This window comes from Fringilla coelebs (genome assembly GCF_963513975.1).
Source record: "Fringilla coelebs genome assembly, chromosome: 10".
In the NCBI taxonomy this organism is placed as follows: Eukaryota; Metazoa; Chordata; class Aves; order Passeriformes; family Fringillidae; genus Fringilla; species Fringilla coelebs.
Window position 1 is genome coordinate 10,619,303 of NC_140036.1, and position 144,179 is coordinate 10,763,481.

Genomic DNA, 144,179 nt, shown 5'->3' on the forward strand with positions numbered 1-144,179 from the left:
CAGTATGACTTCATTGTCATGAAAAAGGGGGCCACTGTGCACAGCATGGTCTTACATCAACCCAAATTTAGAGAAAAGTAGACTGGACAGATGCAAGGTATCAGTGATGTTTGCAGAGGCAGTGGATGTGTGCTGGCATTCCACATAGGCCACAGTCAGAGTTAATGACAGCCTGTTAGAAACTCTATTCACTGTTTTTTAAAACCTTTTCAAAACAAAATGGTAATGTTGTAAGACAGTTCTGGGCCAGTTTTCATGAGGCCTCCCACGTAAAGAACCTCTCATTTATTTTATATTCTGACTAGAAATTTGCATAAATTACAGTATCCAGTCTTTATTTGAAGACAACAACTGATGAAGACCGAGGTATATTTTTCTCAGAAATCATAATTTTAATCTGAATTATTCTAGTTTTTAGTCACCAGATCTCATTTTACTTTTTTCCCCTCAGATTAAGGAGCTACATACTACTAAAATAATTAATGTAGCATTTTTACTTTGTAGGTGATTCTACATTAAGCCATTTTTAACATGCTTTTAGATGAGCTGAACATTTCATGGTCACTCTTTATTAAGACTAATGTGCTATAACTTTCATGGACAGATCATGGCAGTAAAAGTTGAATCTCCACCATTTCTCCTTGTGTAACCACTGCACTTACACTTATCTCCCACTAACAGTTACTGGTTTCTGAGGAAACAGGTTGAATGTTTAGCTTATGTGGGCCTTAAAGATTTTATAGGGAATAGGCCAAAAATTACATGGACTTTTCCTTGTACTGTAATTCCTTGTAATTTCCTTGTACATTTCAGAAAGAAATGCCAGAGTGTGGAACACAAAATATAAAGATTCCTAATCTGTGCCTTAGTACTAAAATCATTCAGCCTTTTACAGCATCAGACAGAAAGCAATGGAGGATTTATCAAATCTCAAATCAAAAACCTTAGAGAGTGACTTTAATATTCCAACCTGGGTTTAGTTTTTTTTTCAGGCTGGCAGATGCTACATAACACACATAATGAGTGGAACGACTTCCTTTAATTTTAGTTCTAGGTTAATAAATTGTATAGGAATATTTTATGTTTCTGAAATTATTACAAAATTATCAAAATCTACAATTCTAAAAACAATAAATAGCTCACTTTCATCTCTATGTCTACACCCCAGACATTTTTGTATTAATACAGCAGTGACAAGTATTAATCCCATCCCACTGTCTACTGCAAAAACAGAGCAACAGCACATTGTTTATTTTTTCTTAATACCTTCTTAATTTGTAAGTGGCTATAAAGTTGATGCTCTTAGTTTAGCAAGCCAATAATCAAATGCAGAATAATTCATCTATATTCCACATTCAGTTTTACCACTTTTTGGCTTTTTTGATTTAAAGAGTGTGTCTGTTAACCTCAAAGAATATGCTTACAGGATTCTTCACAGCAGAGGTACACAGACTGAAGTCCCTATTTTTGCTTAAATAATGAGAAATCTAAGTCATAAAAACTTGGTATGCTATCTCAAAGATACATATCAGGTTCCATCCACATCTAGCACTTCTGGTGTGTGCAAGAGTTACAGGTGAGCTCTATCAGGCAATTCTGTAGTAGGTGGAGCTCTAGAAATGAGGCTTTGGCTTTTGGGAGGATGGCTGGTTGGTTTTGCTGAAGACAGTGTCAGGATCATTTTAAAATTGCTCCTTTCCTCAACAATCATCAGTTCTGAAAAAAAAAGTACACATATAAAAACCGAAGGAACTGAGTTACTGATATTCGCAAATTTACTGAAAAGCAAGATATTAAGTACTTCTTCCTACCAAAAAAAAAAAAAACAAAAACTTATTGCAGAAATCATCTGTGCATCTGTGTCATCCATTTAACAGCTTTAGCTCCATGCAGAGGTGCTGTAGCTCAGTCTTTCTGTAAAACAAGAAAAGCAGCAGCACAGCACATCCCCACGCTGTGTGCAGCCTGGAGAGCTGCAAATGGAGAGTACCTAATCCCTGAGCCTCTGCGGGGAAGCACAGGCACTTAAACAAAGCTCCAACAAATGAAAAATTAGGCAAGCTCTGTGGAGGAATGCTTAACCTGAACTTTTCAGTATATTTCATAAATGGCCCTGGCCAAATAAGAAGATTACATTGAGCTGAGATTAATTTTACTATAAAAATTGAATGAGAGGTGCAGATTCACCTTTCGGAAAGCTGATTTGCTGATATGATATAAGACAAAGAAAATATTGTCTAGATTTCTTAACACCTTCTAAAACTCTATTGTGATAGCATGAAATATAAAAGACATAATTATATAATATACTATATTATTCTAATCTTCACATTAATTCAGGTGTGAAAGAGATGCATTTTCTCAAATAGGTAGACCTCCTAAAAGAAATAACAGAAAAAGCCATATCATCTTTGTTAAGTGCATATATTGACAACTAACTGGAATTGCCTAATTCCACTTGAGAATTATTTAAAATCTAAAATTATTTTTATTAAATGTAATATTTTAACTCTTTTTCTCATATAAGATTAAAAAGTAAATCTGTAGCAACTGTTAATTTTTTTCTTCCATTTCCAGATTGGGTAACAGTTCTGAGATACCCTTCTTGTAAGCACATTCTACTTGGTGTTGTGCATGGAAAGGACAAGACCACCTTTCCACTTTTCTTACCATTAAAGCACAAGAGGAGGCAAAGTCAGGCACCGCAGAAAAACAGCCCATCATACAGGGTATAATGAGATAATATCAACCATCACAACAAGCCACAAGCATCCACAGCAATTGTCATTTATCATGATAATTTCTGGGGAAAATATTATGACAAAGAAGCTTTTTAAAGATTTTTTAATTGCTTGAGGCGGCCATGAGATTACATTCAAAGGTGAAGAACAGGAGAGGGAACAACAGTTCCTTCTCAGAGCACTGGAAGACAAGAACTTTATATTTAATGTGGTGGAGGAAAGGGAGCTAAGAAATACATGGAGAAAAGAGACTATTAACACAGGCAAAGCTGCAGTCTGTGTATCCGTCCTCTGAATGGGAATAAGCACTGTTGCCTCTAGTAGCAAAAAAAAAAAAAAAAAAAAAAAAAAAAAGAAAACCAAAAATGTCAGTTATGTAATGGACCCAGTACAATCACTGAATGATGTGAGCGGATAGGAGAGGACCTGCACAGAGCATCAGTGCATTCAGATCCAGTGTGGATGCAAGAATCTATTTTTGAAGCCAGGGTGACAGGGAGGATGGGTGTAACTAAAAAAAAAAAAATCTCTTGGAAGAATGATTAAAAGCCTTATTTTGGACTTAACAGATATGAAACATCTGGACACAGAGCTATTACGCCAGGATTGCAGTTTGGTCAGAAATAGTCTGCTTCAGCACAGAAGGATAAAACCTTTAAATTATTAGTATGAAGAAAGCAGTTGGATGTGTTTTAGTGCAAGACTACTGAAAAATAAACCATGAGAGAAGAAAAAGAGGAAAGCAAGAGTGGGGACAGTAATTGTAACATAACGTATGTAGCAAAAATAACAAGGATATGAGAAGATCAAAGTGACATGCAACTGTACAATATACAGCGGTATTGCACAGCCTCTGGCCCTGTTCTAACAGCACTTCCACAATTCAGGAGCTGTAAAGCTTTGACTGCCTACCTAATGCAACTGGTACATCACTTCTGCTTTTACTTTTGGAAGAGGTGTGTCAGAGATCAGTGCTGCTAGGGCAGAGCAGGGGCCACTGAGTTACAGGGTCACCTTTGCTAGGGCACAAAACACTGTGTTCCTCCTATGACATGCTGCCTGTACAGCTTTAACTCCCATCTCTGCTTTTTCACTGCTGTTGTTCAGACAAATGTTTTTCTATGAAATTTAATTAACAAAGATTGCTTGGTGGATCCATAAATGCCTTTCACCAAATAACTGATACACAAAATGAAACCCTACTTGATTTGAATTAATCGGTAGTTTCTGGATATATCTTTTTCTGTTTATCCTGTCATAGAGAAGCAGGATCTATACCAATTCACAATCAGGCCTCCTGTTGAATGCTGCCAACAGCTTTCAACAATATCAAACATTACTGACAGCTGGAATGTACAAGGGTCTCAACATTGGGCATAGGATCCTAAACAGCATCTTACTCTGTTCCTTTGCCCATACATTTCTTAGGATCAAGGCTTAATTAATCTGTAACCAGCCCAGTGAGCTTTTGGAAGAAAATGTATTTTGTAGGTCTGTATCACTAAACTTTTGCACTAACACAGTAAAGCAGGAGGTAAGTGATGTAACATGACCATAAATGTCTTGAGCATCTCCATGGACATCCACAGCACTGCTGGTCACTCACCTATCAGTACTCATTTTTCAAACTCCACATACAGGACAGAAGTAGAACTTTTCCCTATCTTGTCCATTTTGCATTCCTAATTCCTATCTTTCCATTTTCAGGATGCTATTTTTTGCTAATACCTGTGAAAACTGCTCTTTCTAGAAACTCCTCTATAGGCAATTATGGCATTTCTCCATAAGTGCTGTCAAATCATGTTAACTACTTACTCCAGAAGAAATTAGAAATGACCAGGTGCTTGCTGGGGCAGAGATAAACATGGAGTCATAACAGTTTCTTATCACAGATGAGAAATTCATTCATTATTAAAAGCAGATGAGGAAGCCAGAAAAAGTGTTGAGAATTTAAACCATTTTGAAAAGTAGAAGTAATTAAGGCCTGTAATTTTCAGCCAATTGAAAAGGAGTGCTTTGATGTGGAGATTAACCATAATCTGCAGCTGAAACAAAGAACCTTGTGTTTTCCACTTATTTTATAAGAAAATTTAGAAAACCTGCATATAAATTTCTCCCACCGAATTTATTTAAATTGATGGAACTGATGTAGCACAAACAGTGCAAGGGTAAAATGCATATCAATTTAGTCTGATGCTGTCATACAGCTCTGACTTTAAATTCTAAAGAGAGCTCATTTTAAAATTGTGGTATGTTTTAGTAAAATAAACACATATCCATTTGGGTCTTAAAAACCCATGAGGACAGCAGAATCTCTCCTCTGGGATATGAAGCAAAGGAAATAATCCCTTCCCTTGATTCACCAGCTGTGCTCCCATCTCTGCAGTGTGTGATGCTGCTGCCTTCCCTAGCTGCCAGGGCACAAAGCTGAGCAGGGCTCAGCCTTTCCAGCAGAGCAGCTCTCTTGCCAGTTTCTCCCTTTCCCTCCCACTTCTGGTCCAGTAGAAGTGCCAGTACTGCTGGCCATAAATTGGAAATGATCACTCTTAGAACCCAGTGCTACTAAAGATAGAATAATTTTGCTGCTTGATTAAGTTTTAAAATGACTTTTCCCCTTTTGAATAGCATTTATAGTTTTAGTGCCCCAGAACAAGAGCTGGTCCTTTATCAAGAAATATCAAAACTTTGGGAAACCTTTCTGAATGGTTAGTAACATCAGTACTGCCAGTAAATCAAGTATGCCAAATTACAAAGTGAAGGCATTAAGGTTTGTTTTTTTTTTTTGAGAAGCATAGCACAGAATATGGGAAATACTGTGGGGGAAAAAGTAATCAGCTAGCAAATTTTCACTGTTTAGCCAATGTCTTGACAGTTTTGATACATTGAGGCAATAATCTGTAACAAGGGCTGGAAGATGAGGCTGGGAAATAAAATGCCACCTCTTAGACTGGCTAACTCTTTCTGGATCAGTGCTTGCATCATCCTGCCTGTCGAAGAGGTTTCTGCATGCAAGAAGTCCCAAGAACAGCCAAGCTGCAGTCAGACCAGGACTATATTTAGCCTAGAACACCTTGGACAGCAGCTAAAGGAATAGTAAAATATTTGGGAAATAGCTGTGAGATGGGAAAACTGCAGTACATCTATTTCCAGAACAAGAACCTGTCTTGGCTTTCAGTGTGGAAGCTTGCATTTTGCAGAGAAATCTCCTCCTCCCACACCTCTTCCTGTTCTGAGGCAAGAGGGCAGGGTGGTTGCTGTCCCACACTCTCCCCCAGGCTTATCTACTTCTGTCTTTTATGGGGGTTGAGGAATCATAATCCTGAAGTGAGGGGCAGGAGGGGCAGGAGGACAGAGGAAGACAAGACCAAAGGCACAGCACACATGCTGCTTTACCCCAACATACTTCTTCCAGCTTGAACTGCCCAGTATTCTCCCTATGGGGAAACACCAGAAGACTTAAAGTTCCTCACCCTTTTGCGAAGGGTGGGTGGGAGAGGGGCTTTCATGTCAGCTGTTACACCTTCTAGGGTAGTTTAGGTTTTTGAGTTTGTGTCTTGTTGTAGCATTTTGTTCTCCTCTTATTTTCTCTTTGAACCAGCTTTCCAAGAAGCTGCTGCCAAACTAGATCTAGAGCTACCAGGAACTTCAATCTAGTCCCTTGAAAATATGGATCTGTATTCTCCCTCTGCTTAGTTCTGCCTACAGCCCAAGATGTCACTAGCCCCAAATACACACAAAACAGAAAGAGACCCAAGACGTGTTCCTCCCTCTGCCCCCAAAGCAGCTTCATACCTGATCAATACAGGCACATTCCTCTAGAGGCATCAGTCATTTCTTCAGCCATTTGCTGTCAGTCACAGACAGCAGAGGATGGAATGTTCCCCATCTGCTGTACCAACAAGCACCAAGGTTCTGATCAAGCACTGCCTGTGCAGCTTGAGCTGCTGCACTGGACTGGGGTGATCACTCCTACTCTTGGGGCAACCACCTACACTCACCTGAGAAAAGCTCCTAAAAACACAACACAGTGGGAGAGAAATGGCATGCTGGGAACAGAGGGTGGCAAGTTCCTGCAGGATCACAGGAAGAGGTCACATAGCACAGATGCTTTACAGTTCAAGCAATCAAGAGACCAGGAAAGGAAAGGAGGCAAAAGACAGGGCAAGCCCTAAAAAGGCTCACCTATCATCAGATTATACCTCCTCTTCAAATTTCAGCATTTTCAGAATCCATTTCAGCAAGGCTTTTTTCTCCATACTGCCAACAGCTTTAGTTATAGCAAACCTCTGGCTTGGGGGAGGCATGTTCATATTGAAACCATGGCATTCTCTCTAATGTCAGGTAGGCCCTTATTTCCTGCCTCTGCTGAGAACAGGCTGCTCAGAGCATGGGAACTGGCACTACTCACATGAAGATGGGGCGGGGGGGCAAGGCCCAGAAACTCCACAGATGACAGACCTACCTCCATCAGGGGCCGGAAGAGAGGGCAAAAGTGTTACAGGCACCTGGAATTTCACCGATCTCTGCCCTTAGGCACCCACCTTCTCATCAGCTCAGTAAGGGAAAGGAGATAGAAGAAAATAAAAACACACGGTTGAGGGGAAAGAAGGAAGAATCTGGACAATTCACTTCTGCAACCAGTCTGCATATGGAAATTTGAGTATCTGATTAAATCTGGCAGTGAGCATGGGGGACTTCACACATGATGGGAATTAATTCTTGTGCACCTTCCTAGAGAACACGAAGAACAACCGTAACTAATTCATGTCAGAAGGGATGCTAGTGTTCCCTAAACAAGATATTTTGGTAAAAAGCCAACATCTAATAACAGCAACAACAAAAATATTGCACAAGTTCAGTAGGAGCTATCAGTGCCTGTATGGCCCTTACATCCATTAATTATTTTTTTTGCTGCTTGTGTTAATACAGAAGGACATGAAACTCATCCAAAACAGTAAGTGGTAGTGTTACCTAAAACCAGTTCAACTTACCATGCTAAAAAAGCATCCATTTTAATAGATAAGACTTCTGATTGCACCTTTTATTATACCTTATAAAGGTATACAAAGCAGTGCAGTACTACAATGACCACATACACCCATGGTTTCATTTTAGTGAGCTTTTCCCTTAATCCAAAATTCCTGAAAAGGAGAAATCCTTAAGATCTTGCACCACCCCTCCATTCATTCTGAACTACTCTTTTTTATATATATTTGTTTGCATGATGGTACTGCAATCATGCAAAATGTGACTTCAGTTTATTTATGTAATTTATTATCTTTACCTTTTAAGCCAGACTACTCTTCTAATATGCTAAAAGCTGCCCTTGTTTGGAAAAAAGTGTCACCCAAAAGGGTTTAATTCACTTTTCAGGCAAACTAAAACCTTACTCTGCGCTAAAAATGACAGCCAGAACACATCACCACAGGTACTTGTTTTTTCCTTCCTTTTTTAACAGGCACCAACTTATTTTCCCGCTGAAACAGTTACACAAACAGTTACGCTAACAAATCTGAAAGCTCCTCAAAATTTCCAAGTCAATGAAAGCCAGATTCTAGAGGGAGACAACATGGGTAAAAAAAGTATCAATACACATGATATTTTAATACAAAATATTAGCTTTTTTCTTTTTTTTTTACACAAGTCAGTTTTTTTTAAAATATAGAACCTTAAAAAAATGAACAAATTGCTATCCACACACTATAAACACTTGTTTGTGCTCAGTTTGTCAAGTTATCAGAACAATTTAAACACCAGTCCATAGTTTAAACACTGCCTTGAAGTTGGATGCAAACTATGCCGCACTGCGCGCTACCATTATTGTATGTACAGGGTGAAGCGCCTTCGGTCGGGTTTAATACGGTAATAGAAAACTGTTCAGTTATCAGGTTCTTTGTGCAAGGATTTCACATTCTACTCATGCTCATGACAGGTCTGTATTACATTTCAGTGGCACTGGTCTGAGCAAGCACAGGTAATTCTGTGAATGTTCACCAGAAGAATGTCCGTTACATGTTCTGGAAGCACGAGTTCTTCAGCTGGATAAAAGAAAACTTGTTAGTTTAGGGGAAATAACTAGCCTGATTAGCCAGAATTTAACAATTTCTAAGCACTGAAAGGAATTTTGATTTCTCAAAGTTGAATAAAAGTAATTAACTATCACATTTTTATAAAGATTACCTATGTAGCAGGTACATCTCAGGAATATTTGTAATTGCCCGTTTTTTGAACGCATAGAAAGGAAAAAATTTCCCTCAAAGCTGGAGGTCTTAAAAGGTCTTGTTTTAGTAGTAAATCATCCACAAGTTGCAGTTGTTAGCCAAGTAGATTTAGGATGATTTACTTGCATTACAGTAATTTACACAATTGAACTTTAGGCATACAGTACAAAACTATAAACAAAAAGGTGAAGCAAACTTTTTTATTTATATTCAGGTAAAAACATTAACCTGATGAAGTAAATTATTGCAGATTTGAGAAATCAGCACATAAAACAGTTGGACAGAGCATTGCTTACAGGTGCTTTATCTGTGTCAAAAGACAAAGGCTGAACTGCTTGTTCCAAGCTAGCACTGGGGAAAAAGAAAAAAGAAAAAAAAAAACCTACAAAATTAGCCAGGAACTTAGATCAAGAACAGGAAAACTGTTTACTCAAACAGGGAATGAAACGACTAATTTGTCTTTTAAAAAACTTTACATCAATTCGAAATGCTCTGGGCCTTACCACAATACACCTGGCCAGCCCAAGCTGTTGGACTTCAACTACATGAAAGAAATAATTCTTCCTGGCCTCCCGCAGGAGGCTTTTGCTGCCTGAATCACTGTGTAAACAGCTCTGGAGCACTCTGGTAACGACTGTTGCCATTATATCCTACCACTACAGTAAAACTATGCTATAAGAAAGGTTCTACCTAGTTACAAAGGCTGAATTATATTGACAATATATATTTGATTTCAGTAAAATTTAAATTATCTTAATCAGAGAAAGAGGCATGGAGCAGTTAAATGCCCATGCTAACCAAAACATAACAATTGTTGAATCTTGCACACAAAAAGAACCAAGTGAATTGCACATCAGACAATACATGAGGATGGGTAAAATTAGAGGCAGGTGAGGGTACACAGAACTAGTCTACTAAACTAGATTTGTCAAATACATGGTGTATTTTAATTTCTGTACTTATGTACAAAAGTTGTCTTTGGAGGAAAAACTTCAGACTTAGCTAGATGGATACACACAGCCCAGTATTAAACTGCACAGCGACATTTATTGTTCCAGCCTGGAAAAACATCCCTTTTTAAATTTCACACAGCAAAGCAAGTTAAAAACTTCACTCATCAAATAAATGATAATTTAAACAAGAACTTGCTAAAGAAACCTTGTCACAACAACTTTTAGGGCCTGATCACTTTAAGTCCATAGGGGCTTTTAATGAATATCGACCAAGTGTCTTTGCTTATAATCTGCAAGCCGTTTTTCTACAACAAGAAGGCGTAACACGTTTCCTTGACTCAGGTGATATATTTAGAAAAGAATCATGAGTTTCTCTTTTGCTGTAACAGGCAGACATTGCATTTTTCATTGTGATCAGGAAAGATGGAATGACTGCTGCCCTTCTCTTGCAGCTATCAAGAGTTTTTCACGCATTATCTCAATAGTTGAATAGTCCGGCAATTTGAGATAGTTCACACAAGTCATTACTGAGGGTAAGAAATCATCAGGATTCTCTGTGGACTCAAATGTCTTCCGTACAATCGTCAGGGGAGGATTCAAACTTCGAAAACCTAATAATGAGAAAAGACACTCAGAATAAGGCTGCTCCTCCTGAACACCCACAGCTGACCGCAGACATGCCCAGTGACAGAAGCACGCATCGCACAGCTGACTTCCTGGACACCTTCAGAAGTTCAGAATATAACTTTATAAAGCTGCACAACAAGCTCAAAATATCTCAAATCCTGCCTGCAGATTCATCTTACAAGATTAATTTAAAATACAGGAATAAGCTGCATGAATTTCCTTTTAATTGTGCGCTATATGTGTATAAGTTCTATTCCAACTAATATTTTTAAGTTTGTTGGCATCATGCACATTTTTTAACAGCAATCATCTATGACTCTAGTACCTGATCATTCTTACTTCAGCTATCATTTCTATACTCCTAACACTCAATTGTGTCTACACAATGTTTCCACAGAAGAGCTTCCAAAATATATCAGGAAAAAAGAATAATCAAGTCTTTCCCCCAGAACCCAAAGAATGTAAATACTGGAACAGATGCATGAATTCTTTTTTGACCTGCAAAGCACTCAGCTGAGAATACAGTACAATGTGTATTCTACAATAGTCCCTAGCAAAGACAGTACATTTCTCTGTTTACTGTACTGTCTCTTACCTAAATACTGAAATTCAGAAGGGGGAGAAATTAAGTAAGATTAATACTATCCTAAGTATTGTCTCCTTTCTAGAAAAGAGACTATTGTTTTCAGGTTACAACGCATCATATTGTTGCCATAATTTAATGCACCTGTAGCCAAAAAATAAAGTATTAGGAGCTTTCAGTTTTATTTAAATTTTGAACTCTTTTGCCCTCTGACAGATTTTCTGGTAACAATTTAAACCTGGACAGTCAACTGCAGGAAGTGTCATGAGATTAACACAAAAGTCATGAGAATTATACCTGACTGCCCAGCAAATTCTGAAATTAGAAGTGGTAAACCAGTATGAACCTCTCAAATACCAAAGTTAAGGAATTTCTTTCTATACTGAACATCTTATTCAGAAATACATCAATAACAGCGATTTCATGCACAGCAATATGCAATAAGGAAAACCTACCTCCTACAGGCAGTCTGGGGCTGCCTGTCACAAACTGAAGAAACAGTCTTTGCTGCTCACTATCAAAACTACTGAGAATTTCAAAGAGATACTTCACTGCTCGACTGAGGAGGGAAAAGAACCAAGAGAATATTAATTTTTTAATAATTAAAATAATTGCATCAGATTTATATTCAGCACAGTATGAAGACCGACTTTCAAATCTATGTCATATAATTCCTTTAGCTTGAATAACAATGCATGAAGATTATTTCAAGAAAGTATTCTCTACTGGTTTGGGGTTTTTTGTTTGTTTAACAAGACCAACATATTACCTGTCATGCGTATAACCGTGATCAGGCCTGCAACATTCCATTAAAGTCTTTGCATCCCAAGTGTCTGTCTTGCTGCCACACAAGAGCTGCTCCAACTGTCAAATTAAACAACAAGGAGTAAGTGTTCCTCTTTGCCTTGCAAAGCATCAGGAACACAGGAGTACCACAAAGGCTTGGCTAACACATTGCTCCAAAGTGTGCTTCAGTGTTTGTTCTTAAAGTCAGAGGTCTGAGTTTGTAAAGGTTAAAAAACCCCTCAAAGTACAGTCTTCAAACAGACTTCCTCAAAAAACAATAAAACATCCTCTCTTCTCGTCCTGAGAACTAGAATTGTGACTCAATTCAGTCCACTTACGAGTGTCGAGAATTTTACAAGGAAGTTGATATGGTGGTGGTGGTGAGACTAAAGCAAGACCAACTATCCTTATTCTTTACCCCTTCATCTGAATCTCTTATGGCTGAAGCTTTGCTAAAGAGCTGACTACTTGTTTTATTTTTCTACCAGAAGATCCAGGTAGAGTCCACAACTATCTACAGCTATTCAGAGGTACTGCAATACAAGGAATTAGGGTACCCATACTCCATAGAGAAATGCAGTATGATACATAAATTAAAGCACTTCTCAAAAAAGCTGGATACACACATTTCGAAGAACATGGAGCTGTTCATATTAAAGGCATTAAATAAATGACTACTGAACAGAGAAATGTTTAAGAGTTAAGTGTAGAATTTCAGGGACACTCAGTTTTACTAACTTGTATCAGAAATGCAATGTCAGGCTGTCACAAATGCCCTGCACCCAGGTTAAGGCTGCCCATACATGCAGATAAAGGTTATAAAAGTAGCAGCAAAAACACTTTACCAACCTCCTCAGGATAGAAGTACTGAAGATGACTAAGGGGGAACACCGACTCAAATCCATCTCTGAAGGAGTCAAACTGTCTGGCAACACCTTCATTTAGTGCCCAGAATATAACCAACTGCAGGGAAAGAAAAAAACAAAAATGAAAAAAGCCATTTGAACAAAGGAAGCATGCAGTGATCACTACTGTACAAAGAAGTACAACTGCAGAAGCCAAACTCCAGCAGCCCAACCATATGCTCACTGGAGTTCCCACAGGGTGCACATTGATTCATGGAGCTGCTCTACAGCATTGCCTCATTCTGCCTTAATTCATCATTTACATTACCCTTAACATGAACTTTTGCAGAATTTAAACAACTTATTTGCTTTTGTTTTTAACAAAACAAACAGAACTCAGAATAGCTGGTTAAACTGAACCTATGTAACAGAATAATTTAAAGTAAATCTGAACATTTGTTATCTTTGAAGCCTTACCTAGGTGCACTCTCTCTACACCTCTTAAAATGCAGCACCTGAAGCAGAAATCCATAGGGCATGATTTGGCAATATTATCTTAATTTCTCCCATGGAAATATATGGGTCCCTATTCTAATATTAAGTTTTAAAAAAGCAACTCCAGCCTGTTTGATATATTAAGTAGCTTATTCTTATTATAAGAATACATAGGAACAAAAGCAGTAACTTCATTTCAAGTTACTGGAATATGGCTAAGAATCATAATGCAAAAGACAGTAACACACTAATCTAGGCCTTTTGGGCATAATTCTTCTGTTTTGTTTTGGTTTTTTATCTGTAGTTACCCCCTCAACATTAAAGTGACTTCCAAAGTGGACAGCACACACTGAAACAATAATCAGTGGGGGGAAGGAAGGTCATATGACACAAATGAGACCAGAGTTCTTTTAAATGAAACTCCTGCAGCCAGTATTTCTCCACAAAATTAAGGTATTTTACAGAGCAGATTGCAGACCAAGTTCAGATTCTTTTGTCAGTCAGAGCTATTGCTGATTACACTTGCCCTGGATATCCTCAACCGCAGCAGGAAACAAGGGCTGGTCCTAAAAGATGTGCTCTGCCAACAAAGAACTACTAGTTTAAAATGTGTTAAAAGCTCTGGCCTGTGGTGCTGATTAAAGTCATCTATGGATGCATCTGGACAGGATTAAAGAGTTCATAGATCCTGCCGGAGTCCTGAAGCAATATCTCACCCTATCCCAATAACTGAAGAGTTACTGCTTCCAGAAAGCTCTCAAGATACAAAAGCTCATTAGGATCTGCTGAAAAGTTTTCCAATAGAAGAGTGAGGCATTGAATTTTATGTGAGATACATTGCACTACTTCCACAAACCAGCTTTAATACTGAAGAGAAAGGAAGCAAGCACCAGCAGCACAAAAAACTATTCTACAGTACGGACTAGTCTGTGGCTACTCTAACAGCAGAGCTGCTTACCTACAACTGTGATTAGTTTTTATGATCAAGAGCATGTGGCATAATTAAGCTGCACTGTATTCTTGCAGATTCAAAGAGAAGATCAAATTGCTAGACAAAAATCTACACTACTGAAACTTTTTGTTCACAAATTAAGAATAAGCAAGGTGGCCTCTTTATAATACAGGGGAGAAGAGGGAAAAAAGGCAAAAGAAAAAAAAAGAGAATAAAGTCTTTCACTATACTGGTAATTGAAGCAGTTCTGCTTTCTGATAAAGGCAGCTCCTGTGGGAACAGTCCTTGGGGGGAAAACAGGGAGGTAGAGGGAAGAGTGACATGATGGCAGAAGAGGCATGAAAAGCAACATTAGGATATTCCAGCTTTATAAACTACTTTTCATGTTAATCCTCACACAAGATTTTAATGAAAATGACATGTTCAAGAGCAGGGCAGCTGACCCACAGGATACTATACAGGCCAACTGATCAATTAAATATAGTTTCTAAAATGCAATTCACTGTATTTGTGATGGCGAGCACACTTATTTTCCTTCTGGAATACTTTCTATTTCTTTCACATCAACTCTATAAAGCCATAAAGACAAAGACAGGAAAAACTGCATAGAGATCCTTTAAGAAAATAAAAGTTCCAAGAGTTTTTAGTAGGAGGAGAGAAAGCTTTCTGTTGTAATCGTCTTTTCCTTTACAAAGACAGAAGCCTGCAGCAGGACAACTACAGGACATCTGAGCCATCTGTAAGCCTTTCTCAGCGTATCAGATATCTGATACAAGTTACTTAGGAAAGAAATAAAAAAAAAGACTGCAAACTATGGAAATCAGTCTGGAATGCTTGAATGCAATATTACTCAGTAAATGGAGACTGCAAATTCTGTTTCGAATAAACTGTGGAAGTTTGTATTGCTCCTCTGTTAGCTCTGCAAAGAGCTTTAAATCCAAATATATTTAATTCTGTAAGTGATTCTTGACTAGCAGAATTTACTATTAACAAATAAACACACGAGAAGTGGATGGGTAACAGTTTGGAACTATAAGGTAAATAGAAACTGCTCAATATTCACTTGTAAGGATTACAGATGAGCTTTGCAAAATTTCTCAGCTGATAGGCAGGAATTTACATGACCCTTATTGAATTATTTCTACCAAAACATCAGATGTGTTTCTTATCAGTGCTTCAAAACTAAACAGTCCTCAGAGTGAAACTGGCAGTACCCTAACCTGTCAGGAAATGTATTATTTAGTAACTGGAATATAGTGATCCTCCCCTTGATCCCCCTCACAACTTCATTTGATAATACTGCATTCTTCTTGTCTCTCCTCATCTCTTTTCCAGGCTGTTTTTAACCAATTCACTTTATCACTTCCTTCAACAGAAACAGCTTCCTACCTCTGTTCAGCAGTATCGACCTTCTGTTTTCCTATGTCCCTTTTGTCATAGGAATCAATCAATACACAGGTGTACTGTCAATTTATTCTGGCAATATTTTTTCTTTTTCTTCTTTATTCTTTTTAGGGTTTAGGGTTTTTTCATACGTGTTTGGGGTTATTTGGTTGACTGGTTCAGTTTTCCTTGGGATTTTTGTTAGTTTGGTTTTATCTTTTTGGCCAAAAAACTAATGCTTTACTTTTGACTCACAACTGCTGATGTAAGACTGAGCCCAAAAAAATTACACTACTATTACAGCAGTTCAAAGGCCACTGGATGCTAGATCACTATTGCTAAATAATTTGCTAAATCACTATTCCTAAAAAATTCATTACCATAAACACGTACAATGACTCCACTTTAAAAAAAAAAATCCTCGTTCTCCAAAAATCCAACCTTCTGATGACTTCATTACACACAAACCAGACTACTTATACTACACAAGGTTGTCAGGTCAGACTCAAGAGGTGCAATTAGGTTCTAACAGTTTTACTGTAGCAATAAACTAGTAGAGAAGAGAAGTCATAAGTGGGAAAATTACTGCCAGGCCTAGTTTATGAGAATGAACTGAAATATATATGGAAACACACTACGTGGGAGCAAGAAAAAAAGAGAATTTTAGTTATAGGTTTGCTTTTACATACTCTGAGATACTCCTCTAAATTGTGGATAGTGACCGGTGTATCTTTTCCCCCTTTTTTCAGCTCTATGTTGGGAAACCCAGGGAGTGTGAAGTCCAGCCCTAGGTCTTCCACTGAGCAGCCATTCATAGTCAGAGCCTCCAATGCATACTGTAGACTTTCTTTGGTCTAAAAAATTGGAAGTGAAAACCAATGAGAACAATTAATTCAAATAAACTTATTCAAAAGTTTTGACTTCTAAAGCAGCTTTGACTAATCAGACATTTCTGTAAGAACATGACCATTAAAACTGTTGCAGCTCTCCTTGCTCTCCTTCTGGAGTTTTCATACATAACAGTAAACCAAGAGAAACCAGATAAACAAGCTTAATGGATAAACTGGAGATCACAGGAGTACACTTTGTTCTAGCAGTTTTAGAATTACTTAACATGCCAGAAGACAAACTAGCTAGAAAATACTACCGCAAGAAAAAGAAATGTGAAAAAAAGCTACAGCTCAGAGGCTGTTTTTTTCTCAGAACAGTTAATGGCATTCATATTTGGCATGCATACTGACACTTTTCAGCTTTCATCCACCAGGTTTCAGGTTTTTCAAATTCTTGGGAAATTAAAAGCCATGACCAAGGAGAGAGAGTGAGACAATGAGGTAAAGAGGAACAAAGACCCACAAACTTGCAATACTTTCAATAGTAACAAACCAGATAGATGTATTATGAATATAAATTAGGTTATTACTTCCTGCCATCTATTAACATTGGATGTTAGAAAAACCATGTGTGCCAAAGACCTTTTACCACTAGTGCCAGAGTGAACTGTGGTATTTTCAGCTAAGAGAGGATATCCTTGAAAAATTAATGTATGTCTCAAAGAACCTGTATGCTCACGTATGATGACAGTTCACCTCAGTTCTGCATACAGCTCTTCAGTGGAAAAAAAATCCTACATAAAAGGCACTTCTACGAAATATGAAATTTTGATTAAACCAACTAGTAAAAAAACTTCTGACTGTTCAAGAAGCAAGGATAGATTTTTTTTCCACCGATATTTAAGTTGGTTAGTCTTTTTGAAGTGAACCAAAAGAGAAGTTAGGCAAACATTTGGCAGTTTTAGACTTTTCTAGGACTGTTTAATCACACAGAAGAATCTCAATGAGTTTCTCATGCTAGACTTTAGAAAAAGACTTCTATAATTATTAGCCACTGATCTAATAACATTAAAACTACTCTATGTGAGAACAAAGTAATTATCACTATTACAATCAGTTTCAAGCTCTATGATACATGCTGAATTACTGCTATCTCATAAAATCCAAACATGTAAAGATGCACTCTTCCATTCTTAGGGTTATTTTCCCACCTGAGTTTTATCCTGTTCAAGTCTTTTCTTTTGTCTTACAATATCTTCAAGGTGATATATTGATTTGGCTACTACTGGATCAATACTGAACAAGTCATGCGATGTCAAGGAAGTTTCCTGCCGTAGCATCCACTTATAAAAAGGAAGTCCAAGAGGAAGATCCACCTGGAAAGCAAAGCACTGAACAGTTTAGTATTGAACGGTCTTCCAGAAGCTCTTTTACAATTTCACCTCTTGAGCAGATCTACAATACTATCTCATGGTTCTGGCACACACCAAAGCACCATGTCCTAGTGCTTTTGCCTCAGATATTTACAGTCAGAAAAGCGAAGTGACTGCCTAGTGCATGTACATTAAAGCAATCAGCAACTGGAGTAACAATGAGCCCGAAACATTGTTGAAAGCCTGGAAAGATTGCAACACATAGCAGATAATGGCTTTTCCTTCCTACTCCATGGTCTCAAAAGCCACTGTAAAGATCTTTAACATGTATTACCCTTTTCCCCCACGAAACTTCATCGCATGCTCGTCCTCCTCCCTGCCCCTGCTCAGACTGCCCTTACTTCTGGAGCTGAAAGCAATACCATGTAACTCTTAATGCTTTTATCCCTCAACAGTCAAAACTAGTCTTTTTATGTGACCCCTTCAGAATAGATTTTCTATTCCATTCTCACCAGTCTGAAGTCCATGATTGCCTTGGCCATTAGTTTTCCCAGAAAGCGGAACTTCATTTTAACTTTTGCAATGTGAGCTGGCTTGGCTGTTCTACCAAAAGGAAGTGCAAAAAGGCCTTGAAGGTTATGAATATACTTGGTACCTTCCTGGCTTCCTGTTGAGGATGAAAGAAGGAAAAGAGTTCAGTATTTGCTCTACTAGTTTCTTTCAAGATGCAAGTGGCATTCAGGTAAGTTTAACCTAAGCTTCTCATTAAAAAAAACAAACCAAACCAAACACACACAAAAACCCCAACAAAACCCACAAAGATCCACATACTATGATCAGGCACATCATCTGACCACAAACTGAGGTGCTTTTTACATAACTGAAGTCAACCTAAAATCAATTCCATATTAACCAATATTTTTAGATTAGATAGTAGAGCAATTACCTTTTGGATTGGCTAAAGTCACTTCTTCTCCCCTCCAAAGGCCTAAGTCCGCTCTCTGTAGTTCCTGAGATACAAGTGCATAGAACTCTAGTGTAGGGCCCAGGCCTGTGCCAACCTTCAGGGGATGGAGGGTGAGGGGAGAGGAGGGCGAATGAGATAGATAAGTCCATTAGGTCAGTTTGAATATAAAAATCTTTACTTACTCTGAGAAATATTATACATTATTTGCTATAAAAGACTACATGGCAAAAAGCATCCAGGGAGCCTAACTACAGAAACATTCACAACATGACAGAGGCAACCTGGAAAGACCACATAACAGAGAAGAAACAGTAGAGTAAAAGCATTTATCACCTAATGCTCATATACAGAGGAAAAATACACTGTTACTTAAGAGTCAGAAAAAAGGTGTGCTCTGCTGACTACAACTGATTATGAAATTTAGGTCACAAAGAGCTTCTCCGAGCAACTAAAAATCACAACCAAGTAGATTAGGGATAGTTAAAATAAAATTCTTTAGCCCCAGCAACAAGAAAGACAAAGGGTCTGACCAAGCCATTTTAAGAAAGCTGTAGTTATTTTGTATTAATCTTCAGTAAAAAGGGAATAAATTAGACTGCAGTGGTATTACTTACTTCATTCTCATACTGGATTTCCAACATGGCTCTTGAACTGCCTAGATCCTGCATCACAGATTCTGCCTGCTTCAACAGCTCATCTCTGTTCACAGTGCGCTACACATTAGAGAAATTTTATGTAGTGAAATTATGGCTTTAAGTTGCAGCCCCCAAGGCAGTTACAATAGGTAAAAATCAGTTATGCATATTTTTCCACCCCAAGCCAATAGTTCCACAGTTGGGTTCAACACTTTGTAAGCTATTGCTTTGATATAATAATTCTTTTGCTTCTATATGAAAACTGCTAGAATGAATGTGTTCAATACAAAATGAAAAAACAATGCCATACACTTACATCAGTGTAATTAACAGGTATTATTCTTGCCAAGAGTATGGCAATAAGACTATGATACAGCAAAGTATTGTCATGTGACATTAAACACCTCAAACTAATATGTAGAGAAGAAAATAGAGTAAAGATGCTAAACCCAAACAAAAACCCCAACAGCACTGGGATTCCTACATGTGAGCAGCTATATTCTTTTTGAACTTGATTCTTGTGTCTCCTGCTGCTTTTCCCCACAGGTATTCGAGGTCATATAGTATGTATAGCAGATATAATTTTAAAATAATATATCTCCAGATTCAAGACAGACATCCAAGACTCCCTCAAATTTAGCACAGTCACAGCTTATTTTTATTATGTTGTGACAGGTGATTTACCTTCCCCAAATACAAGGACAGTATTTTTGTTTATTAAGGGTCTAAATCTCATTACTTGAATTCTTCTGAGAATCAAGCAAAACAGAGGTCTACAAGCCAGTGCATGGAAATATCACTAATGCTGTTAGAAACTCTGTGCTCACTGCTGGGGTTTAGTTTCAGGAATTATGTCAGGGTGCCCCTCCTGCCCTCACGCGGCCGGCACGGAGAAGACACTGCGCCTTCTGCTGGGGGACTGCAGGAACAAACCCACCTCCCCTTCTCTATACCACCAAAACATCAAGTTCCATAGATATGCCTTGCTCCCAGTGATATGCTTATAGACAATACAAAAATAAAAAGATCCTTCATTCCATTTCAAAGAAGATGGACTTACTTTTTTTCTGTCCAGCCGTGGTGCCACTCGGCTATCCTGAGAATCCGACTGATTGATTTCTGGATTAGTGTCCAGTAGCCTTTGCATGGCTCGATCACGATCAAAGGCCGTTACATAAAACAGCATTTGGCGGGTGTCAAATGGAAAGAAAAATGGGCTGTGAAGAGCATTAGATTAGTCAGCTGTGCTCCAAGCAGCATCTCAGACTACCATTTGGTTTAAAACACAACAGAAATCTACTATGTCCAAAATGAGTGCTCTATCACTCTGTGGTGAAACAGCCTCCAAAGCACACTTTGGTTTTAGTTACAATGCTTACGAGCAGGAGTTTTGAGAAATGCAATATATGAAGGAGACAAATAATTCCAGAAACTTTTGACTCCTCTTGAAAAGTAACTTGAAATACTTGAATGCCTTGACTGTGCAAAGTTTACAACAGAAAATAAAATTCCTTGTTCACTACTGTTCTACAATTAATAAATCTAACAGATCAAAGATTTAAGCTCAGGCTCCCATACTTGGCAGCAGAAAGACATGAGAACCTGCCTAGAGCAGCACCACTATTCTACCTTCCACTGTTCGCAAAAAATACTCTAAATAATCTGTGAAAGACTACCAGAGAAGCTTCTTGTTTTAATTTATCACTTCCACTATTCTCAAAGGCATGTGTATGTTAAAAGTTTGGTCCTCCACTGGCATTAAGTGGAAAGGCCGTTTTATTGAACAAATAATGCTACAAATGTTTAAGAATATATATTCATGCTCATCATCTTATCTGGACCGTTTATGAAGCAAGTTAGAGATCTTATTTTTAAACTTAAAAGCCAAAGAGTTTCTCTGGGTATGTATTTCCACAGTCATCAACAATACTGCTGCAATTAACAGGCTTGAAAAACCCAAGAATGTCAACTCTAATTTCTCATTCTTTCAAGTGCAAGAACTTTACAGCTTGTAATCTGTATCAAGATACTACAAAGTACTATGTATATAGCTTCATAAAAATTATTTTTATTCTTTTATCAGTATTGTTTATAAACATATCTTCCTATGTATCATACTGAATGTGAAGATAAATACAGTGGTATGGTAAGAATGTTATTAAGCAGTTTAACAGGAGAAAAAATATCACCTGAATAACCAAAATTTCAGTGGAAAACCTTCAGATTGCTCAGCAATTCCTGTAAAAAGTGGTCCAAACTCTGTACATAGTCTACCTCTCAGAATATGATTTAAACTATGTAATATAGGTGTAAACATCCTTGCCACTATGTAACTTGGCAATACTTCTGTGACTACGTTTTGCACTCTCAAGTCCTGTAAGGATGATGCACTGTGATTCCCAGGCAAGATTCCTACTTAACTGGAATTAGAGACACTACCCAGCAAATCACTCATACCATGTTTTTCCAAGTTCTGTCAGCCAAGTCGGGATGTTTCCTGTCATAATTACCAAAGGATCCTGAAGCTGCCTGTTTGCTTTTGCTGTCAGTTTACTGTTGATAAACTCTGAGGTTGGAATTATCTCCTTGCAGACTGCATTCTGTGTTAAATAAAGACAATGTATTTCTAGTTAGAGAAATGCTAAAAGAAACAGCAAGTCTTTGTTAAAAAAGATTTTTAATGTTTCTAATTTGCTTAGCATGGAAAGTAAAAAACTTTCAGTGCTCTTTTGTTCATCCAGAGCTTCAGACATGAAAGAAGGACTGAGTAGATGTTTACTACCAACTTCCTTTTCAGGAATAATGTTGGTCTTTGAACTTAAAGAAGGACAAAGCATGGATACTGCGTTCAAAACAGTATGAAGAAAATATGACTGACTGTAAGAATTTACAGCCTTCATCTTCTCAGAAGTTAGACAAACATGTAGTGGAAGATGGCAGTACTTGCATTATTCTGTCTTCTTGAGGGGCAGTGGAGAGGAGGGAAGGTTATTTAAAATGTTACAGAGGGTTCTGTCCTGAATCAAGTATCAAAGGGATTTAAAAAGTGCTCTACTCACATCATACAAGTAATACCAGTATCGACTGATAGCATGTAAAACTCTCAAAAGAAGAATAACATCTAATGAGGGGTCTTCAAATGTTATATTTTCAGGTGGAGTAGATATGAGGTAAATTTCCAGTGGATTTAACACCGAAGGGCATACACCATCTAGCAGGAAAAAAACAACATCTTAGCAAAGCAATTCAATTAGAATTTTTCCCAAGATTTAATTATTAGGAGCCTAGGCAGTATTAGTCATGGCATTCACTTAACTGCAACAGTTCAGTTAAACAACTCAGTAAATATCTAACTTTTGGGTTTAATATACAGCTAAATATATATGCTTACTATTTTTATACTATGCCTGCTTTAAAAGAAACACTATCGTGGCAGAAAACATTGTGAAAGTTCTGAGAGGACTGACAGGAAATCTAACATATAGCAAGGCACCACACTCACCATGCCACAATTCATCATGTTTTTTAGAATTCCTAGGGGAGGTTTTTGTGGGAGCAGTTTGTGCTCTTCCTCTTTTACCCCCAACACAGTCCTTATTACCATCTTCATCCTCTCGCACAGGTTTGTACCTAAAAAGCAAACAAAAGTTAAAAATATGTTTTGAAATGCTAACTTACAGGGAAACAAAAGCACTTTTAAAGGTGTTAGTTCTCAGATTTCCAGAACTTTATTTGAATGACAGCTAAAAGCAGAAAGACAAGAACACTGCACTGAGCTATGATCCAGCCTCTGAAGCAAAGTATTTTAGGGGGGAGAAAAAAAAAAAAAGAGACCCTTTGGCTCCATGAACTGGAAGAAGAGAAAGTGAATGTAAAAACAAGACCCCCAAGTGACTGAGGTTAGAGAGTTAGGAGTAGGTTAGGTTTTGGCATTTTCTGGTTGTTGTTTTATGGGTTTTTATTTGCTTGCTTTTTTCTTTAGCATATTTAAATGCTAAAAAGAAAGAGACTGCTGAATATTAAGATGCTCAGCATAGTCATATGCCAATATTTCTTGCAAAGTATGGCCACAGAATACATTCATTTTCACAGCAATCAACTGGGAAAATTAGTATGAAGTCGACCATTAGTTGTATACTGCACATTCTCCACTATTTGTGGTTAGTTATCTAACACTGAGAATGGTTCCTCCCCATCTAGCAGGTGTCATTTAAAATTCCCCAATTCTTGTTCACCAGCTTTACTCAGGAACTACAAAGAAGATCAGGAGGAGCTAGCAATGAATTCTTCCTAAGTTTTAAGTATCTCAAGCACATCAGGAAATACAAAGCTCCACATTTTTCAAAGGGTTAAAAAAAGACAGACAGCTATATTCAAAATTTCTTGATGTATATACATTTAGTAGCCTGGAGAAGTTATTCCTGGGTTTCTCTAGGCAACTTACCAAATGGTGTGCGTTTTTGTCCAAATCCCAGCTCTTCCCAGTGGGTTACTTTCATCATCTGTAGACTCCCTCTCTTCCTCAGCTTGCAAACTGTACTGCCTGACTGCTTGGTACACAGTCATATTGTATGGCAGCAAGTGATCTCCAATGTAAAACTGCAATCTATGTCTCACATTCCCTGAATTTAAGAATTGAGCAGCCTGAACAAAAAAACCAAACAACCATACAAGTTAGGAAACTTGTTGCATAGCTTTTCTTTAAGGCCCTCCTCACACTGCACCCTCCCTGTACTCCCAGAGCAAAAGCTTACCAAAGATTCATCTATTTCTTCATCTGACCCATCATCGTCACTATCTTCATCATCTTCTCTAACTCTTCCATAGCCTGAGGCAAGACAGAAGACATCCTTACTTGCTGTTTTAATGAAAAGGTAACAAAGCTTTGCTACTCTAACAGTTATAACTTCCAAAACTTTTAAAACAGTTCCAAAATATATCAGCTTAAAACAGTAAGATTCAAACTGCCAGAACAAATTTCAGTATCAACACCTAGCATCAAAACTGCCAAGCGACAGCCAGTGTGACAGTAAAGCAATAATACTTCTATTACTATTTTGACTGAACTGTTTACTACAGGCAACAGTTTGTCCCAGAAAAGGAAGATTCTCTACAGCTTTAATCTCCTCCCTTGTGAGCAAGGTATCTTCACAGGTACCTCCCATTTGTCTTCAGCATAATCCTCACAGGTTTTTACAGACTCTACACTGACAGCAGGAACGATTCCAAAAAGGAAAATGCAAGTGACTGTGTAATAAATACCTCTAACTACAAGGTATCTTTCAATGGCTTGTACCAAAGCCAGAGGATCAATCTTCACAGGTCCACCTTTCCACTGTTTCACATTAGCACAGTCTGGATGTCTTTGCAGTTGGCATTTTAATTGATGTGTATTGAAGAATTTTAAAGCTTGGGATCCTCTGTTAAGAGAAAAACTCAAAATAATTTGTGAAAAAAGTTGCTACACAAAGAATCTAGTAAACACAATTGCATTAAAATGCAGTAAAATAGGTTTATACATGCATTTACAATTTTACTTCTTCCGAGTATTATTTGCCAGACTGTTTCTCTAAAAATAAGTTAATATGGTTTGGATAAAAAGTTTTCTTCTACAAGAACACCAGAATCTGAGTTGAACAAAATCTGGAAGAAAGATTCTCATGAATTAAGAGAAAGCCCAGCCTGAGGTCTGATTACAATATGGCCTATGCTGACCATCTTTGAAATCTGAAGTCATTCAGTGGTCAGCTGATGGCACAGATTTAAAGCTGTGCTTATGTGCAGTGCCACAAGGATCAGAAACAGGCATGGAAAATGCAACTATTCATTTAAACAGATTTTTTTCAATAAGGACCCAAAGAGAAAACCTGAAAGCTCCTCTGTTTTTTTTCTTGCCAAGAATAGTTTATATATACATTACACCTCACCAAACTATCAAGCTAGCTGGTTTTATACAACAAGCCTCTTATCTTGGGCTGCTTCTATTTCCAGGTGCTAGTAAAAGAATACCAAAACTTAATGCTTCAAAATCCTTATTGACATAATCCACAGTAAAACTTGCAGTCAAACAATGCTACAGCACTCTGGCTTCTAGTGTTTCATTTTCTATCAAAAAGAACAGCAGGATTTTGCTTCTATGATTCACAGCTTTTTAATTTTGGTAGTTATCCCACTTTTTACAAAAATAATATACATAAGGAAGCATTCTGAGATTACAGAGCGCATACTATTTGCAAAAGCCAGTACTGAGACACTCATTTCTTCTAATAAGAAATCTGTGTACTGCATTAATTCCCACTGATGTTAAGTTTCACAAAGAACAAGTACTAAATTTTAATGTTAAATTAATGCTATAATGTCAGGTATAGAAAAGAAACAGGTCTTTATTCACTCAGATTTGTTACTTTAAACACAACTACTAAGCTGGATTCCAAATTTATTCTGTATCTTAAGACTCAGAGTAGGCCTACAGCTATTTTAAACTCTATTCACAGCCAAGACTTATCACTTAATCCGCTATCATCCTAGAGAACAGAACTTAGATGAATAACAAAGTTGAGCACTGTAATACACTCTCTGCAATTTAATTACTCTCGTTAAACATCAGTGTCCAAGCGATAGATTATTTCTTTTTAGTGTTTGTTACGTGGGGACTAGGAAGACATTTGGATTTTTAAAGGGTAAATTTAGAGACTGCATTTAAACTTTATCACCCCCAATTTAAGTGAGACAAGTTTCAAGATGGTGAGCAAACATTTAGTAAAATATTCCATCTTCCACTAACTAAAAAAACCCCAACTGTGTCATTGCTTCTTTTTTTAACAGAGTCAAAAGTTTTCATTACCTCCTCTTGTAATTGTAGTTCTACTTGTACTTTTAGCGCTGTTTGAAACAAGTTTTAGAAAACAAAAGCTTCCAACAAAACTGTTACCTGAGCATTAATCCTTACCTGCTCCCTGTTCCATTTCCACTAGGGAAGTCATGCACTTTAACAGGAAACTGTTCCATCTGACTGAGGCAGTTGTTCATTTTATGGACTAATGCCAACAAAGGTGCATTTTCTAATGGCTCTAATCTCCCAAGGGGCTCCTCTCCAGGAAGCTGAAATATAGTCCAGTCTTTAGTTACCTGCTTGAATTAAAACATCCTAAACAATTTATACCATAAATTAAGAATCCCTGCTCTCACTGAAAGTAGCAGCAGTATCAGGATGAGGAAATGACACAAGTTTACCAAAGACCCGTTTCAAAGAATGTACTCTTCTCTCCTGGTTTCAACTGAATAGCCCAACAAATTTTAAGCATTCAATCTTAACCACAAACAACAAGCTTTTTGGAAGTTTTAGTTATCTGCTTTCCTCTCTTCCACTTCAAATTTCTTCCTTTAAAAACACAACACTAGTTTCTTGCAGCATTTAGTCCTAAGTGATAATATTACTATCCAAATTCTTTCCATATCAACTTCTTAAAAGGCAGAAAAAACTTTAAAGTTGTGCAAGACTCAGACAATTGGCCATCTTGGCATTTTTTCCACTGCTGTGTGGAACCTTCAGTAATTACAAGTTGTCCAAAAAAGTTCATGACCTATAAAGACACTGAACAATGAGAAAGTTGCAGTGTTATACAACTTAGACATAAACAAAACATTCTTTCTGTATTCCACCTTTAAGATAAGGTCAACACAAAACCTCTCCGATGGTTTTTTTGAGAAAAAAAAATTGAGAGAAAGACAACTAAGAATGCAAAAAAAAAAAAACAACCAAGAAAACTTACTGGAGAAGAAAAAAATACATGAAGAAATCTTTTCAATCTGATATCCCTGCTAACAGCATCTTTTTCACTTTTAGATGTCAAATAGAGCAGCAGTTGTTTAACAAACCCACTATGCTGGATTTCAAATGAGGAGACGTCAGATTCCGAGACAATGCTACGGATTTCTACAAGGCACTCTGTTCCACCATCCACCTGAAAAATATGAAGAGTGTTTTACTACCCAGGTATTATAGGCTTAAGAAATGCTAGCTTTCTTTCTACTGCATGGAACAGCTCTAAAGGGTGGGGGGAAAAAAAGGAAAGTCTGGAACGTATAGTGACTCAATACAAGCAGCAGCGCAGGGCAAATAATCTAAGGATAAGCATGAATCTGTTCAAGGGGTAACATTACTGGCAACATCTATATTTCCATTTCCATCTTATGCAAGGTAAAGATAAGCTCCAAGCAGGGGTGCTTTCAGTTTGGAAAAAAAGCCACTAACAAAACCCTAACAACTCAGATTGCTGTATGTTTTACGCGACATCTGTGTGGGAGAGAGGAGGTGGGAAAGTTTTGTATTTTAACGATTGCTCAGATCAAAGCACAGAACACAGCTCAGCTCTTGTGCTGGTTTAGAAGTTACACGTTTGGACCACCTATCAAGGACCCACAACTGTCTGAAAAGCAAGGCTGAAGTTCTTGACATGCAACCACATTCACCCCAATCTGTATTTCTTCTATAATTTTAACGAAATGCTGCTCTCCCCTCTCCTTCTCCCCCCAGTCTCAAAGTTCTTACTACAAACAGTATTGTTCTTTAAGAATAAAGCTGATCCCTGACACTTAGCTGTAGAACTTTTCAATGTGAAATGCTATGCAAGTGACATATTGCTAGGGCTGGTCTTTTATCATAAAGTGCTGTGTGTCAGAGTGTACATACTCATTCTAAAAAATTACTCCAAGTCATAATGACTCATAAGTCAAGGCAAGAAATGACTGCCCCCCACTCCAAGTAAGTTTACCACTTCTAACCTGGAGGTTGAGTTGTTCAGTTGCAGTGCAAAGTCTCTGTAATACATTTAGTGCAGGATTGCTTCCATCCATGTTTTCAGAACTAAAGTAATGTTCTACAAATTTATGGGCTTGCTCCTTAATCCAGCCCTTAATTTTTTCTCTGTAAAGAAGCACACAAAATGCATTTAGCCACACTTAGCATCTGCATACATCAATATTACAAATAAATACAGCCTGAGTATAATTTGTCCATGTTAAACAGCAGTCACAAAAAACCCTTTGCTTTTACTCAACACTGTTAAATACTTTTCTCTACAGATCACTTCTTGCATTGTTTTTCTCAGTTCTCCAATTTTTCCCCACCATGCAACTTTAAACTATTCAGATGTTATTTTATCTGCCTTAATTTCTTGATTCTTTTCCCAGAATTTTGTTAACTGTGGTTAAGCTCCAACAACTTTGTAGCTGCTCCCTAAATCACCGGATCATAGTCAAGATCTTGTTACAAGTACTGTGATTTTTTTTTGCGTGTGTACCTGTTATTGGAAATGGTATCCTTGGAAGCAGCCCTTGCAAGACCACTTACTCCTGCTGTTCGTGCTGGTTCAATATTATTACTGTTGGACTGTGTGCTTAATCTTCCCCATGTTTTAGGATTCAAACTTGCCAAGAAAGATGATTTAGGAGACTGCGTAGTTGTAGGGCTTTTAGCTGGAGGAAGCAAAGACAAAATTTAAGAGAGTCAAGAGGTTTATCACAGCTAGCTCTTTCTGCAGTTTATAAGCTTACTTTAAAAGGAGATAAGAGTATCATATAATAAGAATTATTTACCTTGATTGTCTACTTTGTCATCATCTCTCGGAGGGGAGTATTTTGGTCTCCTTGGCCCTCGTTTTGGCAGTCTTTTTCTCTTTAGAACATCACTCAGTCGTCTGTCCAAATTTAAAAATAAAGTTACTTATTTCTACCCACAAATACATACTCATGCACACATCCCTCTCTCAGTTTAAGATGCATCTGCCAACTACTTCCTTGAGAATTAAAGAAAAGGTTCCATCCCATAACAAGCATATTCACTACCTTCATCTGGAAAGAAAGTTTTGCTGGCTGTCATCTTTCTATTATGAGCAGCCAAGTACAGCCATAAGTGACACTGAACAGAGGTTTCTCTTGATTTTCAAGCTTTAATTTGTGTAACCATTTATTCAGCCATTTATTTGAATATGCTTAAAATGAAAAAAAAAACTCAAATCTCTACTGAAAAAACACCAACCGACATTGGATATTTGACATGCCTCCCCTACAAAAGCACAGAAAACACTTCTTCAACAATTTGTGGCATTTCTATTCATCAATCACTACACTTCACAAGTTCACATATTTCAATTCTTGTTTAAAGTGACAAATATTTGACCTTTAAAATAAAAGCAAACTAGTAATTTATTCCTACACTGTATTTTAATTCTACAAGTGTTCTAAATTACTGCCTTTCAACAAAACTTTAGGACACTTTTTTTTTTCCAGTCTCCAGCAGAAAGGAACCATGCCCCATAGCTCTGAAAGAATCACTGCCCTCCACAGTTAGATGAGACTACGAGCTGTTGTTCTTGACAGTCTCCCAAAACAGAAAATTATTTAATATAATTATCACCTAACTATCAGGTCACTGCTTTTTTTCCTCTTTTAAACATTTAATATAAAATTAATCAAAACTACCCATTGAAAAATTCAACACCACTTCAATTTAATTCTTTAGAGGAAAATACCACAGTGAAATGCAGATGACAATGTGGGCAGCCCATGTTACCCTAGACAATTTTTTAAAAAATAAGGTAAGAAAAACCCAAAGCCCCACGAGAAAGAACCAAAGACAGAAATGCAGATTACTCTTCAGGAACTGCACTTACCCCTGTGGGCTCAGATCCAAGGAATCCTCCCGGCTGTGCTGCAAGCTGGGAGAGCCCAAATCTGCAGCTGCATTGCTGGCAGCAGTGGCTGTCCCAGTACTTATGGATGTAGTTGTTCCCAGGGTTCCTGATCCATTAGTGCATACTTTTGGGGGGCTTGTTAGCAAAGCCTCAGACTCTGCCAAGTTTTTAACTTGGTGCATCACCCCTTGGAGAAAGAAGAGATCATTGTTTGGTGGGTTGGTCTGGGGCAGGGGGGAGAGGAGGGGGTGGTAGAGATGTGGTCATAGGAACAAGGGTGTTTGAAAATGTAGAACTGAATGTTACTTGAGCCTCAGCTTTGACTATGGCAGTATTTGCTCACCCCACCCATCAATACTAAGCTTGAAAAGCTGTTCAATCTTTTCTTCAAAAAGTTAACCTACATAGTTTAAAAATAGAAAATTAGAGCAGTATGAACCGTAGCTAAAGGAACCCCAAGTGCAGAGACTAGTACAAAGACTTCTTGCCAAAGATTCATCAATTTTCTCCACTAAGACTTCCCATGTAATTTCAGTGAGCCATCTTCAGCCTAAGTGAGTTCACTGCTATCCAGTAAGCCTGTACAAACTCGCTTCGGATTCTGAAAACAAGCTTGTTTCCTCCAGAGCCTGGGCCAGCTCCTCCCTAGTAGTATGAAGTATCTTGCACAGGGGTCTGCCATTATTATTAAAGAACAATATTCAATTTTTAGAGCTTGGGAAAAGTGGACACGCGTTCTAATACTACATAAAGAGGTGAAAAGAAAAAAAAGAAACCACAATTTACCTTCTCTTCTGAAGTAAACACTAAAAATGTCAGGTAACTTTTGCATTAAAATCTCTGCCATCTGCAGGGCTCCAACTACTATCTTAAGGTCTTGACTCGACAGCATGGAGGCAATATGACTAAAACAGATAATTAATCAGAATTAGCTTTGTGGGTTTTTGGTTGAGTTTTTCTTGTTAAATCAAGTCAGTTCATCTTGCATACACAGCACTGGAGACTGAAAGCAAACAAATTTCATAGTGCTTTTATAAAAGCTATCAATAAAAGTACTGAAACAGTTCTCTTCCTACCTATATCACTTTTACCAAATTTTAACATGGCATAAAGGAGACAAGTGTTCTGGAACTCTGTATTGTCTCTGTAAAATTATTTGGTGTATTTTCCAGTTGCATCCTCAGATCCCCAACTTTATGTGTAATGTGTAGGAGAGGTTTCATGAATAAAACTTACCAATTGACTGCCATTAGTGTCTGTTACTGTTCACACTGTATTACCTGAAAAGTTATCTTGCCCTCAGAATTTCATAGGCAAGTCTTAGAAATCAAAAAACCAATAAAGGGTAATATTTGACACTTCTAGTACACACAGCCAGAGGCCATCCAAGTTTCTAGTAAGAATGTCTAGCATTGGCAACTACTACAAAATCTATGATGCAAAAAAAAACCTGCAGAGCTGGCAGCCTCAGCTTTTGGAAAATAAGTAAGACCCTTAAAGTGCCATTTTGCCCTGAATAAGATGATTCAAAAAAAGTAATCACAAGTGAGATGTAAGCTCAAAATTAGTTTCATTTGCAGCAGTTAGGGAACCCACCTTGAAACAGCATGGTTTTTCAGCACATCCTTCAATAGTTCAGCATCAGCAAAATAAATTATCCTAAGAATTGCTCTAAGGCACTTGTGTCTAACAGCAGGTCCAGCTGAAGAACTATATACTTCATAAAGAACACCAAACAGTGTTTTGATAAAGGATTTTGCCAGTTCTGGGTCCTCTTTCATTAATTGTGCTCGAGCATCATCCTTCTTCAATTCCGAATGTCCACCTGTGAGAAAGTGCACAACGAATCACTGGACAGACCTTTGCATCTCTGCTCTTACAATCACTTTCTTTTGTTAAAACTGATTCAATTCAGCTCTCAAATTGAGAAAAAAAAATTCAAGAACCAGAAGTCAAAGTGAGTAAGAAGATACAAAACCTCCTCTTTCAAGGAGTTTAATCTTTTTTTCTTCAGTTTTCTTATGTATTTCTGTATAACAGTAAGAAGCCCTCACAGAGTCTTCCTTAAATAAAAGGGCTGTATGAAGAGAACTGTTTCAGAAATCCCATGCCAGGAACACCCCAGCTTCCAGGAGGAGCTTACATGTTAAGAAGCACATATGTCAACAGTACGAGCTTTGTTATGAAATCTACATTCATGTAAATCAGAATAGTTTGATGTTCCACAGAAGCTTTAAGAAATTTATTAGTTAAGTAAATGGCTGCACAACCCAGCATATATTAGCCACAGCTAGAGAGCCCAGGTGTTTCCTGAGCTGTACTTACTAGTGTTTGTACTGGCTAAAGGGTTTGGTTTTCGCTGAATGGCACGAGCTGTTCCAGTATCCTCATTTATTTGCTGCATAGAGTTAAAATCAATAGTATAGACACGCCCAAGCGTAGACAGGCTTATCTCATCCTCACCAACCTGATGAGCTGCCTAAAATCAAGGAAGAATTTAAAGTTAAGAAATCCCTAATAAACAGAAAACTATATGAAAGGTGAGGAGAGGGGTAACACAGTAGGAAAAACAGTGACAGAAATTCAGTAAGAATAGCAAGTAAGTGATTTGGTATGGCTGAACACCAAAATAGTGCAATATTACAGCAGGATGTTTGAGGAAACTTGTGTTTCTTACTCAGAAAGATCAAGAGTGGTATTTTTAAAGACAGAGAAAGCACTCAATTCCCTATACAACCGCACGCAGATTTGAAAAGCATCACCACACAAATGTGTGGCATTACTACCTCTATTATTCGACTATCAATCCTGTTATAGGGATGCCAGAGACCCCTGTCATCTCGCCATTGCCATATTGCACCATCTGTGTTTTGTGCATTTCCTTTCTTTAGCATAGTATCAACAGCAAAGATTCCCTCTTTTGGCAGGCAAGGCATCAGTTCACTGTAAAGAACATTAAAACAGTATTTTACTAGAAATATACAATCAAGTCCATCTAAACTGAAAACTGTTTGCCTTATTTCAGTGAAGTTAAGGATTTTAACATACCAACCACACCCAAAACCTAGGACTGCAAGACTTACCAGATAAGAGAAGTAAGTTCATAAAGTTCTTGAGGACTTCGTGGAACAAGGTCAATTTGTTCTTGACAACTCCCATTTGAGGCTCCACAAAGGAGGAAGTGAAGCGTTTCTGCAATATCTATAAAAAATTATTATTCATGGGACTGCCTGTATCAGATATGGATTCCATTTTCCACTACACAGAAGAGATAGTTACTACCCAAAGCAAACAGAGAGTGGACTACAGGACAAAAGTGTTTCTTTGAACACTAAGAAATGTGTTCATTCTCAGTTCTGGGGTATGTAGCTGTTTTGGGTTTGTGTTTCCTTCCTTTAAGGGACAACTAGGGCAGAAATAACACTCAACATACAAGGACACAGAAGAAATCAGGGAAAGATACAGGACAGTTGAAGGGGTTAGTCAAAATTTGTGAGATGGAACAAAGAAAACAAGTGACAACTAACACAGCTCTACTACAGTTACTTTTGTTAATGTTTTCCCCTAGAAGAAGTAACTAAAGCACATCATTCCCCCACGTGGTCACAACTAAGAAAAGAATTGTTCAACTTGTGTTAGAATGAGAATAGTTTGTGCAGCCAATACAGACTCAAAAATAAGTGAGCACTGCAGTGACAACAGCAAGGAAAAAGGATAAAACCCCCTCTGGATAAAAGTTTTCAACAAGTTTAAATCAACTTTTTATCCCAGGGGAAACCAGTAAGAGAGAAAAATTGAAAGAACAGAATATTTATATATATAATCAAGTGCATAGAGGTCCATCCTGACTGTAAGCATTAACATGAACAGGCCCCCAGAGCATGGAAGAGTAAGAACTCACTTTGCTTCATAAGCTGGACTGCAAGTGTGGGGCAGTTGGAGCACATCAGGGAGAACATGCGCACCACCATGATGAACATTCCCGAGCTCAGGATAGGAGGTGTGACGACCAAGAGCTGCTGGATATTTGTTAACAAATCCTTGGAAGCAACCTGCTGCAGCAAGTTCTTCAAGGAGGGAACAACAAAACGGGAAACATTAGTCCTTGAAAGGCGGCCCCTCAAGAGAAAAGGGGTGGGTGGAGAAGAAAGCAGAAATGCACCCCCATCCATACCCTTACCTCTTCATGCTGGAAGTTGTCCACTAGCCGTGCAAAACACAGACAAGTGCTTTCAACAGACTTTTTGTCCTGTTACAAGAAAGGGTTTTTTAAATTGAAGTATTTTAACTTGCATTAGAACATGCTGCCATTTTGAGGCATTTATAAAATTTCTCCAAAAGGGCCAGTCTAATCACATTTTACAGAACATTACAGGTTTCACTTTTAAACTCACTGACAGTCTAAACTGATCTCCTAATACAGCTGCGCTTCCTACATATTCCCTGGGAAACACCCCCCCTTGCAACACAAATACCTTTAGGGACCTTTAGACATTAATAAACTGATCTCTAATAGTCCTTCTGGATTCTGAAATGAGGAAGCAATAGGGAAAGACTGAAGTAAGAGGAGTTATAGATAATAAGCAGGAGTGAGTGCTACTATTCTACAGACTACATGAAGCCTGATTTTGATATTATGCAGCACAGACAACACAGCAAATTCAAAGACACAAGTAAAGACTGCCCTGAAAACAGCTCTGCTTAAAAGTTCAATGAAATGCTCAAAAAAGTTCACCTGAACATAATAAAACACTAACTGTAAGGGTAGCTGAGCACTGAAGAGGTTAGCCTGAGAGATTAAGTCTCCATCCTTGGAGATACTTAAAAACAGGAAAAAAAAGAGTCATCTGGACATGCTCCTGGGCAATCTGCTCTAGCTCAACTTGCAGGGGAACTAGGACTAGGTAACAGGGCTCTCTTCCAACCTCAACTATTCTGTTAAGAGCTAACTCAAGACTCTTTTCCAGAAAATTTCCACTTCAAAATTTCTTGAAATCTTACTTTGGTGGGTTGTAGCTTCTCTTCAGAGATCAGGATCAGTACTTGTCCCTACTACTGGTGAGAATGGTGCTTCCTGTTTCTAGAGTACAATCTAAAGCTGTCATTTGGCTTCTTAGAAGCTGCCTCAAAGATTCAAGCAGTCTTTCAGCAAGACGATGTAGGCAAAATTAAGAACAGCACAAGAATACATAAAACCATTACCTGGAAGCTTCCAATATTTGCATTTGTTAACAAACAAAGTATTTCTCCTTTTTTCATCTTTTTAACAGCGATCTGCCAACCAAGCAGATCACCAAACAACTCTTTTCGTGCACCAGTTATTGTAAGTGCTCATTTATAAACACAGCAGTACTGCCAGATATGTAGCCCTTAGGAACCCCTTGATTTCAGATTCATCACTTCAAACTATTGTACAAAAACAGGAACTTTTAAAAAATGCCATAAAGTCCCCCAAAAAGTTAAAGCACAAAAAGCCCACAAAAACTGAAACAAAGGGCGTTCTGATTTAAAGTGGGAAAGAACCTCACAACCCATCTGTTAAGAAAAAACAAAACCAGTAAATGCTACTGGACTTCCTCTTACTAATATCCTTGTTCTTACAAGGACTACAAAATCATTACTCATGCTTTGATTTAAAGTATCTTATTTGTCTTGTTTTATAAAATGTCACATTTACAGAACTACAGAAGGTCCATATGTACATTGGTATATCATAACCTGACAGTATAGAAACTTGAACTCAATTATCACCTTGCAAAGGCAAATAATACACAGCAAAGAAACAGGTATCTGGAGACATCTTTAAACTGCTTTCAGATCAAAATCAAGATGTTTCATTTTTTTAACAACTTCTTACCTGATGGGTTAACCTTTGCGTCAGCAGTGGCAAAGAATCTGCCACAAAGTGAAACTCATCAGGTGTTATACTCTGGCAGCAGTTGGCAGCAATAGCTAGTGCATTCCTTTGTGCATTTATACTGAAGAATTCCAGATACAGCAAACAGTCTGCCAACCCACCCTATAACAAAACAAACAAACATTCTCACTCTCAGTACTGCTGAAGTCACAGAAAGCTGTTTTCTTATTTCATCTTAACAGAAGATCACCAACATGTAAAGCTGGCAGAGGCAAACCTGCCCTGTTTTGGTTTTACTTACTGCCTGCAGAATGGCTTTACTGTGCCTGCGTGACAACATCTCCAGGGCTGTAAGTGCCTGCTCTGCCACATCAATGCACTGGATAACTTGCAGCTACAAGAAAACAAAAAAGCTGGTATATCAACTAAACAGATTTTCAAAAATAATTATCTTGATTAACACTCAGACATACAGCCTCCACCAAGACACATATGCTAATGAAGCCAGCTCTGACCAAGCCTGACAGTCTAAGGCTTCCCTCAGCCATGGAGCTACTCTAAGGAGTAACAGCTCATTATTTACTCATTTTGTATGTTTGTAACACCAATCCAACAAAAAGTTCTCAGTGAAGGAGAGAGCACTTTTCAGTAAGGGTGGGAGCAAAGATTAAGCCTGGCTTTAGAAGCTTATCATGCACCTTATATTATCTTGTAAGCCATGAAAAGAAACCACTATCTTAATGGCATTTCCTAAAGTTAAAACAAACTATATATTCCCCTCATGCTGTTTTATCACTGTTTTGATTTCATTTTACCTTTTCCAAGAAGACAGGAATTGCATCTACCACTACAGCAGATGATCTGGGAAGTGCTTCCATCATGTATGTTAAGGCCCGACATGCATGATTCATCTATTAAATACACAGATATTTGATTTTAAGTTCAGGTAACTTTAATATTTCAAAAGCTTCTTAAATATTACAAACTACTTACAATGTCAAAGTTGTGCTCCATCTGCAGCAGTGTTATCTGTTTAAAATAAAAAAAGTATTGTTTGTTTAAAAAAATTTATCTAGGCATCATCCTAAAAAGGGTACAAATCACTACTGTAGCTTTTGACTCAGGATTTTGAATGTTAGTAAGAATTCCAAAAGAACCACTGCCTATTCTTGAGCTATTAAAAAATTAATAGGACTATCAAAATTTAGCAAAACATCCTCTCAAAACTAAATAAGACAGATACACACACACACAAAGAAGACAATATAAATAGTGATGATTTAATTTAATCAAGACATTGAGTGAAATATTATATCCTCCAACAGAAATCTGAGATTAAATCTTTACCAAGGCTGGTACAACACTCTTGACTGGAAATCCTCCTAATGTTTCTTCATTTCCCATAACCAACAGCTGGCACATCTCAATCACTGCCTGTAGTTGCTGACTTTCATCAGTGGCTTGGAGACCTTGTAAAAGTTGTTGAGCTTTAGAACCTAGATATCCAGAAAAAAAAATTTAGGAAAAAAGGTATTAGAAAGTGCTCAAGGGAACTGTTATGCTATACTTCTGCCAGAGCGGAAGACCAGAGATAGTTTGTTTTCCTCTGTATTTGTAGTTTCATTTCCTTTCCCTGTCATAAAAAGGGGGAATAGGGAAGGGAGACAAAATCTCACTCTTGGCTGCCTTTCCAGTGCAGACTGGTCAGCACAGGGAGTCCGCCACACTGCTCAGCACAGCCATCTTGCCAACCTACAGTAGGTGCCAGAACCCAAACCATCCCACCTTTGTGCAGCAAAGGACTTTGCAACACCCCCCAGTTAATACAGCACATGGAGCACCCATGAGACCCCATCCTCTTCTTGGCATGCAGTGTAACAGGCTGCCTCTGGCTCTCCTGGGAAGCCAGACTTGGACTGGAAGGTGCACATCTCATCCAGCTGCATAGCGCAGACCTGGTGCAACAAGTCTAAGGACCCACATTCTCACTGACACAACATCTGAAGGAAATCCATTCTGTCCGAAACTGAAGACACTTTTGAAACTAAAACCAACATAACTTAGAACTGACATCTACTAATTGTTTTAAAGCTAGCTTAAGCATTTGTTTATAGCTAGCAAAAAACCCAAGGAGTTTGGGGAGTCTTTTGTCAAGCAGCCCATCATGCAAAAGAAAAAGATAAGGAAGGGGTGAAAAGGCAAGAACCCTCCCTTCCCCACCTAGAAGGGAACATTAAGATGCCCCAAAAAAGAAAAGCAAAGAAATACAGCTAAGGCAAATTTTTCTTCCTTAAAGGAAGACAGGCAAATTAGAATTGTTGACAAGTGGTCTAGCACTATCATGACATACAAGTCTCCAACATGTAAAATACTATATTAAACTATGAAGCTAATACAAATATTAGATTAACTACTGGCTGAATTCTACTAGTATGGAAGTGGAAAGAATTAAGTCAAATTAGACAAACTTTGCTTACTAGCTCCACTTCCAATTGTCCTGTGGAAGAGCTGCGACATCCGAGGACCAAGAGGGCCAAACAGGTGAGGAGGAAGACCCCTAGCCTCTAATAGAGCTAAAAGCAAACAGAGGATAACAGCCATTGTCAAAGCTTCTATGTATATTTTTAAAAGCTTAAATTCCGTGATGTTATCATTTAAGACTACTAGAATGTTGATACTTAAAGAGTTAGGATTAGATGATTGCAGCTACCTTGATTTTGAAAAAACACCAAAAAGATGACCTTAAAGGAACAAGTAACTAATTTTTGTTTGTGTCAGAGCAGTAAGGTCCTTTACAAAGTTACCCGCTGAGTTTGCATCACTGTGTATTTTACAAAAGCAGCCTCATCTATTAAACTGTTATAAGCCTAGAGCCAGAGCAGCAGATACATCAGGCTGTAATTTCAAATCTGAACTCAAACTACATAGAATAGGTTAAGCTTATCTTCATGTTTTCAGGACCTGCAGGCACTACTACACTGAAAAAAAGGGCACTGAAAAACAGGTTCAACAGCTTTATTTGCTGATGAACAAGAGAGGGAAGAACTCTGGTAAGTATCAGCGGGTTTCTTTTTTGATTGATTTTCAACACTTTACAGTCCTGTTACTTAAGCTAAACTAAGTGGGTGATTCTGATTTTTATTGTAGCAACCATGACTACTGCCGATCAATAAAATAATTAATAGTGAAAACCAATTTAGCCCAATATTTCTAATGCATACCTATACTTACTGAGAACTATAAGCAAGTGAACTGATACTGACAGCACTCCCACATTAAATATCCAGATTCACAAAAACCTGTCATTTGCAAGGGAGATCACAATCTCAGGACTCCCTGCAATGCAGTACCAAAACCATTAGACCAGTTGCAGGACATGCATACTGAGTTTATACCTGTCATATTCTCTGGTTTTGAGAGACCAGACTCTTTAGCCCAAGCACAAAAGCAAGCATTTTAAGAACATTCAGACTTTTTTTGGTCAAAGCTCACAGCAGCATGGGTATCAATGACAAGGACAAAAAAAAAAAAAATGTTATCCAGAAGCAGGCAGAGTATAGTAGGCCTAACCTACACTAAACTTAAAACATGCTTGCAAAGAAGATTTTCATATTTGAGCTTACACACTTAATAGGACTGAGTTCTTCGTTCTCTCCCCCCCACCTCCTCTTAGAAAATCATCAGTAGTAGGGTATTATACACCATTTAAATGAATAAAGACACTATCCCCCCCCTCCAGACATCCTTGCATCTTTTGTGAATTAAGGCTTGTAAATCCCTACTTCAGAATTACTGTGAGCAGAAACACATTCACAGACAATGAAACAAAATACAGCCTACCCACTTGAATATCATACAGAATTTGCGTAGGTATTGTTATTTACAGGCTAACAACCAAAAAGGTAAATTAGTGATAACTTTTGTACCTTGTAGTCTTCCCATCTCAGAATCATCTGACTCACTTTCTCCAGAAGTTGTCATACCTACAGCTCCAGCAACAGAACTAGAAGCTAAAGAAACAATAAGAGATTAATTAATACAAGTTACAGCGTCTTTAAAGCCACAGAACTCACATCCAAAAAAGGTTCCACCATCAAAAGCACACTCTGCATTTAGTGCTGCCACCAGCAAACTCCTGCAAAACTTCCAATTTAAAACAGAGCAGTCTAGAGGACTAGTAGTACTTCCCAAAAGCTGAAGAGAATGGCTTTATGAACACAAGATAATGAAAAAAAACCCAAAAGGTCCAAAAAATTAAGTTTCAGACAGATTTACCTGTATCCTTAATAAATATATACCTTTCTTAGCTGAGTATTATGCTATGCTTAGTTTCCATTACTACTTTCTGTACTGATGTAGCCACCTTTAAGCATAGAATGTTTTGTATTTTCTACCTTTCAGCTTAACTACTGCATAGTTCCTTTGAATTCACTAATTAGGACCAGATGATAAATTTATCATCTAACAGAACTGTGCAAGTAACAGGATTCAACTGGTCACAAATTTCTCCAGTACACACATGCTTGCAATTTCAACAGAAAAGCTGTAGAGTATTTGAGTAGTTTCAATGGCACTTTTACAGGCAATGCATGCCTTCTTTATTCTGAACAGTTTTATGTCTTTTCAGTTGATGGCATTTATGTAGCATCAGCTGAAGTTACTTTTTTTAAGAGTAGCAGAAGCTTAAAAGCTAACATCTGTATTACTGGATATAGTTTGGATACTACAAAAAAACATAACTGAAACATGTACCAAATAGCCAATAAAATCATACTCAAATGTAAGGATCCCTCTGACTCAAAAACCTTCCAGCATTATTTACCAGCTTAAAAAATTACTCTTCAGAACTTAATCCATTTAACTATTTTTAAATGCAAAGAATTTTATACTAGCAACTATGCTAAAAATTCTTCAGTTGAAATTCCTTTTAACCTGCAGCTCCCTGGGGAGGCTCATCTGTCCGTGCAGCTGAAGAGTTAACTCCATCCTGGTTGTTGTCAGGATCAGCCATCTTCTCCTGTCGGCGAGCTTCAGCTGCTCCTCTTTTGCCCAGGCCAGAGCCTCGCCGACTAAAGGTTCAAAAAACAAGGTTTCAGACCTTGTGAACTTAGATAAGAGATTTATTAATTTAAGTCTACTAAAGACTACATAATGTTTATGTGCATCACTGCCAGAACACTGCACAAATGAACAATTTGTAGAAGAATCCATCTTCATAAAATTATCCAACCCTTCTGTACTCCCTGCACCATGGCAGTGATTTGTTTACACTAAGGCATTACAGACATTAAACATTTCAAGACCAGGCAGTCTACTAAACTATAACAGAGAAAATGAGCAAGCTTAAAGTGACTGTTAGCTACAAATCACATACACATTTGAGAAGGCCAATGACTGAGGCCAATGAACATCTTTAGAGGAAGTTCTGAAGTACTGAAAGCAAGAAGAGGACTCTGATGTTTAACTTGGCTTTCAGAGTCAGAACAAGCTTGAGAGGATGAGTCTATTAGATTTGCAGTTTTAAATGCTACAGTCTTCATCACTACAAATACATCTGTCTTCAAAGTAAACAGTCAAATTCAAATACACACTTGACAACAAAATCAAGACTTCAGAAGTGGCTTTTTAATGGTGTGGAAGAGGGAAAAGAGGATGTGCTAGAAGTACTAAATCTAGGCACAAGAACAAAAATATAGCTTGTTAAGGCTTCCTACATTTAGTCCCACAATATATGCAACTACAAAAGTTTCTTGCATCACAGGATACATCAACTCTCCCCTTCCATATAATCTACCAGCTGTTTAAAATTACTAATTCAGGACTACTTCTCCTCCTACTTCGAAATACATTAAGTACTTAGATGCAGTTCAGATTAAACTGATGACAAACTGAGTCAGCTTAACAGTGCACCCTATTAAAACTGACTCCTGTGTGGTACCATGAAATCTTATTTTTCAAAACAATTATCTATTTCACTATTCATGACAGACAGTAGTTCAGCACTACTGTCTGTCTTCTTAAACACCTTTCTAAGGACAGGATTACTTAAAGTTTGCAATGCTGGCTTTGGCTGCTTCTCTTCCTCCACCTCCATAGCTGAGGGACTTACTGGAAGTCTGATGGCGGCAAATTCTATGTGCTATCCTTGACACCGGGGTACAGAGTAATCCAGCAGGCCTGAAAAGCTACAGCTACTTTTACAACAGCCAAGTCAGAGACAGCCAAGGCCAATTTTCATGCATGGAAATGACATGAATACCAACCCACTGTAGTAATCAAGTTTCATTTCTCTAAGTTTTACCTGGTGCTAGCACAGGAGCCCGTGGTCTTTTGCCGTGTGCTCCGCCGTAAACTGGGGAGCTCAGCAGGTGGTGATTCACTGCGCTTCTTTGTAGATTTTCTCAGACCTATGCAATATGCAAAGAATGGAGACTTAATCAGTCTTTAAATACACAGCAGTTCTACAAAGAAATTAAACTTTTGTGTACAGGAAACCTCCATGTAGAAGAACAACTTCTGCATAAGAACCACAAGAAGTCCACATCAATTTTAGTCAGCCTACATTGAATTGCTATACCAGTAAAAGAAAAGTTCAGACATTTACTTTTACTCATTGACTTAAGTAATACTAAACTCCAAGCTTTTATGGAGGCACTTTTACTAAACTATATACCACAGCTAAACAGGTATCACATTATGGGATACAAGTGTATCATTTCTACGTTCCAACAATTAAAAGATACTTTAGCCTTAAAGAAAAAAAACCAATAAACTATATTTCAAGGGGGGAGGCAGCAGTGCTTGCAATCTCAAATTTTAGTCCATTTTACTCACACTAATCTGGCTTAAAAATAACTGTCTTCAATCAGAACCATGCTCTCCTCCAGGAGTCAAGCACTGTCAGTGCTGACATCTATCCCATGTATTATTTGTGTTCCTATTTCAACTACAGCCCTTCAGCCTTCTCTTACTGTCATAATGCCATCCTTGATGCAAATAAGCAAGCACATCCTCATGGCTTTGGAAAAGGAGTTTCAGTGTTTAATTTACAAGCATTTTCACTGTTGAAAACTGACCCAATTGATAAAAAGTTGCTCTAGGTAACAAAGCCATTGTTCTGGTAACATCCCACCACAGAACCAGGTTAAGCACACAAAAACCCCATACAATATAACAGTCTCAGATGATTCTCAGCAGGCTTAGTATAAGGTTGAAATATCCAATGGCAGCTTCCAAAGCACAAAATTGATAATTTAGGGTAAAAATCAAAAATTTTTTATTAGGCCCAGTTTGACATTGCAGTAACCCCATCCACACACCTCCACAATAAATAAATATAATAGAACATTGTAACATTGAATTCAGACATCTTATTACTAGAACAGATGTAAACTGTTTTGAAAAGTAAGTTAGATCACTGCTCCCTCTTCTGGCAACAAAGCAGAAATACAACATACTTAAACATGCAATGCATTTGAGTTCAGAATGAGTTACCAAACTCATCTGAACTCATATTTGAGTTCAGCTCATTATCAAACAAGCTCCTATTTCCTTAATCCTAGAACATTCCAGGAATGCAGAGTTGTGGTACTGAGGGATGAAATGATAACTATGCAGCCTCTGACCAGATATTTAAGAGAAAAGCAAAAGTGATCTATAAAACTACTACTGATCTGGCCAACAGCATGTCCTTTCAAACACCACAGCATATCTGACCAAGAAACACAATGCTGTGTGCAGTTAAGGTCTATGCAGATGAAGGTTAACCTGATATTCATGTATTTACCACACACTCGGCTTAGCAACTCAAGAAATTTGGCAACCTTAAGAACACAATGTTCTGTAATTAAAAGCCACCAAGCACTGAACTGAAGCAGGCCAGTCACTTGAATTTCCACACGGTCTGTAAATACAGAACATTTGTAACTTTTTTGAATGTTCAAAAAGTAGCGACATTTTTACTACATGTGCTTTGAAACCAAAACTGTAAGTTGAAGTTACCACTACACAATGACTCAAACCTTACTTCTTACTTACATAGCGTATATGTAATACTGGGGGTGAGAACAGGACAGGTGTTACAGGAGAAAACATGTCATACGGTAGAGATACAAGACAAAACGCATTTGAAATGGTTGCAGCAGGATCCCATGCCATAGCTACACTTCTCAAGTACTCAGAAGTACAATGATACATCAACATTTTCCTCAGAGCTGGTTGCATTTTACAGTAGAAAATGCATTCTTCAACTGGCACTAGGTATAGTGCTGTACTACTACTCCACAGGTAAAATGTGCTTGCCCCACTGCCCCACTGAGTTCAGAGATTACATTTTCTCATATATAACATATATGGAAAACTAGGTTATTCAGTACCTGTAACACTATGGTGAAATTCTAAGTGAAATGCACTTTTGCTTTACACTAAAAGAATAAAATAATCACCATGATACAGTAGAGTTCACTGGGGGGAAAAGGCACCTTTTCATCCTTTATGTCACCATACCATTTACTTCTTCAAATCTGTGGGCAGTCATTTTCAAGTAGTCAAACTTAAGTTAGGTAACTTCGTATTCGCTTAGTAACAGGCTATTGATGAGACACCACACATCCACTGTAAGTGAAGGCTGACTTAGCTTGTATCAAAACAGGACTTCTGCTAAGGGCAAGAGTTTCACAAAGCAGCAGAGCCAGCTTAACAGCTTCCTGTTGTTTAAAAGTATGGCCCACCCATCTCTTATTTTCCCCAAATGAATCCCAAGATGTATTAAGTACACATCTGACACACACTTTCTTGTTTTAGTATTCTGCCAGTTTGGTGAGCTGAGCTTGCTTAAAGGTCAGATGAGCACATACACCATAAGCAGTAGGGCAAAGATGCAATAAAATAGGTTGTCCTTTTCCTTAAGTGGCATTAAAAAAACTTAGCTGAGCCATCTCTTTAAACTGAACTACTTCAGAGGGTTGTAGAGAATATACAGTTACCCACTTGGTGGGTGAACTGCAGAATACATCACACCTTGAGCATCCAGAAACACTGAGCACATTTTCTTCTGCTGCTCAAGAATGTTCTACTTACCAGAAGATCTATGTTTTTCTTTTCCCAAGTCTTTACTTTTCTGTCTCTGAGCATCTACCAGGGTACAACTGAGCTTATTTTAAAGGCCAAAAGAGAAAGCAAAGAAAGTCTTCTCACAGCATGTTCCCTTCCTGCTGTTCAATGCCACTCTGCCCTTAAGAAGCCTTCTTAATCAACTTTAAGTCAATCTTACTCTTACCACCTGCATCTTCTGCAAATCCTTTGAGTTTTCCCAATACCATAACTTCAGGACTGCTAATCTCTTCAGACTGACCCTTCTTCCTTTCACTCATATAGTCATTAAAATTTGGGATAGCCAGCACAGCCTCCAAATGGAAGATTAGTCCTGTGTCTTTAGGAGTTGCAGGAGGCTTAAAGTGGCAAGTATTCACCAGTAAACAGAGCACAAGCAGTGTTCAGGAAAATGAGATTAAGGATGCCCTGTGTATGCCTGATGGAAGAAAGCACCGGTCACAGACAGACAGCAAGGGCTCTCAGAGGAACTGGCTTGATGCTCATCTCCAGAAGTTGTTTAGTCAGCACTATTTCTGTAATACACACAGCAATTGTCATAGACTCAGAGGAAGGTTGGGGCTGAAGCAACCTCCAGAGACCATACAACCCCAATGCTACAGCAGTTCACTGGTCACATCCAGGCACACTTGGAGTATCTCCAGAAAAGGAGACTCCATTGTCTCTCCGGGCAGCATGTTCTACTGCTCTGTCACCCTCAAAGAGGTTTTTCCTCTTAGTGGGACTTCCTGTATTCAGTTTGTGTCCTCTGTTGTTTGTCCTGGTGCTGGGCACCACTGAAAAAGAGTCTGGCCTAATCACTTGACAACCACCCTTGAAGTTTTGCATGCATAGGTAAGTCATCTTTTCTCCAGGCTAAACAGGTACAGATATCTCAGCCTTTCCTCACAAGAGATGCTCCAGTCCCCTGATTACCTTCATTGCCCTCCACTGGACCTTTTCAGTAGTTCCTTGTCTTCCTTGAAATGGGGAGACCAGAACTGGATACAGCACTCCAGGAGAGGCCTCACCAAGGCAGAGTAGAGGAGCAGGATCAACTTCACTGACCCCTCAGAAGTGCTCTTCCTAACACATCCCAGAATTTTGTTTGTCTTCTTAGCCACGAGAGCTCACTGCTGGCTCATGCACCACCTGTTCTCCACCAGAGCCCCCAGGTCCTTCTCCCCAGAGCTGCTTTTCAGCAGGTCAGCAGTGCACTGATGTGTGACCCTGCACTTGCCTTTGAACTTCATTAGTCCACCAAACTCTGCAGCTGCTCCAGGTTTAGGTGAATGGCAGCACAGCCTCTGGTGTACCAACCACACCTCTGACTTTTGTATCATCAGACTTGATGAGGGTGCACTCTGCCCTCTTATCCAGGTCATTGATGAACCAGCCAAACAGGATTAAACCCAATATTGACTCACTGCCAGCTACAGGCCTCCAACTGGACACTATGTGCTGATCACAACCTCTGAACTCCGCCATCCAGTCAGTTCTCAACCCAGCCCATTGTCATTCACTTCACCCACACTTCCTGAGCTACGAGGATGCTACAGGAGACAGAGTCGAAAGCCTTGCTGAAGTTAAGACAGACAACATCCACTGCTCTCCCTTCATCTATCTACTTAGTCAGACATTCCATCACAGCAGACTAGCAGACTAGTTAAGCATTACTTCCTTCAGTGAATCCATGTTGACTACTACTGATAACTACCTTTTACTTCACATGCTTAGAGATGACAGTGAAGGATGAGCTCTTCCACCATCTTCCCAGGGATGGAGGTGAGGCTGACCAGACTATAGTTCCCAACATCCTCTTCCTTGCCCTTTCTGAAGCGACACTGGCTTTCCTCAGACATCTCTGCTGTCCTCCATGACCTTTCAAAGATGATGGACAATGGCTTAGGAGCAACATCTGCCAGCTCCTTCAACCCTTGCAGGTGCATCCCATCAGGGTCCATAGATCTGTGGGTGTCAAGTTAACCTAAATGATCTTTAGTCCAAAGCCCTCAAAGAAAATCACGTTTAAGCACCTGCAAAAACTTCAGAGGTAAACTTCAGAATTAAAGTAGAAGCACAGGCTTTCTTATGGCAGACATATATTGCTTATGCCCTGACATCATCCTATTTTGCATGCCAAGCACTCATGTTTATGAGTCAGAAGGAAAATACATTCAAACAGGCTAAACCTGAAATAGCACAGCCTAACAAATCAAACTAAAATATCTTAACTTCACATTTAAGTGTGTTTACTTGTCAGCATTTTTTTAAGGAAGATTTTGTTGTGCAAAAGAAAAGTTCTGAATGCAGCTGTACTGCAATAACTTATTAAGTCTGAACATATTACTCAAGTCAAAACAAAGTTAGACAAACTTTCACAGTACATAACCTACAAAGCCCTTCATGTACAGTTCAGAAAGGCAATCAGGAGTGATTTAATTGTGAGGACTGGAATTTTAGTCTTCATATTGGCTCCTGTGTGAGGCTGCTCTTCTCACCAGTTGAGCTAGGGTAAAAAGAGCTGTAGCAGGGGAAGGCAAGACAACCTCCTATTCTTGAAATATTCCACTATTACCCTCCCTCACTACCAACCCAGACATCTTCAGCTCTTATTAAAGCCCCACACAGCCTGTCACCCCAATTAAAGTATCTCCAAGCTTACTGGCTGCTATCTTACTGCCTCAAGCCCAAATCCGCAATTCCAAGGCTCTAACTACCACCACTGTACCCACAATCCCAAATAAACTGATTCAGAGCTATTTTCTAACTCTTTTCTCCCTTACCTCTGTCAAATCCCTCAAAGGAAGGAGCTGCATACCATTCACACTCCATCTTTGTGTTCACATGGCTTTTCAGTGCCAATAATGTCCCTCACCCACAAATCTCCTAGTATTATCCTAGTGTCCCTGCCTGGTAGAGACTTCCCTGGTAGAGCCTCCTGGCACTGCCCCAGCATCTTCCTACTTAGGGGCCACAAGACAATACAGAAAGGACAGCAAAGATTTCCCCAATAATGGAAATATAATTGAGCTTGATTTTATATTGTTACATAATCAGTAACATGACCCAATTTGCATTATTTAAAAAGCCTCTCCAACATATACCACCCAAAAGAGATGTGAAAATAGTCAAGTCACAAGAACAAAATGAGAAACTTGCTTTCCTCCTCTCATCCCCCTTTCCCCCATGAAGAAATGTTCAACTACTCAAATAGATGTGAAGAACTTTAGTGTAACCTGTTTTTATTCCAACATATATATTTTAAATAAACATAGCCTGTTTATATTCCAACATATTCTTTAGTTGTTATTCAGTGATGTCACTGCTCTGTTATGGAGAATGCTGTGTAGAGCTTAACACTCTGAAACTCACCTGGGCTGGATTTAACACCTATTTAGCTATACAGGAGGACTGGACAAGAAACCCCAGGGTATTCTCCTCATTCTCCTTCAGCATGTGAAAAACTTCTGCAAAGATGGCAACCATGTTTCTCCTCATTCTTCTCTTCAGTAGAGTCAGTCAGATCAGCTGCTCTTATTTTTCATTCAAAGATCACAACCCCTAACAATGATTCTTGCACCTCTCAAACTGCATCATCTCCAGAAAATAACAGCATTGCATTTATACAGACATGACTTACCAGACAGGGCTTTGAGGACCTGGTGTAGTGGAAGGTGGCCCTGCCTGTGGCAGGGGGTTTGGAATTTAAGATCCCTTTCAACCAAACCATTCTATGATTTTATGTCAGCCTGAATAATGCCCCCTCTCCTCTCACTTACTTTCCTAGAGCCACTTCCACCTACAATTTTCCTGACATTATTGCAGTTATGTTTGGTTTTTTGTTTATCTCCCACTAATTCTATAAGCCCTATTTCAGACTTTTCCAAACACGTTTCATAACATATACACCTATAAAAGCCTATCAAGTTTAAGCTTTTCATTTCTACACAGAATGACTATGACTTACAAGGATTTGTTTCCAGGTAGAAGGGTGTACACCTCAACTTCAACTAGATCACTCTTTGCCTTCCTGCTTTACAAAGCCCCACACAGTGTTGATATTTGTGTGAGACATCACTTTCTTCTGCTCCCTTATACTCTTAGGTTACTGGTCTGCTACAGAAAACAAATTTGAACTTATCCACTCTTTCTCAAAAAACTACCCTAGTGGTTTATTTTTTTTTCATATTTTCATGACAATTCTCAGCATTATGCAAAATGTGTATTTTGCTAAAATACTTCAAATTTTTCCAAGTCGCTTGAAAGTGTATGTCACACACATTTTCTCTTTTTTAAAAAGACTAAGCTAACAGTAGTTATTATTGATTCCAAGATCACCTCAACCTGTTGTCAGAGAGCACTATTTGAAAGGATGAATCTATTTGAAAATATCATAGTTTAAGACTTCTGTTCTAGGTTGGGCTCTTACAGTATATATGGTGATCAATGATATTTACTGGAGTATGTTTTGCTGCAATCTATGGTAAAGAGGCATTAGACATTTTAGACTTCTTAATATCACCTGTTAGTACTTTTCCCCTCCCTCAAACTGAAATGTTATCTACAGAAAATAACTTGGTTCTCCATCACATGTAGAAACATCTCTCATCATGCCTGGTGGCCCTTAGCAGTGACATTTTATACACACACCTACAGATCCCACCAACTTGGTTTTGTCACATGTATTTGAGCACCTTGTAGCAAAAAACCTTCAGCTCTTCTGTGACCTGAAAGTTAAGTCATAGTATCTTTCTCAGTTCAATCTTTGCAGTAACAGTTTAGGCTCACATTCTCAATGCTGTTTCTCAAGGTATACACAAGACATGCACACACAGCCCTTTACATTGTGCTATTCCACCCTTTCCCTTCTCACTCCTTCGAGAATTTTTGTAACTTGTCACATTAGTTACTCTCTGCCTTCATCTTCTTGTTCACTTGTTGGAGGTAAATTCTCTCTCCTTCCTTTTGACTTTCTTCATTGCCTATAGCCTGCCTTATCTCAGAACTTGTTGGTCATTCCCCTTGGTCCCTCTCCTTCCACCCTGTGCAAATTGAGTTTTGATTCTGGAATTCATCATCTGGTAGCCTTGAATCCCAGAGCAGGTAGGGAAAAAAAAAACTTTGCTGCAAAGCAAATAACTCCTCTCTCCTTCCCAAATGCCATTCTTCATCTGTTAGGTTAGGTCATTCCAGAATTAATACTCCAGAGTCATGCACACTAGCCAAAACACACCTGTAAGTTTAATTGACCTATGCCGATTATACAGAAAGACAGCCAGTTGCTTTTGATTATTTCATCTATTTCCAGCATTAGTATTAGCTATGGATGTGTCCCCATTCAGAGAAGCTACTTGTGATCATGCCTAAGTAAAGGAACAACAGTAAGCAAGCTTAGGAATCCAACCTCTACATCAAGTTTTAAACATATGCAGTAAATAAACCATTCAATACACAAAGACAGTAAACCACATATTTTAAAAAAAAATTTTTTAAGACAACAGAGCTATAAGCATATCTGCATACTAGCCAGCAGGTGCTCTGCTTGGAAACATCCTGCATTTCTCAGTGACCATGTTCAGGAACAGTAGCTGCTATTCAAACTCAGCACCAGCGAGAAGACAAACTTTCTAAGAACAACTTAAAAAATAAAGTGACTAATATCCCCAGCACTATGTACAGCAGGTTTACAGACTACAGTTCTTAATAGTCAGATTCTCACAGCAAGGAAGAAACAGGGAAGTAAGTCTCAAAGAAGATACCACATATGATCTATTTGTTTTCCAGCATTTATCATTTCCACTTCCAAACAGAATTTATGCCCCCATCACAACATCCAATTATTTTGCATGTATTTTTAAAATTGATGTGTTAGACACAGAAGCAACTTCAATTCACAGAACACTGAACTTAAATTGTCTGCTTTAGCTGTCAATAATTTCAGTCACAGCTTTACTTAGTTCAGCAGAACATACAAAAAATTAGTTTTTCTAGGAAGATCACAAGCAGCTTGAAAAAACAGAAGTATTTGTTAAAAAGACTTGATTTTAAAACACATGTGTTTACTCTTCCAGAAAAGAATGACTTACTTGCTAGCTTAGCCTGTAGTCCTGAAGGTCCAGGTTTTGATGTCTCCGACTTGGAAGAGCCTGGTAGAGACAGTTTTGTTTTAGGGAGACTGACTTTGGGGCTAAATCGAGCAGCCCAGTCAAACTTTGAAGAGCCACCTGTTTTACTTGGTTCTTTGTCCCTGCTACTCCTTCTTGGACTGGGGCTGGATGCAGAACGGGAACGTCTAGCCTTACTCTGGTCCTTTCCCTGTTTCACTCTGGCACCCTGAGGAACAGTAGAAGAAGCAGAGGCAACAGCAGAAGAGGAGGAGGAGGTGGAAGCTGAAGAAGAAGAATCGGTGATGGTGCTACACCCAGCTTTGGCTGAGGTCACCGATTTTGAAGCCAGCTTGGAGACTTTTGCTGACTTTTCTTCAGTGCCAGTTGATTCAACTGATGACCCACTCTCTATACAAGACAGATTCTCTGTCCTTTTCCTTTTCTGACTTCGGGAGCTACCAGCAGCTCCACCCTTTCTGGTGTGAGCCTTGCTTGTTGATGGCAATTGTGTAGACTTGGGCTGCTCTTGGTCTGAGTGTCTTCTCTTAGATTTAGTATGTGGCTTGTTAGTTTCTGAGGAAGTTTCAGTGTGTTGAAGTGCTTTGGGTTTTTTAGCAGAGCTAGGAGAATTGGTCCTCCTGTAATCTGGACTAGCACTGCGTTTAACTCCTCGAGAATTGTCTTTCTTAGGCACTTGCCCCGTTTTTTGCTTTTCTGAAGTATTGACTCTCTCTGGATCTTCTTGTTGTGGTATTAAAACAGCAGATGAACTACAGCCTCTGTAGAAGTAAGCAGGAAGAGCATTAGAGTTAACTCAAGAAGCCTCACCGTTTGTAAGAATTTTGCATGATAAATCTCATCATTGTTTAATAATAAAGGAAAACAGCATGTAAGAAACACTTAAGTTTACACTGAAGCAAACAAAAACCCCACATGCTTGGATGCGAACAGTCACACTGCACATATCTGCTAGCATAAAACCTAAGTATATTGCAAAATAAAAGCACAATACACCACTTTTTTTTTTTAAGTAAATTTAACTTGAATAGATTTTACTTTTTTTATATATATGTCAAACTGATTAAAACCAAACAAAAAAAAAAATCAAGCCATGAAGCTATTAACTGAAAGTTTGAGAATATAAGTTCCACAAGAAAGTAAGAAGTGTTCAGTAATGCATAACTAGTCATAGCTGGATTCTAGTTCAAGAAAGGCTCTTAAAGAAAGGATAGTTTCTCATCAATCTTTAAATTGACATAGTGAATCACATACAAAACTGGCAAAATTCTCTTCTGCATAAGAGAAAACTGTTCCAGTGTTTATATAGCAGAAGCATACAAAGAGCAGACAAGCAATACCAAGATTACCCTGAACACAGGACTACAGGCCTTTATATTATTGCACATTTCAATTCATACTGGACATTGCTCTAAACTCCTTGGGCAATCTTCCCCCAACATGAAGCACAAGAAGGGGAGAAACACCTTGCAAGTATTCCAGGACTAGTTATGCAGAAATAGTTTCCTCCCCATCACTGATGGAATGCTCTTAGTTGGTGAATTAGAAAAAGAAAACACAAACAGAACTGGAAACACTGAAATATATCCAGTGAATGCAATACCTAGATTAGTTAAATATCCATTAGTCATACGTTTTATTAGAACTCAATAATTATACAAGTTTTTCAAGTGCAGGTAACACTGGTCAACATATGAATATGAAGCACAATTACCTTTTAGAAAAGTGTCCCTTGGACTGCTCAGAAGTAGTATTAGACTGCACTTTGGGTGTCTTTGAAATAGATTTTCTACTCTCAGGAGGGCTATGTGCCTTATGCTTTGCCTGCCCTAAATGTGACCTGTCAGCAGAAAGTCAAAACAGAAAGCTATCAGGACTCCAAGATACAGATACAGACCTGTAGGTGGAATATTGTTTATTTTTGCAGCATTTACACATATTAATTTACACTACCAATTTTTCCATATTAGCTCCTAATATTAAAGCAGCATTTCAAAAGCACCATCTGATGCAGTTACAAATCACTACCAGTGTAACTGTTTTGCAAAGCACACAATTATTTAGTCATTTTAAATGAATAAAACATCTTCTTACATCTGAGTTTTGTAGGTAAGTTCGGATCTTTTTAGTGTGCAAGATTACTGAATTATTCACTTAATCATTAACCTAGCAGAGTAAAGCACAAGACTAGAGCATCTATCAAAGATCTCTTCTCAAAAACAGATATATACTCATCTACCTCCAGATTCCAGGCATTTAGTCTTTATACAGTTATGATTATTTACATCTTTACTCCTCAGTTAAAAACAAAAAACAAGTGCTCAGAATGGGAATGCAGCCCGTTCTACTTGGTAGAAAAGCTCGACCATAGCAGTTATTCCCTGGCTGCAAGATCTACTAGTTCAAAGAACTGAGAACTGTTTGGTAACAGCTGAAGCAAGAGGAATGAAGAAATGCACACCACCAATGAAGGTAGTCAAATGAGACGGGAAACTTGTGATGTCAGAGACCAGAACAAGTTTCACATAGATAAGCTGTAAGAGGTCTTCTAAGCAGTTTTCAGCTGCATGAAAAAAATGGTTTATGGTATGAGCTCTGACTGAAGAAAAAAGATAATACTGTACACCATGGATAAAATTTAAGACTTAAGTTACATCTCATATATTCCACATTTAGTTTGAAACCCACTCAATTACCATTTGCAAGACTCAAAAGAGAATGCTCATCAGCATTTAAAACAGGACAGCATAAATAATTTCTAAGGCAAGAGTCATCTCACTTGCACTTCCCTGGATAAAATGCAGGCTGAAAGAAGCAAAGTTTCAAAGTTAAAGAACTGCTGATTACATGGTCATATGCTATTAACCCAGGCCTCGACAGCTTTTGAGTTGAGCTCTGCAAACATCCATGGAGGATGGGGAAGAATGTAGACTTCTAATTTAAGTGTCCTGCTCCAACCGATGACCTCAAACATCAAAGTTTAGCCCAAAGACTACGTGGAACTCTTACCAGTTTCACGAGCTTTAAAATGAACTTCTTCCAATGAAATGCTGGAAGTCTAGTAGTAAAGGCAGAGTTAAGTATACAACTGACCAGAAAGCTTCCCCATCCTCTTCAGGATTTCAACACAAACTTGAATCTCAGTAGAAAACAAGTATCAGGTTTAGCCATCCAGATGATAACCAAATGCTAATTCACTTAGAGTCAAAACAGTAAAACTTCAATAATATGACTGTTTTTCTTGATAACTTTCCTCCTTCTGCTTTCTTCTGAATTATTCTCATTTAGGCAGTTACTCAGATGAATGCACATAGACAGTACATATTCAACATTTTCTGTGCCCCATCTAAGAGTGTGACAGTCTGAAAATATTAAATTAATAGCATCTACTCCAGTAATTAATTGTTATTTATCATACTATAAGAAAAATTGTTTACTATCAAAAGCAAGTGAAATAAAACTTCTGAGGCCACAATAGCAAACTCCATCAAGGTAAACTTGGGAATGTTTCAGCTAATCTTGAGTATTTGGATTTTCCTTTTCCCAACAAAAGATTAAGGCGTGTAATTTAATTTTCCCCATGAAATGTTTTTATTATGGGAGTAACAGACATTATTACATAATTTGCACTTGGCAGGAATCTCAAGTTTTATGTAAGCTAAACTGATCAGGGTTCATTTATTCTGAAGTATATTTTAAAAGATTACTTTCCTGTAAAGATTTTTGTTTTGCTTTAGATATTCACAAAACACAATCATTGAAGAACTTTTCAACTAAAATACTGCTAAAACAATAAATGCAAAACATGCACTGAAGACTTTCTACTTGTTTCTGACTCCTCCCCTTTCACATTTAAACCCTTCTGGTTCTTACAAGTTTTACAAATACACTTTCATACCAACATCCAATTTGTGTGGACTATTAAAGCTACAGCCATATCCTAGGGATCATGAATACATGCAGAGTATTAGCATTTGCTTTGCCTTCTTTATCCATCAAGCTATCAGTACAAACAGCCTTCTGAGCAGAAAGGTTACATCACAAATGGGGAGTCACAACTGAGATTTTTTTTTTTTAAACTGTGCTCCCACGTCTCACTGAGTTTAATCATTCACCTTGCATGAGTTACAAAGAGAAGGCCCACAATACAATAGCAACTGTGCATGCAGTAGCATGTCAGTCACCAGGAACAGGACATGAACTCTCCTCTCAGGTTTATACAAGAACACTGAGAATTTGACTACAGGATTAAGGTAACAACTTTAACCATACATCAACAAGTATCATTGTCCCAATTTATACTTAAGTTCTGACAGCTTACTTAAGGTCTCCTTAAAAAAGCTAACTCACATTTGAAAAATAGAATAGTCTGTAAAGCTCAGAATAAGCAATGCTTGCAGAGCAATCTAGTGCTATAGAAGATATATGCACAACTGGAAAGCTGATTTTAAGGTTGTAAGCTACATGTATTTTGGTCTATAAACCAAGGCTTTTTACTTGTAATTTACAAGTTCTTTAGTCCTTTCCATTAATGTACCATTCATTAAGAACTGTCATTCCAGCAAGAAGTGTTTTGAGAGACCGAGTTCCTCATTAATGACAAAATATCATGAGCTAAGTATTTATGAGCTTGCATTCTTCCATTTCCACTCTCAGGAGCACCTCCAGAAAGACTGAGCTCCTGCTGCACCTTCAAGCTGTGTTTTGTAGGGTTTTTTTTGTTTTCCTTCCCTCTCCAAACATAAAGACAGTTTAATAAACAACTCCAAGGCTTCATTCAACTGGGCAAAGCTGTCTGCTGATGCAGATTTTAGTTCATGGGCAGACAAGTTTAGCGTAACACAAATATACAGAAGTTGACAAGATAACCACCATTTAGCTTGCTGTGTTATATAAACAATATGGTGGAAAATGCCAGCTCTGAGCAAAACCATAATAAAGAACCAACTAGAACCTGTTCTCAGAGAGTTACTCTGTGCATATTAAAAAAACCTTTTGAAGTTAGTTAATAAACAAAGTGTTTAATCTAAGTCATGTCCCTCAGCAGCTGAAAGTGAGCTATTAAATGCTTCCAAACAAAGTCTGAAAAAAATATTCCTTTATTTCTGTCAAAAATGAGATTAAGAAAAAGGCAATAGCACATATGAAAAAAAGCCGTGGGAAAACACCTACTTTCTCTCCTCAAAAATACTCTAAATGTCTTCCCCATCAACTCAAATATCATATTTTGTTTTTTACAGGTCTCACATAAGTTCTTACCAGTTAACATATCACCAAGACCGGTCCAAAACCAAATGTCCTGTTCAAAACAAAAGCAATATAACTGACAAAAGCACTCTTTCTGCTTATATCAAAGTCCTACACAGAGCCAACAAGGATCTCATTTATCATTTAGCCTTCAATTCCAAATACACAAAAACCTGTATATATTTTATTCCAAAACATTAAACTTTGCTTATAAAGTATCCTACTTTCATATAGAACAGCATAGCAGTTATTTATGTCAAAGTGATATGCTATTTAAATACTATTCCTCCTAAAGATTACTTGACTAATAATATGCAAAAAATAACAATCACTGTCATTTAATGCCACTAATTAAAAAAAAAAAAATTTGCAGCACTGGTAAAGAAAGTTCTAGTACATGGGACCACTTCCATTACTCTATACCAATACAGTCAAACATTGCTCACAAATGAAAGGAACAATCAACTGCTCCATGTCCAGAAAAGATCTGATTGTGTGCCTCACAATACCACTTCCAAATTGCTCCCATTCAAAGTAAATCCTATGGCATCACTGGGAACTAAGCCAGGAGGGCACAATTCTTCAACACACATAGTAACAATGTCAATATACAGTTATGAAAATGCAGTAAGTACCTTCCACCCCCTCCTCCTACCCCTATGAAAAGAAAGCTTCATTAACACATCTGCTTCAGCTACTGCTGCAAAGGGAAGCTGTAGCAACAGCTCCCTGACCACACAGAGCAGGCACAGGCCTTCCCAAGCATTTTCCCTGGGGAAGGCTGTAAGAAAGCTCAAAGAAAGAATTAAAACAATTCTTATCTCCACTTGCTACACCTGTTACTAGACAAATATAGAAGGTGTTATAGAGATTTGTTCACCAAAAGGTAGTAATGTTTTAGCTAGTTAACTAAGTCAAAACTGGTGCAATCGCAGCAGTAATTCTGCATTCGGAGGTAAACACTAAATACTTTTCGGAATGGTAGTAAAACCAGTAAGAACTGTAATACCCACAAGAGCTAAAATTCATCCAAAGTATAGCTATTGCAACATAACTACTGACAACAGAAAGGGAAGAATCACATTAGTGCAACTTCACCAAGGCCAATTTGCTTACATGCATACATGGGGAATGAACAACAACACCACCAGCTCATATACACCTTTTCAAATACAGATGCTTTTCTTCTTTTAGAGAAAAGCACACAACACTGTTACAGCACAAACTGCAAATAAACAGCATCTGTCTTTCTACACTTCCTTGAGCCTAGTATCATGGCTTGTACCTTTAAACAATGCACCTCAAAATCAAACTCTAAAAGCTCCTATCAAGTTACTATGCTGAGTATGAATTGCTGGTAAAACTCCAGCAGAAAACCATTACAGGCATCCCCTGCTCATTGTGACTCAAGTATTGACGTTATGAGGATATCAAACAAGCCCAGTCTAGAGGAAAATGGGTTTGCATTGTTACTTCCAGGTTAAGCCAGTCTGTTAATACGCAATGTAGCAGGAGGGAGATTCTGCTTTTAGAACAGACAAGAGAGAAGTCTGGAATTTCCAAGGTCTTCATACAAGTGAACAGTAGCAGGTCAGCAAGTTAAATTGGCAGAGTTTTAACAAAAGACCTTTAAGCTGTAGAAGTGTCAAAGATTATGGAAAGACACATCTTAGCACTTCAGCTTGGCAGCACTACCATTCTTCTGACTCTCTCTTTTTTAACACCTTTATCAACTAAAGTCTCTTGCCTTCACTCTAGCCAGAGCATAAGAGATTGAGGCAACTCTAATGCTATTACAAGGCCATCTGGCCATACCACACACTTACCTTGGATTATTTGCCTTCACACCCAAGTCTGAAATTATGAGTGACAAACTGCATAAACTCTCCAAACTTTCGTCACTTAATTTCTATTTTGAAAACGCACACACCTCAGCCACAAAAAAGCTTTGAAAAAAAAAAAAGCTGTTGCATTTCCAGCACTGAGAAAGCTATTTATACAAAGCAGAAATGCAATCAAGTACACAAGTTCAGACAGTATCGAAACCTGTCCCTGCTGGAAGGGTTATGATTGCATATCTATGACCAAAGTGAAGTAACCTCCAACACTTCAGAAGGTGTGGCCCTTAAGTCTGCTTACAAACTTTGTGGCTAATTTTAGGCATGAAGCAACAATCCTCTACAGAGTCACATTACTGTCTAATTCCATCTTTTTTATTGGGAAAGGGAGGAGTTGGGACTTTTCAATCTTTGTGTATTGGCCTGTTGTTTATTGGGGGAGGGCAAGAAATACGTAGATCTAATAAAGTGGCTGAATAAAATCTCACACTGTCTGTACAACAACATTGACAAGTAGTATGGATCAACAGAAGAAAATCTATAAAGCAAGACAGTTGCCATTAGGAATCAGCATCCACCATCTCTGCATTTCAATAATTTCTACTTCAAAGCATACCATATTACAACCACAAGGGACCAGCATGCACAAACTGCTCCCATAGAACACAACTTTCAGCTCAGTTTCATCCAAAAGGATTCCAGCTCAAGTACTCCAAGACCATTCCACATTAGCCAAAACACAGCAGGTAAGGACGACTGATTGGCTTGAAAAGAACATTCCCAGCTCCAACTGAAATACTAACATAGATACATCCCAAGTTCAGTTATTTGCACAATGTGAGCATATTACTGAAACTAGTCTCTCCAGTTTGTTTATTCTATTTAAGCGATTTTATAGCTGAAACTGAAGAGTTTCATTTTACTGATGACAAATGCAAGAAACACTGAAAATAAATTGTCTCAGCCATCCCAAAAGCTCCATAATGTAAGAAAAGGTGTATTGTTTTTTGCTGTGTTTGTTTGGGGTTTTGTTGGGTTTTTTAATACAGCAGAAAAAGCAGTGCTTATCACTAGAGTGCAGCAAGGCATAACATGACACATCAAGCTGTGAACTCTAGACCCTCCTGCATACTGCTCAGCAGCAGAACTGAAACATACTGTACCACTGCATGCCAGATACATGGAAGGGTGAGTCCTGTGAGTTTTGTGTCCAAAGACAGGCACCAGCTAAAAACTTATGAGAGCCTGCCTCTTCCCATGTCATCCACAAATTTGGTAAGGACCTGACAGATCTATCTTACATTGGTCCTTGTACAATAGCCATTTCTGCCCAGCACCTTATAAAAAAGGAGATGTTGATGACAGTAAAAAAAAACCAAATTAAATTTAAATTTTATACTAACCACCATGCTTTAACAAGGCATTTTTATAGGCTTTGCCAGCTCAAAATGTTTTCTCAGAAATGCAAAGGCAGGGTCCTCTTCTAAAGAGACCCAGATTCAAAGAGGACTATAAGCTCCTTCCACCCTGCTTACTTCAGCAAGGAGCTCTCATTCTGATACAGGTCTAACACTTTAAAAGTGCAATACACTCTTGCTCATGGAAGCCTGGCACAGATCTAGTGGGGGGGGAAGGTCCAGTCATTTCAGACAAGTGAATCTTCAATCAATGTATGATAGCATAACAGATCACAATGCACCAAAACAATGGAGGAGTGACTTCCTTAAAAGAAAACAGTGCTACCCTTAAAATGCTTCAGTTTGTCTGACTCACTGTGGAGCTTCTCCCTGGCATTCTACCATAAAAACTAAACTTCAAGTACATATCTGAAGAAGAATCCCCCATCTCATCTCTAAATAACTTGTCTCCAATCCTTTATTCTAGGGAGAGCTTTATTTACTCCAGGTGAAGTTCTGTGTAAAAGGAAGGAGTTGGTAGGGCAATACCTAATTTAAACATCCACTGAGATGCAGAGACAACACAGAATGGGCAGAAGGGAACAAAGGGCTCAATATGCCTCTGTTAAAAGAGCTATTCTCCAAAACCAATTCTAGCTTACAAAATAATCAGGTATATAAGGCAGGAACTTCCCCTTCCTTATGCCACATTATTTGAGGGGAAGCTTTATGTTCATCATCTGCTCTTCCACTTGTACAGTGTACTAGCTTAGAGAAAGTGAAGCTGCGTTTTTCAGATTGAATTCTCCCCAAAGTTCCTTAGAAGTTGGCCTTCTTCACTCATTCAACAGTTGTTCAACTTGTTCTCAGTTAGACTTGATACTAGTAAGAAATACACCTCACCTTCATTAAACTTTATAGCCCAGCTCCTTCATAGTAAAAAGCTTTTGTGCCACTAACCTGTAATATTTTAATACTCATCCCCCCCCCAAAAAAAAAAAAAATCAAGCCCAAGGTACACATATTCAACAACTGCACCAGTAATGTATCTGAAGGAGTAGAAGAGACAGATTTGCCTATTTGCCTACCATCACAATATAATATTTCTTCATTAGACTGATCTTTTAACAAAGTTAGAGACACACTTATATCCATATAGGATGCACTCACAGCAGTAACAGTACAGTCATCCATGGAACAGTTTTAAGGATCTTCTTTATTATGCACTGCAGAGACAACCACTTACAGGGCAAATACAATCTGGTCTCCTTGCTCCACTGTATCAGGCATATTAAATGATGGCAAACCTTTTTTTTCTTGAATTATTCAACATCTGCACAGGATTTATATGCAGTGCAAAGGTAAAACAGTACCAGTTATTCAGCCTTGTCAAAGAGGAACATTTTCCCAGATTCCCAGTAATGGACTCTCCCTGTCATCCCCCTCCCATATTTTTAATATCAGGAAGAAAGTCACTGAAAGAATTTGTTACTACATGTGATTTATGGAAAACAGCTTTTTTCCCCTATAGCTAGCTCTAACACTGCCATTGTAGATGAACATGTATGGTAGTGAGTTATCCATGGACTTATCCCATGCAGTAACAGTACAGGTAGCATTTCAGGGGCAAAAAGATTTTTATGGAAGTTTCAGTGATTGGACTGCAGGGTGGAAAACATTCTCTAAATCACATGCATTTCACTGTTACACATTTGAACACTCATAGATAGTCATACCTTCCTCCTACTGCGTCGTCTTGTGGCTGGGCCCCGGCAGTGTTCCTCTGTGAACGTCGCAGTGACCCCCCTGGATTGTTACTAGGCCGGTTGGACATTGGCACCTCTCTCCTGAAGGGACATACCCTTTCTAGACACTATCATTCACTGAAAGACAAGAGAGGAAGAGCCATAAGATATGTGGCATGAAGACTCACTGCCACACCTCCAGAGACAAATGTAAAATGCTATCAATTTAAGCAAAAACTGAAGACAAAAACTTTTAAACAATTTTTAGTTAAAAGACACATGGACAAGGTTCTTCTCAAGACATTTGGAACCTTAATACAGAGCAACCAGGTTCTGGTATATATAGCATACTGAACAAAATAGCCTTTAAAGATCCCTTCCAACCCAAACTACAAACTCCTCTATGATTTTGTGATGACACGCTTCCTTTCTAGAAGGCTTCTGTAATTATAAGGAGACAGGACAAATGCAATTTAGGAGATTCTCTGTTTGTCAACATTAAGGAAAAACTCAGTGCTTAATAGACAGCAGCAGTATTCAAGTATTTTAACTTCCACTGCAGGAGATTACAAAGCCCACTTCAGGAATAAGAAGCAGTATTCACAATAACTACAGTGCTTACCAAACAGCGTCTTTCTCTAGTGTGATTTATGTAACTTTCATTTGCATAAAGCAAGATACATAGTCATTCAGGAAAAAAAAATCTAGCTTTACAATCAGGAAGTTCTGCTCATGAGAGCTAAATTAAAGGGAAAAGGTATTTGAGACAGAAGGATTAATGAGTGTGTACAATTATTTTTTTTAAATTATCTATGATGGTTTTGTATCATTACTGGTGGTATTGCTTTGTGACTGTTAGAGGTCTACAGATATTATTTTTGGTAGTTATTTATTAAAGACTACCATAACCCCCAGCCGCAGTCCTCTGAAACAGACATATTTCAAGAACAAGCCTCGGTTAATTCCTCAGTGAAGAGAGGTGACTTCTGTATCCTGTGCTAAATTGGCATTTCCAAATAGAGCATAGCAACAGGACCACAACCAGCAAATCCAGTTTTACTGTTTCTAATTTTGTGGAATCTGGTAAAAAAAGGTATTCGCAGGTGAAAAAAAGAAACTCTAAGAAGGAAAGTAACCCAAGTTTAAGAACTCAGTAGTCTATATACTGATTTGGTATCCAGAGCACAGTAAGCAAGGAGTCTGTCATAAAAAAGTTTAAAACACTGCAGGCTTCAGATTCAAATTCAAATGCCTCCAATGAAATAATTTTCAAGATCTGGCATTGTCAGTAAAAACAGTGAATAGCTGAACATAATTGTCTATTCTTCTGAAAAGGGCCCATAGAAGTGAACAAAAGGTGACAGGAGGGGAAGGGAGGGACAAAGAAAGAATCCTAAATGATGCAGTTATACTGTAGGCCATAAGAAACCAGGCATACAAATTCACATTATCCAAGCCATTACCTCATATATGATGCTACAAGGAACACATACATCCATACACCTGTGCAGCACAGGAAATTATTGATCAGGATTCTTTTAGCTCAGATTCAGTTTTGTTACACTGTAATAATACACCCTAATATTGAAAGGTCACAGTCAGCATGCCAGAAATACTTTAAATATTTCCAGGAATTGAATAAGAATACAAGTTAGGCAGAAGAATTGCTCCCCATCCTAATCCCCACATCACAGGAGCCAAAAGCATCTTTTGAAAGTTTTTCATGTTCTTTCTACTGAGAAGTCCAACACAGCAACAAAATGCAAACACAGAAAGTAGAATTAATTAACTAATCACTTTTACCCTCATTTGTTCTGGTTGGGGTTTATTTTTACCTTATGCTTAGGAATTTGAAAGAATATAAGTAAAGCACAAAATACACAATCCCATAAAATACAGTTGTTTGATGAACCTCTTAGAAGTCCTGATGACTAAGGTGAGAAAGCTATAAGTACTACTACTCAAAAGGTGACCTTTCCCTCTTCACAATTGTTTCCTCTTACTCAAATTCCTTAATCAAAGCCAATATTCCCACTAACAAAGTTTTAAAGCTTTTCAGTAACAAGTAACACCATCAATCTAAAACTTCTTATACTTTAGAGCACAAGAAGATTTACAACAAAACAAAAAAAAGCTTGCAACTGCTGGAAATCATGCCAGCTTGCTGGTGTAGCCAGACCAGTCAAGTTCATAAGTTATAGCATTCTCTTCAGAACAGCAATGCAAGAAACAAAGCCTAGCATTAACCAGGCTGAAAGCTGAGCAAGTGCTCAGCACCTAGGGGGTCCAGCTGGAGTCAGTCACAGGCACTGTCAAATGTTTCTGTCCACTCTCTTTTTATTTCCTTGTACTCAAACACACAAAAAAAACCCCACACCTCTCTACATCAGAAATGAGGCACATTTTGTGCATTTTCTAAAAGGAAGGAGTAGTGTCCCCCTTCGCACGAAGGTCATCTGGCACTGAAACTGTACTAATGTCAAACTTTCAGTCATACCACAAAATGGTTGCCACAGAACTACTGTCTCAGGGATTACAATGTGCACTCCAGCAGGTTTCACTCCACAAGAAGCAGTGCTCACCTAGACCTCTGCTAGGTTAACTTTCCCACCTAGGGCCAGAACATGGGCTTCTCCACACAGCACCACAAGAGTCAGCTGAAGAAAACATCACACAGGCAATCCTAGTCCTCCCTAGAAAAACTTTAGTTTAACACTGATCTGCCTGGGTGTGCTGGTTTTGTCTCTGACAAACCTGAATTTACGCTAAAGTGGCTGGTGCAGGGCTGTGTTTTGGATTTCTGTTGAACACAGCATGGATAATGGAGCACATTGGTGAAAAGTGCTTAGACAGACCTTTAGACAGGCCTTTTCTGCTTTTTGTACTTTAAGTAGTCTGTGCTTAGAAGTTATGTAGCACAACATGCTGTCATACAGACTGAATTTTCAGCTGTGTAGAAGAATGAAATGACAACTGTTTTACCCTGTAAGGCATCTGTCAAGTCAAGATGATGTCCAGAGTTATCTTCTATATTGATACCTCTCAACTTAACTGCATTTCTTATTGTATACTTGTTACCATATGACTCCCAGTTTGCTTTTCAATATAATGCAGCTTTGTGACTCAGCCACGACCTTTAACATCAAAATCATAACTTTAAGTCTCACTGCAAGCCACACAATACCATGTGCCCAGTTAGTCCAGCAATGAAGAGCCATTTTCACAACTGTGCCTTCCACATCCTAAAACAAGAGGTTCTTAAATCTCAGCTGTTCTCATTCAGACCTGTCCCTCTATCTCTGAGCTCACTCCAAACACTTGGCTTTTTTCCCCATTGTCAGACACTACATTCAAAAAAAAGTGCAACTCAGTAGAGACCAGCCGAATGCACCAGTGCAGTCCTTCCAGATTTTAAGACAATTTCCTCAACTACACTGATTCTTCCTCACATCCACAGTAGCAAAAAGCTACAACCCTCCATCAGACCTTCATGCTTCCACAACAGACAATACTATTTTGGAATTTTTAAGCTCAGGTTGCCTTCTAGCATAAAGTTATCTGCACACAAGCCTTTTTAGTTAATGTTTCATAACTCCATATTCCTAGCTATGACGATGCCAGAGCATGGGCCTGCAGAGGTTCTCCTCATCAGCAGACTCTTTAGAATGAGGATGAATTCCAAGGCCAGCATTTCAGATAAACCCACAATGTATCTTTTCAAGCTACGTAACAACACTGCTATCTAGTGCTTATTTTTATTATGCTGCATAGTATTTTTGAGTTTCAGCAAACACAATTTGATTACCATTTAAAGTCATCTTTGTTATTGCACAGGAAAGCAACTAGAATTAATTTCTGTAGACCTAACATACCCATTGCAAACACTATAGCTAATCTATGGCCAACATATGGCTCAGAGAGGTTGTACAGGAACACAAGACAAAAACCATGTGTTACCTTGCAGTGCAGCCTTTACCATTCTTCTTGTGGAAAAGTCAACAGGAAACAACTAACATTTGTGAAGCAAACTGGGAAAACAGAGAACTACACAACAAGCCTATCAGCCTTTGTTTAGCATCCAAATCACTCCCTGCAGGATACTGGAGCTAATGTAGCTACCCTGACATAGGCTACTGAGAGAAAAAGACAACGAGGAAACTGAAGAACTCCAACACTCTCGAGGGCCGCTACAGGGTAACATGGCAAATCAGTAACAATACCTGTAAAAAAATGAACTGAACTCTTCCACAAGGGCATTCTTAATCTACTTGCATAAGCTCTGAAACTTGTTTGGGGTGCTTGTTCGGTTTGGATTTGCTTTGTTGTTTTAGGTGGTAGTTTTGTTTTGGTCTTGGGTTTGAAGTTCCTTGCAAAAAATCTTGGTAATGCAAGAGTTTTTTTCAGACACTTGCACTATCCTGAATATTTCAGGATATGCCTAGCACCTCTGCCTATAATCCTCCATTCTAGTACTTGTTACCTGCTTGGAGTTGAGCTAAGTACACTGGTCAGCATCCTTCCTCTCTCATAGTTTAGCTCATAGTTTAACCCAAAAAACCTGGTGCCTTATTTAATGTTGCTGCAGCAATCCAGCTGCTCAAAATTGTACAGACTTACTGCCCTGAAGTGAGTATTAGGCACAAGGAGGAGGGGAAGAAGGAAAAGACAGGAGGATGTTTATATACCTTGCAAGTTCAGAACATTTTCTTCCAGCAAGTTGCACATCTTGACAGCCAGAACCCAGAGTTCAGTGTACTTATCAGAAAATATTAAGCCTGAGACTTCAGGTTTATATTCCTTTACTTCAACATAGACAACATTAATTTACATGATCAGCTGTTTCTGTGATAAATCTTGTCACTTAACATAGAAACAACACTCTAAATATATAAGCATACAACACATTTAAGAGCTCAGACTTCAATTGTGACCAAACAGAAGAAATTACTGCCTACGGTTTAGTAACTGCTGAATTGTTTCAGATTTACATCATTTTCAACTGATCTCAGCTGCACCTTATTTTTGCTCACTGTTCATAAGGTTCTCCTCATTTACCTGCAGACATACACACCTCTTTACTTGCCTTACAAGCAAGCACTTGCAAGTACTCAATTACTACTTCTACTTCAATAGCTGACTTAAATTAAGATGACTTTTTAGTCCAAGGAGTTGCTTTAAACTCAAGTCTTCTGCAGTTGGTTTTTGACACAATATTCTCCCTCTACTTTCCAAATTCAAGAGTTATCCACTCATCATTTTCCAAGTTGCCAAAAAAAAGAAGAGAAAAGCTTCAGTAAAATATTCTTCCTAGATTCATTTACAGTGGAAGAGTTCTTTTTAATTCAGCTTCTCTGGAATCACTGCAGTGATTTCAACATGAAGAAAAAAAGTAAAATAAATCAGTCAAGGAACAGGAGTTATTCCCTGTTCCACTGACTTTACAACAAACAGCCACCAGAAAATTAAGGCAAACTTCAGGCCTTGCTACATAAGGAAGTCAGCTTTGCCTTTCCCAGACTTTCAAGAGGTCAGCCCTTCACTACCCTTCCAGCCAAGAGTGGCAGTGCTGAAGGCCACCTGGACAGAACAGCAAAATGAGTGGCTAAGAGCCTGAAAGGATATAACCACTACCTAGGTTTCCAGACTGCATTTATGCATATCTGTCTAACGACATAAACAACTGTGAAGAGCAAGTCTCTGTATGAAAGAGGAAGGAAGAAAAGCAAAAAAGTCTACATTTTAATCTCTTACTACTAACTGGCAGTTCAAATACTCATTATCTGCAACCAGAAGATTTACAAGCCCCCACAGGCAGTAAAAACACTGAAAACACCTCTGAAAAGATGCACAGTACTACTTGCCAGAGGAATGCTCTGGCTGTCAGGATCATGTGATCCAAAAGGTCATCCATGCCATGACCCCAAGTAAGCAAAGTAGCACATTTACCTACTGACTTCTGGCTACTGTCCTTCTGTGAGGACTGGAAGATATGAGAAGTTTTGGTTAAGAAAAGATCTAAATTAATGTATCACATATTTCAGCGTTGATAAGAACAGTTCTGTGACAATGATTGAGTTGCAGAAGCTGAATAATCTCCCCTGCTTCAACCAGGTCAGTTGAATTTGAAGTCAGAGTAGAGACCTTCCACTGAACCTAATACGGGAAAAGAAAACTAAAGACTTCAGGGACCGGTAAGAAATGTAAAAACTTGTTCCATTAAGATTACAGAGAACTGACAACCATCAAAACAATGGATTGGCCTTTATGCCACAGCCTGAACATCATTAAGTCCTTCTGGGCTGTGGAAAAGTGAAGTTGAATTAGCAAATGGGGCTCTACTCAAAATTACTGAGAAGTAATTTTGAGTAGGTACCACTGGCAGTCAACACTAAAACTAGCTTGTCAGCTGAAGAACCATGAGACATCTATGGATGGAGGGGAGGGCCACGAGTTGGCTAAAAAGCCTTAAAAGATTAAGCACCTGCAGAAGTTAGACAGCAGAACATTCCCACTCATCTGAATAGCTTAAAGGAACAAAAAACCTAAAGCTTGTACAGGATACAAGCACAAGCTCAGGTATATCAGGTCTGGCTGTACAACTGGTGCTCCCAGTTCAGGGTACACAGGAATCCTGAGCTTCATTTCATTAGCGAAGAAAAAAAAAATCACTATTTGTGCGCTGAGAAATTAAAGCCAGGTCTAAATCTTAACTGAACTCTTGCAAGGTGGTTGAGAGGGCTAACCAACATTAAGACAGTAAAAGTCCTTACTCCTATAGTCCTTTTTTCCTCTGGAAAAACAGAAAATGCAGTCCAAGAAGAAAAACTAAGGAAGTTGCATGGAACAAATACAATGGTCTCTTGAGGGCATCCCTCTTCAGTTCTGCCACATCACTGCTTTCTATCTCTTATGTTCATCAAGGACTGAAATATCACAATTTGTGTCACTCTTTGGACTGCACTTTGGTTCCCAAAACAACACATGCATCATCCAATCCTCATTCAAAGGAGAAACTAAGAAAAATAGAAAGCATTTCGGTTTTTTTTCCTCTTGTTTCTCTGTAGTTTTACATTATGTATTGAAAGTGTTGTCAACAGCTACTATTCCTCTTGTGCATAAGTAATACAGTTAACTATAAAAATCTCCTGGAACATTTACTCACTACTTAATTCAAAGAATTTGTCCGTCTAAGAAAATTAAACTATCAAAGTTTTTCTCCTCCAAATAAACCAAATTTGATACTTTTCCATGTCACCCTTCATAACATGCCCAAACTAGTTCAGTGCAAGTTTTCCTCTACTATATAGTTTGACTTGAATTTATTAACAATGGAAGGGAATGCTTTCACTGTGGCAGAGAGCCAGGACTGAAAGCTTCAAGAACATATGTTTACAAGACCTGCAGTTTCTCAGTCTAAATTCAGTTCTCTATTACTTTGGCTTTTTAACCAGCTAAACATGAAATTCTGTTGCATAAGTCCATCAACTCTGCAGCAGTTAATTTTTTTGCTACTGAGATATAAAGATTATCAAAAGCATAAGAACCCAGAAACTCTTGAGTCAATCTATATAAAGAAATAGTCTGATCTGGATAGCTGCAAGCCAGCCAGAGACAGCTCAGCTTCAGAAGCAGCCCAGAGGTATTTAAGCCACGTCAGTAACACAAAAGATTTGTTAGACCACACAGAGAACAGGCACACACAAACATAGCAAATGTTTGCTGCAAAATACTGAATCGCATCTCCTATCTTTAATTGAGAAATCTTGTTCCCTTTTAGCACAGCAATGGGAAACAAAGAAAAGTGGGGAACAAATATGTTCAAAGTTTCATCTTCTGTACACTTGTGTCACAAAACAAAATTTTTCTGCCAAATCAGTCCTACAGCAAGAACTTGACTTCACCTCTACAGGACCTTTAAACTAATGTTACATACTGACAAAGTCTACACTGTGAGAGCCTCAGGATGCAATTCTGCTACCAGGTGTTAATAGAAGTATAGCTTCAACTTGTAATAACAATGAAAACAATAGTTCTTTCCCTTTTAAAAATCAAACAAAAGCAGCTCTCTCCAAGAGAAAAGAATACATTTTCCAGCCAAATTCTGACCAAAACCATGCTGTTTGCACATAAAGTGAACTGATGTGAATCCTGCATTTCTTGCAGACTTTTAACTAAAAAACATCATAAACAATAGAAGTAAAATCTTACCTGATCTTTATTTTCAGACTCTCTAGAAACCCTTGTTTAGTTGTCACTATCGGAACAGTGGTTTAAGCTTTCACTAACAGCATAACAAAAACATTAAAAAAATCTAAACAAACACAAAAACACATTGTCTGGCAAGAATGAAGACGACTCCACTCAGAAGACAGGAATTCACTTGAATGAGGAACTCCATCTTCTGTGAAACAACATGAATCAAAGCACAGAATCCTTCATGAAGTACAGATCAGGGACACTGACAGGAAAAAAAGACAAGCTTGAAGCAGGTGGTCAAGCTAAGACCAAGTAAAAGAGGTGTGGCAAAGTTGAGAAAAGGGGCATTTATTACCAGATTAAAAAAAAGAAAAAATTAGCTGTGTGTTTTATACAAATTTCAATTTAGTAGCTTATTTCAGTACTTTCTTGCAAGTGAACCAAGAAGTACTCAAAACCATCACCACCAATGCTTAATGCCCAGCTGCCTTTGAGCTGCATGGCTGCATTTACTTAGAACACTAAGTCTGAATGCAGAACCTACTGCTCAAACACCAAGCCTCTTCCCTATTCTAATGCCACAGATCAGATGGTGTCTTATTTGCAGTTTGCCATTCACCTGCATCTGGCACACACAGCCTTTAAGCAAAACCAAGTGCAAAAGCACAAGACAAGTACTGATATGGTGCACAGCCATGTCCTACCTGCAGAGCCTGTTAGACAATACATGCCCCAAGTTGCAGCATAGAAGGTGTTCTGAGACCTGCCAAATTCCTCATCAACTTCTGCCAAGCTGTCTTAAATTACTGAGAGACCTAGTGAGCTTAGTGACTAGTAAAACACCAAAGTCTAAATCAACACAAGATGATCTCTGCAATCTCCTAAACAACTAGAAGGGCACAGACAAAAACAAAACCAAACAAAAACAACAACAAAAAGCCAAGAACTTTAATCAGCCCACTAGACTGAAGAAATTCAGAGACTAGATGTCACAGAAGTTACTGCTGGAAAAAGAAACAAAAACCAGTTGACTTGTAGATGTGGATTAGAAAAGTGCCACAGATGAGCTCAGGATCACAGATCTAAGTGTATTACAAAAACAAGGTAAAGAAGCAGAAGACTGGATTTTCATTTTCATAATACTCTGTTTCAGCTCTAAACCAGCCTACAAAACTCTTTGGTAATAGCAGCGTGCCTTAAAGAGGAAAACTACAAAGGTAAAACCAAAAATTTCAGAAAATAATTTATGCTTCCAAGGCCAGGTAGAAAGTACTCATCTGTCTTCTACTCACCTAGAATGGATCCTCAGATTTTTGCATCTTCAGAATATAATTTAGACAAGTTTGGGAGAATTCAGGAGGATTTCCAGAGTTTTCATGTTGTTTCTCTAATCACTGATGTCTAGCACTGATTCAGACTAATGCCTGTTTAGGCCTCCTTTCCCACAGTGGCTCAAGCAGGTTATGTTGTTCTCCTGAACAGAGACTTCACCCAAATGCTACACAGAAAAGGTTAATAGCCTAATGCATAGCAAGAGCCCTACGCCACATGACACAATCTGGGAAATGGTTTAATTGCAGTCATTGAGGAAGAAATCCAATTAAAACAGGTTCAGTTTCCGGCTTCCTCAGCACTGGATCTGCATATGGATCTTTTGCTATCACAAGAACACTATAACAACAAACAAAGGGATTAAAACACATTTAAGTTTTCTAAACTGGGCAGCGCTCAAACCAGCAGCTTCTTGGAATTGTGTGCCAAAGACACATTCTGTCAACCACAGAAAAATTTATACATTTACATTTTATCTTAGAGTGATGTAATTAGGAACAAGCTCCAATACACATACCAAATTACTGACACAGGCACAATTGAAGACATTTACCTTGTATGAAATCATGAACCAAACTGCCTACCAAATATCTGTATAAACAGAACAAGTTCAGTGTAAAGCTGAGCAAAACAAAGCCACAACCCAAGAAACACCTGTTAAACACTAAGGATTAAGCTGTCTTTCAACTGATCCTATGAATTGTAAGATCATGACTCTACAGTGCTTAAGAGCGATTCTTTCATGTTAAATACAGGGAACAATATACATCCCACAATTGTATTTAAGGAAGGTTCAAACTTTTACAGTCATGGAAAAAGTTGTCAGAAGCCAGAGCTCTATGCAGGAAATTAACTACTTAACAGCATGCTTTTTTGACAAGTGTCTACTCCACTCTGCACATTTACACCTTTCTCAGTGTTCCACAAATAAAACGAGAATGTTGTGGTAAGACAGTGCCGTACATGATGCTGACCTTGAGCCAAACTAAATATTAGAGCTCTCTGAAGTGCTTTTTAGCAGGATGCTAGATTTAGTCTTAGTTTTAAGCTAGACAAGAAATCAACATCACCAAATACACACAAAAAAAGTCTGCTACAAATTCCTCTCCTCCTTCCCTTATGTGCAAGTACCACTAGGACATTTTTCTACTTTACCTCACCAATGATTTTTCTTCATCTTTCCCAGGCTACCCACACACTTGCCTTGAACAAGTACAACTGCAACTATGCCCATATGTTACAGCTCACAAGACTAACAAGATAACACTAATGAGGTGTTTTTCCTGGGTCCTAACATGGCCAGGTTTGTCAAAGTCTGAATTTCCTGTCAATAGTCAATCACTTCAGGGCTGGAAGAAAGGCTCCTTACTTTCTGACAACAAAATGTTCCAATAGGTACTGCCTGAATCTGTTCAAGGCTTTTTGTTACCTTCCAGCTAAAATGCTGCTCTCTGATGAATACAGAACACATAACAGAAGAACACAATCTCTTCACCAACCTTAGACACTCATAAAAGAACAAGCAGAGCTGTAAGTTTTCTATAGCTTGATCAAAATTATTAAAGAAGATATTACAATAGCTGGTTTGATAAGCCTTTGCTCTTGCAATTTGCTCTGTGACCTAATCAGAATACTCAAAGAGTTGTCTTCTATGCTGGTGACCTTTCATCCAACACTAATGATTAACTATGCTTTATGAGCAAACCTACAACCTACTGCCCTGCAAAACAACACATTACTTTTGGCCTTGTCTAGGACTGAAAAAGAATCGGGTGAGGAAGAGAGGAAAAGACAGTGTTTCTCCCAAGTGCTTTGTGTATACATCAATGATATAAGCAAAGCAATGCATCCAGCTTGCTCCACTCCTAAAATACATTTTTGCAAGCATGAAAATAACCCCATACTGGTAATATGACACAAAATTGGAGGCAAAGTTCACTCACTCCCATGCAAGATCTCTTGTGTTTCTGGTTTGTTTTCATGGATTGGGTTTTTTTTTTCTTTAAAGAATACCCATAAGACACTCCAGAACTACTCCACATCATCCTCCTTCCTCTCATCCTCTTATAAGCCATTTAATAAAATGCACTAGTAAGGAAGACAAATAAAAGGGTATTTAACTGGAGAGGGCAGCTTCATCATGGTGCAAGACAAAATAACTATTTAAAACACTTTAGTAAAAGACATACAGGGAATGGAGTGGCTTCACAGACAGATAAAAGAATATGAAGTAGACAGGCTTGTAAAGAAACACAGAAAATATCTGGAAGTGAGCTAGTTTCTTCCTTCCCCTCTGCACAGTAGAAGAGTGAGCCCAGTTTCTTCCATCCCCTCTGCATGGTATCCTACATATGACAGGTAAAATGTACAGATTTCACAAAGGCTGCAGCCTGGCTTACTCTTCAACCTGTTTTGCAAACCAAAGACACTCGGGAGCATGCACATCCCCATCCCCCATATGATTAATGAGCAAAAAAGCATTTTAGTAATCCTAATATCATTAACATCTCCATTTGCCAATGTCAAGTCTTGGAAATACATCTTTTCTCCCATCAGCTACTGGGATGAGGTGCTGAGGAGAGCACCTCAACCCCTATTAGTTACCAAAGATGCCAAGTTATTGTACTGACTTTAGGTCTTTATTCTATGCTTTTCAAAATTTATCTGTATGTTTACTTTGTATTTAAAGGCTCCCCTGACAGACCAGTTTTGGGACACAGACATCATGTACTGCTATTTGGAAACAGCCTGATCTGTCCAACACAAACTTCTTCCACATAATTGAAAGCTGATGAAAACACAGCTCTCCAAACATGCAGTTATCTATGAAAAACTAATTAAAACTATGTCCTATTAAATGTCTATTTTGGTAATAAGTGGACAATATAAAGCATCTAACATTGAATTTTCACAACACAGTTCTAGAGTAGTTTTTTTTTTTTACAAGGGCAGAATATGCCACTAGCATATTACTAACATGGTAGTGTTTATTATATTAAACAGTGGCATGATAAGAGCCTGAAAATTTCAGAAGTACTTTTTCATTTTCAAGGAAAATATTTCAAATGTGGCATCATAGTCTGTGTTTTGTAATGGATACTTTTTTAATTAAAATGACAGCATAAATATTCTGTACATATTCAAGTACCACAGATGCTCTGAGCCAAACACCTACTTGTTTTTTTTGGTGTTTTTTCTAACTCCATTAATTCTAAGCTTAGTGGTGATTACACCTTCTTATACTCTTCATACAATATTTAACTCACTACTGAAGTTACAGCACAGACTAAGGAGAGAAAAGAAACAGGCCTGACTTGAGGCCATGAGTCTGCACTTTGCAGTTGCTCAGCTGAGCTCTATTATATCTCCCAAAGAATACCAAGTACTGATGGAAGCTAAAAATCCCAACTACATTTCTTGGGAGAGATCCTAATGAGTATGGTCACCCAGATAAAATAGGAAGTCAAGTTAGTTGCTCTAATCCAAACCTACACGGAAGTCTTGTATTCTATACAGAAGGTAATTTCCAACTATTACATGTATTTATCCAAAGTTACACACACCTCAGAGGGTATGGGGATAGAGCACAATCATAAGCTTCACTATTATGCCAGTGCAGACCATTTTCATGTTAAAATTCAGCACATGAAACTTAGGGAGTTGGTCAAAAATATATACCGCATCTGTACAAGCTAACATAGACAATTTAAAACCTGACATTTTGATCTATCACCAGTTGTCACAAGTTAAACTTTTCAAATTCTGATGAAGCAACTTGAAATTACATCAGCTTCTCCTCCACTCTCCTGCCACAACCACTACTTCAATCTATTCACGTACAAACAACAAAACAGTTTAAATGATAGCCAGTCACAAATTTGTATTTTCAAGCTGCTCCCACTTCAAAGCTGGGCCACCAACCTTTCCAACAACAGAGACAACACACCCCAAGAGTAAATGCATTTCTAGTTTGTTGTCATAACCTGGAATACTATTAAGTAGTAACAAACTGCCTTGCTTTTGGATGCATCTAAGCTAAACTTAGACATTTAAATCACTCTTTCTGCCATAGGTTGAGCTGCTGCTTCTAGCTGCCACAGGTACGGACTTGCACTAGTCACATCCTGCATTTGATGTTGTCAACAGAAAGCCAAACTCCTTATCAAGCAGGCTTTTTAACCAGGTAGATCATATACATAAAGCAAGGATAGGGGTTCACAAGCCCCAACTCAGCTATATCTCACAGGGTTAGGTGAAAATTTGAGGAAATACAGTAGCTTGCATCTCCACTACTTGTCACACTCAGTGATCTCTGAGCAGCATTCCTGAATCCATGGGCACAAATCTCTGAGTTCTTGAATTCCTTGGCTCAGTTGTTCAAAGCTCAGGCATGGCAAGTTGATATCTTTAGAATGCCTGGTATATGACAGGTATATGGCAGGTTAACATCTTTAGAATGCCTGAGAACTATCTATCTGTCCTGGTACAGCTGTAACATTTATGACAACACAGCTAGAATCAGTGGTATGAAAACTGAACACTTGTACATACTTTTGCACTTCACTTTTTCTCCTCCTGAAGTTAGCCTTTAGCTGGCAACTAGGTATTTTACACAAAAATCAGGTATTTAAAGTCCTCCAAGCCTAAAGTGGTACAAAAAATACAGTAAGGAAGAATTATCTCTTTGCTTTAAAAAACAAATTACTATTTAAAGAGACACCCTTAGTGCTGACGGTATTTCCAGAATAGGCCTTCTTCTTTGCTGAGAGACAGTCTATTTTTTTCAAGTACTTTTCACAGGACAGCCTACCTTCCTTCCCTATGTAAACAGTACCATGACATATTTGCTTACTCCATGAATTTATGTAGATAGACATTCTCATTGAACCAAAGTCTCAAAGTTTAGCAAAATGTACTCTCTGATGAGGACTACAGCTTCCACCTGGTAGGCTTCAAAGCTGTGTTACAGCAAACACACTCAAGTAAGAATATTCTACCATTCAGACATAGCTGGACTTAAAATATTCAGTTACTCTGAATGCACAGTCAAAGGCCCAAGGTTTTGAAAAACAACTGGAAAATAGTGTCTCTGTAAACTGTGGGTTCTTAAACATTTTTAACACTTGCAGGCAGACAATAATGTTCAACTTGTAATGGTATCAAATCTTGAAATCATACTTCAGCAATAACAGGACATCAGCAGACTCCAGAAGCAAAAGATTTTGGTTTTTGACAGCAGAACTCTGGACATTTGTTGCTGTTTCCTGGCTCACAGAAGAGAGGTCATTCATATTTTATTTTTGTTTTGTTAAACCCAAGACTATTTAAATTGCTTTTAAGTAACATCCAAACAGATTGCATCATTGCACAAATTTAAGAGAAAGTGTTTGTAATGATAGAAGACTACTACCCATAGAAGAAAACTATGAACTGAGATGAAAGCTTTGTTATTGTTATAGCCTTACTTATTTCCAAATAACTACAAAGGTGATATGGTCATCTAAACACAGAGCTCTTCCCTTAAAACTCCCCTTTTCCCAAAAATTATCAAAACTTGCAAGTCTCCTTTTGTCTGCTCTGTCCCTCTCACAAAATAGTAAGGATCTATCAAAATATGGAACATTAAATGATTTTAAAGAGACACTTGAAATGCTATGAAGTACAATATTACCACTCAATACGGAGATGCTGTATTTCAGTACTGAACCCAAAAAGCATTTTCTGTAAGCCAAACCCTGACGCAGGTTCCAGTTCCTCCCAGAGTGATGCTGGAGGGGAATGGGAGAGGAGGTGTGGAAGAGGAACCAATGCTTAAGTGTATGCACCATTACCAAGTAACTGAGAATTCTCAGTGCTTTTGTAAAAACAGTGCTTATCTGAAATACTCTACCCCATCACAGTGGGCCTTTGTCAAGAGACATGAATTCCAGCTGAAAACCAGAAAGGTGATCTTAAAAAAGTTAACTAATAACACCTGTATTATTTAGCCTGGCAACAAGGCTGTAAATACTTTCAATAAGTGCTAAGACTAAAACATAAGAAGAAAAAAAAGAGGATAGTATTGACACAGTTAGCAGGCAAACAGTTAAGAGAAACTTTCGGGCTGGAAACTAGATGATCCTAAATTTTGAGACATGACATGCTGAAATATCCCAGGAGGACTAAAGAATTAAAAAGGCAAGTATGACATTGTCCTTACAGACAACTAACAAGTTCTGTTGCCCTACTATGCCCACCAGAGAGAGGAGATGCTCAGGCTGCTCAGGTACAAAAATCTCTTTCAAGGCTCAGTTCCTACAAAAAGCTAGTCCCCCCCTTTGGGCCTTTTGACTAAGGAAGTAACTAGAACACCATTCTTGCTATCATAACAGGCATCCTCTTTCTCAGAAGGCATATGAAGTCAGACAAGACACTGCAAAGAAGCAAACACCTCTATTATCTACATTTTGAGAAGCTTTTCCTGTCTTTCTTGTCCCATAGTACCTACCACTGAAGCTCTGTTATGACTGAAGAGAGAAAACTTGTCCCCACACCTTCTCCTGGGAAAGAGGGGAGGCAGAAGACAGCCCTCCACAAAGCAAGTATTGCAGTAAGCAGCAAGTTCTAGGATTTAAAAATAAAAAACCACAAACCATATACCACACTTTTGGATAGGGTTAGTCTATGCAGAGGTTGTTTATCCAGCTTGATCCATCTATTGCTGTGTCACTCTGTGCCCATATGTTCATGTTTGATATCTGCCACATGGAGGGGGGGGGGGGGGGGGGGGGAGGACACTTGGGACACTTGCCAAAGTTAATATATTCCAAAAACCAAACCAGTTATTCCATTTGTGGAAAGAGCTCCACGAAGAGCTAGCAGACAAAAAACATAGGAGTCCTACGAAAGTGCAGAGAAATTTTGTAACTGAGTTGCCAATATTCAACTCAACTGGTGTTTCAGAGTGAGTTACACACCAGAGAAAGTCAAAATACTAATTGAACTCTGCTGTTAGATCAATCACCTGTTATCTGGTTTTGATTTGCCATCTTACTGAGCTGACTTTCCAAGTAGCATGACATCATCTTGGTGAAGGAAAATAGTATTGCAAATCTATGAGTCTAAGGAAGAAACCATTTCTTAGCTGAAGGGGAACTAAATTAAAACACACTATACAATTTGGTAATGCAGAGTGATCTACATGGCTTACTTCTGATAAAAGTTTTTAAGATGCTCCAACAGCACTAAAATAGGATTTAAATTAGTTCAATTCAAATTAAAATAATAGTAGAGATGAGTCCTAATAGGGTTTCCAGCAATTGCAAGGTAGATGTGAAACCAACAAACAGAGGCTGCAAACAGAAGCAACACTAGATTAGCACAGGCAGGCTGCTGAAAACAGGTCGAGGGAGTTGAGTGTTACTGATAACACTACAGGTACTACCAGCAAGAATCACAGCTTGCATTCAAGTGTGAGATCTCAATCTGATATAAACCCAAGATTTCATCTGAATGAAATAAATAAATGAAGAAGTTTTGAAAAACAGATGATACAATTGTTTATCCATTGACTTGTTACTTAATAGGAATCTACTTTATTAAAACTACAAGAATAGTTTTAACAGCTTTTGGCTAAGTATGTGACAGAGGAAAAGCAGGGAACACACTTTACTACAGGCAACCTCTGGAAGCCATGAAGCATAACAAGTATGGTCACTGCACTGTATCTTGAAAGTGACAGATTGACATTACTTGGCCTATCACTGCAGTGGAGTCTCACAGGTGACTTCACATTTAGTTTAAGTGTACTTCCAAAAATTAACTCATCACTACATTCCTATTTACCTCCAGTTTTTAATTATAAAGTTCTCAGGTTCTAGCTTACTTGAGTTCTTCTCCATAAAGCACAATAAAGTTGGAATTTTCAGTGCTCATTCTGTTCCAACTCTGGTTTGGATAATACATCAAGAAGCTCTAAACTATTAAAAAAAAGTATGGCCATAGTGCTCAAATGTCAACATTAACTGAAGGCATTAAAGTGGTACCATTCCTTCACATCCTAAATTTAATCTTTCTTCTTCACAGCTAATCTGAAGAGAGTTCACTTTCTACCCACTCCATGCTCCATGGAGCATTTAAATGTGCAGACTGAGGTTGTGCAATGGCATTTCCCTTAACACGCTTCTTCCAATTCTAGGTACAAAGTGCTGATGAAAGTTCTGAGGGGCTGTCAAGACTCAGGTATCCAGCATGACCGTTCATTTGCAAGTCTACAAATATACAGCAGTACTATATCAACTTAAGAGCTGCCATGGAGGAAATTTGACAAACACGTATTTCCTATCTTACTTTTGGCAAAGGAATGTATCTGCTCTTCTGCCAAGCTTCTTGCAACTGAGTAAAGGAATGAAACTAACTTCTTTAATCCACAATCTTATGGTATAATTTGAGTCTTAATTTTTATTACCAGTCTTTTACTGTAGACTATTATCTGCTAAATATAAAAGGCAGAATATTACCAAAGTATGATATGGCAGCATCCATGATCATCATATGAACTTGAAAAACACTGTAGAATAGACTGCAGCAGATCTTTAAAGTACAAGCTGCAACACTTGAGTTTGTGGCTTAAAGTCTGACGAAGTTATGCAACTTCCATCCCCTTCATTAAATGAGGTTCAGCTGAAATTGTGTTTTCTCTGGCTATTTAACTTAAAGATCTCATATGTACCTACCTAGCTATGTAGGTGCTTCTCAGGTGCTGCTCACTCAGGCTTATTGACACAGCTTATGACTGTCTGCTGTCCTTGTTCGGCTGAGCAATTTCCTACCTTCCCCGCAACCCCTGTACAATGGGCGAGTTCATCAAGCCATCACATCGGAAACAACTGCAAAGCTCAAGACAAGTGAAGTTTTAAGGAGAAATTACAGTTTGCAGTCAGTCAGTTGATTATAAATAAAGTGTATCCTCAAAATAAAGAGGAAGAAAACACTCACTCTCTAAGTAAGGCAGTTCCAAGTTTAAATTCAGCATACAGCCTATTAACATGCGCCCTCAGTTCCTTTCTTCATTTGTCCTCTTTAAATGCACAGCCACATCTCACCTGTGATCAAAAGATTCAGTTACACTGCACACACCTTCCAGGATAGGACACTCCCTACACTGAATAAGCTAATTACATAAGGGATTTGACATTAGAAGACACAGAACATTATTAACTTGGATAAGATGCCATCCTCTAGCCCTGACATTAACCACATCTTACAATATTACCTTGTCCAAAAACACTCATCTACCACATATTCCACAAAGGCATATATAATGTAAAGAGAGCTTCTCCTCACTAAATGCAGGAATTAAAGTAAGCAACTAATCATTATACCAGTATCAAGGACATGTAATTCAAGTCCCTTGATGAGTGGGTGGGATGCAGTTGTGTGTGTTTCCTTTTCTTTAGAGCTGGAGGGAAGGGGGAGGAGGGCAGGCATGGGGGATACTGGAGTCCTCCCTGACTAGCGTTACTATGCATTGTTTCCACCTTTTCTTTTTTTGGTGGCTCAACTCATTTATGTTGCTCCTGATCCTACAAAAACTCAAGGTTTTCAACTCAGAAGATACTATACAAGAGTGTATTTTTGATTTCCACACTTATTTACCTGTACTTTTATATCTAAGTAGTCCTGGACTAGAGCAGGGGTACAGAACAGACTTCAACGAGCACATAAAAGTCCACGTACACCAAGATAATTTCTCCTGCCCAGAGCTGCTAAGACAAACTACCACAAGCTCAAAGTAAGACAAGTAAGACAGAAGACAGAGAAGGAGAAAAATGAGGGAGAATAGAACAGCATACATGCTTCTAAAAGAAAACATAGCTAAATCTACACCTAGTTATCTTGGGGCATGAGTTTGTCACAGAGCTATTTTTCCTAATAGTTTTACCATTAAAAGCTACACCTGAAAATCAAGGTAAAAAATTAGTTACTGCTCTGCATTAACAAAAACTGGTATTAACCATGCTTCAAACAGTGAGCCACAAAACAGAGGTGCACACTGCCAGTATTAAGTCTAATGCCCATCTCAGGGCTTGAGAGACTCCTGAAAGTTTAACACTTTTGTTCCCAAAAAACCATACATACCTCAGAAAACAAAGAACATATTTGTATTCTTTTATTTACAGCTTTACAGAAGTTTAGCAATTATTTGCCCTTCTTTACATTAAGTTTAGTTATTTGGACTTCATGAAACACAACACAAGTTGTGAGCAACAAGTTGCTCTGAAAGCAGAATAAATGTGAAATATACCTTGCCTTTCAGATCTTAAAAAAAGGCATCTTATTCAAAAAGTACCAGGGACCTCAGCTTCCAATTTGAAACACCAAATTGCTCCCTACAGCTCAAGGTTCACATTCCAGAAGATGATTCAGACCCTTTCATACCTTTCATAAAGGTCAGATCTTTGCAGTTCAGCATGTGCACTTTCTTGTGGACACTATCAAAGCAAATCATATAGAAAACACTCAAGAAAATGGGATTTCACCCCCCAGTCCATGAGCCAGCATAGTATTACTACACACTCATAGAATCATTCCAGTTTCTTCTCTAAGAATACTTTTGTATGTTTGTAAGGTTTGGGGGGTTTTTTTCTCCTTTCTTATCACTGAAGAAAACTGACCCCTTTTTATCAGGTGGTAATTGATGAAAAGCTACTCAAGGGTATAAGAAGTCAAATGTGAGAAGGGCCAAGCAACTTCCTGAGGTTTCCAAACTTTCCAAACAGGCTTGTATGAGTCCTTACAAGAGAGGCTTTTCTGGAGCAACTGAGGGCAACCATGGCTTGAACATCATTGCGAGTATTTCTCATGCATCTTCAATATTGAAGTCCAATATTAAACTATCATGATTAACTTTTTTGATAATACACCTAAGTTTTCTATTTCTCCTATATGAAAACAATAATTCCATTTCTCCTTACAGAGTTGACCATCTACTGCTCTCAGGGCAGTCTGCTGCCATATTTGTACCAAGTACCTTCATGAGTCAATTTAGACTGGCAACAGTCAGTACCTTGCAAGACAAGCATCATCATAGACAAGGAGAGTGAACAGATCGGTTCTGTGTGTTTGAACCCTGGCTGCCAGACAGAACTGAAGGAGAATATGCATATTTACACAGTTGGACTCTACAAACTTGATCGCAGGATTAGGAGAACAATTGCTTCTCAAACTGAACTTCGTACTAAAGCAACCATTGCTGGTATCTGAAAGCAGGCAGGAGAAGCCAGTTGACTTAGCCCTGTCCTCCACAGACACTGTACATTTGATAGGTAGCTAAAATTTCTTTGTCTGCAGAAGATAACTTTAAAACACGAATTCAGCAACTATTTTGTTAAAAAAAGCAATCCTAAGACAAGCGGCTACATACAAGCATTTTTGTCATTATTGCTCACCACTGAGAACTCTGAAAATAGTTTTGCTCCTTGAGAAGCATTTTATTTCATATAAACTGGAAAAAAAAAACAGTAGGGAAAAAAGTTAATATGACTTTTTTTGCAGTTACCAACTTCATGTCCTAAGTTAAAACTGATCTATGGAAACCCTCAGCAAGAAGTTGCTTCATATACTCCCATAAATCTGTTGTGATACTACGTAGTGATTAAAATATTAAGAGCACATTTAAAATATTACTTCTTCAGAAAACTAAGCATACTCCCACAAAGCTAATATGTTACTCTAGCAAAAAAAAAAAAAAAAAAAAGGGTTTATAGGGAGTGTTACTAATTTGACAGGTGATGAACAGGACACTGATCATCCAACAGGCCAATGGGAGATCCCAGAAACATCCTGGGTTAAGTTTTTGCCAAGGCAATAGTTCAACATGTTGTACAACTTCAGTATTTGATTATACTTTGTCACAACAATTTAGCCTCAATGTGACAAAAGACAGATCCATGACCAAAAACGTTCTACATGATGCTTACCAAATAGTTTGTTAGAAAAAATAGCACGGCCTATAAATACAAGATTAACACAGAGCTGTGAGATTCATTTAGCTGCAAATTAGATACAAACATGTAGCTTGCTTACGAACTTTCCTACTTCTGCTTCAGTTTCATCACTTAGAAACAAAAGGAATTTAGTCAGGTTATGCTTCTGGACTGCTGCAGTGAAGTAACTGTACTTATCAGTGATGGAAGGATCCACATGGAAATTGAACATGCTTCCGCTGATGGCATTAAAGACAAATGCATCTTATTTTTGCTAAGATGCTGCAGAAGGAATAGTGTTGTTGTCACCTATAGCTTTAGGCCTCAAATTTAGGAATGATTTTATAAGAAAAAGTTTTCACTACAGTTTTTTTTCAGTGTAATATTTACACTCTGGGTTTGAAGACAGACAAAGTACAACACAAAAAGGAAAACAAAAAAACAAAACAAAAACACCAAAAAAAAACTAAAGGGAAAAAACCAAACAAAAAAAAAAAAAACCACAACAAAAACAAAACAAAACAACAACAAACCAAAAAACCACCACAAAAACTTGTGCATGATTCCTGATTAGGAATGACAGCTTTGATTATTCATTTATTCATTTACTGGGAAGATGCAGAATATTTCCCCTAATGGTCACTTTGACCTGAAAAACTTTTGCAAGACATCAAAAGACTCCATTTTCATAAGCTCTTACTCAACAGGTTGGCACTCCTACTGAAGTAGATCTGCTATATTAATAAGCAGTAATGTCACACTGTGGATGACCTACAATCTTTCTACTAACAGCTAAGACATGTTTAGGTTCCTACCTATGCAACCATCTGAAGACTGAAGACTTAAAGGTTGTTAGCTCAACTTTACTACTCATTTTTCTCAGAAAAACCCTAAGAAAAGGAAAAAAAAAAAAACCTGATTACCTGTGTTTCTAACACAACAATAAGATACACCAAACAATAAAATTTTAAAACACCTTTGCATTTAAGATCAAAAGAACTGAGCTGCTCACAATCAGCTGCATTTTACAAATACAGAAATTACTACAAGTTAAAAACATGTACATTGCCAAAAACTTTAAGCATTATTTTCAGAATTTATTCAGCAGACCACTGTTTTTAAATTTCTTAGCTCAAATACAACATATTTTGTTAAAATATCAGCTGCAAAAGCTGAAATACAAGTATTTTCATAAATACATTTAACTCTTATTGATATTTATTAAGTAGGCTACCAAAAAATAGAAAAATACAGTTATTTTCCAGTACCTTCATGCCCATTATGTATATTTTTGCAAACATAAAATACAACTTGCTTAAAAACTTATAGCTTAACAAAAATCTTAATAAATCTCAGAAACCTCAGAAATCAAAATATCAATTTTTTTTTTTTTAAATATGTTAAAATTAGAAGAAAAAAACCAACCCAAACCAGAACCCCAACTCCATACAATTAGAACTCCGGTTTTGAGAGTGAAAGAGGGAGAACTGAAGAGACTACAGCAAAGATAAACAGAAATAATCACAGGAATGTTTGCTAGCTTTTAAAGTCTTACAAAAGTATATCCACAGCGTCGGTTCCCACAAGAAAATCTTGAAAAATTAATTTAAGTGCTCAGAATTCCTCTTCTTTCTCATTATGATAGATGTACTTCAAATTTATCAGCTGGTAACTACTCAATTCCTGTTCATGGCAGCCTTTAAAGCACCAGGAAGCTCAAAATTCATGTTACACACAACACAAACTGTGCAAGTTAGTCTGAGTTAAGTTTTGCATTAGAGAGTTAAAAGCTCTGAATCAGTATTATTTCTGCTGAACAAGGCAGGAAGGAAAAAAAAAACCAACCTGAACAGTCTTTTTACAAGGGAAAAAAAGGATTTAAAATAAAAATTATTACTGGATTGCTACACATAACAAAAACACTCCCAAAACAAACTACACACTCTCTGAAAGCGTTCCTAAGTTCTATGCCAGACTTACAGAATAAATTTAGGCCAGTACCAAGCACTCATTTCTTCCCCGTGTGTAAATGCGACACAATCAGGCCTCACATGCAGGCCTCTCTCTCCAGCACAGGCAGGACCTTTGTTCGATACGTCGATGTTTTTCCCCCAAAGCCCTTGACATAACTTTCCATTCTTTCCCCTATTATTTTCCGGTTCCCCGTCTAGACTTTGGGACTCCCGAGCCGAGCAAACCCCCGCCTGCCGGAGAGCCCGTGCACTCGGAAGGGGGAACAATAAAAAAGTTGGACACAGGAAGACAGGCCTGCAGGTCTGGCGAGAGCCCCGGCCTCGGTTCCTTCCCTTCCCCGGATCACCGGGGCAGCAGCCGGGAGCCCCAGCGCCACCAGCCCCCTCAAACTTGTCCCACGACCCAGCCCCCCGGGAAAAGGGAAGGAGGAAGAGCCAGGCAGGAAAGGCAGAACCCAGCGTTTGATCAGCCTCCAAGTACGACGCATTATGCAAGCAAACGCAAAGACCAGGCAACTTGCTTCTTGACTGAAAACAAGAAAAACATCAGCTCGAAAACATTTAGCTGAGAAAATAATCCCTTTCGTGGGCAGCCAGCTTTGTGACTCCGACCCCACGGGCGCCTCCGTTTTCTGCCCACCTTCTTCCTCCCCCCAAAAAAGCTTGTGAAATATGGACGTCGGCCGATTGTTTAGCATTTTTCCGAGCTGGGCAGGAGGGAAAGAAAAAGAAATTGCTATTTTTTCCTTTAAGATATTACCTACCTTCTTTAGAGGGGAACAAAAAATAAAAGGGGGGGTGGGAAAGAAAGGACCACTAAGGAAAAGGGGGCCAAGCGGAGTGGGGGAGGGAAGACAGGGAAGGGCATCGAAATCGGCACGGCAGTGTCAACACTGACACTGCCCTTTTGTATCAGCAGCCACATAGGGCCGGCCGAGGGGCGGCCGCGCTGCCGCCCCCCTCCCCGCCAGGCGGCCCGGGAGAGGCCAAGTGGCCCCCGGCACCCCTGGTCGGGGTGGGGGGGGCGAGGGATATCCCTGCAGCGGGCTCGGGGACCGCCTGGCCATTTTGCCATCTCCATTTCCACCCCTTCCCTCCTCGGCGAGGGCCCCATTCCACCCCTCCGGGCCGCCCCACACACTCACCAGCACGGCGCCGCGTCGTTCCCGGCTCCCATTCGCCCCCCCACCCCCATCCGCAACAATGCTCCGGGATGGCGCCGCTCCCCTCCCCCTGCCCCGGGCCGCCAGGAAGGGCAGCTCGGCTAATGCCAGGATGACACAACAGGCCCGGCCCCAAGTCGCCGAGGGGCCCAGCGAGCGCCCCGCCGCCCCGCGCCCGCCTCCCCGGCGCCCCCCGACCGAGCGGAGGGGCCTCGGGTACCTAGTTTGTCCCGGTGCGGCCTCCGCAGACGCTCCGTGCCTCCCTCCTCCCGGCAGCAGCCGCCTCGCTTCCCTTCAATTATCAGCTGAAGCCGCAGCACCGAGCGACGCCTCGTCCGCCGCCTCCGCCGCCGAACCCCTTCCAGCGGCGCGAGGGGGAGGCCGCGGGACTACTTTCTCCTGGCGCCGGGGCCCCGCCGGGGCCCGCGCGCGCCCCGGGCCGGCGGGCGGCCCCTGCCCCAGCTGCCGCCCCCCGCGCAGTCCCCGCCGCGGCCCGGAGCGCGGCCCGCTCGCTGCGCTCGGCGGAGCCGCTGGCGGCGGTCGGTATCCCTCCGCCGGGGTCGTCACCTCGGGTCCGCGGGAATGTCCCCCCTCGGGGCGGCCAGGGGGCGGCCGGGGCGCGGGTCGCTGGTGGCACCGGCGGCGGGGGTCAGACCCTGCCCGGCACCGCGGGGCCGCCGCGGCTGCTCCTTTAAGAGGGGGCCGGGCTAGCGGTGACCCCGCGCGATGTCCGCCCCTTCCTGGTTGCCATGGAGACCGCCCGCCAGCGTCCCAAAATGGCGGCGGCGGAGCCGCGCGGGGCCGCCGCTATCCCCGCCGCCCTGGAAGGAAGGCAGGCAGACCGCTAGCCTGAGGAGGCAGCGGCTTTAGCGAGCGCATGTCCTTGGGGAAGGAGCCCCTCCGTGCCGGAGCAGGCCGAGGGGCGCCGTTAACACCGCCAGGAAGCGATCCGAGAGGCGCCACCAGTAAGTGCCGCTGGTCTGGCCTGAGGGCCGGGAACGCCCGGCTGCGTGAGGGCCGGCTACCAAAAAGGGCATTTCCAGACATGGGCGAAAGTGCCTCTAGACGGGGAGCCTCAGTATGTGGGAGATTCCTTCTACCTGAGCTTTCCCGAGCCTGTGGGATGGGGCCCTGCGTGAGGAACCGGAGCAAAGTGAAATGTGAGTTAGAAGCCTTGCAAAGTAGTATATACACATCGTGATTGTATACCTTTAAAACAGACATAAGTTTACTCTCAGAAATGCCTCACAAATAAATGTGGTGCAACATGTAACACAAATAAATGACAAATCCTTAAGTATTCCTTCTAAAGAAAGATAAGTTCAGCTGCACTTTTGGGGTTATCAGACTTAATGCAGAGGGGTAAGCAATAATCTAACATGTCATTCCAAGAACATGAAATTAACATCTGGAAATGGGAAGGCTGTATATATTTTCTACACTGTACCTGGAGATGTTAGATGTCTTGCCTTTCACCATTGTAGATAACTGGTTTTTCAAACAGGGAAATAAGCAATGATAAATATCTTGGAAGAATTTTTTGAACCTTTGTTTTAAAATATCCTGCAAAATGTGCAATATGAGTATTTCTCAGAGTAATCTAATAGAATCATCAATGAGAAATGTTGGACAGTAAACAAATGAAATTTAACAAATCTGATTATGAGTTTATAAGATTATGAAATAAAAATGCAAATATACTATAATCTTTGTTTCATTTTGAGACCTTTTTTACTTAGTTTACTAGAGAGAGAAACACAAATACTTGTCTCAAGCTGGACATAATGATTTAGAAAATGTGAAGTTGCAGAAACTTTTCTGAAAAAGTTCTTTAAATGTCTCACCAGAACCAAAAAAAAAAAACAAAAAAACCCACAACACATTTTTAAACTAGGAGGAAGTTTTCAGTTTGTTTTCATTAAGTAAACCAAAATAATGAACATATGTTCTTTCAGGGAAGAACTGCTGCAGAATGACTGGGAAATCCGTGGTTTTGAGTAGCTGAAGTCTTGTAGTGGGCCTGTCCCACTGACCCCATGGGAATCCTACCAGTGCTCTGCTTGTCTGTTGAATGTGACTGAGTGTTGTGGGGTCTTTCCTATTCATTTTTGCACTTGGATAATAAAAATAAGATGGTTCTTATTATTATTACTGTCTTCAGGTTTTTGGTTCTCATGTGTGTTTCCTGTCCCACACTTCAGGTATTTATTCTTGGGTTTGTTTTCAGCTGCCCAAATATATCCTGAAAATGAATCAAAATCAGTTAACATAAACCATGCAAAAAAAAGCTTCATAACTGTCAGTGTAAGTAAGTTCAAATTGTTCTGCAAATGTTCATTGTACAAAGCATTACCAGGAAGCTGGTGTCATTGAAAAATAACTGGTTTTAAAAATTCAGCTTTGATTTTATTGCAATAAGATCATTTGAGGATTGTGCAGTGAATGTATGTATTTGAATACATCACTATATCTTCTGAAGCTAATGCATCTGATTCCAGCAAAACTTTCCAATTCACTCAAATTTTAATTCCTTACTCCTCAAAACACCTTTATTAAGTAGTGTCTCCAGTTTTAACTTCTGTACGTGTAAAACTTCTGGATGCTAGTTAACCTTTCTACAGGCTATGGAATCTCCTGCAAAGAGACCTGTGTCAAAAATAGCAGTTGAAGGTATGTGCATCACTGATGTTCCAAGTTGTGTCTCATGTAAAATATATTTAGCCATCCTGGGTTAGCATGGAGGAGGCCTTGTTGTTGGCTCACGTTCCCAGTGTGCTGTTTTGCAGTTTCCTAATAAATAACAGTCTTTGTCTGAAAGGCCTCACAGTCTAAGCCTCCAACCTAGCACAGGGTTACATGAATGCTGAAATCTGCTACTCTGAACAGCCCTGTTCTTGGAAGTGAGTGGTTTCAGCACTATCTGTTGTTATTTCTTTAAAAGCAAAAAGGGGAGTTTGTGGCTACATAGTGGATTTGTATGAAAGCTCCCATCATAACACTGTCCGGTGTTGCCCTTCTTTGAGCAGTCTACATGGGCTTCATATGAGCAGTAAATTCAGCTCCTCCAGGATGAAGTTATCAATTTACTGGGCATATCTTATAATGCTCCAAGCTTGTGGACCTGTGGTTATGGCCAGGATTTCCAGTTATCAACTCAATATAAAGTCAAACTGTCACAGAACCAGAAATCCTGTACAAATACAGAAGATCTTAAGAACTTGTTAAGGCAAGAAACTTGGTTGCATAAATGAGCATTCACAGAATGCAATTCACCCAGCTGGATTGTGTGGAAGGAGAGATCTTCCGAGCCATCAGTGAAAATAATTTTTTTCAAGTAGCTATTTTAAGTCAGCAATCATAATTTTACAAATGCACAGAAGCTGTTCCACATATTTCCCCTGGGTGGGCATCTGCCAGTTCCACTGCAGAAATATAAGACTGAAAGAGACAACTTCAGGTCATCCAGTCCCAGTGCCTGCTGGTTCATCCAGCTACATAATAGATCTCCATAGCATAAATGTGATGTGTTTCAAAGGCAGTGAAGCTTTTTTTCCTCTGCTACTTCACACAGAACAACTACTCCAAATCATCACTTCTCTGATGGTTAGAAGTGCAGTTACACAGATTAATTTACATTTATTTTGTTTGGATATCTTTTGAGTAGGTAACAATGCTGTATATATATGTGAGATATATTGTATATATTTAATAAATACGCACTCTGGATAGGGCTTGTTTTGTTTTATCAGTCTCCCCTTGTGAGACAGACTCTCTGCTTCTTGGTCACTCTCATTTTCTCATTGCACTTATTCCTATTAATAATTTTGTTCTTAATAATAATAAGCCTAATAAGTACCATGTGCAAAAACATTGTTACTTTCCCATGTCTTCTGAAAAAAACTAGGTGATTTAAATTTTAGGTTTGTACTTAACTTTCTCTACCAAAATCACATTAATGACTCTTTATCATCCTTCGATTAGTTATTATTCCAATGTCTTTCTCCTCTGTCAACTTTCAATTTATAACCTTTTGGTTTATGGCAGAAATTATTTCCAGATGAATGACTTTGCCATTTGTACTTTTCAATTTATTTTTTGTTTGTTTCCTTTTTTCCTCTCCAGGACTGCTCTGAGTTGTTATGGAGGAGAAGTCGGTGTACATGTCAGAATAAACATAATAAATATAAAATAATTCTTTGCCATAAAATGTGTTCTAGGAATCCTGTTAGTACTCATGGAAATGGTGAACTGTTTTTGTTCTGTTTTAGTGCATGTACTATTACATAGAATGGGAATCTTTTTGTTCAAGACTGACACGAGGTATGGCAACTTGTTTCACATATACTTTTTACTGTACGTGTTTTTCAATGTTGAAATGCCAAATTAATATTTGATATACCAGTTATAATTTGGCAACATTTATCACATTGTACAAGGCAAGTGATTAATCCTGTGGCTTCCAACATTAAATGTAAGATGGCTTGAGAGAGCCACACAAATAACCCTCCAAAATAACATTTCTTATAAATTGTCTAACAGATGATAAGTACAGGTTTTGAAAAGTGCAAGAGAGGAATCCAGATGGTGGGGTAGTGTAGGAAAGATCAGTCACTCATTTTGGTCAAACAAGGAATATAGACACACATTCCCCACCCTCAAAAAAAAAAAAAGTCTGGTGCTTAATCTGCTTATAGGGCAAGCTGATAACTGGAATGATGAGGCTGGTAACAAAAGAAATGTAATGGGGAAATGATCCGCTCAACATGTAATTAATACTAGCATCTGTCACCATTTAATGAATGCTACACTAATCAGAAGATTTTGTCATGTTAGTAAAATGTTCAGCTACTTACCCACAAAAGACCAGCTTGGTACATTCACAAGGCTGCCGTGGTTCTGTGCAATATTCCACACATGATCTGCTCATGTAACAGCCAGGACTCTGTCAAATATGCAACTGCAGAATTGTGTGTTTGGCCAGAGATCAGCAACTGGGTTCTCTCAAAGATATACACAGGACATGTAAATGAACAAACAGTGTAAGTAACTGGGCAAACAGTTCTCATGAATGTTCTTATTCTTTACCCCTCATTGCTCCTATTGTTTAGTGTTCGCCTCTAAGGCTTCAATCAGTTTCTGATTAAATCAATACATTCTGAGCACAGCGCATTATTTTGGATACTGAGTACTGTAATATTTGCTTTAAAGATCCTATAATTAGTTGTTTAACTTTTAAAAATAAAGGTTTTTCTGGCTTTTTTAGTTGTAAGCAAAAATTCTGAACCTATAGCACTTAAATTTTTAAGAACCTATTTTTTAAAAAAATCTCTTTTCAAACAACCCAATTCTCTAACTGATCTCTGTAAGTCCTATACTACAAAAACCCAAACAAACAAAAAATCACCGCCACACCCATAACCCAAACAAAAATTAAACTAAACAAAACACCCCAACCACTTATCATTTTTAATAAAATTTCCATATTAGGAGACATTAATACATGATCCTTTTAGTGGTGGGCTGGCTGATTTTCAGTTGTGAGAACCTTCATGATTTATTAAACCTGCAAGGATAGCTCCTCCATTTGGAGAAAAGGTATTATACAGTTAACTGTTATATCTTGGGCTTGTTTTCAAGTCTTTGTGATGACATTTGATATGTAACCTATTTGATTGACAGCAGATGCCATTTGAAGTGCTTAAGCCAGATGGATGGGGGGGGGGGAAATTAACAGATGTTCTAATAGTAATTGAGCTGAAATTAATTTCATGTTACACAAAACAATTTTTGGAAAGATAAGTCTTATTTTAAGTAAATATCGGTGGGAGATGAACCTTTTTCAAAATTCTGCTATTTTATTTGCATTTGAAACCTGAGGGATGCCATACCAGTTACTACCTAGCCAGATTCCATCCAAGTCTCTTCTTTGACTTTTCAAACCGAGATTTGTGTTCTAAGCAAACAAAAAGAGCATCGAAATTTCTCAAGAGGGAGTTTAAAAAATTATATTTTTATTATGAGCTATTTGTATGGAGGACTTCAACTGCATAAAATAGGAAATTCTTGTTGTTGTAAAGTAGAAATATTTCAAGTATAGTTTGTTTAGACCAGGAGACAGCAGCCATTTTGTCCCAGCTCAGGAAATGCTCTGCTATGCTGAAAAGGTGTATTTCCAAAAGAATCAAACATTTTTATGGTAATGCTATCACACAGTATTAATCAGTTATTATCAGGAGAATGTTCGTTAAGCCTAAAATACATAGGGAAATCACCTTTGCTTTTTTTGCTGTCTCTAATTCAGACATCAAAGTAAACAGTAGAGCTGCTCGGAGAAAATGGAGACAGTTTCTCTGGGGAAATAATGCTGAACTGGAAAAACATGAATATTGTTGTCAGGTGTTTCAGTCCAAAACTAAAATAAGTTGGTTTAGCAGTGTTGTGACATGTTATGGTTTGGATGCCTCATAGTACCTCTCACTTCCGTGATGTGCCACCTCTGGGTGTATGCAGTTGCTAGATCTTATCCATAAGGTTTTGGGGAAGATTTGGAAATTCTTTGGTCATGCTGCAATATTGAAAATGTAATACAGCACAAGAACTGATGTAGGAAAATTTGGGCTTTTTAACAACTGAAGTGCAATTGGTGGCGTGTTGCACTGGCAATGCTGGAATTTCAGGGCTTTTGTTATTAGCAGAGCAAGATTTCTCTACAGAAGGCAGTACATACAGCAATGTAAGTGGTGGGGTTTTACCTTCCCAGAAGGCTCAATTCTCTTTTGGAGGGTGATTGTTTTGGGGTTTTTCCTCCACAAACATTACTAAATGCTTAACCCTGTGAAAGATTCATTTATTGATTTGAAATTAGATATATAACTTACATGGAGTGATTATTACTTGTGAAGTTGAGTTCTTAGTGAGCCTATGACAATGCAGTGCTGTCATGTGGGCTTATAAAATCCTTTTTCAGCAGTGGTTGAGCTGTTATTTGAAGATGCATTGGAATATTCTCATATCAGTTTTAATTAAGGTATGTTAAAGATGATAAAGTAATCATAGTTTATTTGCCATTAATCTGGTTTTACTCTATCACTGGTAGAGATGTACTCTATCACTAGAGATGTATTTTCTACTTTTGTCTCAGCTGGGTTTTGTCTACTTGTAACTAGTCTTTAATATACAGACAGCAGGATCTCACAGAATTGCAATGTTTAAGCTCCCATTTTAAGTATTATGCATGTTTTTAATATTTGTGGCTTTCTTTAAAAGTATCATACCTGATGCAGTCCTACCTGACAAGGATGATTTTCAGGTCATGAAGTGAATAGTTTCTCAAGGTAAGCAATCACAACTACTTTCTGCTTAATAATGTAAACATTTCTTGCTGTAACCAAGTCATGTTCACATGCTCCTTATTGCCAGTGCTTGTTCTTTAGAAACAAAGAAAGATTTAGTTATATTTTTATACTTAGGTAGTAAATCCTTAACAATCTTGTTCTCTGTCTTGGGATACCTCAGGAGTAATTCTACTTTCATGTTACCAAAGGTAAGTTTGTGTTCTTGCCTGTTTTGTTTTCCTTTTTCCTGCTTCAAGTTAGAAAAATAATTATTTCTTTTTTCTGTCACTTTATTAACCAAGAACTGTTTACATTATTTCATTTTCCATTTACACAGTAGCATTCGTGATGAAGAACTGTCACATATGTTTACTTGACTAGGCATACCATATATTTATGCTTTTTTCATTTATCAAAAGTAATTAAATACACTCAGCAAAGTGTTGAAGTGAAAGTAGAAGGCAAGAAGTGTAGAAGTCAAAGCTAAAAAAGATTCCGAATTTTTATCTCAATGTGAGATACGCTATGAAAGGTCTTATCTAAAGATGCACCAGTGTAACCTAAAAGCAATTTTTTAACAAAGTTGGTGGTCTAAACTGCTCTATGGATTTTTATTCTACAGATTTGCTTGATTTGGATTTGCTATAAACTAAATCAGTTTGTGTTTAACCAAAATAAGCCTAAAAAACCAAAGTAAAAGTGCCTGCAGCTTTTGGATGGACTTCACAAAATTAGATTAAAATTGTGCATTGGGTACAACCAATGTAAATGTCATTTGTTGGCTGAAGCCTGAATTACACAAATTATCTGGAGAAGGGCGAGAACCGGAAGAATGTACACTAGTGCACAGTAAAATAATAGAAATCATTTGTTGAAAAATTCAAAATAATACTGTAGACACAGAAACCTAGGAGAGTGTCTGAAGCCAGAGTTCTAAATAACATAATAGGATAACAGTGAACAATAGAGTGAAAGGAATGGCAGCAGATGGGGATTGCAAGCAAGAGAAGCTGTGTAGCTGGAAAGCATCAAAAAAGCAAGCAGATACTTATGACAGAAAATGCAATGTATGTTTTAATATATGTGCATATCAAATTATCATGACAAATGATAATGAGAGATTTCAGCTTTTGCTAAGTTGGTGCTACAGCTGAGTTGTACAGTTGTTTCCTCCTATGCAGTTTATAATGAGACTGAAACCTAGAGGTAATCAGTGTTAAGTTTCATGTAAAATGAGTAGTTAGAATTGGACTGAAAAAATCCTAGTGTTTGAAGAAGTAGGAAACACAATCAACCAACAGGTAGCACATGCTGCCTGTAGTACTGGGCTGATAACTGATGGAGAGAAACTTCTTAAAAGGGCACACTTGTTAACACAGCTTTTTCTAAAAACTGGAGTCATGCGTAGGAGCCAAGTATATGAGAATGCCTGCACCATGTGATAGATTCTTTAGTGTTCCTGTCTTCTGATTTGAGGTGGAATTAAAGCTGTAAATAGACAGCAAGGGAACTTTGAAAAACACACTGATAGTGTTAGTTTGTTCTTTAAAAATGTGGTGAGATTTTAGGGGCCAGTGCAATAGATGTTCCTCAAAATTTAGAGTAGGAGATGTCAGTGCTGAAAGTGAGCTGCCCACGTACGAATATAGGAAAACAGTTTTCAGCAGATATTAAACTGGTGGCAGATATATGCAAATCAGGAAGATAAGAAGTATCCAAGAAGGGAGCAGTGGGATGATTTAACTAACACTTCATCTGTAATAAAAAGGTTTGCCAATTATATGTACAGACTCTGCTAAAAGAGGTGCAGATTCCCTAAAAGTTACTTTGCACTGTAACACTGCTGTACTTCAGGACATTTTAGACAGATAGCAAAAGTCTGACTGCTCTGTTCTGTTGTTTGGAATTTTTTACTCTAATAAAGAGGAAACAAACTCAAACACACCAAAAGAAAAAAAAAAAAAATCAAAGCCTTGACTAGACCTGAAATTGTGAGAGGGAGACCTTAAAACTGAATTAACAAGGACAAAACTTAAAGAAATGCTTTTAAATTAAACCTGTCTTATCCATCTAGGAAGGAATATCATGTCTTGCACTCTTGCACTTAACTTGCATGCTTTGTTCTGTGAAGTAGTAGAATAATCTCTTTGTGGCAGTCTGATCTAGGTCTGCCTATTTAATCACATTAATAAATGGCGAGTATCATGCTCATAAGTAAAGACTCTGATCCTTTCAAGTAATATTTTATTGCCTCCAATAGTTTTGCTTTCCCCTCAGCACTTCCTCTCCCTTCTGCATTGTCTCTCACTTGAGTATTGTTTCTCTGATCTGTGTGCATCACTCTATATAAAGGTAGACCTTAGCTTCCAAAGCATTTTTGCTGTAAGCAGCTGTGATAAACAACTTTGCCTACTTTTTTTTTTCCTTACTTTCTTCACTTTTTATTTATTCTCTTTCCCACCCACAAGCTCTGGGAAAACCAAGGAAGAAAGATACTAAAATAGGAATTAATCAGGTATGAAACTGAGAGAAAGGGAAGAGACCATGGCAAGACAACAAATTTTGTGCTCAAATATAAGTACTGTATTCCCCAAAGGAAAAGACAATTATTATTTCTAAGCTTTTTATTATATCTTCCTCCTGAATTTTACTAAAATGTTTTTCAGATGCTCTAAGTGGGAGCCTTTGGTAGTCATGCATACACACACGCAAAGCTAATCCCTTGGTTTAAGTGGGTTGGTGTTTCCAAGCATGAGTGAAGTGAGGGTAAAATTATCAACTTCATAGTTGCTATACGTGAAATTTTGGAATTGAGACATTTCTCTTCTCTTCATGCACTTGAAATATTTGTTAAAAGCACCGCACAAGAGTTTGCCTTGACACCAGGAAGTTATCTTTTTTCCGTGTGTCATGTTTATCTCTGAACTCTGCTTCAGTCACTGATATATTTTTGTTTGCTAACTAAAGCAAACTAAAGCTTGTTTTAGCTTTCCTTGCTATTAAAACTTCTTTTTCTCCAAAACCAAAGCAGACATAGGGGAAGGGAAGTATGTGGGTTTCCATGATGACTAATGTGGTCCTGCGAAGAATCTGTACAAACTTTTAAGTACGCACTGTTGTCCAGAATTACTCAATGATGTGTATGGTTATTTCTTGTAGAACAGTTCCTTGAGCACAGCTGGGTATTAGCTTTTACCCTTTAGATTCTTTGGCATAGATGAAGTGGACATCTCTGAGAAAGACTGAAACATGGACCATGTCTAGTAAATGCTAGATAAACCTATCATTTCTTCTTGTGAGTGGAGTGCACATCAGAAGGAAACTTTTATCTTGTAGAGATGTAATCCTATCAGTACAGACAAAATAGTAATTTGTATAATTTCCTATATTATAGCAAATGCAGATGCCGAGGTTTTGTATCAGTTGTGAAATGAAGCAGGGATCTTGTAAGGCTTAAATTTGGTAGGGCTTAATAAATTGCCAAAAGAACAAAAAGCATCTGATTTCACAGACATGACAGGCAGCAACTAGTACCTGTTTGATTTCATATTGTTCATCCCTGAAATGTGGAATGGAACCAGTGTATGGCACCACAGTCTTCGGTTTGATGGACTCTTGCACTATTGCACCCAGATGTGTTTCATTTTTTGTGTTTACTCCTAAAAAGCTGTCCTTCAAAGACTTCTGAGAGCCCCAAATCAATTAGGACTTCATTAACTGCAACCTCTTGATAGTCCATTTTACTTTTTTTCAGGTCAAACCCTGCCAGTAATTTTGAGCTACATACCAGCACCAGTCCTGAAACCAGTATAGTCCCTTCTTCCAGGCTGCATTTGCTAGTGTTCACATTCTTGCATATTAACCAAATCAGAACTCTCAAAATAATCTGCTTTGGGCAGTCATATATTTTCATTACCAAGTGTCTAACTGGTCTTGGAGGCAGGAAGGAAAAAAGGAGACTTAACAGATTCTTAATTTCCACAAGATCTGCATTCTTGCTTTTAAGTTAATCACAATATACCATTGTAGCTTCTCATGAAATAATTGCCCATGTGTGTTATCATTCCACAGCAGCTTATCCCACAGGGATCAAAATAGCATTGGCTTGAGCTGGGTCAGTGTCCATGCCTAAGGATAGCCTCACTCCAGCCCTTTCTGAAGTTATGAAACATTTTATTTTAGTTCTTTTACAAATACCTGTCCTTTGTCAGTGCTAGCTGCTTTCATAGTTTAGACACAAGACATGGTTGCCTCTTCTTGGTGAAAATTTAGTAAAATTTTAAGGTACCCGTCTTGAATTTTTTAAACTGACCTAGAAGCCTCAGCTTTATTCACTTGCAGAATGAGGATAGCTTTGTCTGAACCTAAAGATTTCTGTTGTCCAACTCAAAATTTCTTTTATTTCTTATACTGTCAAAGCTGCGGTGTGGATGTAAATGAAACTGTGTGAAAAACTTCACTATAAAGTAAAAAAAAACCTCTACTATGGTATCAGCTTCTAAATTAGATGCAACTATGTTAGAGTAGGAGTAGAAAAACTATGATGAGAGGGTGCCTTTTCATAAGTAAAAAGTTCAGAAATATCTAATTTATAGTTATATCCTTTAAGATATTTCAGTAATGCTGATATTTGTTCCACTTTTATTTTATAAAGATTTAAGCGAGAGTGAAATGGGCAATTTTTTAACCGAACTACATGGAAGCTAATTGTTTTAAAACAAATAGATTCATTTGCAATTGTAGGAACAACACTGTGCAAGAGAAAAAAAGATAAAATGATAAAATGAGTGACAGAAGCATTTGAATACTCTAATTCTGAAATCAAGATTTTATGGTCTTCTTCAATCTACAAAACCCAACCAAAAGCACAGGTTGGTTTGGGTTTTTTTTATTATGATGGAGGAGTAATATAATATGTGATAAAATAGTCTGGGTAAAGGGATTTAGTAGAGATAAAGTCTCTTAAACTAACTGAGGATGTGACATTTTCTCTGTAGAAGTCACAATGGCTCCTTCACTGTACAGTGGAATGAGATCTTGGACTGTAGTCACAAATCCAAGGCTAAAAACAAAGACTGGGGATTTAGGCCATTCACCTGGGACAGAGGAAAATGTTTGAATCTAGATCTCCTGAATCTCAACAATGTTATTTTCTAGATTCTAGTCACCTTCCTTCTCCAATGAATGTTTAAATATTTAAAGGAGAATAATTTAAGGGAAAAGTTAACCTCCATAAAGCCGGTAATCTGAGAAATTGTATTTTGAGTTACTAGTTTTAAGCAAAGCAAAAAGCTGAATCTGAAGAAGTTTGAAATCCTTATAATGTGTATTGGGGAAGGAGAAAGTTTCTCATATTTGCCTTTGTACAGGGTTTCACAATTCACACAGTCTGTCTCAGCTTTCCCCAGAGGCTTCTTACTATACAGTATGAGTCTGACATGTGAGACTTGTCTACTTCTATAGCTTCCGAATGAGATTAAAGGCAGAGACCCACATCCTGAAAAGGTGGCTCACTATATGACAAATTTCAAATACTATTTTCTCATACAATGTAAAGAGTTCTATGCCTCTAGTAATCTACAGTTCAGATTCATTTTGACAATAGATACTTCCTAAATAGTTTATTTTTTGCTAATTTTCACTTCAATATTTAAGTTGTTTTATTGGTTAAAAAATTGCAATTACTTTTTACCTGAAACTTTGTTTGGTTCCTGCTGTTTAGATTTGGGTTTGTTCATCCTTTCCTCTTCTCTCTTTTTTAATGAAGAAAATGCCTATGGAATAAGCAGTGTGGTAGTGAATTCCTTTATCACTTGCACCTCCAAATAACATTGAGAATGGAATGTGTCCATGGTAACCAGGATGCACTCATAACACTTTCCATTCTTCATCTTTTAATCTATGCAAATAGTATAGTATTATAAAATCTATGCAATATTTTTATTTGAAATAACCACATGCTAAAAAATTACCAAGGTAACTGCAATTTGCCCTGGGTATTTGTACATAAAGCAGTTTTTTTTAATGGAGTGATGCTATTGATAGTTTGTTCCACTGTAAATCAAAGAATAATGTTTAAAAAAATCACTGGAGTTCAGTAAAATTACTTGAATATTTTACTTTTCCTGTGCCTCCATGTGTTGGCCTGATCTTTCCATTTTGGCAGAGTTCTATGGCAGTAAGCTTCCTGGTACAGCAATTAAGAGGAGGCAATGTTATGGAAGTATGTATTTCTTTAGGTTTTTTGAAATTCCTACTAAAATGCCTTGGAATTTATAAAGCAATAATTTGGAATTGTACAACAATACTGCAAGTACATTTTTATACCCATATTAAAACATCTACTGTAATAGACAAGGATATTTAATTTGCAGAGTATTGGCTTATATTCCATTTTAAAGTTTGTTAGATTCTGTAAAGATATAAACCTTTTTCAAGAGTCTATACAGACATATGCCCACTTTAGTGTTTGGAATAAATATGTTCTTGGCTACTCACATATATTTAAGCTTACATTATAGATAAATTCACTCATATACACAAAATAATAATCAAAAAGTATATAGGATACTTACTGTGAAAAGTTTGTCTTGCTTACAGCAGTGCAGATTTTGAGTATTTTCTATCTGTATACACTTGGTTTTGTTGTACTGTATATCCCAGACTGAAGAGTGTTGATTAATGTATTTTATTACAGATCCCAGCACATTGTAATCTCTGTTGCAACAGAGCTCTGCTTTTTAAAGAATCAGACTTACAAAATTGTGTATAGTTAATTTTCTCTATGGACTTACAGATTTAATCTGTAGAACATTCTTAAGTATGCAAGTTCCAAAATTTAAAAGCAACAGTTATTAATCAGTTTTGGTAAGTGGTTCTGGGGGCACGTAGCTATTTTGGTTTTTTGTTACACTTGGCATTTTCATGCTGAGAAATGGGTTTGTTTGTTTGTTTGTTTTTAAAGAAATGTCACTTCCAACAGTAACAGGAAAAGAGGTGGTCATGTCACAAGATGCAGCTGATCATAGTTCATAGAGGAAGCAGTCTTCTGAAAATACTCATCCAGAGACATCTTTATTCAGTAACTGCTGGGGATAGGTGAGGTGAACTATGGCCTACTCTGGAAATGGAGAAGTTCATAACTGCACCTGCAGTCTCTTTTGTAGCCCAAGACCTAATAGCACAAACCACCTCAGATTGGTGAGATCTTGACTTTTTTTTAAATAAACTGCTTTTGTATTCTCATTCTGTACAGACATTAAAAAAATATTTACAATGTGACTTCATAATTATCCCATTTTTATTATGACCTTGAAAGGTGTAATTTTGAAATAAAGTTTTGTTTTTCTCATCAACAGCTTTGGTTGACATAATCTTATTGAGTCACCATCTTATGTAATCATCATCTCATTTGAGTAACTTCTCCAGGGAGGTGCTGGAGTCACTTTCTCTGGAAGTGTTCAAGAGGTGTCTGGATGTGACACTTGGAGAATGATTTAGGGATGATTATGGTGGTGCTGGGCTGATGGTTGAACTGGATGATCTTGAAGGTCTAATCCAGCCTTGGTGATTCTGTGATTATTTACACCAAGGTGGAGGAGATCTGCTTTCCCAAGAAGTATATGAATCTTGGGAAAGAGGTATAGGGGTAGGGGGAGGGTACAACCATTTATCTCTTTCCAATAATAAATTGAAGTGTATCCTCACTCAGAGTCTCAGATAAGACCAACACATTCTCTATGCTTTGCTTATTAAAATCTAACACATCCTATAGCACAATTGAGAGATTTTTAGCCCTGCTGAGTTCATGTGGCCTGAACTTCTATGTTTAGGTTTGTGTTTGTTACATTTGTGTTTCTCATTCCCTGTTATAACTTTTGCAACTGGTCAGTTTCAAGTGAACTTGATAGAAATAATAACACAGCCTTAGGCTGCTGAGTAGGGCTGTGAGTGCTGTTAGCGTTCCATGGATGGAAAGGCTTTGCAACCTGAGCTCAAGGGACTGGATATATATACACAAGCCATGGAAAAAGTTTCAATCAGCACTCACAGTCCATGACAAAACCAATCTTTAATTCCAGTTATTACTGCTTGTTTTGACTAGGAGGGGAATGAATATGTCCTGAACCAACAGAAAATGGACTGCCTGTTGAACTTGGCTCAGGCTCAGACAGTCTTTAAATATGCTGGAGTTTTGCAAATGTTCCTAATTGCTCCATTAGCTGAAGCAAAAAGTTGTACCTCATTTTAATTCATGGCAAAATTGTTCATCATTTTATATAAATTTGATCTTTCAAAGAAGTAGTCTTCTATACTCTTTTTGTTGACCTCTTTTTTTAATTTACCTTCCTTATAAAAGGAGATTTGAGATGTGAATATATGCTGGTGAGAAGGCTTCTAGCTGTTGGGTTTTTACTCATTGCTAGTAGTGTAAGGTTTTTCTGTAGCATTTGATATTAATATGATGTCACAATGAAACATCTCTTTTGCGTTACGTGGGTGCAATGATTTAGGTAATTAAATTATTGTTAGCAAGCGTTTTTCTGCTGTTTTTCTGTGGTTTTAGTAGGTTACAAATAATGCAGTAGGTTATAAATAAGATCTGCCTGCTTTTTCTTGAAAAGTCTTATTATGGTTCAGAGGTTTCCTTCCCTATAGGAAGTATTGAAAGCCACTGTTGTCATTCTTTTCTAAGATGTAGTAATTTCTTTCTCCTTCTGAAAATATCTCTAAAATTGGGAGGTTCCCCTCTATTTTTCATTAAAATTGTAACATAAAATAAGGGTGTTTTCTTTTTAGAAAAATGCTAACACAAATAGAAGTATTACAAGTATAAATTACTATGTTTGTGAGTTGTATTGTCATACTGATATTATTTCTGTCCATAGTTCTTGCTGTTCCACACAATCAGATGTTTTTACACCTCCTCACCTCCTGTTAAGAGCTTTGCTGCTCCTAAGTATTCACACACTATTATTTTTCTATTAATTCTCCACAAATATATAATATACATATATATATAACATATATATATATATATACAGTGGAAGAAGAGATTAGATAGATAGATAGATAGATAGATAGATAGATAGATAGATAGATAGATAGATAGATAGATATTCTGGAATAATATTCTAGTTATCTGTACTGATTTATTTGCTACCTGAGAGTTCAAATAAATACTTCTCACCAGATCCATGGTTTGTTGCTTAATATTTGGTATGCTCCTGCCTTCCTGTCAAGTGTTGGTATTTCCTGTCATTATCTCCTGGTTTTCATTCCTGTGATTTTCTCTCTTCACACGATTGGGATTTTTAGAGAACTTTTTTTTTATAAGGTGCCTGAACTATGAACAGTACCATTTTACTAAATTTATAACAACCACACAGCTGTAAACATTCATGTTTGTTTTGAGATATTTTCTGCTCTTTCTGGGCAGTGAAATAACATATCATTATGTTTCTTTTCATTATCTCATGAAGCCAAGAGGATAGAGCAAGATGTTGGATTTTGTTTTGCAACGATGGAAAATTAATTGATGATAGTGTTGAGCAAGGGAAGAGAGGTCTACTTATATTTCTGGATGAGTCAACAATTAGTACAAGTCATCAATATTCTCCAGCACTTTCAGAATGAAAATGCCATAGAAAACTTAAAATTCAATAGATTTCACAGTTAGTTCATTGTTAGCTGTTCATACATTAATTAAAAAATATTTAAATACTAAATATATTTTAGAATAGGCATACCAATCGTGTTATTATTTCTAGAAATAAATAATTTCTAATAAAGAAAAAGTCAAATATGTGTGTGGTAGCCTGCTTGATCATTCAACATTAAATAGTGCAGTGAAAATATTTATCTCCATCGTTCCCAGGATGAGAAGATTTTAAGCATTCTTTCGTATCAGCTTGAATTAGATCAGCCCAACCATTTTTAGTTGACTGTGTAGATCATTTTGTACTTGCATAAGAAATTTGAGGGAAATTACCAACTGTATAGAACTGAGATGCTTGGAATGCAAAAAAGCGAAGGAGAACTGACAGCAAACTGATTCTGCAGTGTGATGTAGCATGGAAAAGAGAGCTGCAGAATATTGGGCCACCTACCCAAAGACATGAAGGAAGATAAGGTGATCGCTTCCTCCCATATGGTTACCTCAGGACTATTGGTGGGGGGGGGGGGAGAAGAAGGAAGGAAAAAATCTTAACTGTAAAATCATGTCATTTTCAAAGCTCTTTCAAAGGTGTTCATACAATGTTGAGTTTTGTAACTAATTTACAAAATACTTTGGAAGGAAAATTGCTGCATAAAAATAGGCCTATAGACAGTATAATTTCAAATTTATGAAAAATAAGGGGAAGAAATCCTGGACAAATCTGGATGGCTGCATTCGTTTTGTTAGGATACAACAGCTTCAAAATGTACCACTGATAGTTCATTAAAAGTGTAGCAAATTGAATTCAGGATTCTATTTTGTAGTGAACCAGTAGTATTATTACAGAAATTTGATGAAATAGATAAGTGATCTGAAGAAAACAGCGGTAAACTCAACAGGCCAAGTTCCAAGTTGGACACAGAAGCAGAAATAATCAGCTGACTGCGGGATGGGCAGTTGCTCACTAGGTAGGAGACTTACAGAAGGACAACTTGGTGTTGTGCTGGATCACAAAGGAATAAGTCAAAAAATGCCACATCCCTGTAGAAGGGAACTGCCTTCAATTTCATGTTGGTTTAACTGTACCTATGTAAGATAAGAAGCAGGACTACAGGGACTTGTGATGTCAGAGCCATCATTATTTTCCCCAAAGCATATGACTGAAGTATTTTTTCAGTTGTTTTACTAACCTCCCTCTGAGTAAATAGCAGTCTTTACAGAAAAATCTGTATGTGTGTGGGAAAGTTGATCCAAAAATGAATCTTAATATTCATGTTAAATAATATTTTTTCTAGAAAAACATAGGGGGGAAAAGCTGACTTTTTGTTGGGTTGGTTTTGGTTTGGTTTTGGTTTTTTTTTTAAAGATGTACCTGCATAATCTGAGATTATGGGAAAGATATTTCAGGCTTTTACAAATCTGTTGTCTCTTGTATTTGGTTTCATTTTTCCCCAGTTGAGATTGCTGTAGTGTTTGGTGCCAGAGTTCTGGAACGTCCTCAATCTGTGCCGAGGTAGCTATGACTTCCTGAAATGGCTTCCTGTCCCATTGCTCCTGTACATAATTTCCTTTCTGGAGCTTGAAGATATTGCCAGACTTTCTCAAGTTTCACACAGATTCGAAACAGTAAAAATTTAAAACCCAAAAAATTCAAATTGAAATAGTTATCTTTGCTGAGCAGACTGTTGGCTTTGATTCATGGTTTAACATAATCATCAATCTGTCTGCTTTACTTAAGACAACAAGTAAATAAGGATTGTCATTTTTTTTGAGACAATAAATGAATCAAACTGAATGACTGCATTAAAAAACAGATCTTAGAAAGGCTGTGTTTATCCTGCAAGCTTTTATTTTATAAGAAACTCAGTGATCCAGGTAATTCCATTGCAACCCATGGCTGGCTGTTGCACACTGCTTCCAGGATTAAGTATTGGAAATGTGAAATCTTTGCTTTGTGTTATGATTTGTATTATTTACTGTCTAGCAACTTCACCCTCAGATTGGGATCCCCTTATACTGAACTTATCACCAAACTAAAATTCCCTACATTTTATGTCTTTGACAAAAGACGTGAGCCCAAGGAAAGAGATTTTTTAAAATATTTTTTTAGATTTTGCAGCAAGGAACTGTTAGAAACACAGGAGGAGAAAGAGGTGACTTTTGCTTGCTTGCTAGGAAGCTCTTCCCAGCCCTCAGGAAATTATGGGAAATAGTATGTACATGTTGAGTTGAAACTTTAAAGAGTGAATAACAGAAGTTGCCATTATTGGACAACTGGAGCTAAGGGTATCCTCTCCATGCCACATGAGGGGTAAGAGATTGGAAGGATAACCTGGAAGCTGCAGGAAATGGGGGGTAATTTGTTGGTGCAAAAGAGAGAAAATTTATTGGAAAGGCCTTTGGGAGGTCAACTGTTCCATCTTCCTGGTCTGTGCAGGGTCAGGAAATTGGGATGGAAAGCTAAAAAATTCAGAGCTATCATCTAGGAAGCTTATTTTTGTGGGTCTGAATACCTCCAAATTGTATTTTCTATCCCAGTCAGAGCCTGAAAAAAGACTGCTGCAGTAATTCAGGTAAGAGAGAAAAATATTTTAGCTTATGGAAAACAGGAAGAGAAATGTTTTAAAGAGAAAAATAACTTTATTCTTATCCCCAGGGGTTCTGTAGAGGCCTAGAATAAAGCCTATCAGTTTCTGGGTAGAGCAATTAATGAGAACATAAGCAACAGTGAGACCTTATGAGGAATTTAAAAATGGGTTTAGTTCTCTTGATTCTGCTGTGACAACTAGATATGCTCTGAAAAACTTCAGAGAGACAGATTAAACTTGTAGTATGAGAGTGGGACATGTGTGGTGCAGAGTACATCCCAATCAGAATGAGATTGCTCAAGGATTTGTATTATTTTGAGGCTCTGTGGGACAAGAAAAGTTTTGTGTCAGACTGGCAGTTCCAGAGGACGTGGCTGTGCTGCTGTTCTTGTTGTGTGGCTAGCAGAGCATCACAGATGCTTTAGCAAGAGTGAGTTCAAGTGAGCAGAAGAAAAAGGGAACAGGGCAAAGAAAGCTCACGAAGAAATGGCAAGACAGGAAAATAGAGCGTGTCATTAATTTAAAAATTAAGGCCAGATGGGAGTAGATAAGCTTGCTGAAGTTCTGGGCTGTATTTCAGTTTGAAGATAAATCAGTTGATATTGTGACTGGGGAACAACTGAATGGAGAATAAGGGAGTAAAAATAACTAAAGGAGAGGAAGAGAATGGATTGAAGAGAGACCAGGAAATTATTTGTCAGTATATTTGGAATTCATCTGTCATTTTGAAGAGTGTGAGTGGAGTAGGATAAGGATTATGGAGGGCAGTAAACTTTTAATTAGTTTAACACAAAGCCTTGGATATTTTGGAATTTAAAGAAATCCTAGAAAGCATTAAGTTGCATACTAATAAAAATATGAATTTGGCTTTATGCAGTAACCTATGAGAACAAGCAAAGTCATGCTCCCTCTCTCTCTTCCGCAGTATACCTAGGGAATTAAAAATTTGCCCAAATAATATGAGTCTTTATTTCCAGAGTAATTTATGTATATACTGGAATGCTGCTCTCTGTGGGATTATCGAGTAGCATATTCGGATTTCAGAACAGTGTCTCCACTCAGGACTAGGAAGTGGAGTGTGGGAGCTCTGTGTGTCCATCCTGTGCAGTGCATCCTTGCAGGCTGAACTCAGCAGGTATCTGCATTGTTACCCCAAGCATGGCATTTCTGTGACTGGAGTTCTGAGCATAAATCCTGCTCTCCAGGAGATCCAGACGCATTCAAGGTGCGTTTCAGAGGAGTTTAGACTGTTCACTAGGTTCTATTCTTACGTCCTGTAAAAGAGGTCCCAACGTGGACACCACCGTGTGAGCACTGTGTGTGTTTTGCCGATGCTTTGGCAGCGAGTTGCTATTCTGTGCGGTGTCCTGGCGCCAGTCCCGGCTGCGATCCCTGCCGGACGTTTCGGACCAGCCCTTCCTCAAGCTCCGGGCGCTGCGGGGCGGTTCGGCCGCCAGAGGGCGCCCCGGGGCAGGGCCGCTGTCACCGCTCCTCGGGACAGCCGCGGGAATGGCTGGGACAGCCAGGGAATGGCCGGGATAACCCAGAGCCAGGGAATGGCCGGGACAATCCACAGCCAGGGAATGGCTGGGGTAACCCAGAGCCAGGGAATGGCCGGGACAATCCACAGCCAGGGAATGGCTGGGGTAACCCAGAGCCAGGGAATGGCCGGGACAATCCACAGCCAGGGAATGGCTGGGGTAACCCAGAGCCAGGGAATGGCCGGGATAACCCAGAGCCAGGGAATGGCCTGGACAATCCACAGCCAGGGAATCACCAGGATTATCCAGAGCCATGGGAATGGCCAGGATAATCAGCTTTGCTTTTCTTCCTGTATTTTTTTATAGAGGACTGTGTTTGGAAATAAAAATATGCTATAGTAAAAACTAGACTGTGTTGTTTTTAACTTCATTAAAACCTTCACCCTTCATTGTGTCCTTATTTCATGAGCAAAGACGATTGGCGAGAGCAGAGAGTAAGCAGAAATGAAAAGAGAACTTTTAAAAGGCTCATACATTTTCATTTCAGCACTTATACACATTTTTTTCCCCACTAATCTCTCCTTTTGCTCTGCTAGAATGTGCTAGGATATTGTGTATGCCTGCATAAGAACAACCAGGACCACACGTATTCTGAGACAGCTTTGCTGTAGGCAGTGAGTGAAGCAGTTCCAGCTACATCTGCAGTGTGTAACACAAGTTACACCAGGATTTTTCCTTTTCTATTCCTGTTACCACTTGCATTGGAGTCATTGAGTACAACTGCACTTAGTGTCTGGCAACTGCACCTGTAGAAAAGTGGAACATTTGTGGGAAAAATTAATGTTTCTGTGTTCTTGTATGATTTACAATGAGTAGATAAGATATGACACAGAGTATCTTCCCTTTTTTTTTTTTTTGGTGATGGTTCTGTCATCTAACAGATTACATCTTTTTTTTTTCTTCCTTATATTATTTCCACCTGATTCTGTTTATGGAGTCATTCTGAAAGTAGGAAGCATCTACTGAGAAACAGGCTTAATCCTTACAGTACATCTGAAAGTTTTCTAAAATCACATTTCTGTTCAAACCCCAAAGACTCTTTTACTTACCTTGAAAACAGATTTTTATTTCTGAGGTGATTTTTACATACTGACAAGGTTTTTGGCCTCAGTTTACACAGCTTGGTTGATTTCAGAGCAGCTGCATGAATTACACACCAGGAAAGTACGTGGCATTACAGCTGCTGTTTTTCTTTTTTTTTTTTTTTTTACAGTGGCAGAAAGGCCTTGGATATTATACCAAAAATAGCTTCTCAGATTTTTCACAGAAAAACATGTGATATCTTGCACTGGCAACCCTGGCCAAAACTTCTGGTCTCCTGTGAGTTTAGCTTGCACTGCAAGTGACCTTCGTACAAGGCCCCTGTGCTGTCTAAACACATTTTCTGGAGTAGAATAATCAGCAGTGAGTAAGTCAAATTATGATTTTAAGCCTCTACTTTCTCTTACAAGCAGCTACGTGATAGTAATGCGCTCTGAGAAGCTCTTGTGGAGAGGTTGCATGACACAGCCACACCTGAAATGAAAGAGCCCCACAGGAAGTGGGCTGGGAACCTTCACACACACAAATGTCAGCCAGAGCTACAAAGGAGGCAGAAGCAATGTGCCAAGAACAAAAAACTAGCTGAATAAAGGTGCATGTTCATTGAAGCAATTGTTATAAGGCATGGCTGTATATTGGGTCAGACATATGGACTTTGCTTCTTTACTACAGAAAACAGACTTTTTAAGGGTTGAAAGAGGAAAAATAAAATATGTTTTACCATGAGCAACATGTAAATATTACAATGTTTAATAGGTTGGGTATCCTGAAATTGTGTTTTATCAGGATCATAGCAGTTACTGCAATAGAACAGGTTGTGGCTACTTTGTATTTCTTCATTCTGATGTCTCTGTTTTGTATCCATGCTACAGGTATACATGGCTAATAGCAGATACTGTGACAGATATTGTCATTTATAGAGGGTAATTAATACATCATTTACAATTGACTAGATTTAGGACTCAAGTATTAAACCAGTGATTTCAGTTTTTGGATATAATAGTTTCATATCTGAAGAGTGTAAGGAGTTTACAATTTTTAACATGCCAAGTACTAAACTTGAATTTTATAAATTGATTAAAAACTATGAATAGAGGGTTCTTGTATAATTCTGTTCCTTTATAAACCAGTACTTTAATACTTAAATATTTGTTGATTTAAATGAAGGATTTTTTGTTCTAGAACTATATACCAATATGATGGAAACATTCAGTGACTGTTGTTCTTTAGGTATAAGAAGCATTTCCATATATGTTCTTTCATCTTTGTGATTATTTTTTTTAGGATAATGACAAATACAAATTCCATTATGTGGCTAAAACACTATACTAACTTAATAAATGAACAGAAAGTGTATTTTTGGGTAATGTAAGTTTATTCCAAACCTATGGCCCTGTAAGAACCTCTATAGAAAGATCTATTGCAGATATCACAAGTGAACAACATATTTTTTATTACTGTAATATGCAAATACCATTGCTTTTGACAAAAGACAAAGTTAAGATCTATGTATGAAGGATACATATCTTTCAAAAAAAAAAAGCTCAGATCAAATGAGCCATCAGCAGCATTCCCACCAAGACATCGAACCTGTAACAAAGAACTGATATGAAAATTTACGTGCACATTTTCTCCAATAACAAAAGCTGATTTTAAGAAGTCACTGACTGTGTGTTCACACTGTGTGTTGCAGTTCAGTGCTAACTCAGTTGTCTTATGTGAATTTTAAAGGCCACACATAACTACGCTATAACACTGCACTGATGTAAATCTTTAATTCAGAGTTTCTTAAGGTTTGTGTTTTTTAACTTGGCTCACTTCAGTGATCTTTAAGGAATATTTTAAAATATGTCCCTGACAAGAGTTGTAGAAGTGCAACACTATGAAGCTGGTGAATTGCAATATAGAACAATACACATTCAGAACTTTTTGTTAACCAATCTTGCAGCTATAAAGAAGATAAGGATATTGATAATGTTGTGTACTGAACCGTTTTCCAATAGTTCTTCAATATAATTGAATAGTTTCAATTGCTTTTTAAGGAATTCCAGCAGCACGTAGAAATATATAACTAAGAACCTGATTTCTCATGCAAACAACTTTCATAAAGCTAAGAGTATGAAAACTTACAGTGGTTCTTATTTGATAGGAAAATTAACATCAGACTCACCTCTCAAAGCTGAAAAAATTATGCCCTCAACCACCATACATCACCTTCTACACTGGTTACCAGACCCTTAATGTTAAGAAAATGTATTTTAATATTTTAAATGCTCTTTATCTATTCCATGCTCTGCAGTATCTAATTTTCTAGAGAATAAATTTCTCAAACATGATGAATCTTAGTCAGTTCATGGTATATTACAAGCAGCAACACGACTGCTCATATGTAACAAAGTTGGTGAACAATTAAATGATAACAAAATTTAGTGTGCTGTAGTAGAGTTCATTCCCATGGAAAGAGTCAGTGGCAATGTTACTAAATTCTACAATAACTCTAATTAGGTAAAGGGGCCAAAGAATTCAAACTGTTTCTGGAAACATTTTCCAGTCACATTGATATTTTCCATATGTTTCCTGTTTCTTCATTTATAGGTTTTTTACTTCAGGTGCATTAAGTGTCACAGCCTTTAAAATGCAGCCTATGTATTGAGGATGGCTACTTTAGATGCAGCTGATACTTTAAAAAAACAAATTAAAAATCATTGAAGTAGAATCACAGAATATTCTGGGTTGGGAGGGACCTCTTGAGTCCAACTGAATAATTTCAGAAATATATGAGAACTTTTCTTCAGACTTGCATCACAGAAATACTAATTTTAGTACGCTGAATTAATGTAATTATTATAGTAGCATTTCAACAGTACTTGAGTAGCCAGGCAAGAAACACAATCATTTTCTAATACCCAGTAACTAATCTTTCATCAGATTGAATACATAGTAGAAAGGACTTTATAAATCATTCATGTCCTGACCAAATTCTCTCATAGGACTAGTGTAAATCAGAGTAACTGCACTGCAGTCAGTGGATTTTCACCAATGGTTAATGGTGAAATATTTAAAGAGAAGCAAGAGTAAGTATTCTTAGCATTGTTCTAATATTGACATACTAGCAGTGTGCTTTTAATCACTGTATTTGGTAGTTCTAAAGTAAAAAATATCTTAACCAATTTTAAAAGCACATTTCCAGTAATTTATAAGCCTTATGGAGTACATTTGCTTTTCATTTAAGTGCAGTGCAGCTAAATGTGGTTGGTTCTATAAGAAAAACATCTTCATACTGCCACACAAGAGGAACACAAAACCAAAAAAGTTCTGTAAAAAAGTTCTGGAATTTGTTCTATACTTGTGCTTCTTCTGTAGATTTTTCTCTTGACTGTTTCTTTTGAATACAAGGTTGTATAAGTAAAAATATTATTCCCACCATGTATAGCAATCCAGCTATGTAAAAAGAAAAATCGTATTTTTGTGTGATGTCATAGATCCAACCTGGAAAATAAGGACAGAACATGTTTGTTACAAAGTTTGCCAAAAAGGTATCTTTCATGAGAAAATTCAAAAAATTGTTCACATTCCTTTCATGACATTTCTGTCAAATCCACAGATGCTTTGTGGAAAAACAATATTTTTCAAATATGCTATCATAGGTTTGATTATAAAATTTTGTGATCCCAAACCAATTAGTTCCTCCTCCCTATCACTGTCTCTGTAAAATGCCCAGTACTGGGTATTTCAAATGCTATGCCTTGTGCAAGCAAACACATTTCCCATAGCTGTCTCCAAGCCTCACATACCAATAGAAGACTGTTCAAGAGATACAATCTCAATACTGCAATGACTCTCATTCCACCCTCAATTCCTTTGCAAAAACACAATAAAGTTACTTCTTCATTAAAGTTACTTATTCATTACTTCGGGAAGGTTTGAGAACCCAAATAAGCAAAACTCCCTCACTCCACGCTGGCTGCACTGCGATGCAGCCACAAGATCAGAAGCTCTCTTTACATCAGCTACTTGCATCCAGTTTGCTTCTTAACCGAAGACCAAATTCAGAGGCAGGTTTAGCACAGACTGGGAGGTGCTGAGGGAACGTGGCAGACTAAAACACTGCTGCTTTCAAGGGGCACTGAGAGAGCTTTCTTCTCACTCGTGTCACTCACCCAGTGGTGGGGAGAGAAGGGGCTCTCGCTTTCCTGGGCTGCTCATGCTGCTGCTGGCTTCCCTTCAGCCTAGAGCTGTCCCTGGCTGACTAAGGCCATGACTCCCAAGATTTCTCACAGCTTTCTTCTCAGCAGCACCTCTGTAAAAGAGAGCTGGAGTCTGATATAGTACTGACAATCAGTACCTGTATCTCTTCTGTATTCCCCCACCTCTTCCTATGAGGAAATTTGTAATGAATGTCTGTTTAAACCTAAGTAACTCTAGGGATAGCATACATACACTTCTCCCTTCTGCTGGGGACGGCAGAAGTTATGAGCTGTAAATCTGTACAATGTAAAGCTCGATGTTATGTCCATTCTGGAGCAGCTGTGATTTTGTTAACTACACGTGCTCATAGCATAAGAATGTTTAATAACACAAAGAGTCACAAGGTCATTACACAAACATCCGTTGGTTAGCAATTTGAACTTTTTACCTGCAAAGGGTGGTCCAAACAAAGCAGATATTCCATTGGCAGAAATGATGATGCCATAGGCATTTGCAAGGTGTTTAGTTCCAACTAAATCTTCAGTCACAACAGGCATTAGAGAAAAATAGCCACTAGAAAATCCTATTAGAGCACAAACCACAGCCAGGCCAATATATGTCTGCATTAGTGGCAAAGTAAGGATGCAGGTGACCAGGGTAAAGTTAGCCATGAGGAAGACATTCCATGTGCTGATGCATGGCAGATCAGAGATGATTCCAAGGATCACTTTACCAAAAATGTGAACAATGGCTATAATTGATGTCAAAGGAAATACATTGTCCTGTCTAGATAAGTTGTACTGCTTGACTATTTCTGGAAGGTGAATAAAGGGAATGACAAAGCTGCTATAGGCAAACAAAGCCCAAATGATAAAGGCCACAAATACTCTATTGGTAAACAGTGATGCAGCTCCAAAGTAGCTGGAGTACCAGAGTGCAAAGCCCTTCCTGACTGTAACTGTCAGCTGGCTCACTGTCTTAAAGAGGCGCAGTCCATACATGCTCCTTCCACTTCCAGATTTACCTCCAATTTCTATGTGCTGCACACTGCCAAGCACTTCTTCATTTGCTACCTCTTCTTTTTTCTCTGGTTCCTCACCAAGGACTCCATTAGATTTTATAGTCTCTGTAGAATGGGACAGAGCTTTTGCCCGATTTTCTTCGCTGCCATTTCTCACCACATATTTTTCACGGAGCTCTTTGGGAGAGAGCGGTCTCATGAGTGCCCCGCAGACACAAAGGTTCAGGGAGATGGCCCCCTGGATGAACATGGCATTCCTCCACCCAAATTCAGTGCAGAGGTACTTCAGTAAGGCAGTCATTAGGAAAGCTCCAAACCCCGTTCCCGTGGTACTGAGCCCTTGTGCAAGTGCTCTTCTGTTCTGAAAATATTGCCCTACCATGACCACTGCAGGCAGATAAACCATGCCACTTCCAATACCTATAAACAAAAAAATAAAACAACTGAACTGTTTGCCAACAACGTAAAAAGCAGTGGAAAAATATCAGTTTTATTCCTAACTTTCGTGTAAGCATAGTAGTAAAATCAGTAATAGATATTCAATTCTGATGTTAGCTTTCATTTCTGTCTCAAAGTGTTTTCCAAAATCTGCAATACTCATTCCAGAGAGAATGCAATACTGATACTTATTGCCAGAAAAACTAAACACATGGAATATAAAACCTTTATCTCAGGTCAGCATGACAACACTGAAAGTTACAAATGTCCCACAACCAATCAGTGACAGTTACTATGGGGACAAACACACAGACACAGCCTATTTTGAAATATCTGCAATTATAATACCCACATCTGATGGTATCAGTGACCAGAACTGCTTAGTGAGCACATCTTGTTGCTTTCACCTAAGTTCCCCAGCAATGAAGATTCACACTAAGTTCCTGTCCTTGTTCAGTAACTGGAGCCACAGTGACCGTGACATGTATTTGAGGAGTCAGCACATGGGCTTAGTGCACTGGTGGGACCTCAGATGGCTTCCAGGTTGGTTCTCTTTGGGCAGTCCAGGGAGGGCCACACAGTACCTGCTCAGTCTTACAAGGCAGATCTCTAATTCTGTTGGAAGCCCCTCACCTGTAGTTAAAAACCAGGCTCGGTGTCCATGGCATATACTTCAAGCAGAAAGTGATGAATTGTGCAAACACATCATTACAGGTAACAGTTCACTATTTTTTCTCACAGCAAATTCTTCATAGAGGGATTTGGATTGGAACAGGAACACACAGAAGATGCTTCCCAGCTCACTGTGATTGTAATTCAGAAGTGTTCTGTGACTTAAAAGTTTTCCTAAACAGGTGCCAACGTAGCTCCATGCAGCTACATCATGATCTAGCTGCAGCTAGGCCAAAGAAAGCCATGATTCCAAAAAGGCCAGAAAAAAAGCCCTCCAACATCACAGCAGTGACCCTAGCCAGAGCTGAACCATTTTGCTTGTTAGATGTATTTCTTTCTTTCCTAGGCAAATACACAATTGGGCTTTTATTTTTGGGCTTTTATTTTGCAACGGTTTCCCTCCCCACACCCAACCACAGACTCGGGGAGGCCTCTCTGCCCCCCGGGAGAGCCGCCGCTCCTGGGGCTGCTGCCGGCTGCCGTGAGGAGCCGGCCCAGGGGCTGCCAAGGGAGCCGCCGCTCCTGGGGCTGCTGCCGGCTGCCGTGAGGAGCCGGCCCATGCTGCCGGCTGCCAGGAGCTGCAGAGCCCTGAGGGGAGGGACCCTCGGCAGTGTGCTGAGGGTGGCTGCGGATGGAGAGATGAGGTTGGGATTCGAGGGATGAACTGAAGGCACCAGCCATGAGCAGGCCCACAGGCGTAGCGTGGAGGCTCAGAGGTGATGGCAGCAAGAGGTGGCCACTGCAAGGGAAAAGCAGCTTTCCAGGAGAAGCCATGAGAACATGGAGAGACTTCCCAGGACGGGCCGGGACTGGGCATGGTGAGTGAGGGGATGGGAGTGAGCGGGCAGGACTGAGGGTGAGTGATCATGAGGGAGGGACAGTGAGCAGAGGTCTCATGGAGCTGGAAGGAACCTCTCAGGTATCTCTACACTGTTTTTCTGGACAGAATTACTCCTGCAACATCTCACTTCTCCATCTCACATAAAAGTTTGTATGTGATTTTTTTTTCCCCAGAAAATCTGGTGTTCACCCGGCCTTAAATTCTCTACTTAAACTCTGCAATTTTTTGTTTTGTGCGTGCTTTTTCTGAAAAGCAACAGGGGCTGAAGAAGAACTGTGTGGGTTCCTGCCTACTTGATTATATTCAATATATATAAAAACAGAAATTCTGAAAAAGGCAGGATCCTCTCTGTGATCATTGTTCTTTGTTCAGGAATTTACAACATTACTGAAGTATATGGTATGGTGGTGTAAAGGGTCATCAGAGTGATCTTTGCTGAACCTAGTATTTCTCCATCCAGAAAGCTAGATAAACATTTATGTATAAAAATTCTGTAGATTTCTATGAAATTCTATGAAAGGGCAGTTTAAGAGAATGCAGAGTACTGAAGCTATTACTAGTATTACAAACAGTGCCTTTTTTCCGTAATGTTTCCCTCTGGCAAATGTAACATAGACAGTGCTTCATTTGCAAACATAACTGTTATCTGTGGAGTGAGTAACATTTCAAAGCCCCTTGAACTGCTCAGTGTTGCTCAGATAGTAATTGAGGCCCAAATTTTGCATTCCTTACATGAATAACTTTCACCTTTTTGTTTCACATCTATTAACAGAATCTATTTTCAGAAATGAACAGCAAACAAAATGGAGTAGTAAAGTACTTAAAGTACTTAATATTGGGTTCCTCTACATAACTTATTTCATGTAACTTAGTTTTTTCCCAAGAAACATTTCTAGAAACTGAGCATTCATGCACTAAGGATCTGTTGATTTTGAAGGAAGATGTCTAAATCAACATCATTTTGTATTTTTATTGGGCTCTCACACATGTCAAAAGGTTTGCTAGACATCTAATTTCATTAAAATGACAAAACATTACTTAAGTCATTTTGATTTTAAGAATTGTAGCGCTATTAGTTGCTCTGAGTGGTTGTTGGTGCAATATAAATAACCATTATTAGAAGCTCCATATGAAATACAGCCCCATGCATTATCCTAAGTGAGGCTGGGATAAAGTTAATTTGCTTCCTAGCAGTTCCTCTGGTGCTGTGTTTTGGATTTGTGACCCAATCCCTGCTGCTAACACAGGCATGGTTTAGCTGATGTTGGTTGGTGCTCACACAGCATCAAGGCCTCTTCTGTTTCTCACCCCCTGTGAGTGGCAGAGCACCAGAAGCTGGGAGGGGATGCAGTGGGACAGGGAACCCCAGCTGACTGAAGGGACATCCCACACCACGAGATGTTGGACTCAGCAATAAAGCCAGGAGAAGTGAGGAGGAAGGGAGGGCACCTGGAGTTGTGGCAATGTCTTCCCAGGTAATAGTTACACATGACCAAGCCCTGCTTTACTGGAAACAGCTGCCTGCCTGCTCGTGGGAAGTAGTGAATGAATCTTATCTTTGTTTTGCTTGTGCATTCAGCTTTTGCTTTATCTACCAAACTCTCTTTATCTTATTTTTACCTTTCTGATTCTCTCCCCATCCCACTGTTGGAGAGTGAGTGAGCAGCTGTGTGCAGCTTAGCTGCATACCAGCTGTAACCCACTTCAACCTTTAAAATGGGTTTTGAAGCAGTGCTGAATTATCATAATCCAGTATTTTATTAATGTGGAGCAACTTCTGGAGAAAACACTTGTTATTCTTTCCTGTGACAAGGAGAGGAGTTAGCTAGATATGAAATTCATCTCTAAATTTTACTTGGCAGTGTTTGCGTTACAGTAACTCCCCTAATGAAATATGTCCTCTAATGTATTCACTTGGATGAAACTGATAGAAGTTCCACGTTCACATGGCAAGCTTAAACAACAACAGAAGTCGCTGGGCCCAATCCACTGAATAAATAAGTTTCCTAAAAAGATAACAGCCTGTAAAAAGTGTGAAAGCAGAGCTGGAATAACTTTACAGTCTACCTTCCCTATTTACTCACTCAAATAAGCTTCAAAGGAATCAAAAATAATTGAAAGAACCTTCAAACATTAGTGCAGCTCTCACCAGCTGTCACTCCAAAGGTGAGGAAGAGGTAGTGCACATTTGAGGCATAGGCACTCAGTATCCAACCCAGGGCATTCAGGATCCCTCCAATTATGGCTGTCGTGCGGCACCCACACATGCTGATGAATAAACCAATAAAAGGACCTGTTAAAAAACATGAAATAAATTATAAATTATTTATTTAATTCTTTATGCTGTAATAATTTTTCACCTTAAGTTTCTTAATGTTTTAAATAAAATGTTAAAACATCAGGCAACTCATGGAAGTCAGTTTATTTTTCATATTATTTCTTAAAGCCATGGACAGAGAAATACAATCAACTGATTAAATACTTAGCAAATACCTGCAATACCTACAATCAAAGTTGTCCCATGAAGAAGGGACAGTTTAAAGAGAGGAATAAGCTGAAACTCTTGCTCCCCGTGCTGATGCTGTATGAGTGCAAGACTTTTTCACAAGTAACCAGAAGTTAAGCATTTTATCTTGTTTTCAGTAGAATAATTTGGGCAGATATAAACATAACTTTTTTCAGTCTTCATTTAAGGAGTCATACGTTTGTATATACATATATACACAAACATTTCCTCCAGATACTATTTTGGGTTTATGCAACTACAACTAAAAAAATACATTTTCATTCAGCTGCCAAACTGAAATAGAAACTGTGAATTCAACATTTTCTCCTCACAGATGCAGAATGGGGAGGACTCCAAGCTTCACAGATCATGTTTTCTTAATTCTAGTTGGACCTGGAGGTCACAGCCTTCCTTTTCTGTTCATGCAATCTCCTGGGCTGACTGTCTTCCCTGTCCTCTTCCCTGTTATTCCCTTTCTCCATCTACATTGTAAAATTTGTCCTGGTGACTTTAAAAGGTCAGCTTGGGACAACCATAAGAAAATAATTTGGGGATGAACAGCAAACATATTCTAAAAATATATCTAGTTTTAAAATACATAATGCTGGCACATACCTACAATAAGCGTGATGCCCATGCTGAGGGAGCTAATCCATGCTGTTAAGCCACGACTTTGATTAAACTCTTCAAGCCATTCCATGTTGAGTATTCCAAGGGCCATTTGGGAGCCCATGATGAGTATGTGCACAAGGAAGGAGGAAAGTACGATCATCCAAGCCCATCCTCCATCGATGTTTGGATTAGGTTTAATTGGCTTACTTCCAACTTTGGAGTCATCTCCAAAATCATATCCAATATCCTCTCGACTAGCATACATTTTCTCCACAGTATTCTGAAGCAAATGCAGTAAATACCTAAAAATACATACAAAATAATCAGGTTTCGTGGTTTGGTTATGGTGAATGCCATAAATCACTATCGTATTTCACCATTGTACTGAGTGCAGTTGTAGTGAATACTATGACTTCATTGTTGAAATATAAAATGCTTAGGAAATTGTCCAATTAATTTATTTCTTTGTGTAACTTGTTATTATGGCTGTCTATGCAGGAGTACTTACAGGCTGACAGTAGGCTGCATTATTTCCATTACTATATATTTTACTTACTTTTAGGTGGCTGAAAGCCCTCACTCTTCATGGGTTGACTGTGGTCACAAAAAAGATTGGTCTTTCTCTGTATATTACTTCTCTGTGTCACCTTCTGCTGTCCCAGTAAGATGATGTGCCTTTGTGTTCAAGTTCATAAAGCTTGGAGTAAAGAAGCAGCAGGTAGATGAAGTTGCCACATCTTTTCAGAGGAAACCGGTTGGGGGATGTATTTCTTCCTTAGTAGTGGAAGAACAAGAACGAAGACAGCAAAAGATAAGAAATTCAGATTCTTAAATTTCAAAATGTTTTGTTTACATAAATCAGAACGAGGCAATTGTTACTGCCTGTCTTTTTGATAGAGTCAACATGACAACAGTTTGCTATTATGTGTTCAGTTTCCATAGTATTAATCCTTATAACCCTACTAAAAACAAAGAATTCTTCCCTAATTAATGTCAATGCCTATCAGAATCAAACTGAGTGGCAGAGTTACATGCATAGGATCAGGTCACAGTAGCTTAATTTGATTTCTTTGATTTATTCTATTGTTACTCTAAGTAAAGATTGCAACACAAGGTGAAAATAATTCCAAAACATCTTTTAATTGATTAACAGTTAAGGTGCATAATCCAGTCTTCCCTCCATCTGATTTCTGCTGCAACAGATTCAAATCTTACCCAACTGTGGAGCACCACATAGGTTTCCATGGAGACTAGAAATGCAATGATACAAATTACCAGAAATGGTAATTTTTTGTCTTCTTTTTTTCTCCAGAGAAATAAAAAGAAACATCAGCTTCACGACAGTGGAAAGGGAAAAAAGTTATCAAAAATTGTTTTTAAAAGCTCCTTATGTCTCTTGTGAGCTCTCAGAATGTGTGCCTCTGGGCTGGCTCCTCACTGCCGCAAACAGGCAGTGAACAGACAAACCCAGATTCTGTACCAACTCATAATTTGTCTTTAAATACATGAGTACATTTTGCTTCTCAAGTTACTACCTTTCCAAACTATTTTATTTTTTTTCTTATTGCTAGATAAATACACAGAGAAGGCACTGGGGCATTCCACAGTAATCCATAGCTGGAATCAGAGCTGGCCAGTCCCAGACACCAGTGAACACCTGTGCAGCCTCTCCAGCCTGGCTGCTGCCTAAGTTCCCTTTTTACTCAAATGCCACCTGACCCTTCCTGGCAGTGCAGGTAATTGTGTTTAACTAAGGGCAGCTTGAGCATGTAGGTTCTGAGAGCACACTGATCTGCCTCATAAGTAAGCTGCAGGTAAAATATGTTGCACTTCTGGTAGCAAATCTTTCACAGATGGATGTTCTATAGTGACTAAATTGTCATTAGCCCTAACTTGGCCATGGGAGGTATTGGTGATGACACAGTGAGGAAGAACAAGAACTGTGCACATTTAACACTTGCTGCATAGACAGATAAGCTGGGATCAATTGATCAGTTGCCAGTGGAAATGGCTACTGAAATGCCTTCCAGGCTGTTCCTTTCCAAACTGGGAAATAGAGAGTGGGGATAGTGCTTAGAGGTCCTTCTAGAGGTCTTGCAGCGTGTTTGAGGGGAGGACGAGCAGCAGGGGAACAAGTCAGAGCCATGCAGTGGTACAGACTGGTTTTATGACCATAAAAGGATAGCCTAGTCACAATTATTAAATTATATTATTAATTAAATTAAAGAGGACAGTGTTAGTCATAATTATACCTCACCCTCCCTCTGCACAAGATTGGTCTTAAAGATGACATCTCAACCCTTTCCTAATAACGTACTGGGAGCCAGATCCTCTGTTGCTGTAGGTTACGGGACTACTTACAGAGGATTCAGCCCACTCACAAGGCAGAGAGAGACTAGGTGCAAAAAGGTGATAAACACAGTGAATAATCATGCTAATGGGAAATAATGAGAAGAGGCAGGATGAAGGAAAATCGCAAGCTGTTGCACATGCTCTGCATAAGATTAATGAAAATGTATGAGGGATATTACAGTGCATCTTAGATAATGGAATACAAAATTATGTAACTGAAGATTCAGAATCAAGATTAAATGTAAAGCCTCACCTTTCTCTCTTATACTTTTGACTGGTTTTGTGCACACCTGAATCCTGATACTGGATACAAAAAATTTCTTCTTTGGACAGGAAATAGGCACATCTTTTATATATTTTAAATTATTTGAAGGAAAATAATTAATATTGATCTGAAAAGTTATAACACTCCTCTTTGCAGTCTTGCTGACAGAACTGGCTTAGATTGAGTAGATGCAAGTTAATGTCATGCTTGTATCAACCCCCACAAATCTTCAGAAAATGCATATATTTTCCATTTGAACTGAATTCTTGCTTATTATTACTTTCATACTATTAACTTTTCACTAAGGTGACAAGTTCAGAGTGAATACAGTCAAAAGCAGAGGAGGTAATCTCCAATAACTGCACAAACTCAGTCTCTGGATAGAGCAAGGATTGGATGCCTGGATCCCTTCCCCAGGACAGTCTGATCGTCCCACAGCCTGTTGCACCCAGGAGAAAGGCACATACCTGCCTTCAACCTTCTTCCCACACAGCACTGCCAAGAACAGGCTCATGAAAGGCAGAGAAGCCAAATGAACTCTTTGCAATTGTGAAATCCCAGAGAAACTGTAGTGAAAATGACAGCAGCTGATGAAGCCAGCCAGTTTCCCCAACAAACAAGGCAGGGAAGACCCACTCACAGAAACAGTGTTTGAATACAGCCCCTAAGGAAAAATTTCATTTAAAGGCAGGGAAATCTGGATTCTTATTTGGTCACCTGTAAAAGAATGAGATTATTTCTTCCCCAGAAAAGCTTTTTAGACTAAATGCACACAAAGTATGCAGAGGTCTTAGAAAAATGGCCCAAGCATTAGTGCCTGTGAAGATGCTGAGCTTTTTTGAAAACCTGACTCATGAGCAATTTTAGGGACAAATGCAGGTGCTGTAATAAGACCTAAGTTAGCAGCAAAACACCCAAGTTCTATGTACCACAGTGGAGCTATGGCTCTCTAACTTTAATTCAACCTGATCACTGAAAAACATCTGCTCTTGCTATAAAAAGTCCATATGATGAATAATTTACATATATTTGGCCAACTATCTCCAGCATTTGACTGCCTCAGTGTTAAAAATTATAGAATAAAATTGTACTTCAAAGACTGTTCCATTGGATAACTCATAAATGCATTATAACTAGTAATGAGGTTTTCTTTGTAATATTCCCAGTAATCATGCCACATGTAATTATTTGGCTGCTGAAGGCATACAGAGGAAACATTGCTAAAAACATAGTTTATTTTGGTTGTCATATGTTTCAGCAGTCTGACTTCACCTTGCTAACATGCCGAGCACTTCAGCTGTCAGCAGCTTTACGGAGACGTGGACACGGGCCCCCTCTGCCAGTCAGAGTCCCAGTGCATAAAAATGCATGCCCAGAAAGGAACACAAAATCAGGGAAATTAAATGCTTAAAAGGCTAAACTAGTTGCCAGGGTCATAAGTTTGCATAAAGTCGGCATCAGTTCCGTTTCCAGACCGGGGGTGCTGCCCTGCTGCCCCGCCCTTAGGGATGTTTCCAAACCCCGCTCAGGCGGCCTCCCCGGAGACCCCTCGGTGCTGCTGTGCTCCGGTGTGACCCACGCGTGGTGCCCCGTCCCCGGGCACAGCAGAAATGGCTCAGATAGCGGACAGTTTTCTCCCCTTGGTCCCACGGGCGTGGGCAGCTTGCATCAGGCGTGCACCTCTATTTTGTTCAAGCTTACAGCCTGTTTCGGGAGCAGCCCGAAGGCAGGGGATGTACTTTTTTTCTCCCAAGAAAACAGCTTTGGGAGCTTCACACGCCACGACTTCCCAGGACTCCGGTTCACCTATGCGAAGCAGAGCTAGGGCGGGAACGGCCGCCACCGCCTGGGCCGCGGGGCTGCCACAGGGACAGCTCAGCAGCGGCTGTCGCGCAGCCCGGGGCCGGGGCGCGGGCTCGGCCCGCGGGGGCTGCGGCGGGGCCGGGCGGCGGGGGCGGCGTTCTGGAGGCGGCGCGGCCGCGGCACCGCCCGTCCGCCCGCCGAGCACAAAGGATGACCGCGAGTTACCCCGCTGCGGCAGCCGCGCTCCTGGTCCGCCGCACCTCCGAGGGGCCGCCGCCTCCGGCCCCGAGAGCCCCGCGCCGGGACAGCCCGGGACAGCCCAGCCCCGCACAGCCCAGTCCCGCACAGCCCAGCCCAGCGCGCCTCTGCCGCAGGCGGCGCGGCCGCTCCGCGTTCCCCTCCCGCTCCGGTGCCGCTGCCGTGTGGTGGCTCCCGGCTCCTCCCGAGGTACTCACCGCGTCGAGCTCCGCCAACGCCGCCGTCCCTGACCGCCTCGGCACCGAGTCCCGCTGTCAGCCCAACCTGCGGCGCTGCTCCGCACCCCGGGACCCCGGGGGCTGCTGCGGGCTCCGGTGTCCACCTGCGCCCGGCTCCGCTCAGCGCCCGCGCCGGCTCAGCCTCGCCCCTGCTCACCACCCTGGGGCTTATTTTCTATAAGAGTGCGGCACCGGTCTGGGGCCTCCTGCTCCCCAGGCAGCTCGTCCTCTGCACCGCCTTGTCTCCATTCTCTGCAGTTTCAAATCTCCACGCTCTTTCATTCCTGCGATACCGGCTAATTCTGGTTTGGCAGAGCAGATTTGCAATCCTCTCACATGCACACTCTTGTGGCTGAACGAAGTTTATTGCTGCACAGGTTATGGCCGGAAATTTACATCCTAGAGAGCTGGAAGATATGATCCAATAAAATCAGTCAGTATCGAGATTTTAACGGCTGTTGAATATGTTTATTTCAGAGTGGCTGGTTGAACTTATGTATCCAAACCACCCTGACAATGCAGCTTGGGAAGTTTCACTGTATGGTACCTTATTTGCACAATAAATAAATTTTAAAATATTCCACCTTTAGGAGAAGAGCTGCAAAAATACATTACTTTTTGAGACCAGTATCTGCTCCTCTGTTAGATCTTTCTAAGCCACCTGACTAATGAGGTTTACATTCTGCAATTAGTTGCTTTATTTGCAGTGAATATACCCAGGCAAAGGTGCCTATATGCCACCATACATAACTTTCATTCTCAGAGATTCTTGATGTCCTAGCAGTGCACTGAGTAGTATAAATGAAGGCTGTTCAAGAAGACATAAGAAGTATCTTGAGACAAAATGAGGAGAGGCCAACAGGGATGTTTTGTGTTACACATACTGCCTATGTGCAAAACGTGGCACGGAATCTGTTAGAGAAGAAATGGTCAGAAGATGGTTACAAATATTAATTTGGGGCTTTTAAAATATTTTTTCTGCATTTTTGCTTGACTCTCCTTCATCTACTGAAAAATGCAAGTCTGATCTGTTTTTTTTCATTTAAAAATGTGCTGATGCTGATTATGGATCTAATTTATCAAATATATCAATATGAAGCACTTCTGTTCTGGGTTGGGTTCAAGTGTGTGCCAGATTATGAACTATTGCTAGGGCTTCAGTCTTTACATAAAACTTACACTGCTTTGCATTGTAGTCTTCCAAAAGAAATCCTTTTGCAGAATAAATAACTAGATTAGTGTCAGAGACTTGTGATTATGTTTATGACTCCTTTATAAACAAAAGTAGATTTCCATTTAAAAGACTGTGATAGTGCATTGCAAATATTTCATTCTACAGTACACATGTTCCCTGATGATTTAATCTTTTACAATAATACCTTGCCCAACAGTGTATGGGCACTTGTATCCCAGAATTTAATTTATAACTTGGCATTAGCTTTTTGACTGGAGTCTGCTTTCTTAAAAGGCTTAATGCTAGGGGCTTGGCACCTGCTGCCTATTGACTAGTGTTATTACTCAAGTTTGAGACACATACACTTGGATTTATGAATTATCTAACATGCTAATATCCCTTAAGTCTGCTGCAGAGAGAGATGTGACTGGCTGTGCCTCTAGTACCTGAGTGCCACCTATGTGCCTAAATCCACAGAGGTTTAATCTGATGGAGAATTTACTCAGCTGTGTCATAGTGCTTCAGCAGTTTTGATTCATATACCACAGGGGTTCTGGGCTATTGTTTTGGATTTATGTTGTCCCTTGGGAATATGAGTATGTGTAGATCTACTTGAATTGTAACCACTAAATTGTGAAGGTCTAACAGCAAGAGTACGATTTATGTTCAGTAAGGAAAAAAGTCCATTTTGTGAGAATGGAGAGGACAATCCTATGGTATCAGAAAAAGTCTGCCATTTTTAGGTAAGAAGAATAAGGTGCCTGATCCAGTAAAATAAGACATAAACAAGTGTGACAGACTCTGGTGCCTTAGAAATCTTGCCTGTGTAAAATGCTTGGATGGCAAGCAGAGTAACCCCAAATGAAAAGGAAGGATGTTTTACTAGTCTCTTAAACATAAAGGTAATTAGATGTCATAATATAACTTAGAGGGAAAGAGGAGTGGAGGGAGAGAAGGAAAACTTGATAACTCAATTTCCTTTACTGTCTGGGGGTCACTGTGGCAGTATAGTCCTAGAAGTGGTGGTTGGAAGGGATCTCTGGGATCCACCCTCAACAGCCTTCCACCTGAAGCAGGACTGTGACCTGTGGTATTGCAGGTCAGTCATGGCCTTGCTTAAGCTGCCCTTGAAAGCCTTCAAGGTTAGAGACTGGCCGGCCTTTCTGGGCAGTATGTTCCTGTGTAGCACCAGCCATGCTCAATCACATGCATCCAGTCACAACTCCAAGGACTCTGCTTGTGACTTTTCCTTCTGGTTTTGCCATTCGCTACTACTGAGAAGAGTCCAGCTCAATAATCTTTTCCACTCCCCTTTGAGTAGTTTTACGTTGTTGTCAGATATCCCCTTATGTTCTTCTCTGCCAGGCAAACTAAGCCCAACTTAATCTAAACTCTTCACAAGTTGTATGCTGTAGGCCATTTGCCATCTCATCAGCCCTCTGCATGTCCCTCTCCTGTTTCTTGACATCCTTCTTGAACTGGGGAACCCCAAACAGGACACATTATCCCAGGTGTGGATTCACTATCACTAAATAAGGAGTGATAATAATCTCCATTCGTTTACTGTCCATGCTCCCTTCCTAATGTAGCTCAGAGGGTGGTTCACTTTATTCACAATGAAAACACCCTGTTGGCTCATGTTCAGCTTAGTGTCCACTGTGACCCCACATCTTCAGCTGCTGCTCTGGCAGCTTGCACTGGTGCCTGACACTCTTCAACCGCATGTGTTCCCTTTGCACTCCTCTTTACACTTTGTAAGGTTTCTGTTACCTCAGTTTTTGAGTTTCCCAAAGGCCTCTCAACTGGATCTCCACTGTTTGATTTGGAAATCACCCCTTCTAAGGGGTGAAAATCTGCTGCAGATGCATCCTATATAATTATTCAAGCTAAAATCAAAGTAAAGAACAATTCTTGCACAAATTTTTGACCCTTGAGCATTCTGCTTGTAGTGGTCACCAACTAAACACCCCCGTGATTTCTATTCTTCAAGCCCAAGATTCCATGCAGTTTTAACCCATCTCGCAGTTCATTCATTCAGACCATACTCTTCAGCTTCAACCAGTAGCTTAATCCTCATGGCTTAAAAAGCAGCTGTGCTCTAAATCTCACAGACTATTCAGCTCTCTGGAAATGCATACTGATAAAAATATAAAGTGCTATCTATCTTCCCAGCATTTTTCCTCTACTATTGCTGTAGTGCTGATCCCTCTCCTCCCTAAAGCTCCCATTAAGCTGCCCCCCTGCTTCCCATGAAGCCGTAGTGCTGTAGTGATTGATGAGGAAGGAAAGGTTTGAAAGAGGAGCCTGGCTTCTGCAGCACCAAGATACAGAACAGAAAAAAAAAATCCTTCTCCCTGTTTTGTTGAACCGCTAAACTTTCAACCAGTACAAAGTATCACCAAATGACCTGGCCAATTCTTCATTATACAAGTTACTGCTAAAAGGAAAGATAACGAATGGTATTTATTGATTTTGCCTCCTCTTTCTTCCATGAGCCTCTTTGGGTGACTGAAGAATTCTGTATATTCGCAAAGGCATGTTACATTGGTGCTGGGTAAAAAAAACAAAAAGGAAAAAAACCTAATATTATCATTTGGCATAGAGACTGCACAGTAGTACAGCTACCTTGCAACACCCTAAAAGCTTGTGCCCTCTCTTCATTTTGGTAACTCCAGACTGCCAAACAGAAATAATGCATGTTTTCCTCTTTTCCTACTGCCTGTCTGCAGAGAATCCTTGGTATCTTGGTGGATTCAACCACAAAACACTATTACCAAACAATACTCTGAGCAAGTATGAGCATTTTCAGCAATTCCCCTGCCTACTCCCATGACAGCTACAGGGTCTTACTCAAATAGGAAAGAATGAACTAATTTGCTATCTTCAAGTTCACCCAATACTGAGGCTAGGCCATGGGAATGGAATTCAAAAGTAGAGGAAAAAGCAACATTGCTGGCATGGAGATTTCCTTTTGGAGAATAACTACTTGTCGTTTCTGTCTTCTCTCTTCTCTCTCCAAGAGCTGATGAATTACAGCAGCTACAGATACAGAAGGTCCTGTTCAATTTCCTTAGATTCTTTAAGAGTATGGTGCAGAATCATATAATGGTTTGTGTTGGAAAGGACCTTAGAGATCATGTAGCTTCAAACCCCCTCCTGTGGTTAGGAACACCATCCACTAGACTGAATTGCTTAAAGCCCCATCCAGCCTGGTCTTAAGCATTTCCAGGGATGGTGCAAGCCACAGCCTCTCTGGGCAATCTCTGCCAGTGCTTCACCACCCTCAGGGAAGAATTTCTTTGCACCATTTAATCTAAGGCTACCCTCTTTCAATTAAATTGTGTAAAAGACACACTGTGTATGTAGTGAGAAATGTGAAAGTTTCCTGGACTGTATTAAAAGAACCAAAGAATGTTTCTCAGCAGCTGGGGATGCTGCAGAGGTTAACAGTCCTGCCTTGGAGTGAAGAGGCTATTTTATCAGTGACTTGTCAAGATTCATATTAGAGGTTCTCCCAGCAAAATTGAGCACTGCCTCACGTGAGAAGTTGGAGGTTCATCCTGCCACAGGAAGTGCAGCAAGAATGAAGGGAGAAAGTGAGCAGGAACAGGATGCTGAGTTGCAGAAGAAGTCCAAAGAGCTGGCAGGGTACATTGTATGGGTAGGAGTACGTATGGTGGCTGCTGCTCCTGAACTGAACTGCTGCCACCCACACTTTTACGTTCTTCAATGGCAGCAGCAACAGCAAACCTACATTTCCATGTTATAGATAAAGATGTCCACAGGAAAATGTGTGTTCTGCAAGTCATGATATAATTTCCCTATTTCAGAAAGTCACAGCACAGGAGGAATGGCACTTGCTAACAAAACAAAAGAAGAGCTGATAAAACAGTCCCTTTTTGCGGCATTATTAACTTCAGCTTTCTACGTTAGCAATCAAAGTTGTATATTGAGAAGGGAAGATAAACTATCTTATCAGGAAAAATCCTATAAGTCTTAAGTGCAATTGTAACACTAACATGTTTTGCACACGGTGATATCTTGCTTTTCTGGTTTAAAACGTATGAGTATAAGGGTGTGGTTGCCGCTGGCTGAACATCTGAAGTGCCGCATGAAGACAGAGAACTTGGGGCCTCCAACATGACTCACACTGGCACTGCAGTCACTTCCCGGGGTCAGACTTGGGCATGTAAGAGATCTCAGAGCATGCAGTGCATGATGTGGTTGTGGGTTGCACCTATTGCAAATATACCAAATTAACTGCAAATTCCTGCAAGGTCAAATTAGCACTGAACTAGTTAATATAAATTTAAGTATTTATTTCAGTGGTACTAAGGCTATGTCTGATTTTATGGCACTCAAATCATAGTATTAATTTGTGTGCAGTAGCTTTCTAAATTTTTGCTGTTGAAATGTATGAAACTTCATACCCATTCCAGTGGGTATAAATGTGTCTAGTGCAAACCAATAAATTTGGGTTTGCTGCAGATTACGCATAAAGTTTAAAATATATACCTAGCTTTGTTCTGTAGTTTTCTTCATGGTTATCTTGACAGACATTTTGGTCAAAAGAATCTTCCGATCTCTAAACATTTTGAAAACATAATATAAAACAGCATTTGTGCTTGTAAACATTGAGGTTTTCTGAGATTGATTTGAACTGTGTGATTTTCCTTTCTGTTTCCCTTTTAATTTGCTGTAGCACCACTGCCAAAGTATTACATTCTTTATAAACAGTTTGTGAAATATCAAAACTTTCATTAAATCCTAACACAACATTTCAATAATTTGATTTGGGTAAAGTCCCAAAGCAATATATTTTCAGAAAAGGTCTTTTTAAAACACCAGAACAGCAATGGTGTTACAATTTATGAGAACAGAGCAGGTAAACAATGCACAGAGACAGAAGGAGACACATACGCTGTCCTCCACTGAATTGAGAGCTGTAAATATTTCAGGCAAGTTACAGCAGGTGACTTCCTCAGCTCACAACTGAACTGCAGTGTGCCATTAGTGGCTCATATCTCATAAGGTCATCTGCAGCAGTGCCTGAACCAGGGATTTTCACATTGTGTGAAGCTGCCAGGGTGTGCTCAGTGTTTTGCTGCTGTCATGCCCTCCACAGCTGCACAGGCTGTTTTGGAGAGCTGGAGTGTGACTGATCTCCATTAGGCCAAAAATGCCCAGAGGTTCTGCAACGGAGATCCCTGTGACAGCTCAACCAGAACTGTACAAAAGCTGCCATTATGTGTCTAAGATAGAGCCCTTCCTTCCTTCTCAGTAACTGTTCCAATATAATTTGTTTGTTTCACTGGAGTTTTTTCAATCTCTGCATAGCGCTCATACTGTCAATAACTGCAGTTTTCCCTAAACAGAGATAGAGGAAAGGAATGTATTATTAAACTGCCTCCAGTTCCTTGGAAAACTTAAATAAACATAATCAGGACTGCAGAACAGAAATATATTTAATGGAATTTTTTATTTGTGAGCATTTTATAAACTTCAGAATTAAATTCAAACATTGTATTAAGGTTTGTGTTTCCTTGTTAAGCTTTTCTTTTTGAACCATAAACAGAGGGCTTCCTTTGAAATCTATATGAGCACAAGCCGAACAGTTGTTGCCTTGTGCTTAGTTTGTCCGTGTCACAGTATATAAAGAAATATTTACTTTTCAAGGTCACTTAAATTCCCAGTGCTAGATTATTGCTTTGACAGTTGACATATTAACCCCTCCTAGACTTTCTTTACTCTTCCTGCAGTGGGTTTTAATTGAAAGTAACATTTCAGCTTTTGACTATGTGCCATCCATGGCTGCCCTTTAGGTACTGAGCATCCTGTGCCCGCTGTTCCAAATGACCTTACAAATGCATCAGAAACTTGGTCCTGCTCAGTACTCTGAGCTAAACCAAGTGTCTCTTGTGTTTCTGTGGGCTGGGGCAGTTCCCACATGTTCTGTGGGTACACAGACACCAGCTCTTGTTTTCTTACCCTACCACAAACTGCAAACCAGCAGAACCACGAGTCCAGAGGACTGAAAGGGACAGATACTTGTGTGGATATCATGGACTGGATCATCAGGTTACTTAGGTGAAATGGAAACATCGACACTCTGAACAGTTGCTGTCAAATTGTCTCTGGAGAGGTGAGACTTCTCTGAGCTTCTGAGATAGAGAGTGACCTGTTGGGTGGAAGAAATCATGCTCTGATTTCTAAGAAGCAGTGAAAACAATGCAGTACCTGTACGAATATTCCACATCCAATACAGAATGGAAATTACAATATAGGTAACTTTGTTTTGTTATCAAATTAGTAACTATTACAATTTCTGTTACTTTTGCGATTTATTTCAGATGTTTTAATAATTATGTTAACATGGATGTCTAAAGAAATCAACTTGGTGTAGTATTGATTCCAGAAAGTAACCTAGCCACAATGAAATTTTAGATTTCAGGTCTTCAGTATGTTAGGAGTTACTACGTATTTGAGAATATAATGAACTAAATTGCTCGGGTTTTTTTCCCCAAAACTTGACACCATTGCTTTAACTGGTGCAGAATTAAAGTGCAGAATCTGCCCAGCAACAAGAGCTGCTCTCTCTCCCTCTAGCGGAGGATAATAAAATAAATTTCTTTCCATTTTTCCACATGTAAACCGTCAAATAATGCTGTCAGAGCTTGAAAGCTTTTCTGAACAAAAATATACAATAATTTTTTTCATGTATAACATAAATATTATATGAATATAATTTTAATATTTTTCATAATAATACTTTTCTGCAAGTGCACTGTTTTTAAAATTATTCTATGGATTGTAAAATGTTTATGTATTTAAATATTTATATACATCTACGCACTTTTTAAAACAACAATAAGGCAGTAAAGGTTATAAATAGCTTAATCTCAAAAGTACAATACAACATGCTTATGTTGAACAGGAGCAGCTTGCTTGTTGGCATTTGCCAGATTGATCCTCAGTTTAAAAAACATGTACCTAAATTACAAACTTTTTATTTCAATCCAAATGTTTTCAGCATTTGTGGTGTTCACCTTAAAAGACAAAGGAGAGTGCCACAATACTTGGATGCAATGTGTATCCTCTTTTTCATAATTAGATGCTACAATCTACTGCTTTGTTTCAGTCTCCTAATAAACAAATTTTTAAAGAACAGCATAAACATCTTCCAAGAATTTAGTATCCATTGCAAGTAGAAACTTCTTATGCAAGTAAAGATTTACAGTACTAAATCCATAATTAGGATTCTAGAGAATACTTCTTATGTATTACTGATTAAATAAGATGTGCCTCTAATTATTCTACTTCTAGTTTCCAAAGTATACCAAGACCATTGTTTCTTGCCTAGATTCCCCTTGCTGTTTTCAGGGGAAAGTTTGATTTCTAACTGCTGCTGAGCTTCTTTTAGCGTATTTTTCTATTTTGTGTTTTTGTTATCTCAATTTCTCTATTAGTACTTTTCTTTCCCTTCGCTGTTGCCATATAAAACTTCACACAGGTAGGTGAGGGAGCTGTCAGCTCGAGGAAATCTGAAAGAAGATGCACATGTAGGTAACTTCAGAGTCTTCATCTTTCAGGGAGAGGCACTTTCTCACCTGCAAGTCCCTGTCTTGCATTGTGTGTCACTGGGAGCATTCCAGTTCCATTTCATTTGAGTTTGTATATTGTTGTTCCTACCAAGTCACCAAGGGGTAAAAAGCTACCTGAGAAGAAGTGTTGGATGACAGTTCTGTCTGGGTTGCCACCACCTCACTCAAATACCAGCAGAAAGTGGATCTCGTAGAAAAGAGGGAGAGCTTTTCTTTTCTTGTATGGGGGAGTGACTCCAAGACTTGTGGTGTAATGAGTCACTCAAGTTGTAATTGCTTTAAGTAGCACAGAAACTTAGAGAGGGGGATGGAACGGTGTGCAGAGAGATGGCACGGGAGAGATGGCAGAGATGTCAGTATGGACTCCTCTCCGTAACTCTCCTCCTGCATGAGAGGAGCCACAGGGATGTATGGGACCTCTTGTGCTTTTGTGGCTGCTGCAACAGCTCTGCACTTGCATCCAGATAGAAATGGGCTGATGAAAATGCATTCCAGACTCTGGAATCTGACAAACTATTACCGGCTCAGTTTGTGTTGTTTTAGGGAGATTGACGAAGAACAAAAAGCAGAGGAGCAAAGTATGAAAGGGACATTTGTTCAGTCATTGTCTTTATTATCAAATGGAGACAGAGAAGTAGGAGATTGCTGGACAGGATAGCATCATAATGTCCTCCCACACACCAGCCTGTAGATGTTGTTTTCCCAAATGCTTATTGCTTTCCTTTCAGTGCAACAAGAATGCAATAAATATTGTTATTTGAGGGAGAGCAAGGGTGTGGGCTCCCAGGCGTTCATTTGAGCCAGCTGTTCACTTCGCCCTGGTTTCAAAATGGACTCGAGCTCCAGTGGCTGGTGCTGCCAAATGGCCCAGGCAGATTTTGGAGGTGCTGGTCCTGCTGTTGTGGCGGCTGCAATGCAAAAAACAAACTAGTAAATGTTCTTTAATCTAAATCAGCTGGTCATCTGCGGAGTTGCTTTAATAGGAAATGCAAATATTATTTTAATACAACTTTATTATATGTTAAGGAAGGAAATGACTGTTAACCTCTACAAACATAAGTTTAGAAGCACTTTTTGTTTGTACTCTGAAATGTAAACATGCTCCTGACACTGGGATGATGATGATTTCTGCCAACCATGCGCACTGTCTTTTAGGTTAAATATTGCAGACCCTCTTCTCAAGGTTTTATTAAAAAATGGAAGGTTTATTCAGCTTACACTATTACTGGCTTGATTTTTCTGCCACTTTGTATTCTTTAATATATTTCTTAACAGAACTGTATTGCGGCCCTAACGAGGAGCAACAATTAGTTTTAATAAGGCTTCCTGCAAGGGGCAGTGACCACAACGTTTTAGTGTCCCTAATTATAATAATGTTGCAGCGCCTCCGGCAGGCCCTTTCCCCGCCATACAGGTGTGAGGCCGGTGCTCCCGCGGGGCCGCTGTGGGGCCGCTGTGGGGCCGCTGTGGGGCCGCTGTGGGGCCGCTGTGGGGCCGCGTTCCCCGCCATCCCGCGCCGGGGCCGGTGCTCCCTCAGGGCGCGGCGCCAGCGGGGCCGCCATGGCGGGCCCGCCACGCCAGGGGGCGCCGTGGCGCGGCGGCCGGGCCGCCTCAGGCGGGGCTGCTCCGGGAGTGCCGCGTCCCGGGAGCTCCCGGGCCGTGCGGGAGCTGCAACCGGGAACGGCCTCGGCCGCAGCTCGTCCCGGCCAGGAGCAGCAGCTCCGCAGGGTACGCCAGGTGCTGATGTGACGGGACACACCGGGCAGGCCCTCCTGGCGGTGCGGGGCGGGAATGACGCCGGTAACATCCGCACAGTGGCAGCGGGTCACACTGGGGTCAGACACCTTTTGGGTTCTGAGAGTTTAATTATTTGGCAAGTATACACGGGAGTTTTTTAATATTTATTTTATATACTTAACTAAGATCCATCTGAAAATATTGCTGCGTCAGATGTAGCAAATTAGATTAAAAATATTTTAAAATCCTATATTAATTTCTCTCACGCTATTGCCAATTTATTGACGTCTTGATGGGCTATTTAAGTAAGCCCACTATAATGGGGGCTTATTGTTCAACACATAATTAGTCTATATCCTTGAAATTTTATAAAACTTTGCTGCGCTAAATAGCAGCTGTTAATGCTTTCTGGGTATCTTTAATATGCAAGATTCACAGTATTTTGCAAATCATTAAAACATGACATTGTTTCACAAACAATGCCACGTTCGTCACAGAGGAGCCAAGAAACACTGGGAGCAGGCTGCTGAGAAGACAGGAAATAATGAGCTCGTTCTCTGACCCCATTTTGATGCCTCTTTGACCCAAAAAGCAAGTAGTGCTTGATAGGCAGGCAAGGCTGATAATCGGGGCCTCTAAGGAGGTTAGAAATTGCATGCAGGAAACCTTAGAATCTCTGTTTTCACATCAGGCTCAGAAAGCTATCCATGGTTTCGATATTTACTGAAATACACCTGACATCTGTTAGAAAGGAGGGATCCTAGCTGTCAGCTGCACTATTCTGAGACTAGAGAATACTGTACAGCAAGTACATACAAAGTCTGACCTCTGTTTCAAATTACCCTGATCTTTCTCCCTGCAGTTCTTCTGGAGAGCTGGGTAAGATTCTGAGTCTCACCACTGACCTTATCCTCACCTTCTAAGAAAAAATGTTGTGGACTAATTAGGAACACTACAAAAGGAAGAGGTCTTAATTTTCTGGAGTTACAGCCTTACAGAACCAAATCTAATCTTACTCTGCCAATAGCCAACTGCAAATCCTGATTACTTTTTGCAGGGTTAGCATCAAGGCCCTTGGCCTGATTCTGCCAGAGCTCCAGGCAGTTTTAGATAACTGCTCTCACAATATCATTTGTCAGACCAAGGTTTTGGCTTACAAAAGATCAGAAGGAAAAACAGTTATCAAATGCATTGCCAAGTAGTGGTTCCAGTGGGAGCACACAGGGAAATAAAACTGTTACTAAATCTTTCAAATGTTACATTATTTTAAGTCATTTCACCCTCAGTGTTCTTCACAAATTACTGAAGTTAATTTATAAACAGAAGGAAAAATCGTTGTACCCATTAGTAAAAAATGGTTTTTGAAATACTTTAATTATAGTAAGTAATTAAATAAATTGGAAAGAAGCCTGTATTCTGTAAATGTGTACGCTGACCATGGAAAGTGCCAGGGTGCATATATAAAGTCTTATGAAAGAGAGAGGTTTCAGTATTGCCCATTGCCCAGGACCAAGGTCATACCAAGTTAACACAGGACACTGATCCTGCGGTGTTAGACAAGTATGTGCTGAGGCAGTGAGCAGGACTTTCACAGCATAGTGCATTTGGGACGTGCAGTAATTTGGGACATCTGGGGCCAAAACCATACAGGCCATTTTTCTAGGACTTTTTTTTCTTGTGTTTAGAGAGCTAGATTTTGCATTTAAAGTTGCTGCCTATTTTAAGTTTCTTGTTTTTTAATATGTTAGAGGTCTTATGCCTGATTGCTTTATTCTTTCTGAACTTCTGGCCTCTTTCAGATGTTTCAAATTTGGCACCAAAGAACTGAGATGCTAATGACTTCTGGTGCGGTGTGTTGTATTGTTAAATGTACCTTGATTTGTGCATTTCTTAGTGTAGTTAATAATTTTGCTTACAGGTAGCTGGAGTGGCCTGCAGTTGCTCCCCTGAAATCTGTGGGAGTCTTTTAGCTTTGACGCCAGCATGAGCTGGCTCTAACCTAGAGGCCATGCAGCTGGCTTTTACCATACTTAGCTGGGTATGAAATCATTGTATTAGTCAGAACAATGAGGAGGCAGCAGCAAAGCTGAAATTGAAGCTTCAAGGATCTGACTCATTCCGTTTCTGGCGCAAAGAGGTGCAAATTGCACTTCCTGAATTTGCTGCACACCTACCAAACCCCAATTACAGCACACCCCAAATGGGCTGTGCTGTGAAAAGCCCTGCTCACTGCCTCAGCACAGAGCCATCACCTAATTTGCTGTTGGCTGCTGCTGTTTGTAGGATGTTAGCTGAAAGTTATCTCTGTGTTGCTGTGACTCTCCTTACCAGTTCTGCAGTCTTAGCTCACTGTCACCCAGAGAGCCTGGCTTGTTGTAATGGTACCCTGAGAATCTTTCGTTGGACAACAACATGACAGAGCAGGGCCCTCATCCTCTCTGCTGGTCATAAGCAGCATATTGTCTACTTGTTTTTTTCCCTGAGAACTAGCAATAATATAGCTTCTCAGATGTGTTCTATCTTTATGCATTCTATGCAACTAGAATTATTATATTACCCCTAGTTCATAAAATTATATCATAAAAAAGAAAAACCACCCCAAAGCCTACAAGCCCACTGTGGTCTTGCTAAAAGCATATTGCAGCCCCTTTTAAGTCACAAGCCCTGTCTGAGAATTGTCAACAAAATGCAGTGGGTTGTAGCTATGTCAGTTTGATTCAGCAGGTACTTGTGCATGGAGACAGCCACAAGGTACACCCAGCATGAAGAACCAGCCTGGAAATTCTGCCTGCTGATCTCTGGTGGTTGGAGCAAAGGAAGAGTTTTCACAGACAAGTCAGAGAAGATGGGAGACATGTTTTTCCCTCTGCCTGTGTCATTATACAAAATGTACTGGTGCAGATACCCCTGGTTGCAGCTGTTTTCTACCCAGGATACCAGCTAGCAGATACTTATTTAGAACTGTTTTGGGGGAAAGGCTATTTAGGACTAGTTTGGGGGAAAGGCTGTTACCATTCTGAGGCTTGGGACCAAAATTTGCATGAAAAATATGGAGGATTTTTAGTGGTTTCACCCATGTTTTCCAAAACTTGTGTTTTGTTTCCACAATTAAAATTCATTATATAAGTGAATTAGTTAATTAATATACATTTGAGATTCTCAAAAGTGATGAAGAGAGTCCCAGGAATGATTTTTCATTAAAAGTTTTTTTTTCAGTTACATAGTTATTTATATATATTTATTTCTACAGCATGTAGAAGATGCTCTCTTGACCCTCCCTGGCCTGGAAGACCATAGGACTCCATAAAAACAGCAGTGATTCAATCTCAGATGCAGAATTGATTAATAAGCAGTGAGAATGGGTAGTGCTGATGTAGAAGGAAGGATGTTCTCTCAATCACACTCTTCATCTTGCTCATCTATACTTACCTTACCAAATACTGATCTTGTAAGAATCAATCTATTGCCCATGGGCTATTATATTCCCTATTTCTCATATTGCTTCCAATATTCCATTATTAAAGCATTTTAAATATTTCTAAAATATTTTTTGGCATTTCTTTAAAAATTTCAAAACAATTTTGAAGTCTTGTCTTTGAGCTCTTTAAGTTGGCCGAAGGGACACCTGAAGTGACCTACATGCAATTAAATAGTTTATGTAGTTCATGCCTTAAGAAAAATATCAAAAGATCTTACTTTTTTTCCTATTCTGCCTGAATGGAAGAAGGATTTTTGTAATTCTTTCAGAGAGGAATGCCAGAAAATATGTTGAGAACCCAAAGAATATTGACAGTGATAAAATATCATCCCCAATGACAACAACAACAATAAAAAGACAATGACTGTATGTGTTCCCTTTTCTGTGAATCAGAGCAGCTAAATTGTGCACAATATGTCTTAGGCTATTAACAGGTATTCTCTTTACCAAAGCCTATTAATTAGGAGAATTACATTCTAAGTAAGGGGAGCTGAGATTTGTTACTTTTCCTGTTTCTGTAAAATTTTAGGCCATAGTAAATCTATGGTAGCTGTGAGGTTATTGTATTTGTTCCAATATTTATATCTCTTGCTATTACTTTTTGAGTCTTTGATGGCATAAAAAACTGTAAATGTCTCTAGAAGGACTCGCATTCTAAGTATGTAATGACATTGTAGACATTTTGGTTTCCAAGTAACTTCTCTATTTTTTTTTACTTCTCTTTAATTTCTCTTGTTTCTTCTTTTACAATGAGCAACATTTTAGCAACACAGAGAAGGAAGCATGCAAAAAGTAGTCCAATTTAAACAGAGAGAAATACAAGGTAAGTTAACTTTCTTTGAAGATACAGTCAAGTTACATCATATTCCTTTAATTATCAGGGTTTGATAGGCATGAGAGTACTGCTGAAATTGATGTTTTATCTGTTTTTAAAATTTATCTTTTCCAAATAGAAGTGTGGGTATTCCCTACATGAAACTCTTATCAGTAAAGGGATGAATTTAAGATGACAGTTTTTGTTACACTCAAAGAATAAAACTATACCCAGTAGCTAAACATCAAAAGAGTAGGGATACACCAGATTTTATTCTTCTCAGTATTAGGAAAAACTGTTTCTGGAAAATATACTTTTATATTTAAAGTCTTCAAGATATATTTGAAAATTATTCTTGATATTATTCAGTGAGTCTGCACCCTAAGATTTGAATCATGTATGTCTTTAAATATTGCCTCAGATGGTTCAAACTTATAAAATTTTCCTACTTCTGAGTTATTTTTAGTTCATCATTCTTGTCCTTTAAGTTCCCCATGTTCGTAAACTCTTTTTGTATTGTGAAGTTCCTCCAAATGATATTTCTTAAATTCGGGAATAGATTATTGGTACAAAATCAAAATACTTTTGTTATCTTAACATTTTACTTATAGCTAACAACATTCTTTCTCATGAATCTGAATAAAACTGCAACAGACTGGAAAGCATTCAGCATCAATTCCCACACTTCCATCTTAAACCAGTCCTGTCCAATTGAAACCAGCAGTATCCTTTGGCTTCAGTGGAAGAGAGCCCATTATTTTAGCTAGAGTTACACATAATTTTCTGTCATTATGTGAATATTTTTTTCAGAATAGATTCAGTCAGCTTTGTGGTATTATGGACAGTTTAGAATTACCTTATCTGAACATCAGTCTGACCTGTTAGAAAGTGATGCCTTCCTAACATCTCACACTGTAATCCACATTTTTCCTTGTTTGAAGTCTCTCTCATATCAGGATTACAGTTGGAAGCAGGCCAGAATCAGACAGCAGGCTGCTCATGCGGTGTTATTTGGGATGAAATTCAATTTCCTAAATGGAGGATTCCAGTGCCTTTTAAAGCACCCTGAGTTACCCAAGACATCCATACGGGGCTGTTGGATGTGATGGGGCTGTCAGAATAAGGAGACCCTCACTCTTCTGGAGCACAGAGGGGTTGAAGCGTGAGACGCCTTGGGGCTGCCGTGTTTCAGGCACTGCCAGCAGACAGTGTAGAGTCAGTACTGTCACAGCTACCACCTGCTGAAGGGGCAGCTCCTTCTCCTGTCACATTGCAGCAGCCCTGGCTGCAGGATGGGCCAGCCAGGCTCCTGAGACAGGGACACTCCAGGACACAGCCTAAGCAGCTGGTGAACACGAGGTCCTGGATGCCAGATCGAACTGCCCCTCTTAAGCAGGGGGGGTTTACTTCTGCTGGGTGTGTATTCTCTTTATTTATATTACCAGACTACTTCAGCCACTAAATATTTAAGTATTAAAAATCCTTTTGTTTCCACAATGATGAAATATTGCTTTCAGATTATTAAATATTTCTAAATATATTTAGTAAGAATTAGTTTGGAATTTTGAAAGTCAATGAATGTAGAAATTATAGAAGATAGTATAAGACACATTACAGTGGCAATCTGATTTTGATTTCCTTTAAACGTTTCCTAATTTATTTATCAATATATTATCATTGTAAAGTCCATGGCCAGTGCCTGAAATAATGCAACTGATATATTGAGGGCTTATTATTTTGTTTAAATGCTAAAATGAAATCATTTTACTTCCATGTAGTCTAAATAAAAACTCCAAATTAAGTCTGTGATGCTTTTAAAATGAAGCTTTAGCTCCATGTAGAAACATTGCTGATGTTCAAACAGGCTTCACTTCCTATCAAACTCAGTGTTAGCATTCTTTAAGCTTTTGTAATATTGGAAGATCTGCAAGATGAAGACTTCCATGTGTTGTGGGTAAAGATTTGAGTGAACAGGCCCCATGACTCTATTACAAGAACTGCAAAAGTTCATAAATTGAGATTTTACCACATGCCTTGTAGACTGATCTTAATCAGCATTACAGAGCTAAACTGCAGAAAAGACCCTTTAACCACTGTTATCTTTTGCCCATACATAGGAATCGACCAACTGACAGATGAATGACTAAGCAAAGCTTTCCTTATTTATGCACATATAAAATTGACTTTCTAGAGCCCCTGACAACCACAGGACTCAGTGGTTTCATTCTACAATGTCTATTTTGAGAATTCTAACAAAAACAATAGCAGTTTTCTGCTTATTTAATGCATGCTTTCAATGAGTTCATCATCCTGCACAATAAATGGAAGACTAAGTGCCTATCAGGCATAGACATATATATATATATACACACACATATATAAAAACTGGCTGAAGTAGCTAAATGTGCCATTTGCTAAACAGATTACAGTAGGGGACCAGAAGGCTGATTCATGACAATGCAGTGCACTTTAAAAATAGCTCCAGACACTAGTATTGACACTGCTGAACTGCAGCTCAGTGACTGCACTGTACAAACAGAAGCTGGCCTGTGTGGAGCAGTTTTAAGCTTTGGAGCTGTAACTCTAAAGCGATGTGTTAGTGCTAACAAGTTGACAGGAAGTGGTGATTCAGCCCCTTTGAGGGAAGCTGCAGTCACTGGCCCCTTTTGCTTAAACAAAAGAAAAATACTAATATTTCTCTTTTTATGTAAATCTTGTACACATGCAATATCTGTCCCTGACAATGCAATATCTGTCCCTGACACTTTCATCAAAATAAACTTCATCTATTCTGTATTTTTCCACCAACTTTTTGCAGCCCATGCAGTAATTTTAAATGCTTATTTCTTCTCCATGTGCCCGAAGGCCACACATGTCTATGGAGATTCTATGTCACCTTCTTGAACCATGGAGACTCAGTAAGAGATACTGGTTTTCCCCCATCCAAGTGCTGTTTGTATTCAGAAGTATTCTGTGAGAAGATAACTGTAGGTGAACTATGGAAAATCTGCTCTAGGGTTTTGTTAAGACAGAAATTATATGTAGTACCTGTATTGTGGCTTGCTGTTAGCCAACAGCCCAGCACAGGCTGGTTTTCATTGTAATAAAAATGAGGTCACCAGGCTCTCCAAAGCAGCCTGGAAACTTTGTCAGGAGGAATCCTATGGCTAACAGCTGAGTGACAGCTGGCCATGAGCAAAGTGAAAGCTTCCACCAAGGCTGTTATGTGACTTTTGAAAAAAGGACTTCCACTCTGAAATTACCCAACTGCGTTGGAAATGTTTAAACTGCAGTATTTGTGTACATAAGTACTTTCTTAATTGATGGTCACACAGACAAACCTGAGACTCTATAGATTATTTACAGCACCCTCCTTGCCTCTGAAATACCTTCTTTGGTTTTGGGGGGTTTTTTTGGGTACTTATCTCTGTTCTCAAGTATTATATTTAGTCTTCTCGGTAATGTGTATTTTAGTTAAATGCAGGGAGCATCTAAAGATGCCTGAAAATCACATAAAAATCAAAGTTACCTCAAGTAAACCCAGCATTTAAGACTGCATTTAAAAGATTCTGCATTTATATAAAAATAAAGAAATGTTAGATGTTGGGGAGGCATTGAAATATCAGAAATACACATTTCTGGGACAGCCAAACTTCAATGGAGAACTGATACTCAGAATAGAATAGTTCCAAAGATTTTGTGCATGTAATATTTATACTTAGATTGTTTTTATATGTGAAGTTTTTTAAGTTTACTAGTGACAACTGGCAAAGTCAATTTGTCTTTAAATGAAAAATCATGTCCTGCTGACTAAAATTTTTCCTCACATACTGTTCAGAACTGACATCTGCTTGGATTTGAAAGCAAACATTCAGCACAGATCCTGTCATACTAAGTGCCAGATAGATACAATCAGGAATGTACCTTGTTTTTCTAGTAAATGTAGTACTTGTGAAAGATTCTAGAGTAGTTTTGTAGGCTAAAATATTTTAGACACTAGGGTTATTGTATTCCAAGTTTATTTCTCTGCACTACCTGTCTTGGCAGTTGAGGGACCATCGGGTGGGCTTAGAGAGCAGCTTAAACTCTTATTTGTTTGCTCTTGCTTTACCCCATGAAGTAGTATGAAATGAATTGAGAACTGGTAACATGGCAGATGTCAGACAATTGTAATCAGTGGCACAGGGTCTAGTTGGAGGCCTGGCACTAGTGGTGTCCCCCAAAGTTCAATGCAGGGCCCCAGTATTGTCTAACTTATTCATCAATGACTTGGATAGATGCCTCCTCAGCAAGTTCACTGATGACACAAAGCTGGGAGGAATGGCCAATACTCCAGAGTGTTGTGCAGCCATTCAGAAGATCCTTGACAGGTTGGAGATGAAGAGGTAGTCAGAGAAGGACCATCTGAGGTTCAGCAAGGACAAATGCAGGATCCTGCACCTGGGGAAGAATAACCCCTGGCATCAAGATAGGTGGAGATTGACCTGCTGGAAAGTGGCTCTGCATTGGAGGACTTGGGGGTCATGGTGAACAACAAACTGTCCATGAGCCAGTTGTGGCTGGAATGACAATGAGATTCTGGGGTACATTAGGAAGAGCATTCTTAGCAAGTCAAGGGAAGTGATCCTGCCCCTTGACTCAGCCCTGGTGAGGCACACCTGGAGTACTGTGTCCAGTTCTGAGCTCCTCAGCACAAGAGAAACATGGAGCTCCTGGAGCAGGTCCAGCAGAGGCTGCAAAGATGATGAAGGGATTGGAGCATCTCTCTTCTGCGCAAGGCTGAGGGAGCTGGGCCTGCTGTCCCCCAAGAAGAGATGACTCAGAGGGGACCTCACCCATGTACACAAGTCTCTGCAGGGAGGGCTCAGAGGAAGGACCAGGCTCTGCTCAGTGGTGCTGAGCAATAGAACAAGAGGCAACGGGCAGAAACTGATACCCAGAAAGTTCCATGTGCACATGAGGAAGAACTTTACTGTGCAGGAGGCCCTGCACTGGAATAGATTGCCCAGAGAGGGTGTGGAGTCTCCGTCACTGGAGATATTCCAGAACTGTCCAGGTGCAATTCTGTGCCATGTGCCCTGGGATGAACCTGCCAGAGCAGGGAGGTGGGACCAGATGGTCTGCTGTGGTGCCTTCCAACTGTATCCATTCTGAGACTGAATCAATTTACCTATCAATATGCTTTGCAAACAATCCTTATTATGAGGATACTTTTCATTTCCTTACTCTCTATATTTATCTGCCCACTAAATGGCTATCAAAAGGAGAAAGTTAAGGACATGCTTTAGAGGTTCTAGTATGATATTCTTTTAGCCATGAAAACCAATATATTACATGTTACAGCAAAATCAGCTATTTGTGTGCAGGAAATATTGTAAATATCTGCTAATCATGCTTATGGTTGTGGGAAGAAATAGCATCAAGCTAACTGTACAAATTATGATACCTTTCGGTTTTTCTTTTTTTTACAGGACCTGGGAGCTGCCTTTAAAGATCATGAACATGTTTAGTAATTCATCTGAGGGGAAATGCTCAGTATCAGTGCATATAGAAAATGTACAAAAAGCCATTCCTTTAAACAGATGATTACATTGTTATTATTTCATTTAGGTTGCTAATACCAGAGATAGTTTGAGAATGCTTTCAAATGAAGAAATAAGTGCAGTATTTTCTCCTGTGCCATCACCTGCTCTGTTGTTCCCTCCTCTGTCACCTTAGTGCAATCTGTTAAACAGTGTAAGTGCTTAATGTGATAACTCCACAATCTGTAATAGGGACAATGTTTGGAATACAAGGAGCAAGTGGCAGGAGACCTCTTACTTTAATGGCACTTCACTGGTACCTTGCTGCATATGCTGATCTCCACAGTATTTACCACTGGTGTGCTCAGTGAAACATCAAGTCATCATTTGTGCTTGGATTATAACAAAGCTTAAAGGTATTTGCCTATTACCTACAGAAGGCAGAAAAGAAACACCTCAAGGTATACTCAAAACAGAACTTCATGGCCAACTCTGCCTGG

The 144,179-nt window shown here is 39.0% G+C and overlaps 2 protein-coding genes across 7 annotated transcripts; both read right to left on the reverse strand.

Moving 5' to 3' along the window:
• Nucleotides 1–8,331: 8,331 nt before the first annotated feature.
• On the reverse strand, nt 8,332–86,386 carry TRIP12 (thyroid hormone receptor interactor 12). 6 transcript variants are annotated; one of them, XM_084212121.1, is made up of 42 exons: nt 86,238–86,386; nt 61,379–61,525; nt 52,875–53,000; nt 51,122–51,921; nt 42,244–42,349; nt 40,875–41,011; nt 39,869–39,952; nt 38,420–38,515; nt 37,290–37,438; nt 36,936–36,971; nt 36,758–36,853; nt 36,244–36,336; nt 35,943–36,104; nt 34,266–34,334; nt 33,987–34,152; nt 33,169–33,286; nt 32,872–33,028; nt 32,411–32,564; nt 31,682–31,910; nt 30,872–30,990; nt 30,065–30,272; nt 28,989–29,089; nt 28,694–28,868; nt 28,176–28,317; nt 27,164–27,355; nt 26,341–26,492; nt 24,654–24,826; nt 24,146–24,219; nt 23,836–24,035; nt 22,894–23,021; nt 22,451–22,602; nt 21,849–21,991; nt 20,452–20,608; nt 19,371–19,469; nt 18,736–18,850; nt 18,302–18,456; nt 17,628–17,792; nt 16,276–16,440; nt 12,761–12,874; nt 11,895–11,989; nt 11,581–11,684; nt 8,332–10,526 (listed from the first exon to the last, which is right to left on the reverse strand). In XM_084212121.1, the coding sequence occupies exons 2-42, from the start codon at nt 61,474–61,476 to the stop codon at nt 10,330–10,332; spliced, it is 6,201 nt and encodes a 2,066-aa protein (XP_084068247.1). In that variant the 5' UTR covers nt 61,477–61,525; nt 86,238–86,386; the 3' UTR covers nt 8,332–10,329. The 6 variants fall into 6 exon arrangements, with proteins under 6 accessions (XP_084068247.1, XP_084068248.1, XP_084068250.1 ...); XM_084212122.1 differs by lacking the exon at nt 86,238–86,386 and adding an exon at nt 84,862–84,992; XM_084212123.1 differs by having other exon boundaries at nt 8,333–10,526; nt 24,654–24,811.
• Nucleotides 86,387–111,519: 25,133 nt separating this feature from the next.
• Nucleotides 111,520–118,722, reverse strand: SLC16A14 (solute carrier family 16 member 14; the record flags this gene model as incomplete). The annotated part of the gene is made up of 4 exons (XM_084212261.1): nt 111,520–111,668; nt 112,816–113,808; nt 117,489–117,632; nt 118,461–118,722. 4 exons carry the CDS (start codon nt 118,720–118,722, stop codon nt 111,520–111,522), a joined length of 1,548 nt encoding a protein of 515 aa, XP_084068387.1.
• Nucleotides 118,723–144,179: the final 25,457 nt, after the last annotated feature.

Bases quoted from the DNA above. Each gene is read 5' to 3' on its own strand.
- TRIP12 (XM_084212121.1), bottom strand. From the start codon at position 61,476: ATGTCCAACCGGCCTAGTAACAATCCAGGGGGGTCACTGCGACGTTCA. The intron at 30,991-31,681 runs GTGGGTTCCCTA...TATCTGTTTTAG, and splicing joins AAAAACCATGCTGTTTCAAG to TCATATTGCCTCCATGCTGT. The intron at 16,441-17,627 runs GTGGGAAAATAA...CCAATTTTTTAG, and splicing joins TTGAACAGGATAAAACTCAG to ACCAAAGAAAGTCTACAGTA.